At 49.4% G+C, this 119,008-nt stretch overlaps 2 protein-coding genes across 4 annotated transcripts; one reads left to right on the forward strand and one right to left on the reverse strand.

Annotated features, from left to right (window-relative positions):
* Window positions 1–1,113: 1,113 nt before the first annotated feature.
* On the forward strand, window positions 1,114–46,314 carry CMTR1 (cap methyltransferase 1). Of its 3 annotated transcripts, XM_033102901.1 has the most exons (24): window positions 1,114–1,299; window positions 3,303–3,440; window positions 12,398–12,549; window positions 13,815–13,973; window positions 16,606–16,698; window positions 18,088–18,159; window positions 19,288–19,382; window positions 19,511–19,583; window positions 24,558–24,756; window positions 26,291–26,409; window positions 28,384–28,480; window positions 28,810–28,942; window positions 29,625–29,804; window positions 35,992–36,048; window positions 36,760–36,817; window positions 37,314–37,382; window positions 38,348–38,479; window positions 39,349–39,471; window positions 40,127–40,218; window positions 41,013–41,081; window positions 42,434–42,481; window positions 43,274–43,386; window positions 43,999–44,107; window positions 44,868–45,006. In XM_033102901.1, exons 2-24 carry the CDS (start codon window positions 3,308–3,310, stop codon window positions 44,998–45,000), a joined length of 2,508 nt encoding a protein of 835 aa, XP_032958792.1. In that variant the 5' UTR covers window positions 1,114–1,299; window positions 3,303–3,307; the 3' UTR covers window positions 45,001–45,006. The 3 variants fall into 3 exon arrangements, with proteins under 3 accessions (XP_032958792.1, XP_032958794.1, XP_032958793.1); XM_033102903.1 differs by lacking the exon at window positions 29,625–29,804 and having other exon boundaries at window positions 44,868–46,314; XM_033102902.1 differs by lacking the exon at window positions 1,114–1,299 and having other exon boundaries at window positions 3,308–3,440; window positions 44,868–46,314.
* Window positions 46,315–47,593: 1,279 nt separating this feature from the next.
* CCDC167 (coiled-coil domain containing 167) lies at window positions 47,594–62,617 on the reverse strand. Its single transcript, XM_033095026.1, has 4 exons — window positions 62,535–62,617; window positions 49,618–49,712; window positions 49,366–49,418; window positions 47,594–47,949 (listed from the first exon to the last, which is right to left on the reverse strand). Exons 1-4 carry the CDS (start codon window positions 62,574–62,576, stop codon window positions 47,846–47,848), a joined length of 294 nt encoding a protein of 97 aa, XP_032950917.1. The 5' UTR covers window positions 62,577–62,617; the 3' UTR covers window positions 47,594–47,845.
* Window positions 62,618–119,008: the final 56,391 nt, after the last annotated feature.

The raw sequence follows: 119,008 nt of genomic DNA on the forward strand, positions 1-119,008 counted from the left end.
TGGCAAGCCTTAGGAGTTAGGAGCATGGAGCTCCAATCGCCTGAGCCACCGGGCCAGCCCAGAAGCTTTTTGTTTTGACAAAGTCTATTTATCAATTTTTTTCTTCTGATTAATGCTCTCTGGTCCTATGTAAAAAAAAAAAAAAAATCTTTGTCTATTCCAATTCTGCAAAGATATTCTCCCATGTTCTCTCTTTTTTTACTTCTTTTTTTCCTGTTTTAGGGAGATATAATTTATATATAACATTGATATATAACATAACATAAAACTTTGGTCTTATGGAGAATGCACTAGAGGGATCATGACTGGAGAAAGGCACGATGGTTTGGAGATTATTGGAAAAATCCTGGTGAAAGATGGTGAGTGCATGGGTAGTGGCAATGGGGATGGACAAGAATGGATAGATTTGAGAAATAATTAGGAGGTAGACTCAGTGGAGTGTAAATTGGAGTATATGTTGGAAAAATGAAGGAGATGGCACCTCCTCAGATTTCTGTTTCTAACAGAAAGAATGATGGTGTCATTCACTGGAAAAAGAGTAAGCTTACGGGAGAACATAAGGTCAGATTTGAATTTTGGGTGTAAAGTGACTGAGGATATTCTGCAGACTTTTGGCCATATTGGCTTGAAAATTAGAAGGGTTTCGGATGGGAAGCCATATGGTAAGATACCAACGGCAGTATTCCTTTTTTCTTCCCGACCTTCGTGCAACGTCTGTTGAGGATATTACTATATGCTGGATGTTGGGAATACATCTGTGAACATGAAGACTGGGTTTCTGCCCTCAATGAGTTTACCATCTACCTCTTTAAACTTGTTCTTAATTTGTAAAATGAAGATAATAATGAGATTAAGTGAGATGAAGTGATGTAACGGCACCTGGCCCTTTTAATTTTTGTATTTGTTTTTCGACCCCAAAGCTGGAAGAGAAGGTACTTGTTATACATACTTTTGCTTTTGTATCCTTCCGGGACTGGCTCTTTCGCGCAGGCGCCTAGGACCGCCCGGGTTGGGGGGGTGGGGCGGGCCAGAAGCGGAGAGGTCTTCCCCGGGGTCGGGACCTGGATGGGTGGAGGGAGTCGGCCCGTGACGTCATCAAGCTGCGCTGCCCGTAGGCCGGGACCGGAGTGCGACGGCGCGGCCGGCGGACCCGGGCTGGCTTGGGAAACGAAACTGAGGGAGGAGCCGGCGGCTCTGGCAGCAGCAGGGCCAGGCCTGGTGGCGGCGGCAGCGGCGGCGGCAGCGGCGGCCTGACCCCCCCCTTTTCCGCTCCCTGGCAGCTTGCCCTCTCCCCTCAGTGTGAGTGCCGACGCGCGGCCCGGGGGGAGCGAGCGGGCGGGCGCGCGGGCTCACCATCCTCCCCTCCACCGCCGCCTCGGCCCCGCACCCCTAGCCGCTTCCTTGGCTTCTCTCTCCCTTCCTCCCTTCCCCCCACCCCCTGCTCCAGCTCCCCGGAGCCCGAGCTGCCGCTGACATAACGTCTCTGCGCATACATTCACACACTCACGTTATCTTCATGTGAAAAGACCCGTCCAGGCAGATGGGAGCTCATCTCTTCCCTCTGTGAATAAGGGTGGCACTGCGAAACCGAGGCCCAGGGAGCGAGTACTGGAGAGGGGATTTGAACCCCTTCCCTGGGAAAGCAGCAGGTAGACAGGCCTTCTGCCTTCTACTTAAGTTCCCTGCCGGAGCACATTTCTGTGGCCTGTGTAGGTCGCTTGAGCTGGGCACCAGTTAGCTGGGCGGCCTTCACCTCTAGGGCCTCAGTTTTTTCCAGTGAAAAATGAGACGGTTGGATTAGATGATTTGGAAGGCTCAGAGCTAAGGTGGTTTGGAGAGGAGCATCAGCAAGCATCTCCTGCCTTTCACACAACTGTGCCTTTTCTTGCATCCACCCCAACACTGTCCGTATTAAGTTTTCCGGGCTTCCAGTCGCCCCCACAGTCGCTAAGAACTAGAGGGGCCTTTTTGCTCTTGTTAGGGACCTTTGGCGGTGGGAGGTGGAGGGCATACTAAGACTGAGGTTTAAAGTGAAATGTGGCCCCACTTGGTCTTGCGTTCTGTTTGTTCAGCGACTTCTGTGCTTCCTACTGCCCCAGGAAGCCCCATCTGTGCCTGGAGGCTGCCTCCTTAGGAAGGATGAGATTATGCATTGGGTTGACTGGCTCATCCTTGAACTGGAGAGAAGTGAAACACGTGATTCAGGGTTTTGTGAGGTCGGCGGGATCAGTGGTATCTTTGGATTTTATTGCTCACTTGCTGCTGTGACTCTTACTATAAGCCTGTTCTTGTGCCCCCAAACCTCCCCTCCCCCAAGGATTGCAGTCCAGCCGGTCACCCACCTGTTTGTGCCAACGTTTTGAGTTCTTTCTCTTTTCTGAATCCTCTTATGGCCAATCAGTTGTGTATAAACCACACTGTATTCACTACTACTCTTGCTTGCTCTTTTCACTTGGACATTTCTTAAGATTACAGATCTCATAATTATTTGTTCCATCTCATTTTTTTTCCTCATGCTTACCTCTCATGTACCTACCCGTGGGCACAGCTGATGGTGACATGGTGCCTGCCTGTTTCCATTCTTTTTTTTTTTTTTTGTGGAGGTGGGTTCCTGTTCTTAAAATTACTGTTTTTGTACCTAAGCCCTATGCTGTGGTTACCTCCGGTCCCAGTAACTTTCCCACTCTTTGTTTCCTCCGTCCTAAGTCAACCTAAGTCAACCGCAGTTTCCATTCCTTACTGTGGTTAAAAACTTTCCCAATTCTTTGTTTTCAAACATCCTGAAGTCAACCAAAAACCAGCATTCATATCATATTATGTAATCTCTTAATTGTCCTGGTAAAATAATAACAGTGATGGAACAATCATTCTGGGATGGTCCCTTTTCCTTGGAAATATTGGTTAATATTCATTAGGTTGCATAATTTCCAGTGTACATTGTCACGCATAGCCAATGTGGCATCAAAAGTATGGGATAACAAGTACCCAAGGCCATTTCCCCCCTGTGGCTTGTGGAGTTAATCCATGACTTTTTGGATTCTGACACCAATGACCCAGAGGCATCTGGGTCTGTGAGTCCCACAGTTTCTAGTAAAACTAATAGCTATTTTTGAAAACCAGAGCTTGGCTAGCATCCTCATTGGACTTCATTTTGAGGAAGAGGCTATTCAAGTGCTGGCACTTTAAGTTGTTTGGAGTGGCCCAAACCCATCCCACTTACGATTTATACTTTGGAATCCCTGTGCTGATCCTAATGGCTCTGACATGGGCAGCTGATTGTCTGGGTTTATGGTTGATTGCAGTAACAATGAAGAGGAGAAATGATCCAGAATGCACTGCCCCTCTCAAGAAGCAGAAGAAAAGAGTTGCAGAGCTTGCCCTGAGCCTCAGCTCTACGTCTGACGATGAACCTCCCTCCTCTGTCAATCATGCAGCAAAAGGTATGCTTGCCTGTGTGCTCTGAGGCCGCTGGTCATCTGGTTATTTGAATCCCTGGAACTTGAATTGGGCAGAATACAGTCCATCGCCCCTTGAGGAAAATTAAGCAAATTCTATAGAGATAGGTTGGCTGTAGACTCTCTTACCTTCTGCCATTCTCCTAATAGGAGTGGGGAACTTGTTTTAAATAAAAACTGGAATTTTTATAGAAATGCCTTAATTCTGTTGCTGGTCCTTCAGTAGGTGGCACTCTTTTGCTGCCGTAAAGCAGGTGGAAGTACAGGCATACTTCGGAGATACTGCGAGTTTGGTTCCAGACCACTGCAATAAAGTGAGTCATAATCATTTTGCTGGTGGAGGGTCTTGCCTTCAATTTGTAAAAAAACATCTGTGAAGTGAAATAAAGTAAAGTGCAATGAAACCAGGTACGCCTGTAGTGGTGAGCATTGAGTGTTCTGTGCTTTTAATCGTTTTTAATGACCCTAAGGCTCTCTGCTGCAGTGATCTGGCCTAATTGCCCTCAGGTTTTTGCATTCTGTTTTCCCAGTTCCCTCAGCAGTTGTGATCAGAAACACCCAAATCAATTGGAACAGCCCTGTATTCACTGTTTACATTAAGCTCAAAGGATTTCACTGACCTGCTTGGAAGTAGCATTTTGCTTTGCCTGTTTTATGAGGTCCTGGACATTCACAGTTTCCACAAATGCTTTCTGTGAGAAATTATAAAGTGTTTAGGAGCTCGCCTCAAGTACCAGGCAATCAGAAAGGAACTCCATTTGTATTTACCTTGACTTGCCAGTTGTATTAATTTCCAAGGGCTTCTGTAACAAATTACCACAAACTGGGTGGGTAAAACAACAGAAATTTATTCTCCACAGTTCTGGAGGTTAGAAGTCTGAAATTAAGGTGTCAGCAGGGCCAAGCTCCCTCCTAAGGCTCTTGAAAAGAATCCTTTGTCGCCTCGTCTAGCGTCTGGTGGTGGCTGGCAGTCCTTGGTTTTCCTTGGCTTACGGCAGCATGACTCCTGTCTCTGCCTCTGCGGGTTTCTGTGTTCAAATTTCCCTCTTATAACGACATCGGTCATTGGATTAGGGCACATCATAATATAGTATGACCTCGTCTTAATTTGATTACACCTGAGATTTCCAGCTGTCACATTCCTAGGCACCGGGTGACATGACCTTTTGGGGGACACTTTTCACCCAATACACCAGCTATTCTGCCTTTTGGATCATCTGCTGGGTCACTGGTAAATTGGAATGAAATTTGGTAACAGATTGGTAACTGAATGGGTGTAAAGCATCCTGTGAGGATGGTAGAAAATACAGTTTATTCACAAGTGGTAGGCTAACTGAAGGGCAGCCTTACTCATCAGCTGTACTGAGAAGCTGGTCCAGAGAGGAGAAGCTTGGCAGATGGTACAGCTAATAAAGCATTTGTTGTGGCTTTGGTCCTGGCTGGGTAAGAGACTTTCTTATAACCTTGTGTGTGGAGATATGTATACCTTTAAAGTTGTCACAGTAAATCCCAGGGGAGGTGAGAAAAGCTATATGTAAGTAAGTTTACTAAGTGGGAGGGTAAAAACATCGGGTGCATTTGTTCTAGGACTGTTGAGGAAAGGGAGTTTTGGTTCTCACCTGAGATTTGAGCAGCTTGGGAAGGTCTCCTTTGGTAGGGCTCTGGGGTATTAGGAGAGGGGGCCTACAAGCTAAAAACGGAGAGTGTGTCTGGGGGAATAAAGGATGCTCAGGTGGTGGCAGGATCTACTTCCAAGTGAATCTTGGGGAAGATTTGCTCTCAAGTATCATCTTGAAGTACAGAGAGGATAACTCCTAGGTAGATGGAGGTCAGTGTGTGTGTGTGTGTGTGTGTGTGTGTGTGTGTGTATACACATACATATATGTATACGTCTATATATATGTATATAGACATATACATACATATACACATATACACACATATACATATACATATGCATATATATGTATGTGCGTATACACATATGTGCATATATGTGTATGTGTGTATATATATATATGTATATATATATACACACACAGTTAGGGACCTTGGACCTATCAAGGGAACCAGTCTGATTTAAATTTGAAGCTTTTAAAAATGTGATTGTGGGGGGGTGGCCAAATGGCTCAGTTGGTTAGAGCACGGTGCTCTTAACAATAAGGTTGCCTGTTCGATCCCCACATGGGCCACTGTGAGCTGCGCCCTCCACAACTAGACTGAAACAACTACTTGACTTAGAGCTGATGGGTCCTGGAAAAACACACTTAAATAAATAAAAAAGTTAAAAAAAAAAAAAAGTGGTTGTGAATTGAAATTCCCTGTCTCCCCCTCACAGACTCCCTTTAATTGCACCAAATAGCTTTAACCTTTTCTGGAAATAGCACTATATGACGCAGGATTGACTTGCTGTCTTGTGTACAGAATGGAAGTCTAGAGGTGTCCAGTACCTTGTATGTGTCTGGCAATAGGCCATTTGGTCCCTTTCGTTTGCAGAGAATGAGGCAGGAGGCTGAGGCAAGTACACATTGCTAGATTTCCCTGGGTCAACTTATTTTAGGAAGGAGCAGCTCTGCATTAACTCTGAAGGCGAGAGTCTGTGTCGTCATCAGCAAGGTTGCTTCCTGTGTCCCCCTGTCCCCAACCCCATGCCTGGCATGGAGTAAATGCTCAGTAGATGTTTACTGAATAGAATTGATAGGAGGCAACAGTACTGTCTTTCCCAAGAAGCTTAAAATACTTCACCTCTCTCATTTTGCCTATCCCTCTTCCAGTCTACAGAAGGTCATTTCATTAATATGTAGCATTTATATCACCTCTGTTCTGTATTGGCTGCTCTCGGGCATTCCCTGGACCGTGTGCCCGGGTAGTTTACTGTCTTGCCAGAAACTGCATGTCCCCTGAGATCTCTATGCCGCTTTCCTATTCAAGTCATGGCATTAAAGCAGGTGTGTTTCCCTTTGTTCCAACCACTTCTCCTTGGACATACTGTTCAAGTGGATGATTGAAGAATGCTCTTTAGGGAGTACAATTAGAAAAACAAACAGTAGTTACTATTTCTGTCTGTCTGGGCCTTGTTTTGTGCTTCCTCTGCTAAATCAATTCGATGACTCATTAATAGATCTATTTAGTTTAATCCGTTTGTTTATTTTACATTATTGACAAGGTAGCTGCTGCATTGCCAGGTCAGAGACTGACATCTGACCAGAGTAAGGAAGAAAAGGGATGTTGTTGTCATGGCCACCATAGCATCATGTGGTCTTTTGAGTATTTTAAGGGGAGTTTGAAGGCATTTTCAAGCCTAAATAAACTCTTGGAAATTTGCTATTAAATAGCAATCTTTCGAAGTAAGGAAAGACAGATGAAGGTCATTTTGTTTTATTTTGGTTGTTTCTCACAGGGAAACTGGTAGAGACCCCAAGACAATTACCTTTTCTCCTGAGCTGTGCATCCAGGCTGGGCACTGGGCCCTCCCACAGCGTGCTGCTTTGGAAGTTGCCAGGGTCCTTCTCCGGCACCACTAAAGTGCCTTCCCTCTACCAGGTTTCCTTCTTCCCTAAATAGGCTATTTTCCCTGAAACACCATTGCTTTCCTGTCAGCCCAGATTCATGACCTTAATCAAAAACTTCCTTTATCGGTATCTGTTTAAATTGCTCTAACGAGTTACCATTTGTCTGGCATGAGGGGGAAATTGAGTCTTTAAACAGGAATGAGTGTATTCCACAGCAATTGTTAGGCAGGATCGAATGTTTATTAAAATCCATAATTTATTCTTCTGTGTCTTTGCGCTGTTCACCTTGGTCACTAGTGGTTGGATCTGCCTGCCTTGTGTGTTGTCACTGTCGTTTCTAATCTTGGCATGTTTGCCCTACTGTTCTGTTGCCATGTGAAAAATTTTGTCAATCGCTGGAAAACCTCAGATTCTTCTATAAAGTGAACCTTTCTTCTTTAAAATGACTTAAGGGTAATGACCTCTGTCAAGTAGAGAAGAAATCTTAAGTGAAAACTCCAGTCTTTTGGGCTCGGGTAGGTTTTCGAAGGGGAGCTCCTGGGAGGTAAATGGGACTGCCGCCCAGCTTTGGCAAGGTCTTAATGAAACGAATGGTTTTAATAGACTGACCTTATTACTCCTGTGAATTTATATACTCATTACAAGAGCTCCTCTTTACTTTCTGCTACAGCCACAACAGTTGTCTCCTTTCATCTGACAAGAGTGGCCCCCAAGGCCCAGGGGTAAAAATGACTAGAGGCTGTGGTAGTCTGCGGCCATCAGGAGCGATCTGGGGGACTTTGTCCTAAATCACATCAGGCTAGGAATCGGCTTCTAATACCACACGGAATAAAGGAGAAGTAAGGCCAGTCTGTTTCCCCAGCATGCTTCTTGGTCTCACGAAGTAATGCCTAGTAGGATGGTATTTGAGCCTCCATCAACCTCCCTCTCAGGACCTGGACAGGACAGCTGTACATGAGGTGACACCTAGGGAAGAGGAATGGGTGGAAAGATCTTTGTGTCAGAGTCTGGTGTTGGAATTTTGCACCAGAGTCACCACTGATTTGCCTGATGAACCTTCCACCCAAATTTGTGTCTTTCTGTCATTTTGGTCCAAAAATATTATGAAGACAAAGAAAACAAAAAAATCTCTGAGATCTGAGGGTGGCAGGAACCCTGCATGCCCCGGAAGGATGCTCAAACTGTTGATGGGTGCCCGTTAATGGGTCTTCAGGCAAAGCTGACTGCCTGGCACCTCCCTAGAGCTGGACCCAGTGCGTACGCTCCTTTGAGGAGATACCAGGTTTCCCCAGGCTTTTCATAGACAGACCTATGAATCCCCAGACAGCTGGTGAAAGGAATCCTATAACTGATTTAACATTATAGCTTCTGGTTAATCGGGACCCTGGATCCCTGGGCTGCCCTGAAGGAAACTTTAGGATCCCTGGATCCCTGGAAACTTGAGGGCCGTGCTCAGAGGTGCCCATGCTCCTAACACCACCTCTTTCTACACTAGGCAGTACAGGTGGAAGGCATGGAAGCAACTGTACAAAGAGAACCTGCACCTTTGGAGGGTGGTTCTTTAGCATGTGGGCACTTTCAGAGCACATCTTTCTCCTCGCATGGGCAGTAAGAGATGAAAGGCCGGCGCCTAGTCTTCACCCCCTAGGAGGTCTTTCCCTCAGATCTGCTGTCCTCTGAAGATTTCTCTGGAAAGAAACCAATCTCTTCCTAAGCTTAGAATGGTACTTCATTTCTCTATAGCTTTATTATATTTTTTTTACCCTCATTTTCAAACTAATATATTCTTATTTCTCACATAAAAAATGCAGAAAAGTGCAAAACAGAAAATAAATATCACTTCACCTCTCAGTTTCCATGGTTACTCATTGTTAACATCGTGGGTCTTTCCTTCCGAGCCGCACGCTGGCACTCTGACGTGTGCTGCATTGGAAACAAGTCGGCTCCTTGTTAAGGGAATTGGGCAGCCACCTTATGGGGAGGGCAGCCCAGGGCCCTCATACACGGGCGTACTCACCCCCGTCCCTCCTTGCTAACTGCTTAAGAGCCAGGTATGTTCGTCTTAAGTTTATTCTAATTTTTTCACACATGTTCACCAGCCTTTTCTTTCTTTTGCAAAATATTATATCCTTAAAACATTTTTATTTTAAACATTTAACATATTTATCTTAGCTATTAGATTTTTGAGCCCTCTGAGGGTAGGATTGTTACTTTTGGATAGTACCCCATTGCGTATATAGCATGGACCTTTTATAGAGCAGGTCCTGAACCAGAGTTGTCTGATCTATTGAACAATATTGGCAGATCTGACAGGTGCCTTATTTCAGCCTACTGGGGCGGGGGGGGGGGTCTAAGGAGGGCCCAGTTCTCTTTTAGGATATAGGTATTCCATCCCTTGCTTAAACTTTTTGTTGTTTTACCTTTAAAAAAATTTCTTTTTAAAGACTTCATTTTTTTTAGAGTAGTTTAAGGGTCACAGCAAAATTAAAGGAAAGTACAAAGGTATCTCCTCTGCCCCCTGCCCCCACCCATGCATGGCCTCCCCCATTAGCAACGTAATCTCACCAGAGGGGTACATTTGTCACAACTGATGAATCCACATTGACACATCATTGTCACCCAGAGCTCTTTATCACCTAGAGTCCATGGTTTACATCCTGGTTCGCTCTTGGTGTTGTATACGCTATGGGTTTGAACAAATGTATGATGACACGAATCCTCATACTTGCGCTACCGTACAAGGTGTTGTAAGAGGAAGTACCTTACGGAGCTGTACCCTTAACTGGTGCTTAGCAAAGATGACAACCGGCTGAGAGTCCTTTAAATGCACTCCAGTGAGCACTTAATTTCTGTGAAGTGGACAGCCGCAGTCCAGGTGTGGGAGATGCAAAGTTGACTGTGACACAGTTCCTGATACTCTGGGAGTGACCCTGTCCAGTGGAGTGGCATGTGCCAGCAGCTGGCTTCCAGGCAATGCGATGAGTGCGAGCTGATGGTGTGAGTACTGTGCTGCCGGAGCACAGTGGAAGGCAGGCTCAGGCCTGGGTGCTGAGAAGACGTCGCTCTTCTAGAATGTCAGCCCTTGGCCAGCTGGTGTCTCGTGGGGACATGGATGTGCAGATGGGCTTTAGAGTTACGATGTATCGTAGTCCTCAAGTTATGAATACCTGAGTAGTGACCATCTGGGTGTATAAAGAATTGTTTTGCTGGCTGCCACCTGCACCTCTCCTCACTACCTCCCAAGCTTTGACTCATCTCTTCTCAGGGACTTACTTTCTTAAAGGGATTGTGCCACATCACTAAGTCCTTGGGTTTCTTTGTGTGTTGTCTTTTTTTTAATGTTTTAAGTTTTAACAGATAGTTGTTCACATGGTTCATAAACAAAAAAATATAAAAAGATATTCAGTATAAACTCTAGTGATATAAAAATGTAAAGTTTTACTTCTTTCACTTTCACTTGTTCCCAGTAATCATTTTAGTATTCTGTCTCCATGCCTGGATAATGTGTAGATAATCAATTTTTTTGGTCTTCTTGTATGTTTTTCCTTCCAAAAGCTCTTTTTGTAGTTATAAGAAGTAAGATACATATTCTTATTTTGCCTCTGTAGTCACAGGAGTTTGGTCGCCGTGCTCATGCGTGTGGCCTCACTCTCCTCTTATTCACGTGACAATGCCCTGGGTGATCTGTCCATTTTAGTACATAGGGCCCGAGTTCGCAACTGTTCTTGGGTCTTGGACCCTCAGTGCCGCCATAACTTTTTCATCATGCCCCTAGGCCAAAATAAATACCTAACAGTTCAGTTTATTAAGTATTTAGGTCTAAATAATAAGCATTTCTATCCTAACAGTAATAGATCTTTGAAAGAACAACACACATAAATTGAAACGTTTTTTATTTTATTCTTAAATAAGCACGATGACATATTAATAAGATGTGTATACTGTTGAGTGCTATATAACTTCTCAAGCCTTGGGATTAGATTGGACACCACCACCTTCATTTCCTGTTCTGCGTTCCTGCTTGCTTGGTATTTATACCAGTTTCAATGGGAATATGTAGAAATAGTTAACCAAACTTCTGAGATAGTCAATTTCCAAAGTTGGGTGAGTTTGTTTGAGAAATTACCTGCGTAAAATTACACTGGGTTGAAATAGCTTTCAAGTTAAGAGATTCACTTACCTATAAAGGAGAGGGAAAGAGCCAATCACGGTGAATCGCTAGACTGTGGATCAGCCTGCTTTGGACCAGGAGACAGGTAACCCACAACATCTCGCAGCTGCTAAGGTGGGTCTCACTCGGTGTCCTTTGGCAGCAAGGTTGTTGACCATGAAGATAATGGCTTAGCTCACTGGGGCCACCAGCTCCCCCCAGAGCGCCCAGGTGCAGCTCCTCTGTCAGCATTCTCCTCCCTGTCCTTCTTCTCTTTCCTCCTCTTCCTTCTCTTTTTCCTTCCTTCCCTTTGCTCCCCTCCCTCTTTTCTTCTCCCTTTTCTCTGCCTGTGAGCCAGCTTCTCCGGGTCTGTGCTATAGACGCACCCTCTTACTTGGAAGTTTGAAGGACTGAAAACAAAGGAAAGTAGGAGACGAAACAATCAGAAACTGTTAGTCTGACAATTGCATCTTCAATGAATACATTTTATATTTAACTCCTTTCATATACATTTAAAAAAATTTTTTTTTTATCAGTTTCAGGTGCACAAAACAAAGCAATAGTTAGATGTTTATCATTTATATCCCTCACACAGTGACAACCCCCCTCCCCCCATCCATTATCCCTCTGACATCGCACACAGCCAATACATTTCCACTGTCTCTATTCCTAATGCTGTACTCCGCTTCTTGTAAGTATATACATATATAGATATGTATATATATAAACTTGTCTATATAATGAACAATAATGAATGTCAACTACAAGTTTATATAAAAAGTCTATATATGTATATATATAAACTTGTAGTTGACATTCATTATTGTTCAGCTTCAGGTGTACAGTGCAGTGATCAGGCATCTACATCTTCCCTGAGGTGGTCTCCCTAACGAGACAAGTGTCCATCGGATATCCTACAAAGTCTTTACAACATTATTGATTACAGTCCCCAAATTTACATACATTATTTAATCTTCAAACAACCCTGTGAGGAAGGTATTACTATCCCAGTTTTGTAAGGGAAGAAATTGAAAGGATGGGAAACAAACTGATATTTTTGAGTTCCCATTGTGTGCCAAGTACAGTTAGGAACTTTTAGTGACTTACTCACAATTACATAGTAAGAGGTAGAGAATACATTTGACCCTGGGTCACTTAATGACCTTTGCACGTGCAATGCATATATAGTGAACACTAGTTAAATAAATGAAACTTGGACTTGAGGCTAGTCCATTTTGTGCCACAAACTCAGCAAAACATTTTCCTTTTTTCTTTTCCAGTATCTACCACAAGCCTAAGCGGGTCGGACAGCGAGACTGAGGGGAAGCAGCGCAGCTCTGACTCTTTCGATGATGCCTTCAAAGCAGACTCCCTCGTGGAGGGAACTTCTTCTCGCTATTCCATGTATAACAGCGTCTCCCAGAAGCTTATGGTATGTCAGCGCTGGGGTTGGGTTTCTAAAGCTCCAGCAGCAGAGTGAGAGAAGGGAACCTGTATTGGTATAATAAGGAGAAAAGTGATTTTTCATATACATTATTTAATCTTCAGACAATGCTGTGAGGAAGGTATTACTATCCCAGTTTTGTAGGGGAAGAAATGGAAAAGATGGAAGCAAAAACTTATATTTTTGAGTTCCCATTGTGTGTCGAGTACAGTTAGGAACTTTTAGTGACTTACTCACAATTACATAGTTAGTAAGAGGTAGAGAATACATTTGACCCTTTATTGAAGTTCAATAAAATGTATTAATGAACTTTGTACGTGCAATGCATATATAATGAACAATAGTTGAATAAATGAAACTTGGACTCCTGGAGGACGTGAATTAAGAATGAGAACTGCCACTTCTGAAGTCATAATCAGGATTGTAATTTGGGGGCCACAAATTTTGGGGAAGTGGAAGATGGGGAGTTTTGTCACTCAGCCTCTTTGACCTGGGGAAAGATTTGTGGCTACTGTAGGAATTCTGTCCAGCTCTTGAGCTGGTAATGCCCCTTCCATAGGCCCTCCAGGGGGAGTCAGACCTTCTTAGGATTGCACTTCTTAAGATCTGTGTGGTTTGGGATTTCTGATTTTTGGGGTGTGTAAACTGGGTCCAGTGACTCTAGATTTCAGCATGAGCTTATAGACAGTTGCGACATTTAAAAAAAATGATTCTGTCCTGGATCTTACAATACTTTACATACCTCAGTTTTACATGAAGCTATTTTTCAGTTCATCTCTTGATTTGAGTTCCTAGAGACTCTCATTGTCCTTGCCTGGTAAGGCTGTTTGACCAGCTGAGGGTAAGGTAGAAGTTGCCACTTAAAGTGGTTCCATTTTAAATTACATTCTCTTTATCAACCCTGCTATAGAACTACTTCTCACTTAATCAGACACATTAGCTGGAAGGGCAGTTGTTCAATGAGATTCATTAGGTACTCCTGGTACATTTAATTACAGCTGTGAGGTCCCTTCTCATTTATCCAACCTCTGATTGCCCTAGACCTTCACCTCCAGAATAGACGGCCCTCAGTTACTTATTCATGCTTCTTTATTAGGCTAGAGGGAAAGCTTTAGGCCTTACTCCTCTATATTTCTTAGGGTTTAGCACAATGTCTGGCACATAATAGGGGCTCAATAAATGTCTATTTGTTTATAGAACTGCTCCATGATTATGTTTATTTCTATGAATGTTCCCTTACTTCTCTCTTTCAGGCCAAGATGGGCTTCAGGGAAGGTGAAGGGTTGGGTAAATACAGTCAGGGTCGGAAGGACATCGTTGAGACCTCTAATCAGAAAGGTCGAAGAGGCTTGGGCCTGACGTTGCAAGGCTTTGACCAGGAATTGAACGTGGACTGGCGAGATGAGCCAGAGGTAACTGGGATGGGGGAGGAGGAGGCGGGAAAGCCACTTGTATTTTTGGATGCATGCCTTTAAGTAGTCATAGTAACAGATTAGAAGCCTCCAGAGGCCGTATGATGACGGTGCTTAGTGGAGATTGAGCTAGTTTCTTACACAGAAGGTCCTGGGGATGCCCAGATGGAAAATAGAAGACTGGGGTTGCGGTGGGGGGGGGGGGCTGTGGATATGATAGGACGTGGATTTGTTTCCTGTTGCTTTATATATGACTATCTAAGATCAGTAGGTAGAAGGTGCTGGAAGGCAGAGTTTGTCTCCACAAAGAACTTCAATAGCTGCAGCTTTCCGCTAGTGCCCAAGATCAGATACCTCACCAGGTCGTGTGTTCCCTCTGCTGAAAGGATTCAGTGAGAACCCACTCTCCCCTTCTGTGAGTGACTGGATTAGTTGCCATGTCTCCATCCTCCACAGGTTTATGATGTCCTGGTGTCAAACAGGTGTTTGTTTATGCCATGTGGCTTTTTTATTCTGGGTTTAGTCTGCTTACCTCCTTGGGTACCAGTTTGTTTTAAGCCTGAATACCAAGAGACTCTTATCCCTTTTCATGGCACAATGTTGAGATGCTATTCATTTATTTACTCATATGTCCTGCCTTATTCCACAAAGGATTTGAAGTAGGTATAATAAACGCACCTAAAAATAATGGTGAAATATTACCATTACAGAGTTGAAAGTAGAGAAAATAGAACACAAATGTCTCGTCTTCTACATAGTTGCTGTAATTTAGCTTCGTATGTGGCTCTGAACTCTGGAAAATTGATATTTTATTTGTCTCTCTGATGTTCTAGTTCAGGAAAAACTCCTGTGAACCTGTGCATGATAAAAGCCTAATAAGGCTTCAGAGTAAGATGCTGACGAGCCAAGAGCTAATGGGTCCTGGGGGGGGGTCCTGCTGTGTCGCCTTGTCGTTGTGAGGAGACGACACGGGCAGGGTAGCAGATGAGACGGTGCAGAATAGGGTAAATATTTGTAGTTGGGTGCTAGATGTAGGTTTGTACCTCAGAAATACTTGGTGCTTTCCGTGTCTTCATCTGTGTGAAAACAAGTAGAGTCCCGATCCTCTCAGTGGTGCAGAATTAGAACTAACTCTGCTGAACTTGAAAAATGAAATTTGCCCATAAAATCTCTGCTTTGAATGGAGACAGGCTACTGAAATTGTTTTTTGAGGCAGGGCTGTCTTAATTACCATCTACCAGAATTCAGTGTTTCTCTTACAAAAAAATGCCCTATCTTTTGGTTAAGAGTTTGGCTTCACTGTCAGATGGTGGCCACTTCCTTGAGGTAGATGAGTCTGGGTGGCCTGAGGTGATTATCCATTCCTGGAGTCGCCACAGGGAGCATGCTCAGTGAGTGCTGCGCCCAGGAACGTAGAGTACAAGGTTGGAAGCTGCGGACCAAGCCCACTTTGCAGGTAACCGTCATGTTCAGACTTCCATGGGGAGACAGATGGAGCCTGCGTTTTCTCTCCAAAGGGGCATCCAAAGCATAGATGAGCTTTGTTTTTTTTTAAGACTTTATAAATCACAACCATTTATGCTTAAAGGTGGTGATTTGACCAAGGGGAGAAGCCATGATTCACTGCCAGATTCACTGACGAAAGCTTCAGTAATTTTTCTTTTAAACTTTTTCTCAGTTGATGGTGGTTGGCTTGCCCTCGAGACCTTGCATTGTGATACCATTTTATGCCTTTCAGAGCGTGTAATATTACCTTGAACCACAATTTTTCAATTTGCAATGGTGAATATCTTCTCCGTACTTGCTCGGGAGGGACAGTGTGAAGCTGCCATGCAGGTTAGCCACCTTTTAGGTTTCATAATCCTCGTCTCTGCAGCCCAGTGAGCTTAGCCCCAGCTGCACATCAGAATCATCTGGGGACTTCTAAAAACGGACTTAACACCCAGTTGCCACCGCAGACCAACAGAACCATATACTTGAGGATGGGGCCCAGGCATCAGTACTTTGTAAAAGGACTGCAGATGACCCTCATATATAGCCAGGTTGAAACCACTGTGTTAGCTTGATAAGGAAAGTAAAAAAATTAAGAGGAAACAGCCTGAGAGATGCCAGTTTCTGCTCTGTCTTGGAAGGAATAGGTGAGGAATCCTACTTATTTTGTGAATAACACTTTGAAAGGCATCAGGAGATGACACTCATTGCGTTGAGTCTTCCTGATGTAACTACCTTCCCGCAGACACATGTCCTATGTGTACTGCTCTGTGTCCCTCCTGCTCCGATTGTAGGCCTCCTGGGACAAGGACCATGTCTCTGTCCCAGGAGACTCTGCATTCTGAGTACCTAGCCTTAGTAGGTATTCATCAAGAAATGAAACAACCTTTCATTTGGAACAAATGAAAGACACTTTGAAGGTTTGGGAGGTTTCTAGGTATTCAAGCCAGAATTGGACCTGGCCTTCAGACATTAAACTTCAGAATGCTGGCTCTCAAGTCTCATCTGACCACTGCATTTGGCCTCAGCTTCTGAGACCCGTCCTACTATCTCTGAGTCCCTCTTGATTGTTTTGGGGAAGCCCTGACGCGGTCCCAAGGGTCTGTCTCGCCTGACTGACTTGCCTCTCTTTTGTTTGTAGCCCAGTGCCTGTGAGCAGGTGTCATGGTTCCCGGAGTGTACCACTGAAATTCCTGACACCCAGGAAATGAGCGATTGGATGGTTGTGGGCAAGGTGAGATTTTGGGAAACTGTACCCTGAATGGTTGGCATTTATCTCCTGACTTTTCTCCTCCTTGGGTTCGGTATGTATGTGTATATGTATGAATGTATATTCACATGTGAAAAATGTGAATCTCACCCTTCTGACAGGAAAAAGCTGTGTCAGGAGGGTGTTTTAAGGGCTTTCCAGGTAAGCCCCTGGGAGATGTGGCAGACAGGGCTTTTTTTCTCCTCATCATTTAACTTGCAAAACGACCCAGCATGCATAACTTAGCTTCCTCACAGATGCTCTTTAGAGGAGCTTATTATACATCTGTGTGCGTCCTAGTCACTGCTGGGCACTGTTCCAGGTAGATGAAAAGACACTGTACCTGCCCTCAGAAAGTAATGAGGGAGTTGTTAGCAAGAGAATTTGTTTAATGTCCTTCGTAAGATCGTAAGAATAAAGTAGATAGCTACCACATCAGGATGGTCCAGAGAGTCGTCCTCAGAGTGTAGGGGCCCCCAGGGATGTCCAGGATGCTTTCAGGGGCTCTGCAAGGTCACAGTTATTTCAGAGTGATACCGAAAAGTTATTTGCCTTTTTCACTCCGTGTCTCTCACAAGTGTCCAGTAGAGTTTTTCAGAGGCTGTGGCATGTGAGATCACAACGAATGGAATGCAAACGTGGACAGGAGAATCGAGCCGTCTTCTATTAAGCCAGATATTAAGAGATTTGCAAAAATGGAAAACAGTGCCACTCTTCTCACTAAATGTTTTTTTTGAAATACAGTTATTTTTCATAAAAATGTTACTTATGTTAACGTAACATACTGTTCTTTTAATGGAATAAACATTTTTAAATGTTCTCAGTTTTAATTTGTCATAATGAACCTCGAGATGTAGATGTATTTATGTCTCCCGCGTAAATAAAAGCTCTGTGGGGTCCGCAGTGGTTCTGAAGTGTAGGACCTGGGAGTACCCCGTGTGAGCATGGTTAGTTCAGAGGTAGCCTCCCTCACACGTGAGGTTGGACTTGACACCCTGTGAGGCTCCCTCATGAGCTACCCGGTCAGCGCCTGGTGTCCTGCTCACACTCATCCCAGAGGCAGAGGCTTCCTGGCTGAAGGACAGGCTTCTGTCACAGGCGGCAGCCCCATCCTTCTGCCTCCACGCAAGGGACACACTACTTGACCATCTCCTTCCTGTTTACTCTTCTCAGCCTCAGAATTCCTGAGTCCATGTGGCTCTGTCAGAGCTCCCAGGGGGCTGCTTCATCTCAGAGCACATCCAGAGGGATTTAGGACTTTCTCGGTCCTGCCCTCAGGGGTTGATGTTCCTGGGCAGGGACCCTGATTTCTCCGTTCATCCCCCCAAATGCAGTCACACGTGGTCATTACTGATTGTTTTCTTTTCCCTATAGAGGAAGATGATCATTGAAGATGAAACAGAGTTTTGTGGGGAAGACCTGCTTCACAGCATGCTGCAGTGTAAGGTAAGGCTGTGGGGCTAGAACTGGAGTTGAAAACTGTGTGTGGGGGGCTGTGTGGGGCTTTTCCAGGTCTTTTGAGTCAGTTGCGGGGAGCTGAATTTAGCTGATATTTTTCCTAGGGATCAGATAGGTAGCTTGTACATTTCTCTAAGGTGTCCTTTTTTTTCCCCCTGGGGACCTGCGTTACAGTGTTGTGCGGTCCCTGTGGTTAATAGCCGGGAAAGGACCCATTTAACCTCATTGGGTGGGTTCATTGTAATCTTGAGGGCCCTGGTGTAATGAAAGGCTTGGAATCATTCTTTAGCATCAGATAGGCCTGACTTCAAATCCTAGTTTTTGCAACGTTTTTGCTGTGTGATGTTGGGCCAGCTGCTTTAGCTTCTCTGAGTTTCCTCACCTCTAAGATGGGGAGAAAATACTTCCCAGGGTTGCCGTGAGAATTAAATGAATAGTGAGTGGGAGGCTCCTAACACACTGGGTGAATGGTTGCCTTCCTTTGATGTCTCGTGGCCTGATGTGGGGCAGGAAGTACACTGCCTGGGGCAGAGGGAGCCACGGAAACCGAGGAGGAAGTGGGTTGGAGAAGCAGCAAAGCCTCAGACCAGCCTCACAGAGCTGATTTGTTTGGCAAGCAGAGCGTTGGGAATATCCTGACAATGACGGGTACCCATGTGAAGTGAGCCTTTTTGATTTCAGAGAAAATTGGAGGAGGGAGGAGGGATCCCTATTGTGTGGTAGGTGCCATCAGCAAACCCTGGTCTTGGGTTGTTTCCTCTCTCTGAGTGAGCCCCAGTTGAGTGAGCCTTAGATCAGAACTCTGGTCCCTTGGAAAGTCGACTGGAGTGGAGAAGCGGATTTGCTGTGAGGATTTGCAATGTCCAGAGGCGGCCGTGTGCATAACCACGGCTGCCATTTATGAACCACTTACCATGTGCCAGGGGCGAGCTTACATTTAATTTTTTACCATTTTACAGGTGATGCAGTTGAGGGTCAGAGTCTAGGGTCACACAACTGGTCATTTTAGAGCTGGGACGCAGAGGAGAGCTATGAGTTAGGCTCCTTAGGCTCTTAAGAGCCCTGTGCCATCGTGGAGGGTGGTGCTCCCCTGAGGTTCTGATTCTCTCTGTGCAGAGCGTATTTGATATCCTGGATGGGGAGGAGATGCGGCGAGCTCGGACCCGGGCCAATCCCTACGAGATGATCCGAGGAGTCTTCTTCCTAAATAGGTTTGCTGACATCCCCTCCCGCCTGTCCCACCCGCCCCCCGCCTGCCCCGATGGACTGTTCCACGAATGGCCTCAGCTTTCCATTCGTGTGGTACTGAGTTGCGCTTTTCTGTCTTGCTTTGTTGCAGGGCGGCAATGAAGATGGCTAACATGGATTTTGTGTTTGATCACATTTTTACAAATCCGCGAGACTCTTATGGGGTGAGAACAAGATTCTGCTTCTGAATTCATAGTGTTAAATGGGCTTAAGCCTCAGTAGCTCAGAAACTGCCATTTGTGCAATGCTATGTGTTAGAAATGTATTTTATGATACAGAGATTTTGCTTGGAGCTCCTCCAATAGGGTCCCAAAGGGCTTCCTGTGGCCCCAGGACTGCCCCCGGAAGCACTGTCTCTAGGGCTTCTGGCCCAAAGTCCCAGCCAATTCTGCAGATTCTGCTGCTCACTCCAGTTGGAGGCGCGCAGGGATATGCCTGGGTAAAATCGGCAGCTGTGGCATCTGTAGGCCTGGGGAGCAGGGAGGTGAGGCCATGAGTAAGAGCCTGGGCCCTCCTCCTGCCGTCATTGAACATACACTTATCCAGCCCCTCGTTTGTGCCAGGCTCAGTGCTAGGCCCCAGGAACAACATTCTGAATGAGATTGATGTGACCCCTTTCCCCATGTGTTCTGGACGTTCTGGTGGACGGGAGAGCTGGGAGGGTGCAGGGCTGGGATGTTTGTAAAGCCTTCCAGTGCTCACTGGCACATGGAGGCCAGTTGTCACCAGGGAGCTTTAGCCTGCCTTCTTTCTACAGTGGGTGAGGGTGAGTATACAGTCCTCACAGTGAGCTTATGTTCTGATTGGAAACTTGTGATATCTGATTTGGGTGCTGTTTCTGGTACGAGACGGGAGTGATCTGGGAAATGTTGGAGAGTTGAATGAAATGTGGGCATCTGGATCCTTTCATGGTCTATTTACAATCAGTGTCATGTCTGAAAACACAGGCCGTGTGTTCAGTGAGGGGGGCAGGGAGTGCAGCACTTACTACATTGCAGTGGTGTCACTGAAGTTCACGTCCTCTGTGAGTCTCAGCCTCCCCATCTCTGCAAGTAGCCCCGCCCACCTGCCAGAGGGCCAGGGTAGGAGGCCCTGAAGAGTTGTTCCAGCTCTAAGACCTGTGATTTCAGATGTGGCCACTTTCCTTCCCTGTCTCTTCGAGTAAGCTTTGTGTGAGATCATAGTTAATCAGGCTTTGGCCCTCCTCAAAATGTGGTAGAACAAAATGATTTTCTACTCTGCTGCATCTCATTTCTCTGAACACACACCCTCCATGATGACAGAGAAAGAAAAAAGGAAATTTCATTCTCGCATTATCAGGGTTTTGAAACATTTTTACCCAGTTCTAGAAAGTTAGTTCTCTTTGACAGTGAAGGGGCCAGGAGCCAGCTGTTCCCAAACCTGTTTCTGCTTCACTCATCTTCCTTCTCCTGATTATCCACTCACTAAAGAAACTTCTTTTCCGAGTTCTTTAACATTTCAGCTTCACCTACCTAATTATTTTCTCTATGTTGGCAAAACTGGCGTGTAGTCCCCTTCAGCCATTAGTCGTTTCTCCCATGTCTTCCCCCCACCCCCATTTTCCAGTACCAGCAGGTAGCTCAAAAGGGCTCTAGGAATTAGCATCTTGAGAAAATTAGGTTGATACAATGTTGATTTAATTTTCTGAGCTCCAAATGATTTCCTTTAATACCCCTTCCTGGCAGAGGAGCTCTGTCAAGCTGATGGGAAGTCACAGCGTCATTTTGGGCTTTTGAATGAAAACGCCTCTAGCAGCTAGTATCTGGTTGTTGTCTTTTGCTGTCAGGAAAATGAAATAGGCACCAGGGTCGTACCATTCGGGTCCGGGGTGGAGATGTTAGTTACACAGGAAAAGGCAGCCGTGTTTGTAACGCTTCAGGCAGCATCTTGACCTGAATTGATTGTTAGTGGCCATGGAGAATTGCCCTTTCAGAGATGTTTCTCTCCACTCCACTATCAAATGTGATTTCTCTCCAGCCCCTAGTATTTTCTTCTCCCTTTTGCCCTAAGGATCACAGTGACAGCCAATCCAGCAGGCTTGGTGTGTTTTTCAGGTGAGCAGAGATGCTCTAGAGCAGTTCCCAGGAGAGATGGGAGTGGCTGGAGTCCAGGCACACCCCGTTTGCTTGGGTTGCGGTGGCTCTTGGATCAGGCAAATCATAAAATAGTGTGGAGAACCTGAAGCTTGGGGAGGTGTGGAGAGGTTGGAGGTGGAAAGTGGGGGACAACTGAAGGTTTTTTCCCCATGTGTTTCTGATTCTGCAGGTTGTGGTAAAAGGAGAGAAGAGACAAGGGTAGGGAAATAAAGAAATTGTAAACAAGAATTGGAAGAGACAAGGGAAAGAAGAGAATTTAGATTCTTTGGGTATATGGAAGTATATCATAAACCATAACATTATACGAGGGATTTGTGTGCCTGGGGATATTGTTGAGGTAAGAAAACATTGTTTTGAAGTGTAACAGGAGACAAAAACTGAATGTAGATCTTGTAGGTTTCAATGCTGTCTTAGTGGAGATTAGACAGCGTTTACAAAGTGCCTACTGAGGGTGAAGTACTGCACTAGGCACTGGAAAGAGAAAAAGATGGAAAAGGATAAGAGCTGACTCCAAGATAGCTGATTTAGTGAGTATAATATATTACTGTTTGTTTAGTATTTTACAGTGTGTAAAGGTTTTTGACACATGGTAATTTACTTAATCCTACAACAGTCTTGAGAAATAACCTACATTAATCCCAGGTTACAGTTGCGGAAGCTGGAGCTTCAAGATAATCAATTGTGTGCTTGCCCTTGATTGCACAGCCAGTAGGTGGCAGAAGTGAGAACTCCAGCTGTCCTTTCTAGAAAAAGACCTGGCAGTGGCCTGTGAGGGCCACATGCCTTGAAATCACAAAATGAGATCATATTTATGCCCTCTTTTTGTAGGTGAGAGGCTTTCATTGATTCATTCCCCTCCCTTGCACTGTCTGTCTTTGGGCCAGCGGCTCACCCAGAGTCTGGAGTCTGGGGCTGGGGCACAGCCCACAGTGAGGAATGTGGTTTGCCCTCTTTCCAGCGTGTCCAGGCCTTAAACTTGTGACACCTGCCTCACTACCACTGGGCTGTCTGGAAAATGTTACACGTTCTTGGCAAATGCCATTAGGTCTTTTTTTGGTGTGCAAATGAATATAATGAAAAAATATGAACAATTGATGGCTCAGGAAGAGGGGAAAGGGAGAAAGAACTGATCTATCCAAGCTGAAGTCACTTTTTCCAGAAACTTTTTCATTGTTTTGATCAAGCTAGACAGCTATCATCAGAGGCAAGGCCCTTGTCACTTAGAAAGTGACCGGATTGTGAACATTAGTATTTCTATTTCTTTCTTAGAACTGTTACCCCTGAAGCTTCCTATAGCAGGTACAGAGCTCTGGACAGGCACTCAGCCATGCCAGCATGCAGAGAGGGAAGGCTGAGCTGCCTATGCCCCTTCCTTCCTTCCTGCTGGATATTCATCAGGGTCCCCTGCAATAACCCACTCTAGAGCTCAGCCTCTTGCTGCCACCAGTGTAGATGGTGTATCCTCTCTGCTGTGGAGGGTCAGGACAAGTAGAATTCACCATCGAGGGCCTAGGTGTGTAAAAGAGAAGTGTAGACATACAATATGGGTCAGTGCTGCATTCAGCATAAATTTTAGTTTAAGAGTTAAAGGTACCGAAGTGGCCAAAACTATAATCTAATAAAAATTCAAATGATTATTGTAACATAGTTATTCCTGAGGTGGGGGCGGTTGCTCTGAGGGCTGCCTGGAAGCTGTACACTAGTGTATTTTTTTTCCTCTCGGCCTTGTCAGTTCCCGGCTAGCAGAGGGGCAAAGGCAAGAGAGGGGAGTGCAAATGGGGAGGAGACGAAGTGCATTGTGGTACCTGGGACTGGATCCTGGAACAGAACAAGGACTCCAGTGAAGTCTGCATCCAGTCTGGAGTTCAGTTAATAGTAGTGTACCAGTGTTGGTTTCTTATTTTGACAAGTGGCAGTCTAAGATGTTAGCAGAACTGGAAACTGGGTGAAGGGTGTATGAGAACTCTCTCTTTACAGCTCTGTATATCTAAAATTATTTAAAAAAAAAAAACGTTAATTGAAAAAAAGGGAGGGGGCCCGGCCCAGTGGCTCAGGTGATTGGAGCGCGGTGCTCCTAACGCCGAGGTTGCCGGTTCGATTGCCACATGGGCCAGTGAGCTGCTCCCTCTACAGCTAAGATTGTGAACAACAGCTCTCCCTGAAGCTGGGCTGCTGTGAGCAGTCGGAGGTTGGTGTGAGCTGCTGTGGGCTGCTGTGTGCTGCCATGGGCTACCATGTGCTGCCAGGAGCGGCCAGTGGCCAGCGTGAGCAGCCGGCAGCCAGCAAGAGCTGCCGTGAGCTGCTGTGAGCTACCGAACGACAACTGGTGACCGACTGCCCAACCGGTGGGGAGCACAAGGCTCATAATACCAGCGTGGGTCAGGGAGCTGTGTCCTACACAACTAGACTGAGAAACAACGGCTTGAACCGGAGTGGGGGGCAGGCGAAAGGAAGGGGGGGGTAGGGAGAACCTAGGAGGAAGGAGAGAAGGGAAGCAGAGGCTATAGTCTGGAAAGGTAGGTGCTGTGACTGGGAAGGGATGATGTTAGAGCCCCCCAGGCTTTGGTTGGACAGGAAGCCCTGAGACTGGTGGGTGGGCTGACTGGATTCTGATTTAGCTTTCTGGCAGACTGTCTGGGTACAGGTCACTTTGTGTCTCTCTTTCCCTATCTGTAATGGGGGTATAGCATCTATTCTGCTCAGTAGGACCCTTGTAAGGCAGGATATGGTGGAAAAAGATGCTAAGGAATAAAAACTGCACACTCAGGTGCCCATTAAGACATTTTTATCAGGAGTCTGAGTTAGGCCTGGTGGTGCCAAAGGCATCGGGTATTTTGAGGCGGGGATGGCAACTCCAGAGGGTGACAATCACAGAGGATCCGTTTCCTACGTGGTGTGTCCCCGATGGGGACTCTGCATTGTGCTTGCTGAAAGGCTATGTTACTACCCCTACCTTCTCCTTCCTGCTCCTCACTGAGCCACCTTTTCTCTCTTCCTCCCCGTCTTCCACTTACCCTGCAGAAACCACTGGTAAAGGACCGGGAAGCTGAGCTTCTGTACTTTGCAGACGTCTGCGCGGGCCCGGGGGGCTTCTCGGAGTATGTGCTCTGGAGGAAGAAGTGGCACGCGAAGGGCTTTGGAATGACTCTGAAGGGCCCTAATGACTTTAAGCTGGAGGATTTCTACTCAGCCTCCAGTGAACTCTTTGAACCCTACTACGGTAAGGACACTGAGGAGAGTACGAGGGGCTCTGAGGGACAGTCCTCTGTGGGGAATTTGGGTCAGAAGCAGCTGTTACCCATTTGCTGTGTTTCCTTTCCCAGGTCTCTTAGCCGGGGGTTCCCAGTCCATGTCATGAAGGTGCCAGTTCTCTCTAAACTGTCCCTTTTTACCCCCAGCCTGGGGGATACAGTTAAACCCTTCACTAGGCAAACTCTTGTCCAAGCCATATTACCATATTTTGCCATGTATAATGTGTATTTTTTTGCCCAAAATTGTGACGGAAAAATAATGCGCATTATACATGGGTAGTACTAATTCCATATTTATATAAATATTTTTAATTCTTTTATTTATGCTTATGAGTTAAAAGTGTAACTCTAAAATCAATAATGATATCCATATGCAAAATAATACCCTGGAATGGGATCATCGATTTTGTTGAACTTATGAACTTGCACTGACGAAGAGTTCTTGGCCTTGTATGATGCGTAAATATCGTAAATTTGTTACCGGTATGTAAAATTTCTTGTACCTTGTATCTGTTCTTGCGTTTTATAATTACAGTGGTACCTCGGTTTTCGAATGTAATCTGTTACGGCAGACCATTCGAGTTCTGAAACGTGAGAAAACCGAGGCATGATTTCCCCGTAGAAAGTAATGCAAAATGGATTAATCCATTTCAGACCGTTAAAATCAACCCCTAAAACTGCAAATTTAGCATGAATTTTACTATCTAATGATACCATAGATCCATAAAATTTATGGTGTTTGTAAACTGAAATGTTCATCAACTGAGACGTTCAGAAACCGAGGTACCACTGTATTTGTTACATAAAATTTCTTGTACCACAATATGTTAAAAAATAAATGCTAAAACTTCCTTATACTACAAAAAACAAGTACCTAAATGTAAACAAATAAAAATTTGAATTAAAAAATTAAAACTAAAGATTTTTTTCTCTGAAAGTTTGAACCAAAAATGTGGGTGCACATCATACATGGCAAAATATGGTAATTCCTCCTTTCTTCTCTCCTGGTGACAGGAGAAAATGAAACTACCTGATCTCTGGCTGAGACCTGGCAGGGTTGTTAACATACAGAAACCCCGCCCCATCTCCAGACCGTGTGTGGGACCGTGTGGGGTGCAGAATGTACCGTAACACAGCCCAGCAGCCCCAGCGGCCCCTGCACTCTGTCTTGGTGATTGTGATTTGGCAGCAAATCCCAAGTCCTTTCTTAACAGTCCTTATTAAAAAGTCGATGTTGGTTCCAAAATGTAAGTGCTTTAAACACAACTTTGGTCTTAAAGACGAGCACCTTGTGGTTCAGTTGATGGCTCTTGGCCGGTCAACTCCTCTGCTCTCTGCTTCGTGATAGCAGGGCCCCATGTTTGCCTCCTGGCCCATCGCTGCAATGAGTTGCTCCTCCTGGGGACTTTTCTCCTGGGCCTTGGGACCCAGTGGGTTCCTGTGTTCACAGCTCCTGTGGGGCACAGGGCAGAGGAGCTAAATGGGAGTTTTGTGTCCCGCTAGGTGAGGGCGGGATCGATGGAGATGGAGACATCACCCGCCCAGAAAACATCACTGCTTTTCGGAATTTTGTCCTGGACAACACAGATCGCAAGGGGGTCCACTTTCTGATGGCCGACGGGGTAGGTGATCTGCTCTTCAGAGGGTGATGCTTTGGGGATTTATCACGTTAGAGGCTGGGGACTTGTTTTTGTTTCGTGTGATTTGGTCCTTTAGCTGCACCGTAAGGTGCTAGCTCACTATTCAGATAGTAGGGGACGTATGATGGATGTTTTTTATTTTTTTGTACGTATTTTTAGTGATCGCTTTGTCAAGGCAGTGATGATGTGGACACCTTTACTTGGCACAGGTGGCGCTTCTCGGCTCACTTCTTCAAAGGGTCTCAGTTGGTGTGAGATACAGTGAGGGAGGACCGTGGCTAAGATGAACTAGGCAAAACTAACCGGGAAGAACGTTTCCCTGTGTCACCTGGATGCTGCTGCTGGCAGAGGCTGTCTGCACATGGCCACTCCTGAGCCTCTGGGTGGGCTGACAGGTGACCACATAACCGAAGGCAGCAGCTCGGGGGGAACCCCCAGGAGGCTCTGTCAGGGGCTGAGCTAAAGTCAGTATTCAAGGAGCCTTGTTCCTTGGGTAGCTGCTCGAGGCACAGAGGGGCCCACTGCAGCTTTCTCACCCGGTAATCTGATGTGTCAGACAGTTTTAGACTAGCGGAGGGACAGGGAACATGGCAGTTGCTCCAGGGTCACATGGCTAGAGGTGAGAAAACCTCTGGAGCTCTTCGGGTGGCCCTTCAGGCAGGAGAGTATGGAAAGGTGAAGGAATGTGCAGGCTGAAGGTGCCCTACTGCTCGCCACAGCATTGCGCACAGCAGGGCACAGCAGGGGTGGCGGTGGGGGTGGGGCCTGCTCCAGCTGAGTGGGGGTGAGGGTCTCATAGTGCTTGGGAGGCCGCTGATGCAGAGTGGCAACCAGAGTGGCAAACTCAAGGATTGTGTTCCTGCTTGGGCAGAAACCTTCTGCCTTGTTTTTGGTTGAAACTATAAACAGGCATGCATTTTGAGAAACACCTGTAACCTGGAAGACATTGCTAAACATTGTTGAGGCATTTAGCTGTTATCTTCACAGGACTGAGTCAGGGAGACCTGGCCTAGTTGGGGCCAGCTTAACGGAGGCCAGCCTCATTTACTAATTATTGTGATAAAAAACACATATCCTAAAATGTACCATCTCAACCACTTTTAAGTGTACAGTTGAGTAGTGTTAAATATATTCACCTTGCCATGAAACAGATCTTCAGAACTTTTTTCATTTTGCAAAGTTGAAATTCTGTGCCCCTTGGACAGTAACTTCCCTCCCTCCTCCACCCACCCTCCTTTGCTTCCCTGTGAGCTTGGCTCCTGCCCCCTGCGGGCATCTCCCAGGGAAGGAGACCACTCCAGGAATAGCAACTACAGTCTTTGAACAAACACTCTGGCCAGAGACTCTGTCAGCTAGAGGGAGAGGCTCCGTGGTCTTGGGCCAGGAAAGTGGGTTTTGTGAGTACGTCCTGGTCAGCAAGGGAAAGAGAGATCACTGACCGTCAGAGTTGTGCTCGCTTTCTCCTGTGTCTAAACTGGGCCTGTGCAGCGGCCAGCACAGCGGCTGAGGGAGCCCACGCAGAGCAGTCACGCTACACGTACTCCCTGGGGCTCGTCAAACTCACCAGAGCATCCATTTCCTGTCTTGTCGTGGGCCTGTGACGAGCCAGTGTTTTGCCTCTGTTCTGCTCACTTTTCCCTTGGATTCCCATGTGAGTTTTATAATTTTCGGGACCATCTCCTTGGACAAGCAGACCTGGTTCCATCCCCTGGGCGTGACAGAGCCGGAAAGCGGCACTGGTCCGGTAGTCATGCCTTGGTCCTAATGCTGGCTTCACCCATAACGGGCCATGTGACCATGCCAGAACAATTCAGACGCTGCGCCGTACCTTTATCAGTCAGGCGGTGGAGAGCAATGAAGGCACTTCAAGAAATCTCAGTGAAGATGAGGTCGGGATGCTCGTTTCAGTCTTCATCGCTGCTCTTTCCCATTCTGATCCTTGTGCTCCCATTTCAGGGTTTCTCCGTGGAGGGGCAAGAGAACCTGCAGGAGATCCTCAGCAAGCAGCTGCTGCTCTGTCAGTTCCTCATGGCGCTGTCGGTTGTCCGGACAGGTGACCCTTCCTCAGCCGTCTCCCCACCCACGACCCACTTAGAGGCCCTGTTGGACAAGAGCATGTACAAGGGTTGACATGGAATTATAAAAAAAAAAATAAATCTGCCTATATCAGATGACAGTGGCTGAGTGAGGAGTTTGGGGAAGAAAGTGCTGTAGAATCCCAAAAGTCCCCTCTAAAGCCAAGTCTCCCCCTTAAATTGCCTCTGACTTTTAGGGGACCCAAGTTCTGGGCCCTGACTGGTCATATTTACTCCCTGACACTGCCTTACCCACCTCTTGGACTAGAACCCACTGACGGCTCTTGGTGTCTTCTCTCTAACCCAGGCGGCCACTTCCTCTGTAAAACCTTTGACCTGTTCACACCGTTCAGCGTGGGGCTCATCTACCTGCTGTACTGCTGCTTTGAACGAGTCTGTCTCTTTAAGCCTATTACCAGCCGACCTGCCAACTCAGAGAGGTGAGGTTTTCCTCTCCATCGTCATCAGACTAGTTGGCTAAATGGCAGAACACACATCCTGGTGCAGCTTTCTGCTCAAGCTACAGTAAAAACCTTGACTTTAAAGAAGTGATTAGCGCCAAGAGGCGGCGGGGTTCGTGTCTTACTGGTTCTGTGATAGGCCAGGTCAGCCTCTGCCTCTGTCTCCATGTGCCTTATTCACCACTCTCATGGAGGAGATCCTTGACTTGACGCAGGAGAGAGAAGGTGACCCATAGAAGGGATATCTGGAGGGATATGGATCGGGGCAGGGCCAGGGGGCTACCTGGCAGGACACAATGTCCGGGCACAGTGTGAGGGAAGATGTGGCCAATCCATACTGCTGGGTGGCTTGTTAAAACCCGACTTCTGGGCCCCATCCCTGGAGAGTGTGATTGATGAAGTCTGTAACTTACCAGACCCCCGGGTGATGGTGATGCAGCTAGACTGGCACAGGGCAGGGGGAACGACTGCCCTAGAGAGGAGAAATACAACCCAATGTAAGAAGGAAGGATTTGAGGTGAATGTTTACAGCACAGAGTTTGTGCTGTGTTTTGTGCATAGACTTAAGGCTCCTGAGCTGCGTGACCCAGCAAGGGGCTTGGGGAGGAGGACTGGTGGCGGGGAAGCCCTGCTCAGTGGAGTGACGGGCTTTCTCCTGCAGGTATGTGGTGTGCAAGGGCCTGAAGGTGGGCATAGACGACGTGCGGGATTACCTCTTCTCAGTCAATATTAAGCTCAACCAGCTGCGGAACTCTGATTCCGATGTCAACCTTGTGGTCCCCTTGAAGGTGATCAAGGAAGACCAGGAATTTACTGACTACATGATACGGTCCAATGAGAGGTGAGCAAACCAGGTGTTTTTTGCTGGCTCCTCTAGGGTATCGGAGAAGCCAGAGAACGAAGGACTGAATGACTGGCTCTTGGTCAACCCTGGAAAATGGGTAACTGGGATTGGTCTGCTCGTTCCAGGGCTCCCTGGGACTTAGAGTACCTTGGGGACCCTCATCCTACTCCCACACCCTGTGACAAGGGTGTTCGCTGGGAGCCCTGTTCTGCGTCCCTGGTGGTAGAAGTAATTTCCCTTTAATTGCTTCTGTTTGTAAAAGGCCATCATGGTGGTTGCCTTGTAAAGCTGCTATTTGGAGGCAGGAGACGGCTGGAAAGCTAATATGTGACATGCTTTGGAAGTTTCTGGTACCAAAGCTTTTGCCAGTTCATGAGTTCCCCAGATGGGTGATCTGAATGCTGTTCTTTTTTTTTTTTTAACTTTCTTTAATTGTTTTCCTCTTCCTTGTTAGTGGTAATTATTTAAAGTTGTGACAGTTGGCTCAGTTTTCTAAGTGGGCAACCATTAGATAAAAGTTTTTTGAGGTAGGTTGGAGAGTTGTATAGTAACAATGAATCAGAAGAAGTGCTTTCTTAAGGGTCCAAACAGGTGTTGAAAAGGTCATTTTATCCGTTCATCTGTCAGTGGACATTTAAGTTGTTTCCACATCTTGGCTATTGTGAATAGCTGCAGTGAACATGGGGATGCTGATACCTTTCCGAGATCCTAATTTCAGTTCTTTTGGACAAACACCCAGAAGTGGAATTGCTGGTCATGATGGTAGCTGTTTTTTCATTGCCTCGTTGCTCTGACCAGTTCCTGCAGTGTGATGCTGAATTGAAGTGATGAAAGCAGATATCCTTGCCTTGTTCTTGATTTTAAATGTAAAATGTTTAACCATTAAGCATGATGCTAAGGGTAGCTTTTTTGTAGATGTCTTTTATCAGATGTCTTTTCTTCTGTTCCTAGTTTGCTGAGAGTTTTTATCATAAATGGATGTTTAATTTTGTCAAACACTTTTTCTGTATCTATAGAAATTATTTTTCTTCTTTATTCCATTTATAGTGAATTACATTGATGATTTTCAAATGGTAAACAGATCTTGCATTTTTGTATGAACTCCAGTCAGTCATGAGTTACCACTCACATATTGCTGTATTTGATTTACTAATATTTTATTAACGATTTTTGTGTCTAAGTTCATAGGGATATTAGTCTCTGAATCTGTATTCTTTTGAAGTCCTTATCTGGTTTAAATATACATATTTTTAAATGCTATAAATTTCCCTTTATAATCCCTGTGTATAAATATATTAAAAGAAAAAAGGGTCCAAAATCAAAGAAACTAGAAAAAGAGAAAATTAAGCCCCAAGGAGAACAACCAAGATTACTCTACCCAGCAAAGCTATCATTTAGAATCGAAGGACAGATAAAGAGCTTTCCAGACAAGAAAAAGCTAAAGGAGTTCATCACCACCAAAGTATAGTTACAAGCAATCTTAGAGGGACTTCTTTAAGATGAAAAAAAAAAAGATCAAAAATATGAATAATAAAATGGCAGTAACTACATGTCTATCAACAATTACTTTCAATGTAAATGGATTAAATGCTCCAATCAAAAGATAGGATGGCTGAATGGATAAGAAAACAGGACCCTTACATATGCTGCCTACAAGAGACTCACTTCAGATTGAAAGTAAAAGGATGGGACAAAGATATTTCATGAAAATGGAAAAAAACAAACAAAAAATCTGAGTAGTAGTACTCATATCAGATAAAATAGACTTTAAAACAAAGGCTATAAACAAGAGACAAAGAAGGACCCAGTAATCCCATTCTGGGTATTTATCCAAATAAACCCAGAACTCTACTTCAAGGGGGCATGTGCATCCATATGTTCATTGCAGCACTGTTTACAATGGCCAAGATGTAGGGGCAGCCTGGGTGTCCGTCTATGGAAGAAGTGGATAAAGAGGAGGTGGTACATACATACAGTGGATATTGTTCAGCCATGGAAGGGAATGGGTCCTTGCCATTTGCGGCAGCATGGAGGGACCTGGAGGGTATTGTGCTGAGTGGAGTATGTCAGACAGGGAAAGACAGATGTAGTGTGATTTCACTTATATGTGCACTCTTAAGAACAAAAGTAACAAAACAGAAACAAACTCATAGATACAGAGAACATTTTGATGGTTGCCAGATGGGAGGGGGGCTTGAGGGGGTGAAAAAGGAGAACTGATTAAGAAGTCAAATTGGTTGTTACAATGTATTCTTGGGTATGTAGAGTATAGCATAAGGAATATAGTCAATAATATTGTAATAGCTGTGGTGTTATATGGCTACTAGATTTATCAGGGTGTTAGATGGGAAGTGGGCTGGGGGGCAGGGTGAAAAAGGTGAAGGGATTAAGAAGTACAAATTGGTAGTTACAAAATAGTCTTGGGGATGTAAAGTAAAGCTTGGGGAATATAGTCAATAGTATGGTAATAACTATGTATAGTGCCAAGAGGGTACTAGACTAGTCAGGGGGATCACTTCTTAAATTATATAAATGTCTAACCACTATGCTGTACACCTGAAATATAAAATAATACTGAATGTCAGCTGTAGCTGAAAAATTAAAAATAGGGGGGAACGGTGAAGGGGAATAAGAGGTTCAAATTTGCAGGTATACAACAAATAAATCTTGGGGATGTAATATACAGCATAGGAAATATAGTCAATAATATTGTGATAGCATGGTACAGTGTCAGATGGTTGCTAGACGCATAAGAAATAATAATTTCCTTTTATTTTTTAAATTTAATTACAAATACTATAATTTTAAAATTTTATTTAATTACTTACAGCATATGTAATATATAATATAAATTTATATATGTAGTAAATTTATATATATGTAAATAAATAAATAGATAAATAAATAAATTTTCCTTTGGGGACAGCTGTAGCTGAATCTCCCACATTTTTTTTTTTTTTTTTTTAAAGATTTTATTGGGGAAGGGGAACAGGACTTTATTGGGGAACAGTGTGTACTTCCAGGCCTGTTTTCCAAGTCAAGTTGTTGTCCTTTCAATCGTAGTTGTGGAGGGTGCCGTTCAGCTTCAAGTTGTTGTCCTTTCAGTCTTAGTTGTGTCCTGCGCAGCTCAGCTCCAGGTCCAGTTGCCGTTGCTAGTTGCAGGGGGCGCAGCCCACCATCCCTTGCAGGAGTCGAACCAGCAACCTTGTGGTTGAGAGGATGCACTCCAACCAACTGAGCCATCCGGGAGCTCAGCAGCAGCTCTGCTCCAGGTTCCGTGTTCAATCTTAGTTGCAGGGGGCTGAGCCCACCATCCTTGAGGGAGTTCAGGAATCGAACTGGCAACCTTGTGGTTGAGAGCCCATGCTCCAACCAACTGAGCTATCTGGGAGGCAGCTCAGCTCAAGGTGCTGTGTTCAATCTTAGTTGCAGGGGGCGGAGCCCACCATCCCTTGAGGGAGTCGAGGAATTGAACTGGCAACCTTGTGGTTGAGAACCCACTGGCCCATGTGGGAATCGAACCGGCAGCCTTCGGAGTTAGGAGCATGGAGCTCTAACCGCCTGAGCCACCAGGCCAGCCCTGAATCTCCCACATTTTGATGTTACCTTTTTTTATTACTATAAAGTTCAAAGTACTTTTAAAATTTCCCTTATGATTTGTTTTTTGACTCATGGATTATGTAGATGTGTGATATTTAATATCCAGCTATTTTTGGCTTTCCGAGATACCTATTAGATTTGTCCCACTATACTCAGAATATGCTCTGTATGATCTTCATCCTTTGAAATTTATTGAGGCTTTTTTTTTTTATGGCCCATCATATTATCCATCTTGGTAAATATTCCAGCTGCTGTTATTGGGTATAGTGTTCTATAAATGTTAATTTGGTTGAGTTGGTTCATAGTCTTTTTTCAGATCTTCTATATCTTAACTGGTATTTTGGCTACTTATTCTGTCACCTGCTAAAAGAGGGCTGTTAAAGTCTTCAGTTATGATTGTTCAATTGTGATTTGTCTATTTCTTTAGTTTTTACTTCATATATTTGGGATCTGTGTTAGTAGGCATATGCACATTTAAGATTTTTCCTTCTTAATGAGTTGACCTCTTGTCATTGTGAAATATCCTCTTTATGTCTAGTATATTCTTTGTCTTGAAGTCTATTTTGTCTGATAGTAATATAGCAACATCAGCTTTCTTTTGCTTTTTACATGGTTTGTCTTTTTATGTCCTTTTATTTTCAATGTGTCTTTGTATTTGTAAGTAACATATGGTTGGGTCTTACTTTTTTATCCAGTGTGACAGTCTCTGCCTTTTAATTGGTGTGTTTAGTACATTTATATGGACTGTAATTGTTGATATGTTTGGGTTTAAATCTTTTATCTTGGTTGTTTGATTTCTGTTTGCCCTGTCTGCTATTTGTTTCTCTGTTCCTTTTTTCCTTTTTTAGTGGAGGGTGAATTCAGTATTTTTTAGTAGTATTTCTTTTTATCTCCTTGGATTTTTTTTTTTGTCTTTTGTGTTATGTTTTAGTTGTTACTCTAGAGATTACAATGTACATCTTTAATTTATCATATTTTACCTTCAAAGTTATTCTGCTTCATGAACAATGTAACAACCTTACCTCAGTAAGCATGTATTTACAGTCCTCCTTCCTTTGTGTTCTTTTATAGAAAACCATATTATACATTGCAGTTATTTTTATTTCAAACAGATTCAAAGACACACACACCTAAATATGTACATCTAATTTTTTTTAATGGTTCCTTGATATTTACTGATATATTTAGCCATTCTGGTATTCTTCATTCTTTCCTTCAGAACGAGGTATCTATTTGGAATCATTTCCCTTCACCCTAAAGAATTTCTTTTGGCCAATTTTTGTAGTGCAAGTCTGCTGGAGCCTAATTCCTGTGGCTTTTGGCTTTTGAAAATGTATTTATTTCTCTTTCACTTTTGTAGGATATTTTCACTGGATATAGATTTTGAGGTTGACAATGTTTTTCTTTCAGCACTTTAAAGATATTGTTCTCTGCTTTCCTTGTTTTCTAATGAGAAGTCAGCCATCGTTCTTAGCATTGTTTCCCTGTATGTCCTGTGTTCTTTCTCCTCTGATTGCATTCATGATTTTCTCTTTGTCTTTCGTTTTCAGCGTGTTTTCCATGAGTTGTCTATTTTTGGTTTTCTTTGTATGGACTCTGCTTGGGGTTCTCTGATCTTGGTACTGTGGATTGATTTCATTCATCATTTTGGGGAAATTCTTAGCTATTGTCAGTACTTTTGTCCTATTCTTTCCTTCCTCTTCTTCCGAGATTCCAATTATATTTATGTTAAACTGCTTGTTATTGTTCCACCAGAGCTCATGTGCTCTGTTATGGTTTTCACTTTTTTCTCTATGTTTTAGTTTGAGTTTCTGTTGGCCTGTCTGTCCTCAAGTTCACAGATTCTTTCCTTTATTGTCTGTTGATAAGCCCATCAAAATAATTTTTTATCTCTAATACCATAGTTTTCACTTTTATAATTTTTATTTGCTTTTAAAAATATGGTTTCTATATTTCTGCTGATACTCTCCATCTTTTTATGCATGTTATACAACTTTTCCACTAGATCCTTTAATATGTTTTTCAGTTATTTTAAAGGCTCTGTCTGATAATTCCAACATTTGGACCATCTCTGGGTCTTGTTCTATTGGAGTAGTTTTCTTTTGTCAATAGGTCACATTTTCTTGCTTTATCACATGTCTCATATTTTTTATTCAATGCAGACATTGTATGTAAAAGATCAGTGGAGACTAGAGTAGAGAGGATGACTATTGGCGTAGGTGGATTGAGTCAGTTTGTCTGTAGTTGAACTGGGTCTGGGTTTTGTTGTTGCCCTATTTAGAATCAGTTTACCACTGCTTTCACATTTTTAAGTATGGAATCAGAACTTCCTTTTAGCAGGACTTGGGATTTGAGTGTCTGAAGGGTTTGACTCAGTTTTTCTGCTTTACCTTGAGCTTTCAGCAGGCCCATGTAACTACACATTGGGGTGTGGTCGAGGGGGTTTTCTGTCAACTCTCCAGCCCCTCCCCAGAATATGCATGGTCACTGCTCCAGCTAAACTTCTCTGTCCTGATGTCTTTTAGCTGTCTGTTTTGGTAATCCTTCTGAGATAAATCTTTTTTTTCTTTTTTCTTTCTTCTAGCCACTGTAGTCTGCAGATCAAAGCTCTGGCCAAAATCCATGCCTTTGTTCAAGACACGTGAGTGTTGCCCACTTTCCGTGATTCACCTATTTCAAGGGATGATCTTTTTGTTTTGTTTATTTCATTTCAACAAACATTTAAAAACACCTACTCTTTTATCTCACACTCTGCTGTGGTCTGTGAAGGGTGCCAGAGAAGCAGATGGCATTCACCTTGCCCCTAAAGACTTTACATTGTCTTTGGGAAGATAAGAGGAACCAGGGAAAAGGATACAGGAAAAGTTATTAACAGTGCATCAGAGGGTGTAGAATGCATAACGTTCAGGGGACACAGAGTAAAGAGTGATGGAGAGAGGAAAGGTAGGACTGGTTAGGGGAAATCTCTGGTAGGGGCGAGCATAAGCTAGCTCAACTTTCTGAGGCAATGTGATGTCTGTGAGGGTGGATGTAATATGGCCTGTACCAGGAGAGGAGGAGCCAGAACGTACCTGTGGGTAACTGGAAGAAGGGGGTGTGGGAAGGGAATCCTGTCATCAAGGTGGTTAGTCAGGAGGGCCCTTTCCTTTGTGTGGGAAGGGGAAGTCATCCCATCTTCAAGAGGCAGAGCCGTGTGACTGTGATAAGTGCTCCGGGCTAATGACAACATGGCCTCCGTGTGCGCACACATTTCATTCACGGGACTTCCGCTCGGGGGTTCTGAGGGCCGCACAGGAGGCACACTCCTTGTCCCTCATAGAGGTTTCAATCGCTTGTCTCTTCATTTTCCCAGGACCCTGAGTGAGCCTCGGCAGGCAGAGATCCGGAAAGAGTGCCTCCGTCTTTGGGGGGTGAGCATCTCCGCAGCCCACTGTTTATCTCGGGCAGGAAAGCCATCGAGGAGAATGGGATTGCCTCCCAACCCCGTCCCCTTAAGGTCTCCCGCCCCTTGGACATATCTGCCTCCCCTCCCAGCAGTCCAGAGCTGAGCATTTTGGCGTCGTTGGGTGCTGTCTCCCCAGCCCTTGCACTGCCAGTTTGGCCCTGCCTCTGGGTCATAAAGGACAGGGTGATTGGTGAAAAGGCCTTATTTTGCTGCTGGTGGCCCTGTGTGGCAGCGCTGACCACAGAGAGCCCCAGAGAAAGGGAAGTGGCATTTGGAGCGCGCTCCCACAGGGCCTGAAAGGGAGCGGTGACTGGCTTACCCACCTCCTTCGCCCTCTGTCTGGACTCCTGTGTTACATGTTGTTTCCTCTTCCCCAGTCTGAACCTATCCCCTTGCCTACATAGACTCAAATGCCTTGGTCAAAAGTGCATTTGACAGTCAAGGCTCTGCTGTCTCTTCAGATCCCAGACCAGGCTCGAGTTGCTCCTTCTTCCTCAGACCCGAAATCTAAGTTCTTTGAGCTGATCCAGGTAAGTTTGTTATCTGGGGAAAATAAAAAGTTAGAGAGGCCTAACTCTAAGTGTGGAAGGTGTCACTGAAACCCCAGCGGCCTGGCCTCCCGAGGGCTTGTGGAGGTACCACCCTGGCTCCGCAGAGCTGGCTGAGGCCACCGCAGGTGGGAGCCGTTGGCGTAGGGCGGTGTTCCCCGAGGGTGCATCAGGCTGCCGGAAGGTTCTGGTCGTGATGGGCCACCCGTAGTGGTGCTGAGTATCACCCCCCAGCGAGTGTAGGGTCCCATGGGATTTGCCTGCAGGGGAGACGTGAAGTGTGGGATGATCTTAGGCAGGGGAGCTGGGCAGAGGGCCGGGGGGCGGCCAGGAGACCCCCTCGATGGGGCTGGCCTAACCTTGGCTCCCTGTCCTGCTTCTGGTGAGCTGGGCCTTGGAATTCTTCTGCCCTGTTTTTTCCTGCCACCCGACTTCTAGTTTTTCCTGGGGCTTCATTTAAATCTGGCCCAGATTGTGGGTCACTGCGTTGGTTTTGTGGGGCCAGGGACTGGAGAATGAGGTTGAAGAAGACCTCAAAAGATTAGCATGTGCATATTTTTCTGCATGGGGTGGAGAGATCACTTAACTGCTCTCACACCAACTGCTGGTGAGTCCTTGCCTTCTGTTTTATCGAAGGGGTGGCTTTTATATTCTGGTGACATTTCCTTACAGGTCTGGTAAATCGATCTGTACTTGGGGACTTGGTGCTGTTTCCTTTCTCCACCTCTCCTAATAGGTCCTAAAGGAACACTGCAGGCAGATGGAATTAGGTCCCAGTCAGTGTATGGTTAGGGAGAGCGGGGGTGGGAGGGGAGGGGGATGTTTCAGAGATGGAGTGCTTCCTGCCCCTCGCCTCTCCCAGCCGGCACCACCCCTACATAGGCACTGTACTGAGCGCCTGTCCCTTCCCCCAACCCAGCCGTGTTTTCTCTGACCCGGGGCTGCAGGGCACTGAGATTGACATCTTCAGCTATAAGCCCACACTGCTCACCTCCAAAACCCTGGAGAAGATCCGCCCCGTGCTTGACTACCGCTGCATGGTGTCTGGCAGTGAGCAGAAGTTCCTCATCGGCCTGGGGGTAAGTGTGCGCTGGCTTCCTGCCCAGCGATGGGTGGGACGCTTGCCCTCTGCCTGTGGAATCTGGACAGCTGCCTGTCACTCAGTGCCTGTCCTCTTAGCACCAAGAAACTGGGGCTTTGACCCTAGGGAAGGCATTTCTTGTAACTTCACTTCCTTTCTTCCTCTGAGTTAGGCAGTTGTCATTCATTCATTCTTTCTTTCGTTTATGTAATATGCTTATCTCTGCATTGCTAAAGGGAACATCGCCTCTTGTGATACGGAGCTTCCCCCAGGCTAGCAGGATGGTCAGCAGGCTCATGGGGCTTGAGCCCATGCAGCCGGTTCTTTGTGACACCACCACCACCCCATGTCATCCCTTCTTGCAAAGATACAACCTTTCCTTACTTGGGGCCCTTGGACTCAGTTCTGTGTGTTACTTAATTGGGTAAACTCATTGCCCTTTCTTTCCACTCTGATTTGTCTTTCTATATAATTTTATCTCTTCTTCCTTCCTTCTTTTCTGTGTGTCCACTCACATTTCTCTTTTTACTTCTTCTCTCCCGGTCTGCTCTCTGGACCCTTCAGCAAACCCACCTCAGACATATGCACCAAGCTAGACCTTTCCTGAGGGCCACTAATCATGGACTCAGGCCTTTGGAATGGTGCCCGGGCTGTGTCCCCACCTCGGGCACAGAGTCGGTCTCTCCGGCGGCGGACCGCAATGTCATTATCACTGAACTAGAACCAACTCATCTCTCCCAGACATTGTCTTCTGACATTTCCCAGCCTTGTCAGCGGGGGCTGCCAACTAGAAGCCCTTTTAAGATCTGAGCCTCTCGCCCCTCAATCGCCATGCCTGCCTGAGCCAGGCCTTTCTCTCTGCCCTAGAAGTCCCAGATCTACACGTGGGATGGCCGCCCATCAGACCGCTGGGTCAAGCTGGACCTGAAGACAGAACTACCCCGGGACACTCTGCTCTCTGTGGAGATCGTCCATGAGCTGAAAGGGGAGGTCAGAGGTGGTTCTGCTCGTGTGTCCTGGCCCTGCCAGCTAGGAAACGGGGGGCACAGCTGAGCTTGGCCCTTCGCCCCCAAGTGAACTGGGTTACATGGTATATGGTGCCTGACAGGGCCCATGGCCAGGGGAAGGCTTTGTAATTATTCCTTCTCCTTGAGCAGTTGTCTAAGCCATGGTATATTCAGGTAGGAAACCCAGTCCCCATATGTGAAAGAGGACACATCTGTCAGCTCTGCATCCAGGGCCCTGGTGGGCCTACTGGGTAGTTTTTAGCTGCTGATTTAATTTTTGACCTGGGATCCCTTGGGAAAGAAGCAACTTGTTCCCCTCGAGCTTTGGGTGTTGCAGCCACACGGATGATGTAAAACCGTCACTGGGAACAGTTGGCAGGAGTGGGAAGCCAGGCCCTGGCTGGGAGCACCTGGGGTTTGAAGTGTAAGGATCTGATCCAAGCCTCAGATCTCTGTCTGCTCACAAGCCTGGGCCAGTCCAGTGCTACGAATCAGCTGGGAGGGAGGCAAAAGAAATATCCTGTGTTTAGAGCCCTTCCCTTCTCCCGCTGTAGGTAGAATGAGGCCAGCGTGCCACGGTGGGCAGAGGGGCCCCAGGCCAATGCCTGGCAGGGTGGGCAGTGTACTTGTCTTTCTAGGGGAAGGCCCAGCGGAAGATCAGTGCGATCCACATCCTGGATGTCCTCGTGCTGAATGGCAGCGACGTGCGGGAGCAGCACTTTAACCAGCGGTCTGGCCTGGGCCCTGGGGAGGGTGGGTGGGGAGGGCCAGGCAGCAGCCTGAGGGTGGGCCCGCACCCAGGCCTTTTCTGCTTAAGGACATATTTACAGTTTCCCCTCTTCCAGCCATGAGCTGGTTCCAAGGTCTGGGGAGAAACGGGCGTGGCACTCCAGAGTTTGCTAGGGCTTGGGCTTGGTGGGCACGTAGTGGCACACTCCCACCGTGCCACAGTTGTTCAGGTCAGAGGTGATGTTTGGGTTAAGGCTGAGCAAGAGGGGAGAAGGAGGGCCTTCTCTGAAGAACATGTCTCGTCCCATTTAAGTCAGTTCATCTGGATCCCACAACCCCACAGAGGCACTTGTGTTGGTGGCTGGGTGCCTCGTTGTTAAGGGAGTAGGGGGACCAAAAGGAGGGAGGGACAGGTTGCAGCACCACGTCGCTGACGTCACTCTCGGCTTATCCGAGTGGGTGGACTGTGGTGTGTGGTTCGGGGGATGGAGCAGACACAACCAAGATGACACGGAAGTGCAGTGGGGCTGCCTGAGCTCAGCTGAATGCGCACGTCAGGAAAAGCCAGCTGTAGCGAAACTAGAGGTCTGAGTCCAGAGAGAGGGAGAGGGCACGCATGAAGACGTCAGCGGACAGCGGCAGTGGGGGCTTCCTGGGGGCATGAGCCTGCCTCTTGGAGCAGTTTTGCTTTGGGTTCAGGAATGTTCTCCCACTGACGCTGTGGAAACGCCCTGGGCCAAGAATGCTGGTGGAGGCGCCCTTGCTTGTGTCTGAGAGACTCTGTTTGGATTGCAGAATTCAGCTTGCGGAGAAATTTGTGAAAGCTGTTTCCAAGCCGAGTCGGCCGGACATGAATCCCATCAGGTGAGCGCATCATTTCTTCCTCCCAAATCCCCCTCCCCTGCTGCTGCTTTCTGGCCAATGCCTGCTTTCCTTCCCGTCCTGTGCAGGACAGGGGAGGGCTCAGTGGAGGGAACCAGGCAAGGATGGTGCTAGAAATAAGACTGCCCTTGATGAGTGATTTGTTTGGCGGTGCTAGGTCGGTGGCTCCTTCACCCCAGAGTCACCCCCATCCTGCCTGTCACAGTGGGCCAGCCTCCACAGGAGAGTCATTCCTAGGGGTTAAGGTGTCCTCATTTAAGATGCACCTGGCACACAGGCACCTTTGTGAGTCACACAGTCACACTTGAGTGTCATTAGCATATCACCTGGCCTTTTCATTTTTTTCAGGTAAGTAAAGGGTGCTGAGGGAATGGGAGTTTTGAACATGAAAAAGAGAATGGTTTGAGGGAGTGGGATCCTTGGTTCTTGGGAAGAAGGCCAGGGTTTGCTGCCATGTTAGGTTGTGTGAACGTTCCAGGCCCCTGAGGGAGGAGAGGAGGTGAGAACAGTTAGGGAACAGACAGGTGGAGAATGGACGTGCCAGGAGAAGCAAGCTCTGAGGCTGTTACCTCTGGAGCTTCATATGACTACAGACGGAGATGTCTATACTTTATTAAAATAATCTTTATTATTTTTAACATAAATTTACTTAAAATTAAATCCAGTACTGAGAATGCACTTTATAGATGGCTTCTGAAACTCAAAAAGCAGTTTCTTCCTGCACTTGAAAATGTCCCGTGTGCCTGGTCATGACAGGCAGCTCCCAGGCACCCTCCCTCCGTTGCCTGTGGTCCGTTTGCTGGGTCTCTGGGGACCTTCCCCAGTAGCAGTTCCCAAGGCGCATTCAAGGGCCCCGAGAGGTGAGGGGCTAGACATCAGTCAGGAGCCGTGCCCTCTGTGCTAACAGGCCTGTGAGGACTCCTCGGAAGTAACTGGTACAGGAAGGCCTCAATCCATGTAGTCACACGTGGGCAAGAGTCCGCACCTTGGTTAGTGTGACGAACTGCGGTGGGAATGCTGGCAGAGACGTATTTGTCCGCCAGCCCTTCCTCTCCCTCCCGTCTTCCATGCCAGCCCCTTCTCTCCCTCCTGTCTTCCGTAACAATAGTTGTACTCCCCATTTGCCCTAGGGCAGGCCCTAGGGGTACGTGGCAGCTCTGAAACCTAGAGCTTGTCTCTGTAGGACAGCAGTGCGACAGGCTTGGGGTTCACATTCTTGGAGGGTTGGGTGGTGCAGGGGCCTGAGGCTGAGGGCAAGGGGAGGCACAGCCCCTGCCTGCCAGCTGCTCCCCCCTCCCAGGAAGCTTGTCCTCTCTCCGTCCCTCTACCTGCAGGGTGAAGGAGGTGTACAGGCTGGAAGAGATGGAGAAGATTTTTGTCAGGTGAGTGCTCAGGATTGGAGGAGTCGGGCGGGGGGTGGGAGCACGGCCGTGTCCAGGATTCATTCTGTTTTCGTGTGTAGAGGTGGTTTGGGTGGGTGGGGGGCCCGTCTACCCCCCACCTGCCTTGCCTGGGCGCAGCGTGGCTGCACTGCAGCCGAGAGCCCCCCGGCTGAGAGCTGATTCAGCACCCTGTCAGGAGGGGAGCAGGCGGGTATGTGTCGGGCAGAAATATGGGCTCATTGATGCTGTAATAGTTACGATTGTCCCTGTGAGGGGCCGAGTAGCAAGCTGCTTGAAACACTATAAATCCCAGCTCCTGGTGCTGACACACAGAATGAGCCTGGAAAGGTACAGGGTGCATAACTGCTTCCTTACATTCTTAGTGGTGGTGGGGTGCTCAGAGCTGCAGGTCTCACCCTGGGTGTGCCCCCACTATGGCACTGAGTCTCTGCTCTTGTGTTAACTCTTTACTGGCCAGCGATGCCGTGGGTGGTGGAGCCAGTGGCAGCCGTGGTCTCAGATCCACCCTTACTGACGCTCCCCAAACAACAGTGTGTTGGGGGCATGTCACTCCCCTGCCTCATGACTCAGTGGGAGTTCTGAAGCGAGCACGGCAGCAGTCACTTGCAGCGTGGCCTGGAGCAGCTCACTCACGTCTGCCTCAGTTCCTTATGTCGAACCGAGGTAAAATACTGCTTGGTGTGATTTTGGTATGAGAGACTAACGTAAGGCGTTCTCTTGTGCTCATGCACACTCCCACTCCCTGCCTGCGCGCCTGCTCGGGGACATCAGGTTAGAAATGAAGATCATCAAGGGCTCCAGCGGCACCCCGAAGCTCAGCTACACGGGGCGGGACGACCGGCACTTTGTGCCCACTGGCCTCTACATCGTCAGGACAGTGAACGGTGGGTGATGAGTGATTGGTCCCTGTCCCCAAGTCCCCCCCATCCCCCACTCATGGTCATTGGCCCAGACGCCGCCTGAGCCGGAGCTAAGGGGTCCCTACGAAGGTGGGGAGCAGCCAGGTTGGCATTTCTTTGAGGTGTTATGGTGGGGAGGGATTGTGTTCCCTGAGCCTCTTCTCTTCAGTGTTTCCTGGGGGTTGGGCTAGGGCTGGCGCGAGAGGACCCCAACTTGTATACGCACGATGGTGTCCTCATGGCAGGAAGAGGACCTTCAGTGGGCAGCAGCAGGGCCAGAAGGTCAGGCTTGGCCATTTGCATCCCCTGTAGAATCCCTTTTCTTCAGTGCCCTCTGGTTAACAGTCCTGCACACTCTGCCAGGGTCCCAGCGACATTGTCCTGGTGGCAGGTCGGCAGGACTGGGAGGGTTGTTAAGAAGTAATTAGCTTAGTCACCGTCTTGGAGCCCCCTGGGCTGGTGATGAGGGCTGCGCTCTGCCTGCACGTGGGTGGAGAGGGGAATGGAAGGACAGGATTAGAGGAAGCCCTGTCCCACCCGGCTGACCTGTCCCCCGTGGGTATTCTGTCCTTTCTGGGCTTCTCTTCCTCCCGTCAGAGCCGTGGACTATGGGATTCAGCAAAAGCTTCAAGAGGAAGTTCTTCTATAACAAGAAGACCAAGACCTCTACCTTTGACCTTCCTGCAGACTCCATTGCCCCATTTCAGTGAGTAGCACTCCGCCGGCCGGCCTGCCCACCCCTCAGCAGTGCCAGCATGCCAGCCAGCCCTCTGGGGCTCACTCCGGGTCCTCAGACTGATTGCTGCCCACACAGGGGCTCCCCGGAGGAAGGGCCAGGCTCCTCCCCACAAGGGTGGGGGTAGCCCCCCTCCTGGGTAATGAGCTCCGTGACGGGGGAGCTGCCAGGAGCTGCTGTGAGGGTTGGGGGGCCTGGGTGCAAAGGGCCCCACGTAGGCAGGGCGTCTGCCCCACTGAGCAGCCACTGTTGACATGACTTTGTGACACTGGCCTGGGGGTGGGAGTGTGCTGAGGGCATGCAGCCCTGCCCCTGGGACTCACGGTCCCAACTGTCCCGTGTTAGGACCCAGTGTCCATTTGCCAAATTGTTGGTCATAGGTTCCAACAGCTACCAGCAGCCCCAATATGCCCATAATTAGCCCTTGACACTAGTTTCTGTCACCACACTAACACTGTTCTACGAGAACAGCACAGATGAATCAGGAATATCAGTACTTGTAGCAATCCAGTTAGATACAATTAGCAGCAGCAGGGCTTTGTTGGGAAAAGCTGGTTCTGGAAGACGGGGGAACTGGGGCCTTCTGGGCTTTTGGCTGCCTGAGGAAGACTCTCAGTGGACCCGATTCTTAAGAACCCATCCCCTAAGCACAGTTGTCAGTGGTGGGGTGATGGTCTCTTGGTCCTGCTCCCCCCGTGTGCAGCCCTCTGACCTCCTTTCTCCTCCCCAGTATCTGCTACTATAGCCGTCTCTTCTGGGAGTGGGGGGATGGCATCCGTGTGCATGACTCCCAGAAGCCCCAGGACCCGGACAAGCTGTCTAAGGAGGAAGTCCTGTCCTTCATCCAGACACACAGCGCCTGAGGGCCTGGGATGCCCACTCCTGCTGAACGCCTGGGGCCACATTCCTGGTTCCTTCCCCTCTCAGAAAGGGACGGGGGCACAGCCACTGCAGCCTGGCCATGAGGGGTGGGTGGTCTCTCCATCTCCCCTGAAGAGCTCAGTTGGGGCCTTCAAAGGACACTCACGTTCCTTCTGGGACACCTTTTAGACTTCCCTCCTTGGAGACCGGCCCGGGAACTGCCTCCCCGCCAGGACTCAGCCTGGAGGACGCTGCTCCTGCGGCGGGTTTGAGGTCAGGCCCAGGGCATGTAGGGCCGGTGGAGGACATGTTGAGAGCAGCAGGGCCTCAGCCCTGCCGCTCTCCTGTATCGTGTAGACTCACTTTTCTGAGTTCCATGCACTGCCCTGAGGGTGGCCACACCCCTGCGTTCCCCAACTTTTTACTAGGCCAACTCAAGTGGGGGAAGGCCCCGTGTCGTGAGCTGGCCAGGAGCAGCTGCTGTACAAATCAAGGCTTTGTTTCTTTGAACTTGTTCTGTTTTGATGCCAAGTTGGAGACTTTGTCTCCTCCCCCTACCCTGTCCTGGTCTTCTCTGGAGCTCTTCTCAGCCTGGACCTCTGACAGTCCCGCGGGCCGGGAAGGGAGGTATATGGGCCCCACGTCCCTGACACACCAGGATGCAGGTGGCACTGTCTTTGGTAGTGGACGGGACTTCCTCCCGGGCCCCACCCCCGTTGACCCGGACCTTGGGCAGCTCTAGAAGGGGAGGAAGCACCCTTGGAGACCTGCCTTTTTCTACGCCCCAGCAGCAGTGGCCCCACTGCAACAGAAGGGACCCCCGGGGCTGGGTTTTACCTAGCCCTCTGGCAATCAGGGCACCCGTGTGCCACAGTCACCTTGCCACCCTTCCCCCACCCTGTTTTTCTTCCCCAGTAGATGGTACAGTCAGTCACTTTTGTCATTTTGTGGTCACTCCATTTCCTCTATCTTGGTGGAAGCGGAAGGGGAAGAGGGGAAGCTGGGCAGTAGCTTTGGGTGGGGGAGGGCACCTGTGGTTGTTCTTGATGGGAAATACCTCTGAGATGCTTAGGCAGGCTCCCTAGGGCCCCATCCCAGTACTAGACTGGTTTCCATGGTGATAGGGCACAGCGGCTTCCTGTGAGGTTGGAATTGACTCCACCTGGGGGGGGTATCTCCAGCCAGCATCCAGTCCTCCCCCGCCTCCCAGGGGTGGCAGCAGCACCACTGAAATGCTGTATTTCCACCCAATTCTGGGTATATCAGTGTGTCTTGCAGAATCTTGGATCATTAAAGATAAACATATTTTTAATTCCTGTGTGGCTCTGTCCTGGGGCTGCTACTGGTTGTCCTCCGTGCCGTGTGGTCTGGGACTGGCTTAGATGAAACAGCTTGGGCTGAAGGTGAAGGGGAGGAGCCAGTGCTTGGAAGAGGGGAGAAGAACAGGGTTTGTTTAATTAGAGCCTTGTCCAAGCTCAGAGCTCTCAGGGCTGCTTGCTGCCAGAGAGGGGACTCCTGTGAGAAGCCTGAACTGGAGAAAGAGGGAACCTACAGCCCAGCGGGGTAGGGAGGCACTCTCCCACTTACATAAATCACACAGCCCAGCCCGTGGTGGTACTGTCACAATCCGGGCTCAGTCTGAGAGACTAAAATAACAGAGGTGTCAGACCAATTAGTGCCACTAGACCCGGGAGCGAGGGAGGGAGACATGGTTTCGCTGACCGCAGCCAGCCTCCCCTCCTTTCTGCACCTGCACTGGGCCTGTGCTTGGGGTTGTGGGACATACAGGTGCTGGTGGCACCTCCCTCTCCATTCCAGGCTAGTTTCTCCACCAGTCCCATTGCTCTGGTGCCGGTTTCTCCCTCGAGCCCACCAGCACTTGGCTTCACCATGGCCCCGAAGGGCCTTCCTTGATATTTCAGAGCCTGAGCTCCTAGGGCAACTCCTTTCCTTGTTTTCACTTGTTTAATTAGGGTGATCTGGGTTCCCAAGCCTTTCCTCCTCCTGGGCGCTGTGCTGGGAGTAGGATCGGGCAGCAGGTGATGTCTGTATTTGCGGCTCCTGCTCTCCTGTCCCGTGGGCCCCACCTCTCCTGTTTCTCCTTGCAGACCCAGCCTGATTTACTGGCCACTGTCACCGTAAGTCTGTCTGGTCATTACCATGGCTTGTGCTGCCCTCTCCGCCAGGCCTCACCAGCCTTGCCTGCCTCTTGAAGATGGATTAACTCCTTGCTCCCGTGGGACTGCCACGCGACCACTTCAAGTCCCCAAGTTGCCCTTCGCTGCACAGGCTGCATTTTTTCTACCACACAGGCAGGGGCACTGACGGGAGGGCAAGACGGTTTGGTGGGGGTGGTGGGTACGTGGCATAATAGCAGCGTCTCCAGCGATGCCCAACCCTGGAAATGGTTCCCAGCTTGGTTCTGACTGAGTGCTTCCTGCTGCCTCACCCCCCACTTAAGCTGGGGGCTCATCTTCACAGCCCCCCCTTCTCCCTTTGACATCTAAGCCATGAGCTTTCCCTTGAATGTCTCTTCTTCCTTGATTCCTGAGTGCCGCCCCGCCACCCCCCAGCTGCAGTCGGACCACCCTGACATTTACTCAGCAGACAGAGCATGGGCGTTCTTTATTGCGTGTCCCTTGGGCTAAGGGAGGAGCCAGCACCAAGTCCTGGAGACCCGGGCCCCACAGCAGGATCGGGAGGCAGCAGGGCCCGGGCCCACAGGAAGCCCTGCTCGTGTCTGGGTCAGGGAGATGCCCCTGTACCGTGGTCCTCCTGAGGCTTGAGGGCTACTTGGCTGTGAGCAGGTCGCTGAGGGGAAGCCTGCGCTGACCGGAAATCCTCAGGTCACATGGTCCAGCAGGCGTAGATGAGGGTCAGGAGGATGAAGATGGCCACGGAGAGCAGCATGTTCTTCCGGTTCTCTTGCCGGAGCAACTTGAGCTCCTTCTCTAGGAGGAAACGGTGTTGGACAGGTGGTTTGGGCCCATCTGCTACTCATCTGCCCCTGCCTCTCACAGACGGGTACACACTGCTAAGGGCACGGGTTCCTTCCCAGCCACTTCCTCAGCCACAAAAACGACTGTCCTTGATCTGCTCACATCCTCACAACCTTTTGGCTCCAGATCCCAGCCCAGTCCCAACACTCAATGCTGCTCCACCATTTCTCTTCAACTGCAGTTGAAGTTGAGGATGGAATGTGTGAGGGGTCACCCACAAGGCCACACGTGAAGGCCGCGCTAGGTGGTGGCCTGGCATTACCAGGTGAGTCCGGCTCATCCTGGGGAGGCTCCGTGCCGCTCACCCACCCGAAGTCCTGTCTGGCCAACTAGAAACTCAGGGCAGCTGGGGCCGCCTTGGGCCTGACACGAGGAGGTACAGGGTGGCACCGCGCCACCAGGGCTTCCAGTCCTGCTCTCTGCTGGATGCCCAGCAAAGCAGGAACTGGCGGTGCCGAGAGGCCGTCTGTCACGAGGTGGATGGGCTCACCGCTAGAGGAAGCCAGTCCTGCAGTTCTACAGCCACACCTTCCATTTATCCCCTCGTGTCGCCCACGTAGGGCTACGCTGAGGGCTCAAGTGAGGGGTGAAGCTGTGACGGTGTGCCAACTGCTAGGCTTGAGGGGAGCTGATGTCCGCTCCTGCCTGTGAGGGAGCGGGGACATACCTGCAAACCAGCCCTGGGCCCAGGCAAGGGGAATGTGTGTGCGCACATGCACTGTGCTTAGTGGTGTTTCACAATGATCCCTCTAGAAGGTTCCCTGCCCTGTGGACGGTTCTGGGGCTGGTTCTTGGCCAGGTTTGGCCCCTCAGGGAGAATAGAACAGGTAAGTCTGAGGAGCCTCCGCAGAGCATCTTTCCCGCAGGCCAGCGGGGGTGGGGTGCAGGTGCAGGTGGGCCCAGAGCTGCCCTCTAGCTCTGTGCTCTGCCTGGCTCTACCCCCAGTGCCCAGAAGGTGGCAGCCTTGCTCCACCCCCAGTAGCCCTTCATGGGCCCAACTGAGAGGTTCATCCTTCTTCACCCTGGCCCCCACAGCCCCCACTCCCACACAGGGTTTCCTGGGAGGAGGGGGCAGGGAGGGCAGACCTCCCAAGTCCGGGTGGATGTGAGAATCTGGACCTGGCGGCAGCTATACCCCTTCATCCCTCAGAGAAACAAGAGATGCACAGCCCTCTCCTTCCTCGAAACAAAGGAACGAGCCTGCTATTCCAGGCTGCTGGGCCTGCAGTGGGTCCCTGCAACCTCCTGGCAGCCGACTCCCCCCTGAAGAAACCCCTTGATCCCTGTCATGTGGGCTCCCTGGGCGGTCTGCGTCTCCTGACCCTGGGGTTGGGGGGGGGGGGCTGGTAGCAGAGGGAACTTGCTTACCATAGTTGGAGGCTTTGTTCATCAGGCTGTTTTTCTCCTTCTCCAGAGTCCTCCTGTGAAGGGGGAAGGAGGTGTATGGCTCAAGCCCTTTTCCTTCTTCTCACCTGAGGGGCAGCTGCCACACCAGGGCAGGTTGGACAAGGGAGACAGGGCCCAGGTGTCTGATGGCGGGTGGAGTGGGGAATGGAAGCTCAGGCCAGGGCCCAGGATTGATGGGAGGGGCTGGGGGTTGTGGGGGGGCAGGAGCATTACCTGGCCTCTGGGCTCAGCTCTGCCCTGTACAGCCTGGCGTTCACAGCCTCCAGGTCCCTCCGACACTGTGATAACTTCTCCTCCAGCCCATCGATCTGAAACATACCACACACCAGCAGATGAAGACGGGCGGCAGATCTTGTCAACTTTCAAAATAGTTGGGATTCAGGGGTGGGGAGAAGGAAGCCTCTAGGAGTCGGACAGCCCCCCCCCCATCCAACCCCCAATATCTCTGTTTTGCTGTCCTCTACCTCCCACGTGGTGCAGCATGAGCCACACTGGAAATGGCTGGGAGTGTTGCTCAGGGTCTCACAACTGCCATGACCCGCTGGGCCAAAGCACCGACTGGGGGCAGACAGGGGCAGCCCCTTAGTCACTGTCTCCCCAGCACACGCCCCAGGGGGGCCCCACAACAGGAGCAGCCAGCAGGCGCCTGCCACACAGGCGTGCCCTAGAATGAATGAAATGGGATGCTTCAGGAAGGCCCTGCCTGTCAAAGCACCCACACATGAGGGATGGGCGATGAGACACTAGGGCTCAAGAAGCAGAGGTATTTTTCCCACTGACACACTTCATCTTAAAGTAGTCTCAGTCATAAGAATATACATTTTTCCATGAGAATCAGTAAAAAGTACTGCGTGTAAAAAATGCAGCTCAAAGCCACTTCTATTTCTGAAGGTTCTTGTGCAAAAACACTGCCCATCATCAAGGTAGTTTTACCTTTTGCGGCAAAATAGCGAAGCCTCTGAGAGGATGGTTGCCAAAGATATCAGTTTTCCCATTTGATTATAGTTTCAGAGATGTGTTCTTAGGGAAATAATTTGAGTTGTGGGAAAATGTTTTATAAAATCCTGGACTGGATCATCCAGGCCTGGGTCCTGGTATGATGCACTTGGCCTTGAAGGTTCATCTGTGTCCATCTGACTCTAACTGGCCACGGCTCCGGGGCGAGCCTGCTCTTCTTGCGCCAGTGCCCTGCTGGCAGGCGCCTAAACTGCGGTGGGTGGGAAGGTGCAGAGGGCCCTGCGTCCCTCACAGCAGACTGAATAGTACCCTGGGTCCCCGTAATGCTCCATTTTCCATCTGACTTAACTCATTATCACCACCCTTCTGGGAGGAACAGCCATATGACCTCTATTTCACAAATGGGAGAGCGGGGCCCCCCAAACGGAATGACTTCTCTCAGGAGTCAGAGTGGAACACCCCTCTCCGTATTGGTCTCAGCCGGTTCTCTGCTCCAATCCCTCTGGAGTGGCCCCTGCAGAGACGGTAGTCAGCGATCGCAAGTACGAGTCCCAGAGTCCCAGGCAGGTGTTCTGGGCCAGTGTCAGAGCTGCACCCGCGGTCTCCGGGCCCTCTGCCCTCTGCCCGGCCAGCGCCCATCCCGCCACTTTCCCTCATCGCAGTGCCTGGCACAGAAGGTACGCCATCTACCCTCTTCCCTGCAGTCCAACCTGCTGCCAACTCCAGCTCCACAAGCAGGGCCCTGTGGGAGGGAGCCACTGCAGAGCCTTGACTTAATCACGTAGTTAATTGTGTCATTTCTCTGCTAATGGGCACCAAAGGGAGGGCTGTCCTGGGAAACAGTCCCCGCCAGGAGATGGGGCCTGTGCTTGGGGAGGCCACAGGCTGCCCTAGAACAGGCGCTGTAGGGAAATGAGCTCGGGAGCCAGGCTCAGGGGACAGCAACAGCCGGATGCGATGGGGAGGAGCCAAGGAGCCCGGAGCAGAGAGCAGCAGGGACCTCCGGCCACCATGGGGCCCACCCTTCACAGCAGCACCCCCAACACACACAGCCCAGCCCCTCAGGTCCCCGAGATTTGCGGTTTTCATTCCATGGTGTAGAAACCATAATCAGGACACCCAATTCCATGTGGGTCCCAAACAAGGTTTAATTCTTGAAGCTCTACCTCCTCCACGAGGCCCTGTCTGTCTGCTGCCCTTGGCTGGAGGGGTGCTGCCTCCACCCCTGGCAAATTCATGAGACTTGAGCGCACACTGTTATCCCAACTGTGTGTCCAAACCTCATCTTCCCAAACTGCGAGCCCCTGGGGCAGATGGTGTAAACCTGCAGCCTAGGGGCAAGTCTGGCCCAAACTGGCCCATTCCACACGCGTAGGTGACTGCCTGGCCCCTAAGGGTGCCTGACTTTGTCGCGCCTGTTCTAGAAGGCATGCTAGCCAACTGTCTCCTCTGTGGCCACAAGGCCCGGGCTGCTGCAGCCTTTGTGTTTGTGGAGTAGGGCTGGGCATGGCTGGGGCTGCGGGGCGGGGATGGATTTAGGCCTCACGCAGCAATGGTCTCTGAAACCCTCCCCTCGTGCCCATAGAAGCTGGAAGAAGTTAGAAGAAGCAATTATACATGCACATAGATACGTGCTTTGTAGATTACCTAATGCAAGTATTAGTCTGAGGTTACACTTCTCCCTGCCACCCTTGGGCCAGACCCTGGTTTGCACGTCCTTCTGGGAAGGAAATAGGTTGGGGACTTCTAGCCTAAAACACCTCTAGAAGGTCACCAGGTGCCCACACAAGCAGTAACTGGCCCGGAGCGAGGCCAGGACTCATGCTAAGCTACATCTTTAAATTGAGGTTGGCAAACTACAAGTGGCTAAGCCAATCTGCCGTTGAGCTCTGGGCTGGGCCTGCGGAGCTGGCAGTTAGAGGCCTATCTCTGAACAAGCCCAATTTATCTGCAGTTCCAGAGAATATCCCCACTTTCATTTACCACTTTTTAATGAGGCATAAACAGACGAACACAAATCAAGGTTTTAAGGACTCAAGTTCTAACCTCCCTCTATGAATATTTATGTCCTGCTGACAGCTCTCTCCGATTCCCTTCTAAATAGCAAGTTCCCCTTTATAACCCAGCTGCTTGATGTGGGCTGAGTGAGGGGAGGCTGAGGCTGTCAGGGGCTCTTCAGAAGGCCACACACCCATCCTCAGAGGGTGACCCCACTGGCAGGCAAACAACGGGCAGCATTTGCTGAAGCAGAAGCTGGCTCTCCAGCAGCTACAACGGGTACAAAGATTTTGGGTGACTTCCCGATTAGAGAAGCCAGGAAGGGAGGGTCAGGATGCCTCTTTTAGTTGTGACGGGTCAGGAGTGGTGGCTACCGAGCAGAGCTGGCAAGGTGGACCCTTGGCAATGGGGGAGAAGACCCAGAAAGTGGGCCTTACAGGACGCCCCAAGTTAGATGGTCAGTCAGCTCTCAATGGCACACACATGGATTATGCACTTTCCGATTCCCCAGTGCAAATCTAGAGTCCTTGGTTAGCTTTCTCTGACACCAGGCTGAAGGGAACAGAGGACAAGATAGCCAGGACCGGGAGAGAAGACACGCGGGTTAGGAACAGAATGAGGAGACAAATGTCAAGAAGATTCTAGAAGCATCTTCTTGGGCAAGCTGTTGGAAGCGTAAGTGCCTAGAAGCCTGAAATTGTGGCTCCTGAAAAGTGTGGTCGTAAGGAGTGAGGGCTGTAATCAGGTGCCTCAGTTTACTCATGTGTAAAACAAAGACGGTAACGTTTCATATTTCAAAGAGTTGTTGTGAGGACATGAGGCGACACATGTAAGGTCCCTAACACACATGGCAGGAGTTCAGTGTGTGTGTCATTATCATCAGAGAACGTTTTTCACTGGCTCTTTGGGGAATAAAAAGTTAATTTGTGGCAATAGTAAGAGACAGAGCTAGAAGTGGGGTGTGTGATGCAGAGAAAACTCCACTGGTCACTGGCTGGTGGTAGCGGGAAGGGGAGCACCTCTGGCTCAGAGATGGCCATCTTATGAGTCAGAGGAGGGGTTCGGCACCGGTGGGGGCGTGCAGAGCAACGCCTGTACAGGCCAGCCCATCTAGCTGGCTCGGCATGGCAAGCTGGGAACCTCAGGACTGGCCTGGGGCTGAAGCTGGCTGGGGTGGGGCTCTGGAGCCAGCGCCAAGTTGGAGAGGCTGAGGCTGGTGGAACCCAGGGATGACAGGCCTAGAGCAGGGTTTAAGGGACAGAACAGACTCAGGTGTGATCTGGGCACCAGTGGGCATCTGGGGAGACACTGGATGGCAGGTGGAGCCCAGGTTCACCCGCACCATGGCTTTATGGGGCCTGGCATCCCATACGCTGGGAGCTGGAACGCCAAGTCCCAGGACTAAGGCAGAAAGAGGCCCCACTATAGAGATCTGACCAACTCCAGTGGGGAGAGGTTACACCCAGGACTCCTGCCCGACACGCTGGATAGCAGGCCAACTGGCAGGAAGTGCGTGCGGGCCCAAGACTGATTCCGGTGCCGGGATTTTCCTGCAGCTGTGTGGGTAGCTGGCTGTGACTGTCACAGGCAAAGCGGGACTGAGACAGGGCTCTCACTCACAGTGTGGGGGACAGAGAGCTGATCCCCCGATGGACAATAACATTAAGAAGTAAGTGTCCGTGCACTATGTTTCTATTCAGAAGACCAAGTGTTCGTTTTCATATGTGAACACCGTCTAAGTATCGAGATGACAGTCTGCAGGTGCAGCGCGGCTGCAAAGGAGCAGAGGAAGTAAAACGGCCGAGGGGTTGGGAGCTGTGCCTTCTGGCACCTCACACAGAGCCGGGGGCCTGGTAGGTGCTGTGTAAACCTGTGTGCAAGCCGGTCAGGGGGCTGAGACATATACTGTGTGTCCCCGAAAACAAGACTCAGCCGGACAATCAGCTCTAATGCATCTTTTGGAGCAAAAATTAATTTAAGACCTGGTATTATATTAGCCACGGTCTTATAGTAAAATAAGACCTGGTATTACATATTATATTTATTATATTATATTATATAAGACCCAGTCTTATATAAGACTCGATCTTACATTACTTTTTGCTCCAAAAGACACATTAGAGCTGATTGTCCAGCGAGGTCTTATTTTCGGGGACACACGGGAGGTGGTGAGTGTGCAGGTGTCCTGGGCGGGGAGTCTGTAATTTGACCCTGAGACCAGCAGTAGCTGAAACCTGCCCAGGGGTCCGCTGGTCTGAGCCTGGGCAGGGAAGATGCCATGAGGGAATAAGGAAGGAGAAGGGAGGAGGGGGAAGTGGGAGGGAGCTGAAGGTCGGGGAGGCCCGGAGACGGGATCCAGGGGGTCTGCACTGTAACAGGAAAGGCCACACGAATTCCCCCACCGCCAGGGGAGAACCGCTGCCTTCCTGATCCAAGGACGGACTGGGGACTCAGAGCCCATGGGTGGCTGAGAGTGGGCAGAGGAGCAGGCTGGGTTGAGAAGGAGGTAGGATTCTCCACAGAGGTAGGATGCTTCCTGCAGAAGAATGCCAAGATCTGAAGTCAGCCCAACAGTCAAGGTCAGCGTGGGCCCTGACTCCAGCCAAGTGGGGCCGTCGCTTCATCTGCAGTCACCGTGGGCAGGCGCTTCCCTCAGATGCAGCTGAGTGCTGTGTGCTCCATGCTGCTCCGACAGCCCAGCAACCCCGAGCCGGCTAAGCGAAACCCCTCTGCCATCTGACTTGGGGAGTAACGCCTTATTCTCAGCTTTAGGGAAGTCTCCCTGGGGTCCCATATGCCATAAAACCACTGTGTTAAGAGAAACTGTAAAATTTGTCTGAAACCCCCAAGAGGCATCTTTTCAGGAATGTGGAGCCTCCTGGAATCAAAGGCCCGAATGAGACCTCTTTGGGGGCAAGGTGCATGAGAGCCAACTCACGCACAAACTGCCCAGAACACCGATCAGGTCAGGCCCCCCGGGGCCAGCTCCAGGTCTGGCAGCTGCCACAGCCTCACGTGCAGCTTTTCTTCTGCCGATGAGAACAAGCCACAGGCTGTCGCTGCCCTATGAAGGTGGCTGAATGGTGCTCCCACGAGCATCTTGACAGCCTGGGAGGCGGCTCTCTGCCCACTGCCGAAGGAGCTGCTGTCTAGAGCCAGACTTTCTTCTGGGAAAGAGCAGAAGGCACCCTCAGGGCTTGGCAGTGGGCCACGCAGGCCCCTGTGCATTCTAGTTTAGGACGTTTCCAGTCCTGCCGGCCTTGCTCTTAGGAGCTGCTGGCTGACTAGTGATAGAAGTGGCAGGGAACGAGTTAACCTCGGGAGTCAGGTCCTTGTTGAGCACCGAGACCTAATAAAGAACACAGGGTACCTGAGCCCAACTCAAATCATGAGTGTTGTGTGTCTGGATGGCACAGCATGAGTCAAAGCAGCCTCATGGAAGCCGAAGGTCCATGTAAGAATAACCACAGTCGCAACGGCAGCCACTTCTGCAGCATGGTGCTCACTGTGTCAGGCACGGCTGGGCTTCACCCGGATGCCCTCCCGGATGCTCTCAATAACCTTGTAAGTGGGAAGCAGTATTAGTATCCGCATTTTGCAGGTGAGGAAACTCAGGCCATGGAGGTGAAGTTCTTTGTCCAGGCTCACACAGCCAGTCCAGGGGGGCTGTACAGCCCGAGTCCGTGCTGTCAGCTCCAGCCCACAGGCAGAAAGAGAGCCACCAGCCCCGAGCCTCTCAGCTCCTGGGTGCAACCTCCATCACTCCTCATCCGCTGGGGTTGGCAGTCTGTGGGCAGCTTCGTGTACGCTACCCAAGGTCTGCGACGACTCTACGAGGAAGGGACTGCCCCTGTTTTAGAGGAACAAACTCCGGGCGTGGAGATTTGAAGCAACCTGCCCAAAGTTGTGTCACTGGGTAATGGCAGAAGTGGGGTCTGAATCTGGGTTTTTCTACTTCAGAGCTTGTGCCCTTTCTACCACTTCAGGCTCTTTCTTTAAAAATCCCTCATGAAAACATTCATGACAAAGAAGGGTTCTGTGGGACAGTCATCCCATTTCCCGGTCGAAGTCCATCTAAGCTTGTTGATCTGGCTTCAACAGATCCTGTACTCTGAATAATCTTGTACAAGGGCTCTGCTTGGTCTCTGTCCACATGACGGATACTCTCTATGAGGGAAGAACCTGATTGAAATCTGTTTGCTTGGAGACTGAGACAGGAGCCGAGCATCTGTCCTCACATTGAAGGCAATTACCCTCCAACTCCCAGCTTTACAAACATCCCAGACACCCTCCCCCGAATTGCTTAAACTTGCCAAAGCACCTTCCAAAATTCACACAAAACAGACCCAGTTTTGAGAAGGAGAAAGGTGGGCTAGTGGGCCTGATAAGCCCTTCTTTCCCCAATGGGTATCAAAGCCTTTCTTTTCACTTGCTAATTCACAGCCCGAGAGTGGTGTCAGCTGTTTCATCTCCAGCCCCAGCAGCCTGGGAACTGGATTTCTGGAAATCCACTCATTTGCACATGTCGGGGAGGCCTCGGGATGTTTGTTATAATGGGTAAAGAAGCCAGACCGCCTGCCCAGATGGTCTCTGGCAAGAGCGCTGGGCTTTCCATCTGGGGCCTTCAGGCCACACAGCCAAGTCACATGGGGGTCATGGGCCTCAGTTTTTCAAGTGACCAACGTCAAACCCCAAAGGGCTGATTACCCTGACACTGCTTACGGGGTGTTTTTCTATGGAGGAGGCTCCTAGGGCTCTGTGGGGACAGAAAAACCTTCACCTGGGGCTCCCCAAATCACCAGGCCCTGTGACAATTTCCTCTCCCAGGCTGAGCAGATGAAGACAGTAAATCTTCCCAGATTTCACCCAATGAATAATTTTCAGGAAAAGCAGAGGGCCAAGGAACTTGTCTTTCTTGGGGCGAGTTACCCCCTGCCCCGGGTCAGGAACCAGAGGGGCCCAGCGGAAGCCCCCGCCAGCTCGGAGTCAGCCAGAGGAGCAAGGACGGCCACGTCAGTCTTGGCCCGAAGCCTTCGTCTGTCCCTGGCCACAACGCTGTTTGAGGTTTGTTTTCTCTTCTTTCCCTCAATATATATTTTTTGATAAATTAGCAAAAGCTTCTTCATTGCTGAAAGGCTCAAAGCATTTTTCAAGAACTGGCAGCCACCCCGTGCCTTATGAATCCATTAATTAAGATGCTGGCAAACAGCCACTCCACACATGCTGACATCCAGCCGTGTTAGGTAATGAGGTTTTAGTCTCCTGACCCCCAGCAAGTGGAGCAGAGCCAGACACAGGCTGCCGCGAGAAACCACCTGCCCACTGGCGACCTGTCGCTTGCGCCTGGCAGCAGGTGAGGCTCATTTAATGGTCAGCGGCCCTTGAACAGTGTCCGCATGCTGGGAGCCCTTCTCCCAGCCCCTGGCCGCGCGGCTCCCCATCAAAGCACCATCCAACCACCTGCTCCACCGTGGCCTAACCTCTGACCTGCGAACCACTCAACCGGGCCCACATGTCAGAGATGGGGGTTCAAGTGCCTCCTCCAGCCACTCAAGCCAATTCAGGAAATATTTATTGACAGTCCACTAAGCTGCTTCTATCCCTTGTCTCAGGAAATTGGTAGGCTCCCCTCAGCTTTGTGCACAGTTTGCTCCAGAACGGAGACCATCTTCATCCACACTTACTGCTTCTGCCCCTCCCTCCCCTCAGGGAGCTTACAGCAGGGGCTGACAGTAAACAAATAATTACCAGGGTCAAGGTTCCTTCCCTCTTGATGCTCATTGTCTAGGTCATTTTCTCCTCTCAACCTACCACCTCTCTGCAATCATCACTGATCCCGGCCTCTTTTTCTGGTAAGGATGCCAGTGAATTTTAAATGGAATTTTAGGATTCCATTAATCTGTCTTCCCTATAGCATATACTATTACTTGGCTAACACAATGATTCCCAAACCCTCCTCCTTTACCTGCCTCCACTAGAGAAGTAAGAAAAGCTCAGCAGATGCCTTCCCAGCCTCATTACAGCTAGGGCAGGTCATGACCCAGTTCTGACCAATGAGATGTTCCAAAAGTCAGCTGGGAGACTCCTGGGAGGGCTTATACTTTGCTTAGAAAAGGGACAAAGAGTGTTGGAGTTTCTTTCTCCGTCTTCCTCATTTAGAGTTGGACGTGATGGCTGGAATGATGGCAGCTATCTTGTCACTAAGAGGAAGCGCCTAAAAGAATGCAGAAATACCAGCTCTGACATAGCTGAGCTTTTGAACCCATGCCAGTAGCCACCAAGCTCCAAATTTCTCGTTATGGGGGGAAAAGTATACTCCTATTTACTTGGGTCACTGAGGTCAGTCTACTGTAACCTGTAGCCAAAAGCTTTCCAAACTGATAGATTTTTCTACTAGGAAACAGATCCAACCAAATACCCCCTTTAAGATACTAGCTAAGACACTGCACATCTGTTAACATAAGACAATTGGCTGTTGAAACATCTAAAGACACCAAGTTGAACAGTCCAGCTCCGAAAGAAAAGCACAATGACCAAGTAACAGCTCCTTACTATCAAAGATTAAAAAAACATAGCTCGCTTTTCCATCAGCCCAAAGCCTGTCACTTTAGACTGAAATGCAAGCCTTCCCTCAGCCAGAATCCTCCTATCAGTTTAGACTGAAATACAACCTGTCCCTCCTCCTCCACATTAAAAACAGTACCAGAGCTGGTGATTTCTCATCTGAGTTTTATAATTCTCTCTTGCTATTCAGAATTTACTCTCAGAAGCTAAAACTCAGAGCCAGTTTTTTCTAACTCTGAGATCTCACAAGGTAGCAAATGACTCGGATAAAAAGGTCTTAGGAGGAGCCACGAGTGGGGGAAGCTGGGAGTTGCCTTGGTGGTCCGGGGAGGTGACTGCCCAGTACAGCTGGCCGGAGCCAGCCCTCGGGATAAGGATAAGTGCCGCCTGCTCGGTAATTGCTTCATTACAACAAGTGGAGACTGTTTGCAGGTGCTGAGATCACTCACTTGTGGGGGTTTTATTGTACTCGTCAGATTAACAAACATTTTTGATTAAATCCCCACTTCATTGGCTCTAAGCACACTTTTAATGAGGACAGTATCTACTGCTACTGAGCATGAGTGCACATTCAATACTCAGATGCCAAGCTTTTTTAAGGTGCAGTTACAGATCTCAAATCTTAGAATAACCAAGCAAAAAGTAACCTTAGAGATCAAGATGGCAAATGTAAACATCTATATTGGTACTGATAGGTTTAAAAAAAAAAAAGGCAAATATGACCAGGCGTTAGGAGCATGGCCCACCAAATTCAAAAGACTTTTAAATCCCGTGTCAGCCAAACAAAAGACATCTGTGGTCTGTATTTGGCCCATAGTCAGTGAGTCTGTAACCCCTGGTGATATTCAAGTCCTTCATGTTACAGATGGGGAAACTAAAGTCCAAACGAGGGGATTGACTTAGCCACGACAGAAAGATGCAAAAGAATTACAACGGCTGCTAATAAGAACAAGCACTGTTTGTTGATTATTCACCATGCCAGGCACATCCTAGACACTTTATATATATATAGTCTCATTTAATCCTCAAAACCGCACTGTGAGGTAAATTGCAATCTACTAAAACACACTAGCTCCTTCTTCCATAGCAGTGGAGCTGTAGTTGGGTATGTGGTCTCCTAGCTAACTGAATGCATTTCCCAGCCACCCGCTGCAGTGAGGTGAGGCTTCCCATCTTGGCCAATGGAAAGTGGGCACTTTGAGCCCAGGACTCTTAAGACAGTGGGTGTGCTCCCTTCACTCTCTCTTTTCCCTTGCCAGTGGACACATCAATGGGGTCTAGCCTAGTTTCATTCATGAGGTGACAACAAGGTCCCCTAGGAAGGCAGAGCCACCGATGGAAGGAATATGGCAGAACCACTACTGTCCTGGGCACTCTAGACCAGGGATTGGCAAACTATGGCCTGTGGGTCAAATTTGGTCCACCCCATTTTATAAATGAAGTTTTATTGGAACACAGACACACTCATTAATTTACCCACTGTCAATGGCTGCTTTTGTGCTAAGACAACCTATCTAAGTATAGTTGAGTCCCGTTACTTGTGGTAGTTATGTTCTATAAAGTTGCCACCAACAATGAATTAGCAAATACTGAACCAGGTTAGGTTCCTGTGAGCTCTATACAACATTATTATCAAGTGATCAACACAACGCCTTGTTTTATATGTTTGTATTTAAAGAGAACTAATTTAATATATATTCTTGATTCATTAACATTGAACTCGCAGCCAACAGCACCATAACGCAGGCCTGAGCAGCTAATCTAACATACATATCTTCTCTGTAAGGCATATACAGCCTTCTTGCACTTTGGAAATCCAGACAACACTTTAGAATACTGTATAGCAGTACTCTTGAGGGCCATTTTAAACAGCAAAATCACCAACAAAAAGCACAAAATTGCAAAAAAATGTGGCATTGAATAGATCACAAAAATGACACTTGTTTACCATATAAGAACTGAAATAAGAAGGCAGAGCACTGCCTTGTTCAACCTTAGCTGGATGCGTGAGCCTCAGGTGACTAAAATTTTTCACCGCTTTGAGTTTGTAATGAATTAGCACACAAGTACTATTGCGAGTATTGATTTTGGGGTTACAAATACATTTCAGCAAGTAGGTAAATTCACAAATATAGACTCCATGAATAATGAGGATCAACTGTAGTTGCAACAGAAACCATACAGTCCACAAAGCCTGAAATATTTACTATGTGACCCTTTTACAGGCAACATCTGCCAATCCCTGCTCTAGCTATTAGAAGAAAAAGAACCTTTCTTGTTCTTGAAGCCACTGACTTTTGGGGTTTCTGTTATAGCAGCTTATCATGTCCTAATACGGACTACGAAGTCTACGAGTATTCTCTTCCCACTACATAAGTGCCATCTCATTTTACCATCTATATTCTCTTTTAAGAAATTCATATTTCTATCAACGTTTTTTTCCTACAAAGTAGGCCAATATTTCTCAAAACGTCCTGCATCAGCACAAGTGTATGTAGCTTGTTAGAAGATGCAAATTCTTTGTTAAAAATGCACACCCAAATCCTACTGAATTCCTCGGGGTGGGTGAGAATTCAACTCTCCATTTGTAACAAGCTCTACAAGTGATCCTTAATGTGTTCTTAAGTTTGAGAACCACTGAACTGGTAGTAAGCTCAAAAAGACTATTACCCTATATGTCTCTTACTACCCCTGGGAGGGTGTCTGAGGGAACTGTAACACAGGGGAAACAAGATGCACTAGAAGTCAAATCACTTGTGCTCGATTTTCAGCAACTCCACTGCTTCAACCTGGGCTCTCTACTCGAAACCTCAGTTTCCTCATCTGGAAAAACCTCACAGGCTTATACCGTGTTTTCCCGAAAAATAAGACCTAACTGGAAAAATAAGCCCGAACATGATTTTTCAGGATGACATCCCCTGAACATAAGCCCTAATGCGTCTTTTGGAGCAAACCTTAATATGAGACCCGGTCTTATTTTGGGGGACACATGGTAGTGAGGATGAACTGAAAATGCAAATGAAGTAGCAGTTGCTCAATATGCATCAACTTTCTTTCCCTTCTATATGCAGCAAATTATTTTTAAGCTCTTTGGGAACACCACCATGTCAGAATTCTCTACAAATTCCCTCAGGTTCCCAAAGTAATTTTCAAGCTACAAGCTTCAGTTCCCCAAAGGAAACTTTTCCCATCTCAGCGGATATTTAAGCCACTAGTGATATACTGAACAGTATGGGCTCCATCACCTTTGGGGTACCCACCCTTTTTGGGTTCTCTTCATTTAACGTCTCCCTTCAGGGCATCCTTATTTCCGCGTCCCGTCCTCTTTGGGGGTCCGGTTCACCTTCATGTCTCTTCTCCTCTGGAGGTCCCCTCACCTCCGGTTCCCACCTCTGGCGCCCCCTCGGGATCTCCAACCTTCGGTTCCTCCATCGTGCCCCACAACTCCAGATACCCCATCCGGCCCTCTCACAAGCCCCACGTCTCCCAAACCCGCATCGCCCTTCATTCCTCACTTTGGCCCCTCCTCCAACCTGCAGCCAGCCCGACACACTACCACGCGGCCGGGAGAAAGCAACAACAATATAGCCCACCCCCACTTCTCCCCTCACCTCTAGAGCGACACCCAGATTCTCCCGCTTCTTTTTAGTCATGTTAATTGCCGGGATCCCCCAGTCATTATTGGACGCGCCCATTGGTGGCAACACGCATGCGCAAACACTCGTGCTTCTCCCTCATTGGCCTTCACGGCAGCAGGAGGTGGGGCTACTGGAGGTAGCCATCTTGTTGAGGGGCGTGGCCAACTTGGCGCAGCCATGTTTATGAGGGGCATCTTCTAGTTTGAGGCCTCAGCCTAGGGTGGGGAGAGGGTAGATAACTAGGTGATCCCAGGAATAACAATGGCCCGCTCAGGGGTAGAGCTGCCCCTTTCCTTTCTAAGTCAAAGGCACTTGACAACACTGAGAGATACATTTTTTTTTACCCCATCTTCTTTGCCCTTCATCCTTTTAGTGACTACCGTACTACCCACTTTGAGGCCTACCTGCAACCCCGATTCAAATTCTGTCCAACCGTCAAGGCCCATCCTGAAAGCACTGCTGCTCCGGGAAGCCCCATCTTGAGTCCCTTAGCCTTTTGGGATCTGATAGTGACCTGTTGTTATTCCTCTTTGTCTTGCGTTCTTACTCATTTTTCCTGTTTTATTGTAAGAACAGCCTACAAACATCACAGAAAACAAATGAAAAGCAGCATCCTTCACCTTACCACTTTTAACACTGTTTCTGTTTTTGTTTCTCTATTCCCTTTCAGGCTTGCTCTCATTTTTTTTTTCCCCCTTCTGCCGCCTCCCCCCGCCCTCCCACTCTGGTTCACACCATTGTTTCTCAGTCTAGTTGTGTAGGACACACTTCCCTGGCCCATGCCGGTATTAAGAGGCTTGCTGTGCCCCTGGCTGAAGCAATCGGTCCTCCGCTCACAGCAGCTCATGGTGGCTCACGCTGGCTGCCAGCCACTCACGCTGGCCACCAGCAGCTCCTGGCAGCACATGGTAGCTCGTAGCAACACAGCAGCACACTGCAGCTAGGGCAGCTCTGGCAGCTCAGGCCGGCCCCTGCCGCTCACGCCCCTGCTGCTCACGGGCAGCCCAGCTCCAGGGAGAGCCGTTGTTCACAATCTTACCTGTAGAGGGCGCAGCTCCCTGGCCCATGTGGGAATCCAATAGGCGAACTCAGCCTTAGGAGCACCGTGCTCCAACTACCTGAGCCACGGGGACCGCGCTCAGATGTTTCATACTGTTGTAATCCTAGACTCAGGCACTTTCGAATATTTTGACTGTGACCTCATGATTAAAAAAATGTTATTATGTAACATGGGCAGTTACCCATATAACTGAAAGTAAAGTTTCCTGATAAGTTACCACTTGTGATATTTTCTATTCTAGCCTATTTCATTAAAAAAGACTTGGTTTCAGGAGACCTTTTAAGTTTATTTCATGACTCATTAACGGATGTTGAACTGCAGTTTGAAAAACACTGTCATAGACATTTCCCCATGTCTTTGAAATCATCATTTGTGATGGCGGTATATGTCACCAAGTAAATATATCCCATTCTTGTATTAGATATTATTTTATTGGACACTACCTCCAAATAATGCTAAAGCAAACATCTGTGCATACACAGCTCTGCCCTTCTGAATTCTTTCAGATAAATTCACACAAGTGGAATTATTGGGTCAAAGAGTCTGAGACTAGAATCAAAGCTCCTTATTTTCTGACCAGTTATCTCTCTGTTGGAGCCTGTGTTTCTGAGTGTGAATAATAACCCCGACTCAGTGGGGAAAAAATGTTTTCAGATATGTATTCTCTTCTTGATAGAGTCATTGAATGATGGAGCTGGAGGGGACCTGAGATAGCATCTCGCCTGGCTGCCTGACTGAGGCCCACAGAGGAAAAGTGTAGTAAATTCTGTCTGAACAGTAAGCAGGCTGTTGAGCAATTGTGTGGTGCAGTTCTCAGCTTAACACCCAGCACAGGAAAAACTTATTCAAGAACATTGTCCATCAACTGTCAATCAACAGCATTTATTGTCAGAACACACTCTTCACAGCATTGGTTCCAATCCCAGAAAAACCAGACTGTGCTTCCCAATTATCACAGGCATGGGCTCAGGGGAGGTGAGAAAAGGAGGAAAAACACTGTGTTCTTTTAGAAGTGGTTCCTTCTGCGCTTGTTTGGCACCAAGAAAAAGCTACGGATATCTGGGTGTGCTTCATGTCAGTCCCTTGACTCTCTTCCCCATCCTCTGTGAAATAGTGGGCAAGCTGTCATCCTTCTCCCTGAAGAGCCTCCAATTTTCCAAACCAAACCTTGTTCCATGGTCTGATGATAGGACCAATACTTGAAATTGGGCTGGAATGAGAGCCTATGTGGGTTGTAGTGACAGGGGGGTCTTTTGGGGTGTGACTGACCTGGACTCCAATCCTAGCTCTGCCACTTAGCAGCGGTGTGATTGGGGGCAAGGTACTTAAGTATGCTGAGGCTCCGTTTCCATGTCCGTAAAACAAGCTGGTCATGCCAGGCTTACAGCGTCATTGTGAGAATTACTACTAATTGGCCAGTGCTGTGGCTTGTGAATAACCAGGAGAGACTCACTGGGACTGATGCTGCAAGTTTTTCATTATAGGGCTTCACTTAACAATAGTTGCCATTTGTGTTTTTGGTTATTGTTTTGATAATTGGTTTCTATCAGCTTTGACACTATTGTAAAGTATCTGTAGTTAGGGGCAAATACTTGGGTTGTTTCCTGCTATCAAGGGTGCGTAGTTCACTGCAAAAGACAGCCTCCAACATACACAAGAGTTTCTCACTAGAGAAGAGACTCGCTCTCCACATTTATTCATCCTTCCTGCTGAGACTGTCAATCACAGGTTTCATGTGCCCAGACATTACAGAAAGTGCTGACCTGGTGGTGCTGGGGAAGCTGAAAGAGCCCCCAGGTAACCCGCTGAGGTCCTTTTATCCCCCTGGTTCATACAAGGACTAGCTTTGATTCCCACGGGGACTGTTAGCTGAGCCTACTGCAGCTTGGCTGGGCTTTGTGCTGGAAGTTCTGCCCACACACAGATGGATTACTGTGGGCCAGCTGCCTGTCTGCCTGTCTGTCTGTCTTTGTCCTCTAGTAAGCTATGGTTCTGAACTGTCTATTTGGGACTTTTAGAGCAAAGTATTTAAAGGAAATAGAGCACTGCAGACAGGAGAACTGGGTTCATTCCTGGCTAGGCCAGGTTCGCACTGCTTGACCTTGGACAGGTCACCCTCCTTTTTGGTTCTCAATTTCCTTGTCTGCGAAATGGGCACAGGGGAGAGAACTAGACAACTTAGACACCCTAGGATTCTGTTTTTAATGACCTGGTTATTATAAAGTACCCAGACATAAGGCACCCTTTTTGGCTGTAATGTAGACATATAAAATAAGAACCAATCATTACTCTCAAGATATCTTCAATCTAGTTAGAGAGACAGAGTGACAACATGAAATAGTGAACCCCAGACATCATATAATTAAATGCCAGCTGTCTGGTACTTACTGTTGATGAATTAGGAGCTCAGAAGAAAAGAGAATGCTGTGGGTATCGGGGGCAGGTTTATCGAGGCTATAGGTCCTGGAGAATAGATGAGATTGGATTAGGTGACGATCAGGGAGAGGGTACTCCAGGTGGGAACGCAAGGGGCTTCCTGTGCCGACGGGGGGTGCCCTTTCCAACCAGCACTGTACAGGCTGCCCACAGCCCTGACTTATTTGTCATGGAGCCTTGAGTCAATTCTTCTATCCCTTGTCCCATCCTGGGCTTGCCTGACCTGCCACTGCTGCCCCGAGGGCACCTTCTCAGAGCAGGTGTGTGGGAGGGAGTGGAATCATTCACAGTCAGAGACATTTCAGGCAGGAAATGAATTCCGATGTGGTTCAAAATATAGTGGAGGCTGATTTGTGTTTGAATTTTATTCCAGGACAGCAGATTATAGCCCAAGTTCTGAGGCAAAGGCAGTGACTTTATGGCCTGCTTGGATCAGTTTTATGTCTTAGTGATTTTTATGTTTCAGCTTAGCCAAAATGTTTGAACTTTTTTGTCCCATACTTCACTGGGGAACTCATGTAGCACTCCTTATAGCCAACCATTTTACCATAAAAAGACAAGAAAGCAGAAGAGATGATAGAGATACTTTTGTTTGCTATTTAACTGGTATCTAGTTTTTAGCTAAATGAAATAAAATCATAAATAGGTGATGAATCTACATGAAACTCTGAAGTGGATGCCAGATGACATTGTGAAAAAAAAGGACAGTGATCTAATTATTGTTGGATAGACATATTCATATTTTGATATCCATAATATCTTCTTTTTTTAATTTTATTTTTTAAATTTATTGGGGTGATAATTGTTAGTAAAATTACATAGATTTCAGGTGTGCAATTCTGTATCACATCATCCATAAGTTACACTGTGTGTTCACCACCCAGAGTCAGTTCCCCTTCATAATATCTTCTTGATGAAAAGAAAATTCTCTCAGACATTAGACGATGTGGCCTTTTCTGATATGCTGATGTGTTTTCACCTTACGGCTAACAGGATCTTTTGTAACTGATCATGCTTCCCACTTTTTTATTCATCAGAAAGCTCAGTTCTGAACTTGCTCAGGAATTTTGGGCATAGATTTCCATATGCTAGCGTTTTCCCTGGCTTTATTTTTATTTTTCTAGCCTTGCTTTTCCTTTGCTCTATCACTTTATCTATTTTTATCCCATTATATTGTGTGCATTTTGGTGAACTACCTCAAATCCCTTTTTGGAATACAAAGAGGAAAACGATAAATCAATAAATACATTCTGTGTTTGTAAATATGGCACTTTGTTCTTCCTAGAGCAATTTTTGCATCCATTAGCTCTGTGGGTCCTCACACAGCTCTGTAAGGAAAGTCAACAGGCTCAATCCCCACCCCCCATATTGCAGACAAGGAAGCTGAGATACAGCCGTGAATGAAGTGGCTTGCAGAAGAGGACATATCCCTCCATTGACATAGACCACCTGAGCCCCTCTGAAGAAGGAGACAGGAATATGAAACCAGCAGCCCATTAGGTGACTTTTTATTAGTAGGAAGAGGAAACCAAGGTTGGGGTCACCAAATGGAGAGGACACAAATTGGAGTGACCACTGGCTTCAGAGTTTCCCCCAGAGTCCATATCTGTGTTGCCATCTCCATCTCCTACCCCCCTTTTCTGATAATAAACCCACTCCCACTGGTCACATAGATAGGTGGCACAACACCCAAGCTGGGCAGCCAATCACAGAACCACATGCTGCTGGCCATGGTGATTGGTTCAGATGGCAGGACATATGACCTGAGATGGGCCATTAGGAGTTCTTCACTGAGATTTTTAATCTCCAGCTGGGAAATGAAATCTCATTTCAGCTCTAGTTGTAGAGCTCTTGGGATATGATCCTAGAACTGCTAATAGTTGTGCTCCCATGAGGAGTTGCTCCTGTGGGATATGAAAGAAGGCAGCAGCTATGACCAGTGTGAGAGTGCCCTGAGGATATTTGGAGCTCAGTTGCTTCACCCTTGCCCGTCCCAGGATGGAGGCTAATAAGTCCCCTTTTATGAGTTAGTTTGAGCTGAGTTTCTTCCACTGATAGTATAGTTTTTAGACTGATTTTTCCCCCAAAGGGAATAAACCCTGAAATGCTGCTTCTTTGGAGTCAAAATTTTGGTTTTGTAGGTCCACAAGTCTGTAACCTCAATGTTTAGTTTATCCGAGGGAGATTAGGTCCTAGGAAATAATAATAATAATAACTACCACCACATTCTCATGTGTCTGTCTATAGCTGGGCCATAAACAAAGGCACTAGAGCTTAGTGGTTCAGAGTGTGGCACCTGGCTCTGTTGCTCATCAACTGGGTGACCTTAGGCAAGTCACTTAACCTCTGAGCCTCAGTTTGCTCATCTGTAAAATGGAAATAATAATAGTAGATACCTCATAAAATTTTTGTGAGGGTTATACAAAATTAAAATCCTGGCTAGCACACCACAAAGGTAACTTAATTATTTAGGTTAAACACTGCTATGAATGATGCAGAACAAATATTTTCATACCTGTTTGCCCAATGATGTTCAGAGGGGTTAAGTGACCCACCCACATCACATAATAAGTGAAACAGTCTGGGTTCTAGACATTGGAGTCAAATCCAGGGTCTTCTCCTCTGGACCATGTATACCAAATGCTACCATGCTGGCTATTGTTAGGAAGCCAGTTTAATAGCTTATAAAGGGTACTATTCCTTCAGAGACAGAGTCCATTAGAGAAGCCAAATTCCATCCAGAAAGCCTGCTTGGTGAGGACAGAGAATTGGCACTGGGGAGATGTTCTGAGAAAAGACTGCTTAAATTGGCATTCCTGGGTACCTCCAGCCAGTGTCTATCTATCCTCTTGTCTCTCTTCTTCCTCACTGTCAGCTCCCAGCACCCACACATCTCACATGTGAGAATTCTAGAAGACCAACTATCAGAATCAGACGGTGATATAGAAATTGCTCGAGTCCACACATTTATTCAACCAACAATTGTTACACATCTACTATGTGCCAGGCGTAGTACATATAACAAGTAAACAAGATACAGATCAACTCTCTCATTTTACAAACAACAACATTGAGTCCCAGGAAGGAAGATGGCTTCTCTAAGGTCTACAGTGAATGACTAACTTTGTTAGACACCTTCTAGAGACATACGCATAGCTTACAATGGCCCCTCTTTTCCTGAGGTTTATGTAATCTCACACTGCTGATTGGACTGGAGGAAAGGCACTGAAGCTACTAGGCCAATCAGATTTCTTCACCCAGGAATTTGACTCTGGAAAGAGATACTGGTTTTAGCCCAGAGAGAAAGGCACAAAATGAATGCAAGCTCCTATCAATGGTGTAATTCTTGGTTCAACCCCTGGGTGTCCCACCAGCACCACCCATCCCTGATAGTAAAGCTTTCCTCTTCATTTTGGGAGTTTTGAAGTTATTCATGTTTTATTTTCTTCTTACAACAAAAATAACCTAAACTAAGACTGTGGCTGAACTTGGATTAAAACCCAAGTCTCCTGGCTCCAGACCTGTTTTCTTTCCATCACACTGACTGGAGGCAGAGATGCCCTCTCAAGGCTCTCTCAAAACTCTGACCTGTGGGTATGACTTTGGATATACCGAACAAAACCACGCCATCCAAAAGCATTCTCAGTGTTTCAGGGGGGGAGTCTCTGGGAGGTGCTAGGTTCCTTGATCTCTAAAGTGATTTCCTTATGGTGTGTGTGATGTTTTCTAGAACAGCAGTGGACAATGGTGATTAAATGGTGATTAAAAGTTCAGACCCTGAAGCCAGACTGCCGGAGTTCAGACTAGTCCAGGTCCTCCACTTAACAGCTGTGCTCACTTTCCTCAGTCTCCTCCTCTGATATTTACCCCCATAGGGTTGTTGCCAGGCTCCAAATATGTATAAAGTGCTTAGAATAGTGTGAAACAAATGCTACCTATTGATTATTACCTGCTTTTTTTCAATTGCATTTGCCCACAAAACATTCCCAGACCCTTAGGATTTAGCTTTCACTCATTACTCTAGCTACTGCTAGTCTCCTGAGATCCACCTGGGTCTGACCACAGTTTAGCATAAAAACAAGTAGCATTCAAAGCCCAAGTTTGATACCCACATGAAAAGCAATCAGTCTCTGACCTTTCACACACACATATGTATGTATTGTATCTGTGAGGAGTTGTCTCAGCCTGTACACTCTCCTAGGGCAGGAGCTGACCAGCCTGATTAAAGTTTCTCATTAAACCTTCATTCAACAATTATTTACTGAGTGCCTACTATGTTCTGAGCTCTATGCTGGAGCTGGGGGACAGGGCTGCTCTGTTTGGTGACAGACTAAAAGATAAATACAATGCCATGTTCCCAGCACTGTGAGAGAAGCAAGCGTAGGGGAACTATGGACACGGTGAGAATGTGGATCTGCTTCAGACTGGGGCGTTAGGGAAGGAGGCTCACAGAAAGGGAAAGATGAGTAAGAGTTAGAGAGGCAGTGCAATTTCACACACATCATATCAACAGACATCTGACAAAGCCAAGTGTTGACAAGGACGTGGAACCACGGAAACTCTGATGCAATGCTGGTAGAGTGTAGATTGGTGCAAAACTTTGGAAAACAAATCAGCATTAACTAGAAAAGGTCAAGGTACACTGGTGCACCAGTTGACGTATTGCAAGCATGCCCTTTGTTGCAATACCAAAGAATTGGAAACAACTTATATGTCCATTGTATTAGTTAGTTAATGCTGCAGTAATGCTGTGTAACAAATAATTCTAAAAAGTCTCAGTGACTTACAATAACACTTATTTATTGCTCATAAGATTTCAGGTTAACTGGAGTGATTCTGCGCAGGTTCACTCTTCTCCATGTATCTCTCAATTGGGGACTCAGGATGAAGAGCCAAGAGCTTGCTGGGAACATACTCTTCTCATGACAGATGGCAGGACTGCAAGAGGCCAAAAGAAACCATACAAGTACATGTAAAACCTCTGTTTGCATGTATCACATTCTCTAGCATTCTGTTGGTTAAATTCCTTTAGGCCAAACCCAAAGTTAATGGGACAGGTATGTATTCTCCATCCACTTTACATGGAAAAGGGTATGAATGTGTAGTCCTATATGGTGGAGTAAAGAGTTGGGAACAATAATTCAATCAACTATATACATCAATAGAACAATAGATCGATAAATTGTATAGACATATGAGGTTTGACAATTAAGTTTGCAAACTTGTTGCAACGATGTTGCTAATCTTTTTTGCTATCAGACGGATTATTCATTATGAATTGGTACCAACTGGACAAAGAGTTACCCAAGTTTACTATTTGGAAATGCTGAAAGCACTGTGTGAAACAGTTAGACGACTTGAACTTTGCGCTGACAATTCATGGCTCTTGCATCACGACAATGCGCCAGCTCACACAGCACTGTCTGTGAGGGATTTTAGCCAGTAAACAAATAACTGTATTGGAACACCCTCCCTACTTACCTGATCTGGCCCCCAATGACTTCTTTCTTTACCTGAAGATAAAGGAAATATTAAAAGGAAGACATATTGACTGGGTAATATGACGACAGCTCTGACAGCCATTCCAGAAAGAGTTCCAAAATTGCTTTTCAGGGTGGACTAGGCGCTGGTGTCAGTGCATAGCTTCCCAAGAGGAGTACTTCAAAGGTGGCCATAGTGATATTCAGCAATGAGGTATGTAGCACTTTTTCTAGGATGAGTTCGCAAACTTAATTGTCAGACCTGTACAATGAAACATTATACAGCAATGATGGTCTAAAGCAGGAGTCAATAAACTATGGCCCACAGGGCAAATCCAGCTTGCTGCCCGTTTTGTAACTGAAGTTGTACTGGAACATAGCCATGTTTACTCATTTATGTATCATCTATACCTGCTTTCACACTGTAATGACAGAGCTGAGTAGTTGCAATGGACTGTTGGGCCGACAAAGTTTAAAGTATTTAATGTCTGTCCCTTCCAGAAAAGTTTGCTGACCTCTGATCTAAAGCTACACGCATCAACATGAGTAAGTCTCACAAACATAATGTTGTATGAAAGAACAAGTGGCAGAGGAATGTAAGCCACATATTATTTCCCTAAAGTTTCAAAACATTCATAAGATTCAACACAATACAATATATTGCTTAACTATCCAAACCGAAGCTGTATAGTGAACATCAGGATAAAAAGAAGGGTAGTGATTATCCCAATAATGGAGGACAGGGCTGTGACTGGGGACAGGTGCCGGGGCATTCTACTGCAGTGGTATTGTTTTATTTCTTAGGTTGAGTGATGGTGGTAATTCAAGGGTGCACTGTTATTTATACATTTTATATAGGTCCTAAATATTTCATAATAGAAAGAAAAATGAGTTAGGGGAGCACAGGAGATGGGTGAAGAGTGTTATAGGCCCAGGACCCAGGAGGCAGAGATGACAGTATGGGGAAGATTCGAATGACTGACGCATGAAATGCATGGGGAACGGGAGAAAACGGGGAGCGGAGGCGGGGAAGGCAGGTTGGGGACTCTAGATTTTTCTAAGGAGTTTGACTTGTTACCCAGGCAGAAGGGAGCTCTTGGGCAGTTCTGAGCTTAAATAGTACCATGATCAGATTTGTGTTTTAGAAGTATCAGCCTGGTGGCAGTGCGGAGGACGGTGAGACGCAGAGCTGTAACGACACCTCCTTACATTTTGCGCCCTAGGTGCCTCCCTCACCTCACTCTACTCCCAGCCCTGGTCTGGAAGAAAGTGAAACTGGAGGCAGGGACCAGGTTAAGAGGCTGTGGCAGTGGTTCAGGCCTGAGCCAAAGCAGTCACCGTGGGGATGGAAAGGAGGTGACATTTTGAAGAGCTATGAAGGAGGGGATTTCAAAAGGGATGTGGAGAGTACCTGAGGGGGAGAGTCCAAGAAGCCACCCACATTTCTACCTTGGACCATAGGATGGTGTGGCCATTTGCTGGGACAGAAAAGCCAGGCGGAGGCTTCTCTGGGGTAGGGTTTCTACTGGTTATCGAGACACATGGTGTGGTGTTTGAGAGCATGGGCTCCAGGACCTGTGTCTGTCACACAGAAAGCTCCCTCCTGGGCGATGGCCCTATGCCAGCCTCTGCCTTCTCCCTGGGTGACTCTGTCACCTGGAATTCTGACCTCTCCCGCACCCTTTAGCCACAGTCCCTGTCTCCTCCACCCTTTTTCCCCTTCTGGGAATCCCTAGCCCCTGAAACTGTTTGCCTTCCAGAGCTCTCGCTTGTTTCCTGTCTGTTTGTTGGCTCTCCACGCCAGCTATTTGCCTCCATCCCCTCCCTCGCTCCAGGGCAGCCCACAGGCTGGGCCTGAGGAGACGCTGGGTAAACCCTTAAGGAAAGGTCCTGTTATTTCAACAAGACACATTTAGAGACAAGCATTCCTTTTTGGTATTCCGTAAAATGGCACTTGCCCACCATCCTCCGTTTCATCTGGTGAGGAACATATGCTTTCACACGTGTCGTCACATTTACTCTTCCAAGAGCCCCACGAAGTGGGTGCTATTATTGCCACTTTCCAGATGAGGACACTGTGGCCCCAAGAAATGCAGGAAGCTGCCTAGAGCTACAGTTAGACAGAGGCAGAGACGGGCCTGAGGGGTTCTGAGTCTCCCCAGGGATGAGGGAGAGAGAACTCCCTTCCCTCTCCTGGTTTTCAGAGCCTTGAACACCAGAGGGAAGCCAGAACCTGACCTGCATTTTGCAGCGAGCCAAAGGCACGGGAGCCCTTCCTAACTGGCTTGCTGGAGGTACCCGCTTTTTAATCTAAGGCTTCCAGTCTCCCTCACCATGTCTCTTTGAGGTTATAAGGGATCAGAGAGAACGCTCCCCACTTCCCTCCTCCTTTCTGGATTCCTCTCCGTGGTGGGTGCCAGCCTCAGGCCTGCAGTTAGCCGGATCACTGCTCTGACATTCGACTTGGGCCTGGATCCAGCTCCCTCCTCCAGCCTCTGCCAATTTTGGAACACTCCCCAACGGTTGTGTGGAGCTGGGCTGAGGTTCTCTCCCAGGGCCTGGGGGCAAGGAGCCCTGTGGATGGAGGCAGGACCTTTCCAGAGCATCGGTCATTTCGGTGCTTGCCGGAAACCTTTTCTTGGTCCTTCCCCATCTGCATTCTACCTTTCAACACCTTGCTCCCCGGCCTAGAAGGCTGCCATTTCTGGAGGGCTCCAGTTGGGTTTGGGGAAAGGGAGAGGAATGAGGACAGGGAATTTGTTACCCCAGCTGCCCCCCTGCAAGGTCACCAGGGCTTGGCTGTGTCCCTTTACCCACAGTTACGCACTGTCAGGCAGCCCTCTCCACATTGCTGCTCTCTGGGGTTCCCCACTCTGGCCAGTCCTAGGGTGCTGCAGCACCTCCTGTGGGTTTCCATAAACCCTGCCTACGCCTTTGTAAACAAACGATTAAACTCTCCTCAGGTTATCCAGGGTGAAACGTCAGCTCCTTGCTCCCAGGCCTTGAACAGATGAGTACTGGCCACTTGAGAAAGAGCTGATTCCCCAGCGGAAATGGGGACCGAGGGAGCTGGCTCCATGAGCAGGAGGATGGGGCCACCACTACCTGGTCATGTCTCTGGGTTGGAGGAGCCCCTGGTGAGCCAGAAGTGGGACATCAGTCAACTCCCTGTCTTTCTAAATGCCTGCTGCTTCTAAGCTTGGTGGGGAGAGCAGATGCTGAAAACTGCTGCCTTTACTTCTCCCCCAAGAAGGGGATGACTGCCCTGATGGGTTCAGGTCCAGGCCACCGACGGAAACACCAATGGGCAACATACCACCGTGCAGTAAACAGTGAGCTCCAAATATTTTGATCACACACCCTTGTGGGGAAAACATTTTTGAGGATGTGCTTGTGTATCAGTCAGGGTCCCAGCAGGAAACAGATGTCACATTTAAATTAGGGTAAACCAAGGAGGCTTATTTACAAAGGACTCTTTATAAAGCTGTGGGTGTAGAGGAACAAGGGACAGTGCAGTAAGCAGAGCTGTGACCCGTCCTTGGTCCACAAGGGAGGGGAGGGAGTGGTTATCACAATTTGGAGGGAGAGAGCCAGTCTGTGGGGAGTTTCCCAGTAAGGGACCCAGCCACTTCAGGTGGCCCTGCAGGGAGCGAGCCATTGGAATAAATTCCCTGACTGCACTTTCCTTCTCCCAGCCCTCCCATTAGCCAAATCCTACCTGAACCCCCAGGGCAGGGAGCCTCAGCGAAGGGGGGAAAAGGGAGACCAGGGGATGAGCAGATCAAATATATGTTTATTTATTAATAAATTTTAAAGATGAACAACTGTGCTAACATATGTGTACTATAAAATCCACACAAAAAGGGAAATTGAAAAGGATGAGATAAAATAGAAGTGGCACCCCAATAGATTATGTCATGTCCCCTGGGGTCTCCCTGCTCTGATGAAGACTGTTAGAGTCCCTGAAGGAACATTCTGGATGACGGAAATTTTATCTTTACCTGCGTGGTGATTATACAAGTGTACACATATGTAAAAACTGATCAAGCTCTACACTGAAGATTGGTACATTTGACTGCATGTAAATCACACACACTTCTGGGCCCAGTTGGTTCCCACTTTCCTACCATTGCTCACCCACGTGGCTGGAGCAGCCTGTTGTTTCAGAGCGACTTCTCTCCCTGTATCCTCTTCTCTGCTTTCCCTCCCTGTCCCCACACTGCTGAGGTGGCTGTCCCAGGCACCTCCTCCCCTCCCCAAGCAGGCCCAGCCACCTTGTTCTCTCAGTAATAATGAGTCACACTTACTGTATTTTGCCGTGTATAACGCACACCCACGTTTTTTGGCCCAAACTTTCAGGGGGAAAAATCTTTAGTTTTTATTTTTTAATTCAAATTTTTATTTTTTTATATTTACGTACTTATTTTCTGTATTATAAAATAATTTTAGCATTTATTTTTTAACATATTATGATACAAGAAATTGTATGTGACAAATAATTACAAAACACAAGAACAGATACAAGGTACAAGAAATTTTATGTACCAGTAACAAATTTACGATATTTACGCATCATAGGTGGCCAAGAAGTCTTCGTTGTTGCAAGTTCGTCTTAAGTTCAACAAAACTGATTACCGTATTCCAGGATATTATTTTGCATATGGATATTGTTATTGATTTCTAGAGTTACACTTTTAACTCATAAGCATAAATAAAAGAATTACAAACATTTATATAGATACGGAATTAGCACTACCCATGTATAATGAGCATCCATATTTTCCCTTCACAAATTTGGGCAAAAAAGTACTCGTTATACACGGCAAAACAGTTATATAGCTCTTACTACGTGCTGGGAACTGCTCTAGGCACTTAATATGCGCTAACTCATTTCATCCCACAACAACTCTGAACATTGGTACTATTTCTCCTTTCATTTCAGATGAGGAAACTGACACAGAGAGTCGAAGAGACTCACCCAAGGCCACACAGTAGGGATAGGATTTGCCCCAGGGTTTGTGCTCTGACCCACAGCTATGCAGCCTCCCTTGGCTTCAGGAAGCAGACTCGGGCCTATCCCCAAATCTTAGAATGTTCATGAGTTTTTACATTGTTCTGTGGGCCAAGGGCAGGTCGTCAGAGGTTTTTCAGCACGTACCTTTCATGATCGGAATTCTACAAGTGTCCGGGGTGTTTGGGGCTGACATTTTCCCTACCTTCTGAGGAGTGTTTGCTGAGACCTGTAGCGGCTTAACGAGACCCCTCCCAAATGGCCGCAAAAGAAATGGTGCATCCAGGCTCATGAGCAGCACGAGCCGTGGGCAGCCAGACAGGGCGGCCCTTAAAAGGCCGGTTTCTCCGACTGCAGACGCCACTGGTGCCCACCCAGGAGAGAGCCACCTGCGTGGGCCTGGGCCTCGAGACAGCCTTGCGCTAGCAGGCCCTGGGCAGACCGAACTCTGTCACCTCACAAGACAGGTCACTTCCCCCCCAGCTTTACGGGAGCTGTTTTCTTGTCCTTTAACTCTGTTGGTATTGAAGTCTGGGCAGCCTGACAGCCCTGGCAGACAGCCCAGAGGCCAGCGCCCCAGGCAGACACTCTCTCTGCCTTATTATTCAGCCTCAGCGGCCTCATAGCGATTGGGTGGCATTTGTGAGCACAAAAGAAAAACACGGGCATTCGGGAGGCCCTTTCAGAAAAGGGCTCCGCAGGCCTCCTGGCTGAAGAGTCTCCTGAGGTCCGCTTGAGTCTATTTTCAGCCATCCAGGCCTGTCTGTTTGCATCCTGACCCTGGCCATTCGGCACTGCAGGGTGGGCCTCTGCTTGCCGGGTGGGGAGGGGGCTGGCACAAGACTTCTGCCAAGGCCTCCCTGCCTGGAGGACTTGGTGGTGGCTGCCCAGAGCTGGAGTTATGGTCTCCCCCAGGCTCAGGGGCCCTACTTGCTCGTTCTCTCTCAAATGGGGTGAGAGAATGGGCAAGTAGGGGTCAGTCCCCTGCCAGAGGCACCTGCCTCCACCTGGCCTACCTCTCCCCGCAGGCCCTCCTCGCCCCTGCACAGGCCCCACTGAGATGTGAACAGAAGCAGCTGTGCTGCTGCTGTGAGTGACTGCAAGTCAGCAATGAGGGGCCAACTCCCTTAATTTTTGCCTCTTGCGATTCAGGGCTCCTTTGTCACCTACATCGTCATCCGTTGTACCCACACGCAGCTCCTTCTGGCTGTACCCCACGTCCTGCTCTCAGCACGACACAGGGGACTGGAGTAAGTGAGGATGACAGATGACACTCAGGATGGAAAGGCCTTTTCCTCTACAACAGGCTCGTCCCCCTGTGGCTCTCTGTTGGCCCTGTCCCCAGCCTTGTTTCTAGTCTGGGAGAAACAAAGCCTTTGAAAATTCCACTCAGAAAGGTGCTCTGGTTCCCAGCATGCCTTGTGGCCCTCTGGTGTTGATTTGAAATCTGTTTGCCCGGGAGTCCCAGTTTGGCTCAGCAGACAGCAGTATTTGCTTATTAATTTGTTTATTGATTTACTGGGCTGTACTTGGGGCTTCTCCCGGGAAGAACTCCAGACAAGCAGGCTGCCCAGCCAGCATCCAGCCATCAGTCAGACTCAAGTTTGGACTTAAGATGCCACAAGGCCTGGAGTGGGCAGGCCTGGAGCCAGTGCAAAGCCCCGGAAGGACAGCGGGGCAGGGCACTGACGGACTGAGGCCAGTCGGTGAGGAAGTGGGGCGTCTGCAGTACCTCCAGGGACCGAGACACACGGCATGCTGTGGGAATGGCCCCCCCCCCCCCCGCACCCCGGCAGCCGTGCAATGTGGCATGGCCATGGCTGGAGGGAGAGAAACACACATCTCCATCTCACAAGAGGTTCTTCTCCAGCTCAGTGGCATTAAAGAGGCCCCAGAGGCAGGGGATGGAGGGGAACCGTCCAAGGTCTTTGGTGCCGAAGGTGGTCAGATTCATGTCTTAGGATGGCTTTTCCAAACGTGCCAGGACTGAGTAAGGCAAAGGCTGTTTCTAGCAATGATTTTCGCAGCTCTTGCATAATAATACTACGTTTTGAAAAACCTCTGAGGATGTCTGTGGCTTTGTTGCCTTTTCGAGGCATATGTTGACTACAGATTGTGGTAGTAGGATGGGAGGGGAGGGAGGAGAGGAGGGCGGTAAGGCAGAAGGAAGCAGTGTCTGAACAGAATTGTCATTGAGATAAAGATCTCTGACAGAGAGCTTATAACAGCAAGACAACTGTGAGAGTGGGCTTGGGGTTACACAGACCATCATTTATGAGCTGGGAAACCTCAGGCAAGTTACTTACCACCTCTGTGCTTCATCTCATCTCTAAAATGAGGGTGAGAGCGTCAACCTCATGGAATTGAGAGTACAAAAGAGACAATGTAAGAAAGGCACTAACATATAGATGGATGATCATCTCCCTCTCGTAGATACAAGATCAGAGATGTGATGTTTCCTGATGGGAAACTTACCCCTAAAATGGAAGACCATGTCTGCATGAATCTTGTGCCCCCTTTTACAGATGTGCCTTTCTCTGGCTGCCCTGGACTCCCCTGGGCCTTCTGGGAGCCCTTCTTTTCCCTTGTCCTTCAGGACCAAGATAAAAATTTGCTGGTATTGCTGTAAGTCATCCCAGCACTAATATGTGCCCACAGGGGGTGCCAGGTGTGTGTGTGTGTGTGGAGGGGTCCAGGGCGGGGAGTGAGGAAGGCTGAGCGTACCCTCCATGAGGCCCAAGCCCTGTGAGAGTGTGCAGGATCTCTGGGGGGCACACGGCTGAGGAGTCCCACTGCCTCCAATCCTAGCCCAACTATTCACTACTGTGCAGCTCGTTGCAAGTGTTTTAACTTCCTCGTGCCTGGTTTCTGCATCTGCAAAAGGAGATTATAAGAGAAGGCGCCTCAGAGGGTTGACGTGAGGTTAAGCGAGTTTATATGTGTTACATATGTAACACTAGGCACCTGGTACCCAGTTTCCAAGTCTCCCTCCACACAGGGTTTAAAACAGCCGTAACTCATCTTCTGTTACTCCTGCCCCACTCCGGGCACACCACTCAGACCCTGCTGTTCGGTCCTGTCCTCTTTGCCCGTCCTCGCAGCCCTGGCCTCTGAAAGCGCTTCTCGTCAGAGTCTGGCTCCACTCATTCTGGAAAACCGTTCTTGGTCCCTCGGGACAAAATTTCTCTCTGTCTCTTCAGAGATCCCCAAACTTTCAACATGTGAGGTCTGACAGTTAAGTTCGTGAACTCATCCTAGAAAAGGTGCTACATACCTCATTGCTGAATATCACTATGGTTACCTTCGAAGGACTCCCCTTGGGAAGCTATGCATCGATGCCAGTGCCTAGTCCACCCTTCAAAACAATTTTGGAACTCTTTTCCTGGAATGGCCATCAGATCTGTCGTCGTATTACACTGGATGTCCTGAATGTCATCAAAATGTCTTCCTTTCAATATTTCCTTTATCTTCAGGTAAAGAAAGAAGTCATTAGGGGCCAGATCAGGTGAGTAGGGAGGTTTTCCAATACAGTTATTTGTTTACTGGCTAAAAACTCCCTCACAGACAGTGCTGTGTGAGCTGGTGCATTGTCATGATGCAAGAGTCATGAATTGTTGGCGAAAAGTTCAGGTCGTTTTCATCTAACTTTTTCACGCAGCCTTTTCAGCACTTCCAAATAGTAAACTCGGTTAGCTGTTTGTCCAGTCAGTACAAATTCATAATGAATAATCCCTCTGATGTCAAAAAAGGTTAGCAACATCATTGGAAACAAATTCATGAACTTAATTGTCAGAGCTCGTATGTCTCAGTTATGGCACATTCACCCCTCTCCCCCTGTTCTCACCATCTTGTAAACTCCTCCCCATTATTTGGGATTCATGTAGGTGTAGGTGTCACTCCCTCCAGGAAGTCTTCTCAGATCCCTTCCCCCCTCGCACCCTAACCCCGTTGGTTTGTGGTTCCCTCTCCTCTGTGCATTTCCCTACTGTACTCTGTGCTTATCCATAACCACCACACTCGACAGGGTTGGTCTGTTTCCTTGTGTGCCTCGCCCAGCTGGCTGTGAGCTTCTAGGGATGGGGTCAGTACCAGTTAGAACTGAGAGGAGAGGCAGGTGATAGCAAACCCCCAACACTGGCTTATAGCTCTTAGAAGTTATATTTCTTTCTCTCTTGAAAGTCTGGAGTCCAGGGTTGATGTGGTGGCTCTCCTCCATATAGTCCTCTGGGACCGCGGCTCTGTTATCTTGTTGCTCTGTGATGGGTGGCTTTCCTGACCGACTGGCTGCTCCAGTTCCAGCCATTACATCCATTTTCCAGTCAACTGGGGTAAGACTGAGTGCTAGTCATCTCGGAAGGAGAGCTCCAGAAGCTATCCTGTGACATTCCCCTTTACACGTTATTGGTCAGAATTTAGTCACGTGGCTAAGTCCAGCTGCAAGGGAGACTAGGAAATGTAGTCTTTATTCTGCTTGGCCATGTGACCAGCCAAAAGTTCGAGGACTAGGAAAGAAAAGGAAATTGAACTACAGATAACTAACAGCTGGTGCCATAGGGCCCTGGCCTCCTTTCATCCCTGTGTTGTGTCCCATCCACCCCATAACACATTTTCTGGCACATAGCGAGTGTTTGTGGAAAGGCAGACTTTATAGACAGTCACAGGGTTATGTGTGTGTGCCTCGCTACCAGAGCAGGTGTGTGGCAGCCTCTGATGGATCTGCCAAAATAATGCCAAAATAATGTATACAGGTGGACACTTTGGTCAGCGTTGCTCAAGCAGGAGTTCGCCGTAATCAGAAGTGTCTGGACGCTGATGGGAACCATTTTGAGCACCTCTTGTAATTGCAGAAGTCAAACGTGACTTGTATTCATCTTTTGTTATCTGTATATATTGTGTATTACAATTTTAATACAGTTTTCCTTTCTTAAAATGTATATATATATTTTTGGAATCCTCTGTTTATGTTCCCCCTCCTGCATTCACTCATTCAGATGCCTCCTATGTGCTGGGTGTTATTCCAGGTGCAGGGATACAGCAGTGACTAAAAGAGACGAAATCTGCCCCCTTCTGAGCTTACATCCCAGCGGCTTCCTGTAGAAATAGGAAGCACTGTGCTAAGTTCTTTCTGAAGGTTAACTCACTCAAGAGGAGTACCTATTGTAGTCATCTCTATTTTACAGATGAGGAAACTGAGCACAGAAAGGTCAAGTGACTTGCCAAGATCACACAGGTTAGAAGGGACTGAGCTGGGATTTAACCCAGGTGGCCGGGCTCCAGAGCTTGTCGTTTTAGTCTCTATTGGATATTACTTCTCAACGTTTTTGACACTACAGTGCTCTTCCTGCATACACTGTTCTGTGGCCCGCTTTCTGCACTTAATTGGGCCACAGATATTTTCTTGTAATTTCTGTAATCACCATTTGTGGTGGCCCCGTCGGGGAGACAGGCAAAGCAGCTGTGGTCTACATGTATGACAAGAAAGGAGGGGGTCGTGGCCCCAATGGGGGGTCAGGAAGGATCCGTGTGCATTTAACTGGGAGGCACTGTGACCAACAGGCCAGAGCCCTCTGACTTGGGTCACCTTTGCTTTCAATCCTTCTTCACCCTCCAACTGGGTCTGTCTTCTCGGCCCCTCTCTGCTGATCCCGCTCCTTAGGGAGCTCCTGGGCCTTGAGTGTCCAGACCTCCCTCCGCTTGTCTATGACTGAATTCCAGGCCTCAGAGGCGTCTGCCCCCACAGGCAGTGCAGGCCTAAGGGCTCCCTCCACAGAGCCCTTAGGCTCCCTGCCCTTAGTGCAGGCCTAAGGACTCCCTGCCCAGGTCGCAGGTTGTACACTGAGCCAGGGATGCAACTTGGGTCTTGGGGACTCCTGGTCCAGGGCAGGCCCATCTGACTCCACCTTTGGACCCACAGGTTTGGTTTCTAAGACCCGAGAAATTTCAAAGCACCTAGTTTAACCTATGGGAGGCCTGGCAATAGCGCTGATTGTGGACAAGCTGAGTCCTAGCAAGATTTGGGGGAAGTGCTGTGGGGGATGTTAAAAAATGAAGATGTGACTTTTATTTGGAGGCGATAGGGGGGTGGTTCTAATTGAGTTGGGGAGATGAGCTCTTGGAAATAGGAAACACATCTAACACTCAAATGTTTCAATGCCTGATAATGCCCGAGTGCCTTGGGAGCTGGTGTGGACTGAAGCAGTTAAGAAAATGTAATGGGAAAGGAGGAATTAAACTGGCCGTTACAAAGCAGTAGGAAGTAAACTCAGACACAAAGGATGGAGAGATGGCAGGAGGGCAGGGGTACCAGCTTGAGTAAAGGCACAGAGGGGATTCCAAGGTGGCACGTGGCAGGTATGATGTGAGGGGAGTGGCCTTGTTGGACAGGAGTGGTCAATAATGCTGGAGAGGGGCCACACAGTGGAGGGGTTTGAAAGAGCAGCTGACATATTTGGACTTAATTCTGAAATCCAAGGAAGATAGGTCATTAACATGGGCGTTTCCAATCTCCCTACTTCATCCATGGGAGACACGACTAATCAGTCACTATATTCTTCGTGTTGAGCCATATGGGGCCACCAAAGCTCCAGGCAGCCCCTGACGACTGCTTGGGATTGAGAGGAAACTTAGTTACTGTGGGTAATTGGGAGCCACTGTAGGTTCTTGAGCAGGAGAGTGAGAGTCAGAATGAGTTTAGTATTCCTGGAGCCTGCGTGGAGGGACTGCTTGCCATCATCCCAATCAGCTCTGAGTCACAACGGTGGTAGGGTTGGGGCCTCTGAAGACCCCAGGGCAGTGGAACAGCTGTCTTCACCCCTCTAAACCTACCTAGTCCAGGCCTGCCCCTCGGGGGAGAGGGCCCAGCTTTTCTCATCATGGAAACTGAGCAAAGAGAAGCAGTCACACCACTTTGGCGAGATTGAATTCTGAATGAGGCTCTGGTTGGCTGCCCCCCTACTGAGGGAGAGAGGAGGAGGCCAGGTCAGGGCTGGGTGGGTGCCGCCACTGACCCAGATTCTAATTTAGTGAGTTTTAATGCACCTTTAAAATGCATAGAGGCCAAACAAAACTCATCTGTCATGGTTTTCAGGGTGAGAGAGATCTATCTAGCCACCACAGATATATACGTGTGTGTATGTATTTTTTTCTCTTCCAAAAGTAAGTATTGATTCTCTATGACTATAAACAGGCTATAAGAATGCTCTCAGGCTTCTCACCCTCCGATGTCAGCCATGCAGATATGACTCTGAGATGAAATTCCTCCTGTAGTTCTGGTCTGTTTGCTATTGCTGGTGTGTGTGTGTGTGTGTGTGTGTGTGCATGCACGTGTGTGTGCATGCACGTGTGTGCACGTGCATACATGCATGTGTGCGTGCACATGTGTGTGTATGTGTGCGTGCGTGCATGTACATGTGTGTGCATGCATATGCGTGTGTGTATGTGTGTGCATGCACGTGTGTGTGCATGCACGTGTGTGCATATATGTGTGTGTGCATGCATATGTGTGTATATGTGTGTGTGTGCATGCACGTGTGTGTATTTGTAGTGGGTTGTGAGAAGTACAAGGACTGGAAAGGAGAGGATACAAAGAGGGTTATTCTGCCTGCCCAGAGCTGCTGTGGACACCAACTTCAAGCATGTGTCATGGGTGGTGGAGGCTGGCACATGGGGAGGGAGCTCAGACACATGTGGGGTGGAGCTGGAGGTCTCCTACTTTGCAGGCCCCTGGACCCCCACCCCACCTCCAGGCTGCAACTTTATCCCTGGCTAGGGAGGCGTGTTGATGATCCAGCTCCCTGGCAAGCGAGCGCCTCAGGTCCATGAGCAGCTGAGAGATATGTTTATTTCCTTTTAATGTTGTTCAGGGTTCAATTTACCCAGTGGCACGCTAGTAAATAAATAAGAAAACCAAACCTTTGACAGGGGGAAATATGGAGTTTTCCTCCTATATTCCTGAGTAATATCTCAAAACTTTTGTGACTCACAAGGGCCTTCAGTATTTGGCTAAAGGAAAAAAAAAAAGGAAGGAAAAGAAAATCATCTCCTTTCTTATATATTTGTCAACAGCTTTACAGCAAGTGGAGAATATTCTATATAATGTGGCCCCATGCACCACCGCTGCTGCTGCCAGTTTCCCTGAGGTCTGTGGCTGTGTCTGAAGCCAGGCGAGTATAACCTGCATAATTGTATCTCTGTAAAGGGGCCGTTTTTTGTTGCTCAGAACCCATTACCCACCAAATCTCCTGACACTAATCTCCCAGGCCTCCAAAATCTGGGCATTGGGGATGGGGAGTTATTGCACAAAAAATCGTTCAAATGCTCCAGCTCGGAACACGGCAGTGGTTAAGAAAGGGGGAAAAAAGGCAAACGAGGGAGAAGCTGTTACAGGCAAACGCGGCAGTAGGAGGGGAGACCATCAAGGTGAGAGTGACAACTCTGCATCCTGGTATGTGTTTACCTGGAAGACTTGGTTGAGACCCTACGTGCCAAGCGTTGGGCAAGACACAAGGAGAGGAGACAACAATAACAGCAGCAATGGAATCATGAAGATAGTAACAACAGGGGGCCATTTCCTGAGTATTTACTAAGTTCTGGGTGCTCTGCTGAGCACACGATGTCAGAGTTGAATAGCCAAGCTCCTCATCCTCGGTGAGTTTACAGTCTGGTGGAGTGTAGGGGAGTGGGATAGTCAGCTGCTCATTGAAAACCTTGGAGAGTTCTGCGCTTGAAGGATACTTGGGAAAAACCCCAAATTGGAGAATTTTTGTAAATTTCGAAATTCAAGCTCTGATCGATGTTGGAAAACCTTGTTTCTTTGAGAGACTAAGGACCAAGATTCCCAGGAATCCTGGTGATTTAGGTTTTTATGGGAAATCTCACCAAATTTAGCACAAAGTGGGTGGGCAAGGGGGTGAAGGGGGTTGGGGGTTGGGTGAATATGACTGGGAGAAAAAGGGACATTCAGGGCACAGAGAAAGGCAGGGAGCAGGAAGAGAGGAAGGAAGGGGATGGCTGATCACTAGCGTGTGAAATGAATCAAGCCTGTGACATGCAGATGAAGACTGAGGGACTTGGAATCCCTCAGCCCAGGGCAGTTTTGAGAAGGAGGGAGATAAGAGCTCTCAGTCGGCTGGATGGGAGCCGGGGTAACTGAGGTCTTCTGCCTCCTGAAAGGGATCAATGAAGGCGACTGAGAGTGAAATTGCTCTTCAGTTGCAGGACAGAGTTTGAAGATGTGCTTCCCAGGGAGGAAGAAGGGAAGACCGGGGGTTGTGAGTGGAATCCAAGGGGCAGCTGATGGAGGGAGAGAGTGGGGAAATCGCTGTCTCCACATGACTTGCCCATCTCAAGCCTGGGTGGAAGATAAACATCGAAGGAAGAAGGGCTCCAAGCGCTGAAACCGAATCCTGGAACTAGTTCTTTTGGATCCACAGAAGCTGAGAGCCTCCTACCCAGTGGTTCTCAAAGTGCAGCCCCTGGACCAGCAGCGTCAGCACCAGCATCACCTGGAAACTATCTAGAAACGCAAATACCCCAGATTTAATGAATCAGAATCTGGGGGGCAGGGCAGGATATTTACAGTAGCAATTTGTTTCGAACAAGCCCTCCAGGGGATTCTGAGGGTACTCAATTGGAAGAACTACTGCTCTAGCCAATAGCTTTTCCTGTTCCCAATCCCAGGCCCCACCAGGACTTTCATCCACAGTCAGACTCTGTACACAGCTTTACCATGGCACTTGCCACCCTGCCTTTAAAACATCTCTGCTTCTTTTCTCATTAGTGCTTGAGCTTCATGAGGGGAGAATAATGTTGTACTCAACTCGGAACCACCAGTGTCTGGCATGGCTGGCACACAGTAGGTGTGCAGTAAATCTTGTTATGAATGGATTGAAGGATGGATGGATGAATTCTAGAAAGGCAGGTAAAGTGACCTTAGAAACATACACGAGCTTGGGTCACTCTCTTGCTTTAAGCCCTCTAAGTGTTGCCGGCACATTTAGAATGAAATCCAGCTCCTTACTGTGGCCTGTGAGGCTCTTTGGTGTGGACCCCGTGGACTCTCCACTCTGATTTCAACCAGTCTGCTCTCAGTCTTCCAACACCCCAAGTTTTATTCCCGTCTCCAGACCTTTGCACGGCCATGCCCACTATCTGGAGTGCTCGTTGCCCAGATGGTTACGCCACGGGCTTCCTCTCACTTCCCAGGGCCCAGCTCACACAACACTTTCTCAGAGAAGCCTTCCCTGATGACACTTCTAAAGCGTCATCTCTCTTCCCTTTCCATTACCTTTCTGGTTGATTGGGGGGTTGCTTTTCCTCTTCATCACACTGGTACAGATTCCAAAGGTGTATTGGGAAGGATCTTCTTCCACCGTTTCCATATGTTTCTCCGAATGTCCCTCCTTATCAAAGAAAAATCATCATTCGTATAGACAATTGACATTGCCTCAGTTAAAAAAAAACTTCCTCATATTTATTTAGATTTTAAGTAAAATCATGGTGTATACTTAGCAAACCAGTTTCAGGATGAGTTTCCTTCTAATCATTTTGCTGCCTTTAAGTCTCTTTGGATGGGCCATGGACCGAGTCCTTTTAATCCCACCGTGGTGGGAGTTAGAGACTTACGATAAGATGGGACCTGTAATCCAGGGTGTTTAATTTTGCAAGAAGAAAAATGGGCCACCCAGGGGGACACAGAGATTATGGATGAAGACTTCAACACATTCAGAGAAATGAGGGAAGGACGGGTATTTTGGGGACAGAGGTGCAAATTTTATTATGGTTAATCAGAAAAGGCTCCCTGCATAACTGGGCATTTGTGTTGCCTTGGGAATATTTTAAAGAGACAAAGATGGACCAAGATAACCATAATAATAGTTATTTTGTTTAGTGATTGATTCCCTGCCAAACACTGTTCTAAAAACTCGTATTCATTTAATTCTCACAAGAACCCTATGAGGTGAATGCTTTTTTCACCATCATTTTACAGATGTGGAAACTGACGCTCAGAGATTTGAAGTAACCTCTCCAAGGCACCCGGCTAGTTAAAGGTTGAAGCAGAAAATCTAGCTTGAATCTTAACCATCACACTGTACTGTCTCTCCAATAATGATGTCAGCAGTACTTTAAGTTTCTGTACAGATTCCCAAGACTGTCCCCATACTCTAGCTGGTTCCGAGTGCCCATGAGGTAGCCAGGGCAGGCAGTGCATCTCCATTTTCTAGGTGAGGGCACTGAAGTTCGTGAGGTCAAGCAAACTAACTGAGGCTCCACAGAAAAGAAGAGGCACAAGTGGGACTCACATCCCTGCCACCAAGCCTGGCCACCTGCCTGCAAGAAAGCCTTCAGGGTGTCTGTCCTCCAGCCACAGTCAGCAAGCCCGGCCTGGGCAAGCCGAGGGCATTTGGGAAATAACACTGAAAGCCAGAAGACAGGCAGCGTCCCTGCTCCTTTGCCCACCCCATCCTTTGCCAGTCATAAGATATATATAGCGCCAACGGAGAAATGAATCGTGTGTTTGTCTGCAGCCCCTTTCTGCAGATCCATCATAGAGCAGCGCTCGGTGCAGATTTTGCAAACAGCTTGAGATTACTGAATTAATTAGAATAAAATTAATCAAAACACCCACCACAAAGGAACCTGAGCGTGTGGAGTGTGGCTTGGGTGAGGGAGGAGGCGCAGTAGAGAGATGGCACCACAGGCAGACTGGCTGTCCGCCCAGAGCCCACTGGGGCAGGCCAAAAGCTGCTGGGGTGGGGCTCTGACTCCTGCCAACACTCTCGCATGCTTCCCAGCTCCCATGTCTGCGCGTTGGGTCTCAAAAAAGGAGAGGACATGCGCGGCCAGTTGCTCAGTGGTTAGAGTGCGGTGCTCATAACACCAAGGTCGCTGGTTTGATTCCCACATGAACCAGTGAGAAGCAACAGCTTGAGCTTGGAGCTGAGCCATGGTGGGCAGCTGGTTGGCTCAGTGGTTGGAGCATGGTGCTCATAACACCAAGGTTGCTGGTTTGCGTCCCACCTGGGCCAGTGAGCTGGGACTCCCACAACTAGATTGGAAAAAACAAAAACAACAACTTGAGTTGGAGCTGAGCTGCGCCCCCCACAACTAGATTGAAAACAATGACTTGACATGGAGCTGATGGGTCCTGGAAAAATACACTGTTTCCCCAATATTCCCCAATTAAAAAAAAACAAAAACAGAGGACTTTGCCCCTTCAGTCCAGGCTTTGCATTTTTTTTTTTTTTTAAGATTTTATTGGGGAAGGGGAACAGGACTTTATTGGGGAACAGTGTGTACTTCCAGGACTTTTTTCCAAGTCAAGTTGTTGCCCTTTCAGTCTTAGTTGTGTAGGGCACAGCTCAGCTCCAAGTCCAGTTGCCATTGCTAGTTGCAGGGGACACAGCCCACCATCCCTTGCGGGAGTCGAGGAATCAAACTGGCAACCTTGTGGTTGAGAGGACGCGCTCCAACCAGCAGAGCCATCCGTGAGGCAGCTCAGCTCAAGGTGCTGTGTTCAATCTTAGTTGCAGGGGACGGAGCCCACCATCCCTTGCGGGACTTGAGGAATTGAACTGGCAACCTTGTGATTGAGAGCCCGCTGGCCCATGTGGGAATCGAACCAGAAGCCTTCGGAGTTAGGAGCATGGAGCTCTGACTGCCTGAGCCACTGGGCCGGCCTCAGGCTTTGCATTTTTGTAGGGAATGAAGCTTGAGTCCTATAAGACTGTTCAAGGAGGTGACGAATGGGAGAGAGGGGAAAAGGCAGGGATAATGCAACAGATTAGAGGTCAGAAGACCTATGTCTCTGAGCATCGTTATCCCAGTTTCCCAGGATGGATGGTTTTGACTTTACTCACCTGTTTCAGCCCTTATAAGTTGTTTAAAACAGACAATAGCTTCAGAACATGGACCCTGGGCCAGAATGTCTAGATTCAAAGCTCGGCTCTACCACTTACGAGCTATGTGACCTTACTGCGTGACATTTACTGGCTGTGTAATCTCTCTGAGCCTTAGTTTCCTCATCTGTCAAGTGGGGATGATAAGAGTACCTCCCTTATGGGGTCTGGTATAGAGTAAGTGCTATACAAGCGTAAACTGTTATTATTATATCTAATCAGACAAGAGACCCTGTCCATTTTCCTTCAACTTGGCTTCACATTTCCTTTTTCTTCCTATTGCCACTATCTCAGATCAGGCCTTCATCACTTCATTCATTCATTCATTCATTCATTCATTTATGGAGCTCTCGCTATGTACCTGACACTGGACCAGAGCCTGGGGATGTAAAGATAAGACCCTGTCACTGTCTTCAGGGGTTCCCCATCTAACAAAGTGGTGTGGATGCACCTGGCCAACCCCCCCAGGGGTCACGGAATGTCTCACATAGTTCTCTGGGTATACAAGACTAGGGAAGGCATTCCAGGCAGGGGAACAACACGTGCAAAGCATTGCCATCAGTTAGTGCCCTAAAACACAAATTTGATCAAGTCATGTCCCGCCTCAAGAACCTGTCATCAGCTCACTGGGGTCCACATCATAGCTGACCTAAAGCCCTGCTTGGGTTTCAGGCTTCTCCTCACATCTGCCTCCACTTCCTTGCCCCCTGCTAGCCAATTCCCAGCACCCCTCTTCTGCTGGGGACTGCAAAATGGTAGGGTTGCTGTGGGACTTCAGTGATTATGTGTATGCAGCAGTTGCTTTGTAAATGGGCCACTCCCACCTCCCCAAATGAGCTGTTTGGTCTGGCTCTCTTTGTTTACGTGTGTGCAGGAGGCGGGCGGTGCCGTGTTCAGGGCACTGAGCCCTGGTCTGGAGGTCAGCAGAGCACTTTCTAGTCCTGGCTTTGCCTCTAAGTGGACCCGGCCACCTCCCGTCCCTGCCCCAAATGGGTCTTCCCTTTGTTTCCTCATCTACTGAATGAAAGGTCCCAGAGTTTCTCAATGGGGGCATTAAGGGCATTTTCTGGGAACTAGTTCTTTGTGAGACCCTTCCATGCAGGACGCGACAGTGTAGCACCCCGGTAGTGCCCCCAGACATCGCAGCAACCAGGACCACCCCTCACATTTTCAACTCCTCCATCCCTGCCTGGGGCAGAGACCCCTTTTTGAAAAGCATTTCTGTGGGTTTTTTTCCCAGCTTGGACCTTCTCTCAGTCTCTGGCTCCTCAACTATCCATCTAATGCCTCGGCTTATGCCTTGGCTTGTGCACCCCCACAGTGACTAGAGGAGTTGGGAGCACATGGTAGGGCAGTAAACTGGGAGTCAGTGAGAGCTTCTCGGGAGCAGCTACAGCCCAGGCTCTGGAGTCACACTGAGAAATTTCAAATCTGGCCCTGCCACTTACCGGCTGTGTGATACTGGGAAAACTTAACCTTTCTGAGCTCCAATACTTGGTTCATCAATGAAATGAATGATGGTGGTAAGAGTAACCGCCTCATAATATTACTGGGAGGCTTAAATAAGATAATGAATGTAAAGCACTTAGCACAGAGCTTGGCATGTAATTAAATGCTCAATAAAAGGTTTATTAGGTCATCTTGGACAAAATTGAATCTCTCAATGTTCTCATCAAACAAGGATAATAATGCGCCACTCTCCCAGAGCTGCTGTGAGATCCAAGTCAGCAAGGTTCGTGGCTGGACCAGGTGGCTCTCAGCAGGGCACATGACTGGTCGGAGTGTAAATGATTCACCATCTTTGGACGTCAGTTTGGCAGCATCTTTCAAATGACAAATGCACACATCCGTTGTTCTGGCAATTCCATCTCTACCTGTGGCATGCAAAATAACATATGTACAGGTTTGAATTAGCAAAAGATTGCAAATAACTCAGATATCCATCCATTGGGGATTGGTTAAATCAATTCTGGGACATAAATACAGTGGAATACTAGACAGCTATAAAAAGGAACGAGGCAGTTCTTTATGTACTCATACGGAAAGATCTCCAAGATACATTACTCTGGAGAGAAAAAGAATGGTGTGCTGTAATGCCTCCATTTGTGTGCTCGTCTGTCTGGAGAATATCTCTGGAAGGATTCACAGTATATCAGCAACAGCAGCTGTTATGTTCAGGGAGGGAAAATGAGGTGCAAAGAAGGGAGGAGGGTTTTTGTGAGTTTGGACCATGTGCACATAAAAGCCATTGATAAGTATAAAGCCTGACTTAAAGCCTCAGGAACTGTAAAGAGCCCGAGTCTGAAGTGAGGTCTTCTGCGGTGGGGATGACGGTGACGCTGGGCCCCTCCCGTCTCAGGCACAAAGCCCATTGCTCTGGCTGTCAGTCAGCTCATACTTGGAGAGGGGGGTAGGGAGGGGGGGCTGGGGGACGGGCTCTGCCAGGGGCCAGGAAGCACCATGCACCCTCAGGGCAGGCAGCAGCTGGGTCCATTCCCAGCACCTTTGGAGGCCACTTTTCCCCACGGGCCCCACATGTTTTCACTGAAACTGGGACTATGGTACCAAGAGCCTGATTGCTCTGCCCAGGACTGCACCCTCCAAGGGCTCTGTGGGTGTCTGTGATTGGAAAAGGAGTCCTTCTTGGGTGGCCTCTTGGTGGCTGCCAGAGAGGAGGTTTCACAGATGGCCCTGGCCCTGCGCCCCTTTTCCATGCCTGGAGCAAAGGAGCTGCCACTGTGACTCTGAAGGAGTGAGGTGTCTATCCCTGAAGCAGATTCAGCTTCCTTGCACTTCCAGCCTGTCTGGAAATCAAAGCTGTCTGGTGCTTGGAGCTGGAGGAAGTCCAAGAGCCACACATGGGACTAGTGAGTGCTGAGGGCATATGGCAGGGCTACCAATATCTCTGTCATAATTGCTTTAGCATGTGCTTGGCACCGTTTTAAGCACTTTACAAAATATTAACTTGCTTAATCCTTAGTACAATCCAATGAGGTAGATGAAGACACTAAGGCACAGAAAGGTTAAGTAACTTCCCCAAGTTCATCCAGCTAGAAGGAGGGGCCAGGATTTAACTCAAGGAAGTCTGATTTATTAGGTCTAAAAGGACCTTAGAGACCACAAGGTCAACCCCTTCATTTTGTGGATGAGAAAACTGAAGACCAGAGAGGGGAAGCAATTTGTCCAAAGTTACACAGCCAGCTAGTGACAGAACCAAAACTTGAACTTGGATCTCCCATTTCTTTTCTGACCACCTCCTCCTCTTCCCCTCCCCCTGGCTTAACTTTAGCCTTTTCTTCTCTGGGTGACCAGTCGTACCCAGAGGCAGGTGGGGCCAGAGGCAGGTGGGGGTGGGTGGGAGGTGGCATTCTGCAGAGCACTGGGTGCTGCAGTGCGGAAGCCAGGGGCCATTAATCGGCTGAGAAGGCGGGCATGGCAAAATCAGATTATGATCTTTAAGATGCATGCTTTGAATGTCAAAATCAGCAAAGGAATCAGGACCCAGAGGAGGTATGTGTCGCCTGTCCCTGCTTTTTAACCCCAGGCTGGCATCAAAGAAGAAAAGATGAGCTGGGCTCACTAGAGTGTGAAATTTCCTTTTTGTCTCCTGAGGTGGGGAGGGAGAGATGAGAAATTGTGATGCACCCCATGTGTAATTAAAGGCTCTAGAATTTCTCGAGGATTATGTTGCTCAAAGAGACATGGGGGGCTTTGGGTGGTAAAGCTGGGTCCTGGCTGGCGTGCCTCTAGATAGACTAAGGGAGGTAAGGAGTGTGTGTGTGTGTGTGTGTGTGTGTGTGTGTGTGTGTGTGTGTGTTCTTGGACTAAAAGGAAATCATACCTGACAAAACATAAATTAACTCTTGCTGCTTCATCCTTCTCAGAAAGGCCAGAGCAGAGCCTGACAGTCCTTGCCCCGAGACAAGCTTCTAGAATCTTCTCCGTTGAGTTGCCAAAGGGTGTCCTCTCAGTGGATGGCTGGCATAACAAGGGTGATCATGTCCTAGTTTACCTAAAACTGTCCTAATTTTAGCGCTGAAAGTCCTGCATCCTTGGAACCCTCTCAGTGCTGGACAAATCAAGATGATTGGTCATCCTAGGTGTGATCCTTCAGTCCCCACCCCTACTAAGGCTGGACCCAGAGAAGCCAGCTGTATCAGAAGACTGGGCCTGTGGGAGCTGGATGAGGGCAGGGCCATGGGCAAGTACAGGCTGCCCAGCCAGGTGTCCCAATTTGTCTCCAACTCTTGGTCCCCCCCCCCCCCCGCCCTGCCCCATATGACTTCTCTCTCATATCAGGTCACACTCCTGTCAGGAGCCCTTCCTGCTCTGGGAAGCAGGTCCATGATTTCCTTGTGGGCCTGTTGAGCCCGGCTGGCAGGGCTATGTGCCTGGGAAGGAGCCTGGTGTGGGGACAGTGTAGGATGGGGACTGGGACCAGGCTGTAAGCACCGTGCAACCTAAGAAAGTCCCTTTCCCTCTCTGGGCCCAGGTTCAAATGAAGGGGTTGGACTGGACGATGCTTTTTTTCTTTTTGGAAAAGATTTCTGTTTAAATTATGAAAGTAATACAATTATTGAAAAACATTTAACAGCACAAAAATGTAAGTGTGAGAAGTTAAAATCCCTTGCTTCTCCTTATCCCATGGGACAACCACTGTTAACTGTCTGTTTTTTTTTTTAATCTTCCCAGACATTTTCTATGCATATACAAGCATGTGCGTATATATAGCCTTTATTTAAAATGTAATACAAATGAGATTGTCCTCTACATGCTATTCTGCAACTTGCTTTTTCTGTCGAACAATATATCCTGGACATCTTTCCACACACATATAAATCTCCCTCATTCTTGCCAGCTGTGGAACGTTCTGCGGTAAGAACATACCATGGCTTGTTTAACCAAAACATCCGGTTTCTAAGGGCCCTTTTGGATCTCAAGCTCACTGCCTGGCTAAAGAGAAACAACCACAGGGTGGAAAGGGATTGGGGAGTATCAGCAGATTGTCAGTCCAGAAAAGATTGCTGTATGTTGCATCTCTTCATTGAGAGATGAAAATGATTTGGAGAGGGGTGAGGAAAAAATGGGAATTCCTGTGTCCTGACAATTAGGCATGGGGTGGAGGGCTTCTGAGGATCCACAAAACGCCCCCTCTGGCACCCAGGCATGGCCACAGACACTAGGCTCTCTGCTAATGCAATGTGACAAGGGCTGCAGGGCCCGGTAAGTTTTTTCATTTCTTTGTCTTTTCTGAGTGAAGCTCATGATTATCACCTTCTAGGTCACCGGGAGCAGAGCCCCAGAACGACAGCACAGCTCATGCGCTTCCAGCTGGCTCCCATCAAGAAGTTAGAAGGGAACCTGCAAATACATTTCCTGTTATCATCTCTCCACCCCAGAATGACTTTCCCTGGAGGGCTTGGGGGAGGGGAGGCGGGCAGCATGCCCCTCAGGAGGACCTGGGCAGGAATATTAATGCCCCGACGACTTCCTAGCGCAGGGGGAGGAGCGACCTCGGCTCAGCCGGATCCTGGAAGGGTCTGGAAGATGGTGGCAGAACAGTCCACGGGAGGGGCAGATCCTCCGGCTCGCGGCAGGGGTGGCCCAAGTCGTATTGAAAACAAAGCCTCGCTCCTGGCAGGGCGCCCCTGACACACCGCCCGGGCCTTTCTCAGCCACCTGGGAGAGGATGGGCTCAGCGCGTGGACACCCAACGTGCCCGGCGGTGCGCGTCCAGCGACATCGCTTTACTCCCGGCCTGGCATCCATCTCGCTGGGTCTAGATAGATAATACAATCTCTCTGCCCACACCCCATTTGCTAGGAGACAGCCTGGGCTTCTGAATTTTTTATGGCCTCACTTAGCTTGGAGGAAATCCAGAGGTCAAAGCCGGCGCAGACGCTCCAGTCACCTTGCGGGTTCGGGCGCGCAGCCCTTCCGAAACGGGCTCACCCACGGGGCCCTAAATTACGGCGATTACACTGCAATTCGCGGCGCGATATTATTTTGATACACTACCCTCTGCAGCCCGGACGGGGAGGCGTGCATTATTTACTAGGGAGGCTGCCCGCGCCGCGCACCACGGCCTCCAGCGCACCGCGGGGTCCCTCCTGTCGCTGCAGCCCCGCCCCCGCACGCCGGGTGCAGGGTCTTGGAGCTGGAGGGGACTGGAGGAGCCACCCTCTCTCTGAGTGACCCTTTCCTGACCGCAATATAGGCCGGGAGAGAACGATTAACAGAACGGCAGCTGGCGAGGAGATTGGGGGTGGGGGGAGAAGTGCTGAGCACGCGGCTCCTCCTGCTCTTAAGGACACCTCGGCCCCCTTTAGCTGGCCTATGGGAGCCCTTGTCGCGCGCGCCCTGGGATCCAGCCGGAGGGCGGGCGCGGAGCTGGCTCGCGGACCGTGGTCAACTGCTAGCAGCCCATTAACTCTTTGGCCTGGCTGGCGATTCTGCCTGTCCCGGCCGGTGGCAGAGATGGAGGCAGACCAGGCTACTCGCTTCCCTAGGTCCCAAGAAGCTGAGTGTGTTGCAGCTGAGGCCTTGTTTCACCCCTGCTGTGGGCTTGGGCCCGGATTTGGGCAAGCAGCTCCTCTCCAGCTCCCCCATTATGGCTTGGCATCAACATCTAGATTGCAGGTTACTTTTGCTTTTATCTAAAGCGGTCCTTGAGGGAGATGGATTTCTGATTGAAATCCAGTCAATTGGTACCGAGGCGCGCAGAGGGCGCAGCGTGAGCGCACTTCTGGGGAAATTGCCCTGGGTCGGGGAGGAGGGGTGGAAGGAGGGGGCAGGAGACGCGGGCCCTGCTCTGAAACTCAGGTTGGTTGGTATTGGTTGGTATCCCTGGTATCCGTAGGAGTCCCCCACAGAGACTCTGCTCTGCAATTCTAGCTCCTGGGGAGCAGGAAACCTCCAGCAGGGGCTCCCAGACTTCGCTGCATCCCGTCTCTGGCATTCAGATAGTGTGTGGTTAATGAACACCAAGAGGAGACCCAATCTGTGAAATGGGGGTGTCTGTTTTGGGGGGTGAACATCCTCATTCCTGTTCTCCAGGATTTATCAACAAACAGGGAGAGATAATTGGTCCCTGCGGGACATGCCTGACTGGGGACAGTCTTACCATTGGTGCCTGGCACAGAGGCTGCCCCCAACCTTCTGCGGTGTGCCCAGGTTCCTTGTTCTCTGCCTCCACTCCTGGGTAGTGCCCCACAGCCAGCCCAGCCTTCCCTTTCCATCAGGGAGTAGCTGGGGAACACCCCACCCCAACACACACACACACACACACACACACACACACACACACACAGCTCTCCCTGTCACTGAGGCTTCCACTCCAGCAGAGGCTGGCTTAAAGTGCAAATTAGCCTAGGGGTGAGGTGAGGGGCACAGCACTTTGAATCTTCACTACCTTACACTATAACAGGCGTCAGGCGGCTGGACGAACAAGGTGTGAGGGGCTCCTGGAAGGAAGCAAAAGGCACAGGAGGGTGAGGGATGACAAATGCCCCTGCTTCCCCACTTCTCCGTTGCTTGGAAGAGAACGTGGCCTGCGGAGGAAACACGGAGACCAGAGGATAACACATTCCTGGTATCCCAGAAAGGTCAGGAGCTCATTCTGCCTGCTCTTCCTGGGTCAGCAAAGAACATATATATCATCCCTGTTCGCTTTGGGACTTGCCTGAGCTGAACATATTTTTCAAAAGGAATCCCAGCTGCTGCAGGAGCAGATGGTGCTGCGGAGGTAGGCAAGAGTGGGAGAAAGGGGAATGGCTCACAAATTGGGAGCCCAGGGCTTTGCCCCACTCCCTCCCTCATCACCTGTGGGACTGTGAACAAGTCACTCCGTGCCCCTCACCCCCCCACGTTTCCTTGTGAAGAATGAGTGGGTCCCCTGCAGTGAACTAAGAAGCCGAAGCCTCAGTCCCCGTGATAGTGAGGACAGAACACTGCCCTGATCAGCAAGGAAGATTTATTTTCCTATTTATTTGTCCGTTCAGCTGCAGACAGTGGGGCGGTCTTCCAGGCCCGCAGCAGCCACTGTCGTGTTCATCCTTCTCTGTTGTAGCTGTTTGCCTGGCTAATTTATGTAGTGGCCTCCCTGGCTACGACTGGGTCCCTGTGTCCTCTTGTCCATTTGCCTCTGGCCGCTCCCTGTGGTTATCAGGAGAAACATCCGTAGGTGTGGGGCTGGAGGAGACTGGAACCTCCACTGTCACTCACTGAATCTTGGGTTTGCACAGGATCTTATTTATTTATTTATTTATTTATTTATTTATTTATTTATTTATTTATTTTTTATTGGGGAATGTTGGGGAACAGTGTGTGTCTCCAGGGCCCATCAGCTCTAAGTTCTTGTCCTTCAATCTAGTTGTGGAGGGCGCAGCTCAGCCCCAAGTCCAGTCACCGTTTTCAATCTTAGTTGCAGGGGGCGCAGCCCACCATCCCATGCGGGAATCGAACCAGCAACCTTGTTGTTAAGAGCTCTTGCTCTAACCGACTGAGCCATCTGGCCGCCCCTGCACAGGATCTTAAGAGCCACCTGGCCAGCTGCCACCTGGTACTTGGGGCCCTTCCTCAGAAACTCCACCTCACAGTGAGAGGGTCACTACCTCTCGCTGATCTACTCCTTTAGAACGTTTATCCTTTTCTAGAACCAAAGTCCAGGCCCCTGTATCATTTCCCCTTAATTCTAGCTCTTCTTCTTGGAGGCAGCACATGGAAAGAGTGAATTCTGGTATTTGAGGGCAGTCTACTAGTACCTACCCCGTCTCATCATCTCGGGCTAACCCTGCACAGTGTCCTCTCACCGCTGCTTCTAAGTCCCCTCACGATTTCAGCTCTGACAGTAATTGAGCTTCTAGTCTGATGGCAGAGCCCTGATCAGAGCTCCCAGTCTGGGACATAGTCTTCCTAGGACCAAAAACAATGAATAACAAACTTACACAGGCATTGGGGCTGCTGGATTTCCAAATGGTGAGGCTTCTGGTTTACAAACATCCTTAGAGGTGAGTGAGTTTAGTCAACCAAGAAGAGGAATTTTCCAGTTCTTTGTGAAACAGCTGTCCTGTCCTTTCTCTGAGAATGTGCGGTCACCGGGTGCTCCAGGGGGGGCTGGGGCCTGCTCCCGTGCCCCCACCCTCCTCCGGGAGGGAGAAAGAGAGAAGTGAGAAAAGATGCTCTTCAATTCTCCCCTCTCCCACCCAGCCATCGTGGGGGATCGGGACTCACTGGCTTTAGTACCACAAATATACAGGGTCCATTGGGCATGTGACTTGGGAAAGCTACCTCAGAGTCTCAGACCCTAGTGCTCCTGTTATTTCTTCTGATTCCTAGATGTTCCCGGAGGGGCCGGCCTTCACTGGCAGAGTGGGCCTTCACATCTAGTCCTCCTCCACCTGCCCCCAGCTCTTAATTTATTATTAACTCTGGAACTCACTTTGAAATTGTGGAGGACCATGTTGTTTCTTTCCTCGGCATCTCTCATGGTCCCCCAGGGGAGGTGAGCTGAGAGCGCCAGATACACAAATACGCTGTGAAAACCCTATGGATTTGGGGTTCTGCAAGGGGTAGGAAATTAGCTATAATAAGGCGCTGTCTGTCGCCTCATCTGAAAGCCTCCAACGCAGACCCTCAGAGGGTCTCCTGGACCCCTTGCTCTGCTCTCCCCACTTCCCGGCCACCTCACTGGAGACCTCTGTCTTCATGTCTCCCTGCAGGACAGTGGCTTTCTAGCCACCCAGTCCTGTGACATCCTGATGGGATTATCAATATCCCCCAGGCCTGTGAGGCGGAGGAGGTGAAGGAGGAGGCCTCAGGTGCGCCAAGAAGCTGTTTCTGGCTGCTCCCTAAGCAACAAGGTTGAATGGTGGGAGAAACAGTGGTAAGAGAAGCAAGCGGGAGTCAGTTTTCATTCTCCTAGAATTACTGGAAGCAAGATGTTATTTGGGAGTTTCTGAGAGGTGAAAAGAATTCATTGGCCCCCAAATAAAAGGATCAGTAGGCACCTGGCCTTTCCTTTTTCCTCTTCTGAGGAGAACCAAAGACTAAAACGCTTAAGTGACCACCCCACAGCAGTTGCTGCACTTAGGCAGAAAATAGACTTGGGCTGTGGCTTTTTGATGGAAGGAGCTGGTTCCAGCCCTCTGCTGGCTAACAAGTTGGCCCACCACGACCTGGCCTCCAGCTTCCTCTCTGGCTTCTAGTGCAACGAACATAATGCAATCATGTGGCAGATGTGATATAAATGTTCATTGAACTAAGTAGGTTAGGTTCTCCTGCTGACTTGCTGTGTGACCTCTGGCAAATCACCTAATCTCTCTGGGCTGCAGGTTTTTTGTATATAAAACGGGGATATTGTGAGATGAGTGTGCCATTTTTGGGATGCAGAAGTGTTTTATAACCGTGACCCAAACATACTTTCTGCCACGTCCACCAGCCAAAGAGATGTTGTCTGCGGCAGACTCGCTCACTGATAATGTTATTACAAGGAAAGTTTTACACCCAATGGGATAATCATGACTTTTCACTACTAACCAGTATCTTTGTGACTTAAAACCTTGTCAGTAAAATGAATTCCTGCCAATATTGCTCTATCTTTTTACTTACTTAAAATTCACTAAAATTTTTCCCGGTTGGAGAGACAGCAGGATGTAATGGTGAAGAGTGTGAGCTCAGACGTCTGACTACTTGGATGTGAATCCTGGCTCAGCCACTTACCAGCTGTGTGATCTTGAGCATGTTCCTTAACCTCTCTATGCCTCAGTTTCCTCATCTATAAAGTGGGGAAACGATAAATCACTGGTTGTGACCTGAAAAGTTGGAGCATAGTAAGTGCGTAGCTGGTAAGTGTTGGATATTATGACTGTGATCACAGAATGCCTTTAAATGTTTCTCAGGAAAGGTGGTATCTTTGTTTTTATCACGCTGAGTGATGAATCTTTGCTAGAGTGATCAATTAGAAACATACGATATCTGAAATCCTGAGGAGCACACAACACAATGACGTTTAAGATACACACTTCCAGCGAGGGTGTTGATGGTAGGATGTGTGTGTGTGTTCCTGGTTAACAGAATATTCTGGTTAACTGAGAGTAGCCCATTGCTTGCTTGCTTATTTATTTATTTATTTATTTATTTATTTATTTTTATTTATTTATTTTCCAGGTACAACATCAGGTTCTTTTCTGGTTCTTCAAAGCCCCACAAAGGATGGGGGCAGAGACAGAAGAGAACGTACACATTGGGTTCCACCCCCTGGAGATTAAGGGAAGACTCCTTTCCCAGAGAGGGGCTGGAGGGTTGGAAGGGAACAAGGTGAAAGTTGGGGGTCCTGGTGAGACAAAGTAGGGGAGGCATGAGTAGCCCATTGCTTTTAGTTTCATTCCCTTTGTAGTCAAAAATTGATTTGAAATGCACAAAGCCCTTTCCTTACTTCAGTCAGCAGGGTAATTAGTATTCCTTTCTGTGGAGGTCTCAAGGTATTATTGCAAAGTGCCAGCCTAGGCTGTGAGAAGGCTACACGTCTATCCTGCCTCCACCCCTGGCTTCTGCACCTATAAACGGGGGTCGTGATACCTGGAGGGAGTGTGGCTTCTCTTCTCACAAGGAGATATCAGGTGGGATAAAGGCTCCAAGTGAACTTGGTAAAGCCCTGGGCACCCAAAGCCTGCATCATCCTCATCTGGCAGCCCCTGCTCCTCAGGAGCCCATTTCCAGAACAAGAAGTCTCCTCATCCTAGACCCCTAGAGGGGTGGTCCAGGAGACAGCCTGAGGGTGCTGAGCCTGGGACTTCACCCCAAGGAATAGGATGATTTGTTCCTTTTTTGTGTTCTTGTCTGACCTTTATCCTAAAGTCAAAACACAAATCCATCTAATGGGCAGTCTTGTGAGCTAAGACTTTAGAGGTTGGATGTAATACGTGTCTGCGGTGTCCACGTGGGGCCCGGCCTTGCTCAATGGCTTCCAGAGTTCATCCTCACGTCCAGTCAACACCGCATGCTCTTTGGATGTAGACGTTCACTCCTTGGGTAAGAATTTATGGAGAACCAGCCAGATGCCATTCAGGGGGATGGGGAGCCATGAATAGACCAACAAGGTCTGTGCCCTTATGGAGCCCACGCTGAGGTGGAGAGAAGCTGGCAACAAGCGGAGAGATAAATAAAGAGGAGTTTAGGTTGTGATGAGTGCTGGGAGGGGCACAAGCCACAGTGATGTGATAGTGACTTGGGGGTGAGGGCACCTCCTTGGGCATGGTCAGGAAGGACCGATTCTGCTGAATGGGCACCTTTATGTAACAGATTGTCTGCAGTTCTTTCTCTTTAATAGAAGTACTATTGCCATGCATAATTATACTGGCAGTAACTACTATTATAATAACTATAATTACCGAGCACTTGCTGGTGCCACACCATTCTGAAGGGTTTGCAAGAATCAATTCATCCAATCTCCCCAACAGCCCCATGAAGGTATTATTACCCCCACTTTACAGAGGAGGAAACTGAGGCACAGACAGGTTAAGTAACTTCCTCAACATTGCACAGCTAATAATGAGTGAAACAGATTGGAGCATCCTGATGGATTTATGACTATTGCTACTTTGGGGCTACAGTATAAGTATTTGAACTGTCACTTGAATAGTTACGTTCCATTAAGTATTCTTCATTCAATTTGATCCATTTTCCAAATGCATTTGGTAATTATAAGTGTTTATTTCATTTTAGTGAACAGGGCTTCCCTTGGGAATTGGGAAGCTGGTGGTTCAGGGAGGTTTGTGGCTTCTAGAGTGGTAGAGAAATCGCAAAGCCATGGTATAGGAAAGCTGCAAAGGTTGTGGAGACCATCCGGCCCATGTCACTTACTGTGTAGACTGAGAAAGTGAGTCCAATGGCATGAGTTGCTCAAAGACACGTGCACATGCATGCACATACACACACGCACACACACACTCACATACACACACACCCCACCCCACCCATTTTGGGTCCTCCTCCCTCCAGCCTCCCACACATTTTGAGGAGCGTCTCATATTCTATTAAGAGCAACCAAGCGCAGTGTTCAAACACCGTTTCGGCCTATTCATCCGGGGACGTCACAGCTTTGGAGGCAGCAAACATGCTCATTTGTTACTATTTGCAAAGTGGCGTACACCAAACATGGGCTTTCTGTAAACAAATTAAAAAATAATAAAGTGGCCCCATCTGCATACTAGAACAGCACGCTTCCATTTTAATGAAGTTTGCTATCGCAAGGCCATTTTGATGGCTTGTCAAACATGCTGCAGCCCATGGCTAAACATGGAAATGTGCTGTCTTTCCTGCCTGCGGTCTTTCCTCCCTCCAGAGTGTACTGCGTACCTGTACAGGCCGTATGGTTGGGGCTGCTGAGGAGCTGGCCGGCCCCTAGGCCTGAGGGGCTGGCTGAAGTACCACGGGGACCCAACGTGAGCACATGATACTAAAACAGCAAGGTCAGTCGTCACAGGGTGATCCACACAAGCCACTTGAACAGGGATAATGGTATAATCGTCCCTTGGTATCCAGAGGGCGTTAGTTCCAGGACCCCCCCAAAATCCACAGATGCTCAAGTCCCTTACATACAATGATGTAGTATTTGCATACAACCTACACACATCCTCCTGTCTACTTTAAATCATCTCTAGATTACTTATAATACCTAATACAATGTAAATGCTATGTAAATAGTTTTTATACTGTATCGTTTAGGGACCAACTTTCAGGAACTTTGCGGGGGGGATATTTTCCACCTGCGGTTAATTGAATCCAAAGATGCGGAACCTGTGGATACGGAGGGCTGAGTAATAATAGTTAATCAGCGTTTGCCATATGTCAGGGTGCTGAATGTCTTTCCGTCTGTGCCTCCAAATCCCCTCTCCACCCTCTTCTGCCCTGGGGAGGCTGACCTCTGTGGAGGCTGATCTCCTGGGCTGCCAGTGACCTCCGTTGGCTGGCATTGCCCAATGGGAAGCACCACTGGGAGACAAAAGAGGGAGGGGAGTGAGTTGAGGTACGTCTTCCAGGACCCAGTGGCTGCTTCCTTAGTACTCCTGGTGTCATCTCTGCCCCTCTCCTACAGCTCAGCTCTGTCTCTGGTTCCCGTGACAGCTTCCTCCCCAAGCCCTTTAGACTTAGGGTGCTAACAGTGCCCCAGTGTTGCCAGCCCTGGGTTTGGGCACCATCCTTTGTTTCTTTTCTTCTACCCTGCATACATCTTTGCAAATAACCCTGTTGGTAAACTCTGCCTGGACCTTTCATTCTCTATCTTGGTGCCCATCTACCCAGAAGGATGAAAGGGATTTCTGAGTTCGAAAGGCATTTTTGAGTACAGTAGTCCCCCCTTATCTGCGGTTTTACTTTCTGCGGTTTCAGTTACCTATGGTCAACCATGATCTGAAAATATTAAATGGAACATTCCAGAAGTAAAAAATTCATAAGTTTTAAATTGTGTGTTATTCTGAGTAGCATGATGAAATCTCACGCCATCCTACTGCATCCCGCCTGGGACGTGAATTATCCTTTTGTCCAGTTTATCCTCACGGTGTATGCTACTTGCCGGTTAGTCACTTAGTAGCTGTCTAGGTTATGAGAGAGAGAGAGAGAGAGCGATAGAGAGAGAGAGAGAGAGAGAGAAAGAGAGAGAGAGAGAGAGAGACAGAGACATTCACACAACTTTTATAACAGTATACTGTTATAATTGTTCTAATTTATTATTAATTATTGTTAATCTCTTACTTTGTCTAACTTATAAATTAAAATTTATCATACATGTATATGTATAGGAAAAACTTAGTATATACAAACTATCCCTGACTTATGATGGCTTGACTAGTGATTTTACAACTTCACAATTGTGCAAAAGCAATATGCATTCAGTAGAAACCATACTTCCAATTCTGAACTTTGATCTTCTCCGGGCTAGCAATATGCGGTGTGATACTCTCTCAAGATGCTGGACAGCCAGCCGAGCTCCCTGTCAGACATGCAATCACGAGAGCCAACAACTGATACGTTCCTTTGTACTGTGTTGCCAGCATTTTGTGGCTATTGTGTTCTGAGCACATATAAGGTAGGCTAGGGTAAGCTGTAATGTTCAGTAGGTTAGGGGTACTAAATGCATTTTCAACTAAATGATGGATTTATTGGGATGTGACCCCATCAAAGGAGTATCTGTATATGGTTTGATACTGCCCACAGTTTCAGGTATCCACCGGGGGTCTTGGACCATACTGAACATATAAACAGGACTACTGTAAATGGAACATCCATCATTGCCTCCCTAGAGCACCCATGAAACCAGAGCCTCGTTCCACGAGAGTAGTGTGGTAACACCCAGGAAGGAAATAAAGCCCTGCTCACCTGCTCACAAGGAGCCCCAGTCTGAGGGGAGACATATCCCTGCTTCAGGGACCCCCAATCTGAGGGGAGACACAGTCCTACCCTCAGGGTGCCCCAGTCTGAGAGAAGACACAGTATTGCCTTCAGGGGACCCAGTAAGAGGGGAGACACAGCCCTGTCCTCTCCGAGGTCCAGGCTGAGGTGGAGACCCAGCCCTGCTCTCACGGAGCCTCACTCTGAGGGGAGACACAGACTTAACCTCAGGGGGCCCCAGTCTGACTAGATACACAGATCTGCCTCAGGGAACCCCAGTCAGATAGGCAACACAGCCCTTTCCTCAGGGAGGCCCAATCTGAGGTGGAGACCCAGCCCTGCTGTCACGGAGCCCCAGTCTGTGGAAAGACACAGTTCTGCCTCAGGGAGCCCCAGTCTGGGGGAACACACAGCCCTGCCCTCAGGGAGTCCAAATCTGAGGGGAGACACAGTCCTGCCTTTAGGGGCTCCAGTCTGAGGTGAGACACCGTTCTTTCCTCAGGGAGCCCCATTCTAAGGGGAGACACAGACCTGCCCTCAGGGAGTCCCAGTCTGAGGTGGAGACCAGGCCCTGCCATTAGGGAACAGCCCCAGTTTGAGGGGAGACGCAGTTCTGCCCTAGGGGCCCCAATCTGAGGGGAGACACATCCCTGCACACAAGGAGCCCCAGTCTGAAGGAGACACAGAACTATTTTCCCGGAGCCACAGTATGAGGTGAACACATGTCCCTGTCCTCAGGAAGCCCTATTCTGAGGGGAGACACAGTCCTGCCTCAGGGAGACCAGTCTGAAGTGGACACACAGCGCTGCCCTCAGGGGCCCTAGTCTGAAGGGAGAGAGCACCCTTCCTCCCTTCCTTCAGCGAGCCCCTGTCAGAGGGGAGACACAGCTCTGCCCTCAGGGAACCCCAGTCTGAGGGAAGACACAGCTCTGCCCTCAGGGAGCCCCGTCTGAGGGGAGACACAGCTCTGCCCTCAGGGAGCCCCGTCTGAGGGGAGACACAGCTCTGCCCTCAGGGAGCCCCAGTCTGAGGGGAGACACAGCCCTGCCCTCAGGGAGCCCCAGTCTGAGGGGAGACACAGCTCTGCCCTCAGGGAGCCCCGTCTGAGGGGAGACACAGCCCTGACCTCAGGGAGCCCCAGTCTGAGGGAAGACACAGCTCTGCCCTCAGGGAGCCCCAGTCTGAGGGAAGACACAGCTATGCCCTCAGGGAGCCCCGTCTGAGTGGAGACACAGCCCTGACCTCAGGGAGCCCCAGTCTGAGGGGAGACACAGCTCTGCCCTCAGGGAGCCCCGTCTGAGGGGAGACACAGCTCTGCCCTCAGGGAGCCCCAGTCTGAGGGGAGATACAGCCCTGCCCTCAGGGAGCCCCAGTCTGAGGGGAGACACAGCCCTGCCCTCAGGGAGCCCCAGTCTGAATGGAGACCCAGCCCTGCTCTCACAGAGGCCCACTATGAGGGGAGACACAGCTCTGCCTCAGGGAGCCCCAGTCTGAGGGGAGACACAGCCCTGCCCTCAGCGAGCCCCAGTCTGAGGGGAGACACAGCCCTGCCCTTAGGGAACCCCAGTCTGAGGGGAGACACAGCCCTGCCCTCAGGGAGCCCCAGTCTGAGGGAAGACACAGCTCTGCCCTCAGGGAGCCCCTGTCTGAGGAGAGACACAGCTCTGCCCTCGGGGAGCCCCAGTCTGAGGGGAGACACAGTTCTGCCCTCAGGGAGCCCCTGTCTGAGGGGAGACACAGTCCTGCCCTTAGGGAGCCCCAGTCTGAGGGGAGACACAGTCCTGCCCTCATGGGCCCAAGTCTGAGGGGAGACACAGCCCTGCTCTTAGGGAGCCCCAGTCTGAGGGGAGACACAGCTTTGCCCTCAGGGAGCCCCAGTCTGAGGGGAGACACAGCTCTGCCCTCAGGGAGCCCCAGTCTGAGGAGAGACACAGTCCTGCCCTCATGGGCCCAAGTCTGAGGGGAGACACAGCCCTGCCCTCAGGGAGCCCCAGTCTGAGGGAAGACACAGCCCTGCCCTCAGGGAGCCCCAGTCTGAGGGGAGACACAGCCCTGCCCTCAGGGAGCCCCAGTCTGAGGGGAGACACAGCTCTGCCCTCAGGGAGCCCCAGTCTGAGGAGAGACACAGTCCTGCCCTCATGGGCCCAAGTCTGAGGGGAGACACAGCCCTGACCTCAGGGAGCCCCAGTCTGAGGGGAGACACAGCTCTGCCCTCATGGGCCCAAGTCTGAGGGGAGACACAGCCCTGACCTCAGGGAGCCCCAGTCTGAGGGGAGACACAGCTCTGCCCTCAGGGAGCCCCAGTCTGAGGGGAGACACAGCTCTGCCCTCATGGGCCCAAGTCTGAGGGGAGACACAGCCCTGACCTCAGGGAGCCCCAGTCTGAGGGAAGACACAGCTTGCCCTCAGGGAGCCCCTGTCTGAGGGGAGACACAGCTCTGCCCTCAGGGAACCCCTGTCTGACGGGAGACACAGCCCTGCCTCGGGGAGCCCCAGTCTGAGGGAAGACACAGCCCTGCCCTTAGGGAGCCCCAGTCTGAGGGGAGACACAGCCCTGCCCTTAGGGAGCCCCAGTCTGAGGGGAGACACAGTTCTGCCCTCATGGGCCCAAGTCTGAGGGGAGACACAGCTCTGCCCTCGGGGAGCCCCAGTCTGAGGGGAGACACAGCCCTGCCCTCAGGGAACCCCTGTCTGAGGGGAGACACAGCCCTGCCCTCAGGGAACCCCTGTCTGACGGGAGACACAGCCCTGCCTCGGGGAGCCCCATTCTGAGGGGAGACACAGTCTTGCCCTCAGGGACCCCAGCCCTGAGAGGAGACACATCCCTACCCTCAGAGGCCCCAGTCTGATGTGCAGACACAGCCCTGTCCTCTGGGAGGTCCAGTCTGAGGTGGAGACCCAGCCCTGCTTTCACGGAGTTCCAGTCTGAGGGGACACACAACCCTACCCTCAGGGAGTCCAAATCTGAGGGGAGACATAGTCCTGCCTTCATGGGCCCCAGTCTGAGGTGAGACACAGCCCTGCCCTCAGGGAGCCCCATTCTGAGGGGAAACACAGTCTTGCCTTCAGGGACCCCAGTCTGAGGGGAGACACAGCCCTACCCTCAGAGGCCCCAGTCTGATGTGCAGACACAGCCCTGTCCTCTCCGAGGTCCAGGCTGAGGTGGAGACCCAGCCCTGCTCTCACGGAGCCTCACTCTGAGGGGAGACACAGACTTAACCTCAGGGGGCCCCAGTCTGACTAGATACACAGATCTGCCTCAGGGAACCCCAGTCAGATAGGCAACACAGCCCTTTCCTCAGGGAGGCCCAATCTGAGGTGGAGACCCAGCCCTGCTGTCACGGAGCCCCAGTCTGTGGAAAGACACAGTTCTGCCTCAGGGAGCCCCAGTCTGGGGGAACACACAGCCCTGCCCTCAGGGAGTCCAAATCTGAGGGGAGACACAGTCCTGCCTTTAGGGGCTCCAGTCTGAGGTGAGACACCGTTCTTTCCTCAGGGAGCCCCATTCTAAGGGGAGACACAGACCTGCCCTCAGGGAGCCCCAGTCTGAGGTGGAGACCAGGCCCTGCCATTAGGGAACAGCCCCAGTTTGAGGGGAGACGCAGTTCTGCCCTAGGGGCCCCAATCTGAGGGGAGACACATCCCTGCACACAAGGAGCCCCAGTCTGAAGGAGACACAGAACTATTTTCCCGGAGCCACAGTATGAGGTGAACACATGTCCCTGTCCTCAGGAAGCCCTATTCTGAGGGGAGACACAGTCCTGCCTCAGGGAGACCAGTCTGAAGTGGACACACAGCGCTGCCCTCAGGGGCCCTAGTCTGAAGGGAGAGAGCACCCTTCCTCCCTTCCTTCAGCGAGCCCCTGTCAGAGGGGAGACACAGCTCTGCCCTCAGGGAACCCCAGTCTGAGGGAAGACACAGCTCTGCCCTCAGGGAGCCCCGTCTGAGGGGAGACACAGCTCTGCCCTCAGGGAGCCCCGTCTGAGGGGAGACACAGCTCTGCCCTCAGGGAGCCCCAGTCTGAGGGGAGATACAGCCCTGCCCTCAGGGAGCCCCAGTCTGAGGGGAGACACAGCTCTGCCCTCAGGGAGCCCCGTCTGAGGGGAGACACAGCCCTGACCTCAGGGAGCCCCAGTCTGAGGGAAGACACAGCTCTGCCCTCAGGGAGCCCCAGTCTGAGGGAAGACACAGCTATGCCCTCAGGGAGCCCCGTCTGAGTGGAGACACAGCCCTGACCTCAGGGAGCCCCAGTCTGAGGGAAGACACAGCTCTGCCCTCAGGGAGCCCCGTCTGAGGGGAGACACAGCTCTGCCCTCAGGGAGCCCCAGTCTGAGGGGAGATACAGCCCTGCCCTCAGGGAGCCCCAGTCTGAGGGGAGACACAGCCCTGCCCTCAGGGAGCCCCAGTCTGAATGGAGACCCAGCCCTGCTCTCACAGAGGCCCACTATGAGGGGAGACACAGCTCTGCCTCAGGGAGCCCCAGTCTGAGGGGAGACACAGCCCTGCCCTCAGCGAGCCCCAGTCTGAGGGGAGACACAGCCCTGCCCTTAGGGAACCCCAGTCTGAGGGGAGACACAGCCCTGCCCTCAGGGAGCCCCAGTCTGAGGGAAGACACAGCTCTGCCCTCAGGGAGCCCCTGTCTGAGGAGAGACACAGCTCTGCCCTCGGGGAGCCCCAGTCTGAGGGGAGACACAGTTCTGCCCTCAGGGAGCCCCTGTCTGAGGGGAGACACAGTCCTGCCCTTAGGGAGCCCCAGTCTGAGGGGAGACACAGTCCTGCCCTCATGGGCCCAAGTCTGAGGGGAGACACAGCCCTGCTCTTAGGGAGCCCCAGTCTGAGGGGAGACACAGCTTTGCCCTCAGGGAGCCCCAGTCTGAGGGGAGACACAGCTCTGCCCTCAGGGAGCCCCAGTCTGAGGAGAGACACAGCCCTGCCCTCATGGGCCCAAGTCTGAGGGGAGACACAGCCCTGCCCTCAGGGAGCCCCAGTCTGAGGGAAGACACAGCCCTGCCCTCAGGGAGCCCCAGTCTGAGGGGAGACACAGCCCTGCCCTCAGGGAGCCCCAGTCTGAGGGGAGACACAGCTCTGCCCTCAGGGAGCCCCAGTCTGAGGAGAGACACAGTCCTGCCCTCATGGGCCCAAGTCTGAGGGGAGACACAGCCCTGACCTCAGGGAGCCCCAGTCTGAGGGGAGACACAGCTCTGCCCTCATGGGCCCAAGTCTGAGGGGAGACACAGCCCTGACCTCAGGGAGCCCCAGTCTGAGGGGAGACACAGCTCTGCCCTCAGGGAGCCCCAGTCTGAGGGGAGACACAGCTCTGCCCTCATGGGCCCAAGTCTGAGGGGAGACACAGCCCTGACCTCAGGGAGCCCCAGTCTGAGGGAAGACACAGCTTGCCCTCAGGGAGCCCCTGTCTGAGGGGAGACACAGCTCTGCCCTCAGGGAACCCCTGTCTGACGGGAGACACAGCCCTGCCTCGGGGAGCCCCAGTCTGAGGGGAGACACAGCCCTGCCCTCAGGGAGCCCCAGTCTGAGGGGAGACACAGCCCTGCCCTTAGGGAGCCCCAGTCTGAGGGGAGACACAGTTCTGCCCTCATGGGCCCAAGTCTGAGGGGAGACACAGCTCTGCCCTCGGGGAGCCCCAGTCTGAGGGGAGACACAGCCCTGCCCTCAGGGAACCCCTGTCTGAGGGGAGACACAGCCCTGCCCTCAGGGAACCCCTGTCTGACGGGAGACACAGCCCTGCCTCGGGGAGCCCCATTCTGAGGGGAGACACAGTCTTGCCCTCAGGGACCCCAGCCCTGAGAGGAGACACATCCCTACCCTCAGAGGCCCCAGTCTGATGTGCAGACACAGCCCTGTCCTCTGGGAGGTCCAGTCTGAGGTGGAGACCCAGCCCTGCTTTCACGGAGTTCCAGTCTGAGGGGACACACAACCCTACCCTCAGGGAGTCCAAATCTGAGGGGAGACATAGTCCTGCCTTCATGGGCCCCAGTCTGAGGTGAGACACAGCCCTGCCCTCAGGGAGCCCCATTCTGAGGGGAAACACAGTCTTGCCTTCAGGGACCCCAGTCTGAGGGGAGACACAGCCCTACCCTCAGAGGCCCCAGTCTGATGTGCAGACACAGCCCTGTCCTCTCCGAGGTCCAGGCTGAGGTGGAGACCCAGCCCTGCTCTCACGGAGCCTCACTCTGAGGGGAGACACAGACTTAACCTCAGGGGGCCCCAGTCTGACTAGATACACAGATCTGCCTCAGGGAACCCCAGTCAGATAGGCAACACAGCCCTTTCCTCAGGGAGGCCCAATCTGAGGTGGAGACCCAGCCCTGCTGTCACGGAGCCCCAGTCTGTGGAAAGACACAGTTCTGCCTCAGGGAGCCCCAGTCTGGGGGAACACACAGCCCTGCCCTCAGGGAGTCCAAATCTGAGGGGAGACACAGTCCTGCCTTTAGGGGCTCCAGTCTGAGGTGAGACACCGTTCTTTCCTCAGGGAGCCCCATTCTAAGGGGAGACACAGACCTGCCCTCAGGGAGTCCCAGTCTGAGGTGGAGACCAGGCCCTGCCATTAGGGAACAGCCCCAGTTTGAGGGGAGACGCAGTTCTGCCCTAGGGGCCCCAATCTGAGGGGAGACACATCCCTGCACACAAGGAGCCCCAGTCTGAAGGAGACACAGAACTATTTTCCCGGAGCCACAGTATGAGGTGAACACATGTCCCTGTCCTCAGGAAGCCCTATTCTGAGGGGAGACACAGTCCTGCCTCAGGGAGACCAGTCTGAAGTGGACACACAGCGCTGCCCTCAGGGGCCCTAGTCTGAAGGGAGAGAGCACCCTTCCTCCCTTCCTTCAGCGAGCCCCTGTCAGAGGGGAGACACAGTTCTGCCCTCAGGGAGCCCCAGTCTGAGGGGAGACACAGCTCTGCCTCAGAGAGCCCCAGTCTGAGGCGAGACACAGCTCTGCGTCAGGGAGCCCCAGTCTGAGGGGAGACACATCCCAGGCCTCAGGGGCCTCAACCTGAGTGGAGACCCACCTCTGCCCTCAGGGAGTCCCAGTCTGAGGGGAGACACATCCCAGGCCTCAGGGGCCTCAACCTGAGTGGAGACACACCTCTGCCCTCAGGGAACCCCAGTCTTAGGGGACACACATCCCTGCCTTCAGGGAGCCCCGGTCTGAGGGGAGACACACTACTGTCCTCAGGGAGTCCCAGTCTGAAGGGAGAGACAGTCCTGCCCTCAGGGAGCCCCAGAATGAAGGGACTGAAGAGTGACTGTTTCTTTAGGGAGTTGGAAGTCTCATTGGGGAGATTCCACATGTGAGAGAGCCTCACCTCTGTGTTCAGTTAGGACCAGATGCCTTCTTAGCAGGGTCTTTTATGCGTTACTCTGGTTACAGAGCCTCTGGTTCCTGCTTTCCCCTACAGCAGCGACCATACTGTTCCAACATGATGAGTTCTCTACATGTCTGTTTCTCCTTCAAGAGTGGAGCAGACAGGGAAGAAGGTGAAGAACGAAGGAGGGTGTGGCGGGAGTCAGGCTGGGCAGCCTCAGCCCAGACTTCCAGTCCCCTCCTGCAGAGGACACCCTGACTTCTGCTGCTGCTCCCTGGGGACACCCTCTGCTCCTCCCCCTCTCCACTGTGAGGCCTTCTCCCATGATCCTGACGTGTAACATGCCAGATGCCTCCTCACTCCCCAGGAAAGCCTTGAAGCATGTCTGCCTCATTTTTTTATACCCGGACCCCCACTGCCCATAGTGACGCCAGATGGACCAGCATCTGATGACAATTTAACATTTAACATGTGCTTGGGATTGTTTGAAATCTTTATGTGCAATATTATTTAATCCTTACAACAGCACTGGGAGGTGGCTTCTAATGTTGTCTCCAGTTTATAGATGAGGAGATAGAGGCACAGAGAGGGTAAACAACTTGTCCAAAGTTGCAGAGCTGGTGAGCACCGGAGGCTGCACCCAGGCAGTCGTGCTGCAGAGCCGCTACTCTTCCTAACTCAACCTTCTGCCTGTCAGTCAAATTGTGCAGATTAACAAGGTGTAGATGTGAGACCAAGGCGTTGCTAGATGGAGTTAAGGGAAGCAGGCCTCACCTCCATGTCCCTTTGGCTAACTGTCCATGGGAGGGAAGGAATTCAAGCTGGAACTCGTTTCTGATTCTGTTCCCCTCTCCTCCTGCTGAGAGGCTGAGGGTTTACGGGATGAGGCCCCTCTGGCTTGGTATAGACAGGGAGCAGGGTGGGTTATAAATTAACCACCCTCTGAGACTGGCAGGTCCATTCAGCTTGCACAGATGGCAGTCCGGGGAAAGGGCAGGAAACTCTATTAGCAGCTCCGGTTCTGCTGCATCTGGAGCCACAGTCAGTCTCCTTTCTGCTCTCTTCCTGCAGAGGAAGGTGAGTCATGCTGGTTTCAAGGTGGCCCAGGGCAGGCCTGGAAGAATGGACTGCCCCTCCTCAGGCAGCTTCTGGGCTATGTCTCCAGCCCCCACCAGAAGCTTCACCCATGGCTGGGTCTGTAGGAGGCTAAACCACCCCCCACCCCGGCCTTCTGTGGTGCTGGGATGTGTGTGTTAGCTCATTTAATCCTTGCACCAGTCCTGTGTGGTAGAGATGGTTATTACCCTGGTTTTTCTATAGGTTCAGAGAGGCGGGGTCACCTGCCTAAGGTTACACAGCATCTGCTAACTGCAGAATCAGTGTCCTTGACCACTAGGTACTTGCCTTGCAGCCTGGTCCACCCAGCCTACACAGTTGCATCTGTGCCTCAATTTCTTCTCTGAGTCTCCAGTCCCCAGAGGGAACAAAGCCCTGCCTGGAACCCCTGCTTCTGGCCTGGGGTCCTGACTCTTTTTGCCCACCTCTGCCCGTTGCTCCCAGTCTTGCTCCCCCAAGGGATTGGTTGTGTCCTCTTCAGATGCCTGCCTCTGGGCCTATAGGTGGGAGAGGGGCTCTAGCATGGTGGTTCAGAGTTTGGGCCCTGGAGTCACATTCCAGTTGCATTGTGTGATCCTGGGCAAATCACCTAGCCTCTCTGGGCCTCAGTTTCCACACCTGCCGAATGGGGTTCCAATCTCTGATGGGGTGGTCCAGGAATCTGAATTTTAGAATTAGCTCCCCAAGTGGATCCTATGTCCACTAAAATCTGAAGCCTCTGCGGGGTTGGGGGAAGGATAGGATCGTAAACTTGTTTGGATGTATCAGATCTGCTAACCCTAAGATTCTCTGACCTCCTTCCCTTCGCACTGAACTCCCGCTGAGAAAAACTCTAGGAATCTACACACCCCTTAACTTGCAGTGCTGGTCTGCGAGTTGTACTTTCCATGATCACCCAAATCCCTCCTTGTCACCCTCCTATGTGACAAGGAACCCCCCAGGCATCCCATTCCAGCACTGAGTCTCTCTCCTTAGGAAGCAGACACAACGGTTCCTCTGACAGGGCTTGTAGGGCAGTGAGTGGGCATGTGTGAGTGCATGCGTGCACTCGTGTGTCTGTGTGTCTCTGGATCTGTGTGTGCACATGCCTCTCAGCAGCAGTATGCTTCTGGTGACAAAGGGGCTCTGACCATGTGTGAGTGGTAGCAGCTCCCCTCCACAGCTCAGATCTGTCTCAGCCTCCCGGCACCCCATATCCAGAGTCTTGCAGACCTATTTCTGGCTTTTGTGCCCTCCGGAGCTGAGACTACTTTTCCTTAACTATTTCCTGCCTGAACCCTGGAGTAATGTCTTTAGCTATTTCTTGCCCAACAGGCCAGCACAGAGCCACAGGCTGAGGCAGCAGAACTGAGAGCCCTGGCTAAGGCCCTGGGAGCAGAGTGGAAGGGTCATGGCGTCCACTTTTGAGATCTGCTCCCTATCTGGTCCCAGCTGTGTGACTTTGGGGAAAGCAGTTGTTTAATTGCTCTGAGTTTCGGTATCACCATCTTTAAAATGAGGACCATAATAACGATGTCATGAGGTTCTTTGCGAATATAAGAAGTCGAGAGCTCATGGTCTAGTTGGGGAGACAGATTCATCATCAAATTATAATATGATATAGTAAGGGCCAAACTGGTCTTAATAATAATAATAAATTATTGAGGGTTTACTTAGTGTCACACACTGGGCTAAGCACACTACAGCTCTCATTTACCACACCGATCCCATGAGGTGGTTTCTATTATTATACCCATTTCACAGATGATGACATTGAAGTGACTTGCTCAGGTCACACAGCCAGTAAGTGGCAGGGCTGGGATTCGAATCCAGGCAGTCAATCCTAGCATCAGGAAAGACAGAGGAAGGTGGGAACAGTTTTACCTGGATAGGTGAGGATGGAGGACAGCAAAAATCAGGAAGCCTGTTCTGGCCTCTGCTATTCCTGTGGGAGGTAGCCGAGTCTCCACAAGGACAAGGATGAAGAGCCTTGCTGAGTGTGATTCATCTCCTCACCTGTGATCAGAGGTTGGTGGATGGTCACAGCCCTGAGGCCTGGTCAGGCGGGCTCTGTCTCCTGCCGCCAGGATGGGCATTCCAGCTCCAGCATACCTCTTTGCTGAGATAATAAACTTGCTTCCTTATCCCCCTCCAGAGAGGTTGTTTTGTTACTCCTCCGTTCTCCTGTCACCAGAGCGCCAATAAGCTGTGTCTTTATGGCTGACGACAGACACATTGAGCTGGTTAGGGATGCCCCTTGCCCAGCATCTAAGAGGAGGCCCGGGCCCCATTCCCGTTCTTCCTTTGCAGAGCTGAGTGGCTTCTTTCTTTTATAATAGTTCTACTCCAGCAGCTGAGTCCCCTAATCTCTTTTCCAATCTTTGGTTACAACACTTTATTAATTCTATAGCCATACGGTCTGTAAGAGGTCTCCTGGTTCCTGGGGCTTTTGGCTGTGATGACAGACTCTTAGAAGGTGCTGACTAGATGGGGGGTGGGGGTGGAGCACTGATGCTTATTGAGTGCCCAGCCTACAATGTGCCCGGCACTGGGGTACACAATGGATGTTGAATCCTTCCCAGAGACAACCTTAAGAGGTGCATGACCTTGGGCAAGTTACTTGACCTCTGTGGGCCTCAGTTGCCTCATCTATAAATTGGGGATAATTATAGGACTCACCTCCCAGGGTTGTCGTTAAGAACAAATGAGTTGGTCCAAGTAAAGCAACGTAAGATAAGTACGGTCTCCACACAGTCAGCCCTAGAGAGCCTTAGCTATGACGGTGATGGTGGTAAGGGTGGCAGCGGTTGAGGCTCAGGGACTTGACAGTACTTGCCCAGGTCACATAACCAGGATTTAGAGCCAGGCCTCTGTGGCTCATTCCCCTACACAGGTTTGGCATCCAGTCCATGCCCTACATTTTACAGGGAAAAACAGTCTGGAGAGGTGCGGCGAGTTCCCCAAGAACACACAGCAGCCAGCTAGGTGACGTGTGGGAAAGTGCTCTGCACAGGTGACAGCCTGGTTTAAAGTCCCAGAGCAGACACAACGCACAAGGCACTTACCCTCACTGGGCCTCAGTTTCCTCATCTGTAAGATGGGTGAGGGAGTTGGTTGGACCTAATCGGCTGGCTCTAAGGCACCTTCGAATCCTGTATCTGAATGGTTGAGGCTGCATCTAAATCAGAGATTTTTAATGGCAGAGAGACCCGAAAGCTCAGCCAAGTTGAAACAAGTAGTCCCAGAGCTGTGTGCAGCCCACGGGCCACACATGTTTGATCTGCAGAGTATTTTTCAAATTTACATTTGAATTTGTTTACCTGGTCTGCTGTCTGGAGTCTCCCAATGGTCTCACACTGGGTTTCTTCACACACACTCCTCTTTGGTCTCCCAGCTGCTAAGCCCTCCTGGTTCAGAAATAACAATAATTGCTCTAATTGTTGTTGTTATGGATGAATGTATTGAGCTCTTCCACGTGCCAGGCCCGCTCTAAGACCATTTATATGAATTGACTCATTGCACCCTCATGATATCCCTGCCCTGGATCATGATCCCCATTTTACAGATGAGGAACATGAGGCCCAACACCTACAGCGGGACTGAGGCGCAAACATGGGGCATAACTTGCCCAAACTGGCAGAGCAGATTCTTTTGATTCGCTATTTTATACTGCCAAAAAACTGCCTCAGCCAGGCTTATCTTGGGGGGCTCCTTCTGGCCCTGCCCTTTGAGAAAGGGACAGAAGGAAGGAGACAAAGGGGCGCACCCCCACCTCTATGCTCTCTTTCCACCAGACAATGACCCCCCACCCCACTCTCTCCAGGGGTCCTCCATTCTGATGGCTGGAAAGGATCAAAACATCCAGTTAAAAGTGAAAACCCACAGCACTTTCTTCACAATTCCCTCTGCTCTTGAGGAGCTTTCAAGTTGTCAGGAAGAGAAACAGGACCCTTTCATGGCTCTTTCTCTGCATTTGAGGCCCTTGGTGCAAAATTCTATTATTAGCATTGACTTCGCTACCTGCCAAACAGGCTTCCCCTCGAAGAAGTAATTAAATGCGTTATTTGGTGCAAAATAAAAGCATATCTCGGCACTTGCAGCCTCAGACACCTTCACATTCATTTTTGCAATTTTTACAGTTGGGAAGTCTTGTGGCTACACCGAATCTAAATCAGGCCATTAGCCCTGGAGGAGGGCTGGATGGAGGGCAGGGGGCAGAGGGCAGGCTCTGCCCAGGTCCTGGCAGTCAGTCTGATGAGGTGCTTTGTTTATGGGCTTTAAGGCTAGAAATGGGGGCCCGTGGGACAGCCAGAAGGATTGAGGAGACTGGCTTTGAGCCAGGCAGGGCCTGGCCAACCCCTTAGTGGCTAGGTGGAGAACAGGGATTAGAGGGTGTTGGCACTGGCCCCCAGAGCACCTGCATCCTCCAGGGGACCTGGCCTTGGCCTCTGGAGGCTCTGCCTCTGCTGAGCTGAGTGATCCCCAGCAAGAGGCCTCCTCTCTACATCTTATCTACCAGTGCCAGAAACTGGGCTTCTTTCAGCCTCCATATCGAATCTGTTTCCTAACCCTGCTGCTTTGATTTACTAAATAGTCTCAAATCCATCTGCTTCTCCTGTGGGCCGCCAGGGCCTTAGTGCAAACCCTGTTGGAGCCCAGGGCAGTGTCGCCTGGGGTTTGGCAGGGGCGAGCTGGGGTTTGGATCCTGACGGCACCATTACTTGCTCGGTGACCTTGGACTAGGGTTTCCAGATTTAGCAAATCAAAAATACAGGATGCCCATTTGAATTTCATATGCAACATTTGGGACGTATTTATACTTTAGAAAAATTCCTTATTTATCTGCAATTCAAATTGAACTGTTCATTCTGTATTTTATCTGGCAACTCTGCCTTGGACAAGCTCCTTCACTTCTCAGCTTCCTTTTCTATAAGGTGGGGATAATAATAATACCTATTGCAGAGGTAGTTCTGAGGGTTAAATGAGTTAAACATGTAAAATACTTAGAATAGGACGCTAATACCATCCACACTCAATTAGTGTATGATTTACATTGGAAAACGCCTTGCGGCTGCAGTTGGTGTGTTGTTTTCGCCGTACTTGCACCTCTCTCCTGACTTTATCAGAGCCAGCAAAGCAGCAAAGTTGGGGTGGGAGGATGGAGGTTAGACCTAAGGAGAACTTCCAGGCAGGAAAAGTGTGGGAGACCTACAACAGGTGACAGGTAGCCATCCATATAGTAGTTCCTTCCTGGGCCTGGGAGCAGGTAGTTAATAAGGGTAGAGCAGTTAATCCATCCAGAAGGAAGGCAGGAGGAAGATGATGAGTGTGAGCTTGTCGACTGGCCTGCCTAGTCTCAGGAAGAGACCCAAGTGCCAAGAGCTGGTGTGCTTGCCAGCTGGGAGGACGGGAAGAAGACCTGGGCACCTAGAAGTCTGGTTTGAGGGATCCCTGAAGGGCGGTCATTTATTCACTTGGCAAACATCTACCAGGCAACAATTAGGCACAAATGCTGTTTCAAAGTTCTCTCCCCAGCTACCGGTGCCAATGCCTGGGGTGCCACCATTAGAATTTTTCTCTGGTTGCCAGTCTCCCTAGGATCCCTGTTGACACGCAGCACCCCCAGGAGGGCATTAGAGCTGAGGTTCAGTGCGCCCCCAGCACTCTTCATTGTGTGATCTGTCTGCGGAGGATCCTGCCCAGCCAGGCCTCAGGCTGCCGTGGGGTTCGGCCATGTCCCCACGGCGCAGGTTGCC

Source organism: Rhinolophus ferrumequinum, chromosome 3, assembly GCF_004115265.2.
Source record: "Rhinolophus ferrumequinum isolate MPI-CBG mRhiFer1 chromosome 3, mRhiFer1_v1.p, whole genome shotgun sequence".
Taxonomy (NCBI): domain Eukaryota; kingdom Metazoa; phylum Chordata; class Mammalia; order Chiroptera; family Rhinolophidae; genus Rhinolophus; species Rhinolophus ferrumequinum.

What these genes read in the sequence shown, in the direction of transcription:
- CMTR1 (XM_033102901.1), top strand. Translation starts at nt 3,308, where the DNA reads ATGAAGAGGAGAAATGATCCAGAATGCACTGCCCCTCTCAAGAAGCAG. An exon ending in TCCATGAGCTGAAAGGGGAG is followed by an intron (nt 39,472 to 40,126) that starts GTCAGAGGTGGT and finishes TTGTCTTTCTAG; the next exon opens with GGGAAGGCCCAGCGGAAGAT. An exon ending in ATGGAGAAGATTTTTGTCAG is followed by an intron (nt 42,482 to 43,273) that starts GTGAGTGCTCAG and finishes CGGGGACATCAG; the next exon opens with GTTAGAAATGAAGATCATCA.
- CCDC167 (XM_033095026.1), bottom strand. Translation starts at nt 62,576, where the DNA reads ATGACTAAAAAGAAGCGGGAGAATCTGGGTGTCGCTCTAGAG. An exon ending in ATCTGGGTGTCGCTCTAGAG is followed by an intron (nt 49,713 to 62,534) that starts GTGAGGGGAGAA and finishes GGTATGTTTCAG; the next exon opens with ATCGATGGGCTGGAGGAGAA. An exon ending in GAACAAAGCCTCCAACTATG is followed by an intron (nt 47,950 to 49,365) that starts GTAAGCAAGTTC and finishes GTTTCCTCCTAG; the next exon opens with AGAAGGAGCTCAAGTTGCTC.